The 143,125-nt window shown below is 39.1% G+C and overlaps 7 protein-coding genes, 2 long non-coding RNA genes and 20 other non-coding genes across 29 annotated transcripts; 1 reads left to right on the plus strand and 28 right to left on the minus strand.

Moving 5' to 3' along the window:
- Positions 1–15,441: 15,441 nt before the first annotated feature.
- LOC149656766 (uncharacterized) lies at positions 15,442–17,219 on the minus strand. The gene is made up of 2 exons (XM_089844627.1): positions 16,728–17,219; positions 15,442–15,680 (listed from the first exon to the last, which is right to left on the minus strand). Exons 1-2 carry the CDS (start codon positions 16,996–16,998, stop codon positions 15,442–15,444), a joined length of 510 nt encoding a protein of 169 aa, XP_089700753.1. The 5' UTR covers positions 16,999–17,219.
- Positions 17,220–28,931: 11,712 nt separating this feature from the next.
- On the minus strand, positions 28,932–32,747 carry LOC149656767 (uncharacterized). Its single transcript, XM_089844628.1, has 6 exons — positions 32,702–32,747; positions 32,002–32,600; positions 31,286–31,960; positions 29,326–31,182; positions 29,119–29,232; positions 28,932–29,072 (listed from the first exon to the last, which is right to left on the minus strand). The coding sequence occupies exons 1-6, from the start codon at positions 32,745–32,747 to the stop codon at positions 28,932–28,934; spliced, it is 3,432 nt and encodes a 1,143-aa protein (XP_089700754.1).
- Positions 32,748–33,869: 1,122 nt separating this feature from the next.
- On the minus strand, positions 33,870–50,979 carry LOC149656768 (uncharacterized). Its single transcript, XM_089844538.1, has 8 exons — positions 50,975–50,979; positions 50,805–50,900; positions 49,834–49,986; positions 47,468–47,722; positions 47,262–47,379; positions 38,892–39,019; positions 37,285–37,507; positions 33,870–34,505 (listed from the first exon to the last, which is right to left on the minus strand). The coding sequence occupies exons 3-8, from the start codon at positions 49,963–49,965 to the stop codon at positions 34,375–34,377; spliced, it is 987 nt and encodes a 328-aa protein (XP_089700664.1). The 5' UTR covers positions 49,966–49,986; positions 50,805–50,900; positions 50,975–50,979; the 3' UTR covers positions 33,870–34,374.
- LOC149656769 (protein regulator of cytokinesis 1-like) lies at positions 50,884–53,228 on the minus strand. The gene is made up of 3 exons (XM_089844539.1): positions 53,062–53,228; positions 52,224–52,521; positions 50,884–51,111 (listed from the first exon to the last, which is right to left on the minus strand). The coding sequence occupies exons 1-3, from the start codon at positions 53,224–53,226 to the stop codon at positions 50,984–50,986; spliced, it is 591 nt and encodes a 196-aa protein (XP_089700665.1). The 5' UTR covers positions 53,227–53,228; the 3' UTR covers positions 50,884–50,983.
- Positions 53,229–54,388: 1,160 nt separating this feature from the next.
- On the plus strand, positions 54,389–75,347 carry LOC149656770 (DNA (cytosine-5)-methyltransferase 1-like). Its single transcript, XM_089844629.1, has 13 exons — positions 54,389–54,398; positions 54,503–54,628; positions 59,657–59,749; positions 59,818–60,155; positions 60,609–60,818; positions 65,351–65,448; positions 67,875–67,974; positions 68,291–68,326; positions 68,401–68,493; positions 68,977–69,098; positions 69,165–69,270; positions 73,872–73,987; positions 75,174–75,347. Exons 1-13 carry the CDS (start codon positions 54,389–54,391, stop codon positions 75,310–75,312), a joined length of 1,587 nt encoding a protein of 528 aa, XP_089700755.1. The 3' UTR covers positions 75,313–75,347.
- Positions 54,418–59,246, minus strand: LOC149656771 (uncharacterized). Its single transcript, XR_016370024.1, has 3 exons — positions 58,855–59,246; positions 57,815–57,965; positions 54,418–54,879 (listed from the first exon to the last, which is right to left on the minus strand). It is a non-coding gene; the product is annotated as an uncharacterized LOC149656771 (long non-coding RNA).
- Positions 75,348–81,939: 6,592 nt separating the features above from the next.
- TRNAW-CCA (transfer RNA tryptophan (anticodon CCA)) lies at positions 81,940–82,011 on the minus strand. The gene has a single exon. It is a non-coding gene; the product is annotated as a tRNA-Trp (tRNA).
- Positions 82,012–82,078: 67 nt separating this feature from the next.
- TRNAW-CCA (transfer RNA tryptophan (anticodon CCA)) lies at positions 82,079–82,150 on the minus strand. The gene has a single exon. It is a non-coding gene; the product is annotated as a tRNA-Trp (tRNA).
- Positions 82,151–82,352: 202 nt separating this feature from the next.
- TRNAW-CCA (transfer RNA tryptophan (anticodon CCA)) lies at positions 82,353–82,424 on the minus strand. Its single transcript has one exon. It is a non-coding gene; the product is annotated as a tRNA-Trp (tRNA).
- Positions 82,425–82,902: 478 nt separating this feature from the next.
- TRNAR-CCU (transfer RNA arginine (anticodon CCU)) lies at positions 82,903–82,974 on the minus strand. The gene has a single exon. It is a non-coding gene; the product is annotated as a tRNA-Arg (tRNA).
- A 67-nt stretch (positions 82,975–83,041) lies between these two features.
- Positions 83,042–83,113, minus strand: TRNAW-CCA (transfer RNA tryptophan (anticodon CCA)). Its single transcript has one exon. It is a non-coding gene; the product is annotated as a tRNA-Trp (tRNA).
- Positions 83,114–83,180: 67 nt separating this feature from the next.
- Positions 83,181–83,252, minus strand: TRNAW-CCA (transfer RNA tryptophan (anticodon CCA)). The gene has a single exon. It is a non-coding gene; the product is annotated as a tRNA-Trp (tRNA).
- Positions 83,253–86,722: 3,470 nt separating this feature from the next.
- On the minus strand, positions 86,723–86,794 carry TRNAW-CCA (transfer RNA tryptophan (anticodon CCA)). Its single transcript has one exon. It is a non-coding gene; the product is annotated as a tRNA-Trp (tRNA).
- A 67-nt stretch (positions 86,795–86,861) lies between these two features.
- TRNAW-CCA (transfer RNA tryptophan (anticodon CCA)) lies at positions 86,862–86,933 on the minus strand. The gene has a single exon. It is a non-coding gene; the product is annotated as a tRNA-Trp (tRNA).
- A 202-nt stretch (positions 86,934–87,135) lies between these two features.
- TRNAR-CCU (transfer RNA arginine (anticodon CCU)) lies at positions 87,136–87,207 on the minus strand. The gene has a single exon. It is a non-coding gene; the product is annotated as a tRNA-Arg (tRNA).
- A 67-nt stretch (positions 87,208–87,274) lies between these two features.
- TRNAW-CCA (transfer RNA tryptophan (anticodon CCA)) lies at positions 87,275–87,346 on the minus strand. Its single transcript has one exon. It is a non-coding gene; the product is annotated as a tRNA-Trp (tRNA).
- A 67-nt stretch (positions 87,347–87,413) lies between these two features.
- On the minus strand, positions 87,414–87,491 carry TRNAR-CCU (transfer RNA arginine (anticodon CCU)). Its single transcript is given in 2 exon segments — positions 87,414–87,449; positions 87,456–87,491. It is a non-coding gene; the product is annotated as a tRNA-Arg (tRNA).
- Positions 87,492–87,832: 341 nt separating this feature from the next.
- Positions 87,833–87,904, minus strand: TRNAW-CCA (transfer RNA tryptophan (anticodon CCA)). The gene has a single exon. It is a non-coding gene; the product is annotated as a tRNA-Trp (tRNA).
- A 620-nt stretch (positions 87,905–88,524) lies between these two features.
- Positions 88,525–88,596, minus strand: TRNAW-CCA (transfer RNA tryptophan (anticodon CCA)). The gene has a single exon. It is a non-coding gene; the product is annotated as a tRNA-Trp (tRNA).
- Positions 88,597–88,663: 67 nt separating this feature from the next.
- Positions 88,664–88,735, minus strand: TRNAR-CCU (transfer RNA arginine (anticodon CCU)). The gene has a single exon. It is a non-coding gene; the product is annotated as a tRNA-Arg (tRNA).
- A 67-nt stretch (positions 88,736–88,802) lies between these two features.
- Positions 88,803–88,874, minus strand: TRNAW-CCA (transfer RNA tryptophan (anticodon CCA)). Its single transcript has one exon. It is a non-coding gene; the product is annotated as a tRNA-Trp (tRNA).
- A 618-nt stretch (positions 88,875–89,492) lies between these two features.
- On the minus strand, positions 89,493–89,564 carry TRNAR-CCU (transfer RNA arginine (anticodon CCU)). The gene has a single exon. It is a non-coding gene; the product is annotated as a tRNA-Arg (tRNA).
- Positions 89,565–89,631: 67 nt separating this feature from the next.
- On the minus strand, positions 89,632–89,703 carry TRNAW-CCA (transfer RNA tryptophan (anticodon CCA)). Its single transcript has one exon. It is a non-coding gene; the product is annotated as a tRNA-Trp (tRNA).
- Positions 89,704–89,770: 67 nt separating this feature from the next.
- On the minus strand, positions 89,771–89,842 carry TRNAW-CCA (transfer RNA tryptophan (anticodon CCA)). Its single transcript has one exon. It is a non-coding gene; the product is annotated as a tRNA-Trp (tRNA).
- Positions 89,843–90,045: 203 nt separating this feature from the next.
- TRNAW-CCA (transfer RNA tryptophan (anticodon CCA)) lies at positions 90,046–90,117 on the minus strand. Its single transcript has one exon. It is a non-coding gene; the product is annotated as a tRNA-Trp (tRNA).
- A 206-nt stretch (positions 90,118–90,323) lies between these two features.
- TRNAW-CCA (transfer RNA tryptophan (anticodon CCA)) lies at positions 90,324–90,395 on the minus strand. The gene has a single exon. It is a non-coding gene; the product is annotated as a tRNA-Trp (tRNA).
- A 5,313-nt stretch (positions 90,396–95,708) lies between these two features.
- On the minus strand, positions 95,709–96,242 carry LOC149656792 (uncharacterized). The gene has a single exon (XM_089844631.1). The coding sequence runs from the start codon at positions 96,240–96,242 to the stop codon at positions 95,709–95,711; it is 534 nt and encodes a 177-aa protein (XP_089700757.1).
- A 2,380-nt stretch (positions 96,243–98,622) lies between these two features.
- LOC149656793 (uncharacterized protein F54H12.2-like) lies at positions 98,623–99,918 on the minus strand. The gene has a single exon (XM_089844632.1). It carries the CDS (start codon positions 99,916–99,918, stop codon positions 98,623–98,625), a length of 1,296 nt encoding a protein of 431 aa, XP_089700758.1.
- A 15,244-nt stretch (positions 99,919–115,162) lies between these two features.
- On the minus strand, positions 115,163–115,896 carry LOC149656794 (uncharacterized). Its single transcript, XR_016370025.1, has 2 exons — positions 115,717–115,896; positions 115,163–115,643 (listed from the first exon to the last, which is right to left on the minus strand). It is a non-coding gene; the product is annotated as an uncharacterized LOC149656794 (long non-coding RNA).
- Between the last annotated feature and the right edge of the window lie 27,229 nt (positions 115,897–143,125).

The raw sequence follows: 143,125 nt of genomic DNA on the forward strand, positions 1-143,125 counted from the left end.
CTTCATTAGCGAGATGAAACGAATGGTATTACTACCCGAATCCGCTGTTTTATCGGGAGCTGAAAAAGAAGCGACAGAATTGGATCGTGAAATGAGTCGGATTTTAAAACAAAACACCTCTTCGGAGGATAAACTTCGACATTATTTATTAACTTTACAAAAGTATTTGACTATGAAGAGCCTGATAGAACCTCCTAGCGTCAACGTTGCAAATATTCCACCAGTTTTCCAAGTTCAACAACAACAACCCGTTCAACAATCCTTTCAACCACCGCAATTTCTAACACCTAATCCGTTTCAAGTACAGCCGCCTTCGCAACAACAATCACCTCAAGGGACCCCCCTGGCCCTCTCAAGGTCAACACCGAGGTCACCCTCGAGGGTGCCCTCGACTATTAAGAAGTCATTCCCACGACCTAAACTCACGTCAACTCCGAAAACGAAGAGACATCGACGATATACCAGAGGTGTACCGGAGGCGGAGGAGGGTGATGATGGTGATGATGGTGACGGTCATCCTTATCGCCCGAGACGTCTCCTTACGGGTATGAAATTGCGAAAAGTCAAAACACCGATAAAATGGTCTAAATGAAAATGTACCAATTTTTTTTAAAATAAAAAATATTTTATTTCATTTTTTCTCTTGATTCAATAAATGTATACACATATTTAACATAATAATCACGTCGTTGTAAGGTTTATCTTTCACGTCGTACAATTCTCGTATTATTTCATTAAAAGAAAATCCGTGACACAAACTTGTTAAAACAAAAATAACGTGTCCCCCGCATGTAAATGAACTATTCGGTTGTATTTGACGATTATTGTAATACCAATTGGAAGCGTAGCTTGATAGATTAAAACCGTAATAACTAGGGTCTTTACCGTACGAGCAAAAGAAATAACCGTTATCGTTAGTATCGATATAGACTCCTAACCAATGCAATCCTTCGTTTGAGGATGGTTCCGAATTGACTACGAAACAATAGGGTTTCCGTTCTGGTGGGTCGGGTAAAATATCTTTCGGGAACACTCCGATGAAGTAGGGTCTCGTTCGAGGATCTGTGCTTAAAAAAAGGTTTAATTCTTCCGTGTTCATTTAGCGACTTTTTGTAATTCCGGCTCGTAGAATGATCCTTTTATTATTTCGTCGTTTTCGTCTTTTATTATGTAAGCGGTTGGAGTACGTAGTAGTACTTTATGCACGGCAAAAATTTCATTCGACCAATATCCAGTGTATCCTTTACCAAAGGCGCCTTTGTCGGACGTAATTCTCACCAAATCACCCTTTCGTAATTTTGACTTGTTGCTTGTACGTTTCTTCTTGTAATATAATCGTTTCCATATTAAATGTTCGTTATTTATATTTACGTTTTTCGGAGCTATACCGATTGTTGAATGAACAGTGGCGTTATATCCCTTGACAATTTTTTGTAAATGTTTCGTGTAATTATAATTGTTATTTCTCGTCATTAATCGAAACATTCGCGTTTTCAACGTTCTGTTCCATCTTTCTATCATGGCGCATTTTAAATTACCGTAACTAGCGTACCAATGGATATCCTTACTTTTAAGATAGGCTTGCACTTTTTTGTTTTTAAACTCGCTTCCTTCGTCAGAATTTAACCTCGAAGGTGTACGTTGCTTAAAGATTGTACCGAGAGCTTTTATAATTTCTTTCGCCCCCTTTGTTTTTAACGGTAAAGCCCACGCGTATCTCGACAAGACGTCAATGACGGTTAGAATATAACGATATTTGCTATTGTATTTGGATAATTGGGGTAAATCGATTAAATCGCATTGGAAAACCTCGTTCATACTAGTGACGTACGTTTGATTTCTAGGATATATTTTTCTTCTGGGTTTATGTTTCGTATACGCGGGCTGGGAAATCAACCATTGTTCGATATCTTCCTTTGATACATTTGGTAGAGCTTTTTGTAATTTTCGCACCGATCCTAAACTCGCGGGATGTTGCGGATCGTAATATATATTTTCGATTTTACGCGCTATTCGTTTACTAACCATCTTAGAAGGTATTTGGGTAATAAAGAAAAAAACCATCTGTGAATAAGCTTTTTATTTATCAAACGTAATTGTAAAAAACATCTCTTTTCAATTCCGTTACATTGTCGGTAATAATAAGAAATAATTGATCCAAATTTTCGTTCTTCTCTCCAAATCGTTTTTCAAACTCATTCTTCAGGTTCGTCTTATTTAACATCGATATCGCTTGTAGGATATTCAAGTCCGTATTCGAATTTGAGGTGCAGGATACGTGGTGCTCGATTTCGCCTTGGCAATTAAGATTACCGCAGCAGTTGGTCTTTTCCAGTAAATTTTCGGTAATGTCTCGCAAAATCATTGTTCTGAATAATTCCTTGGTATTGGCTTTTATTTCCAATTGCCGGTCCAATTCCGGTTTTATTTGTTTCAATCGACTCCACGCGGTTTTATTTAAACAAAATCCTTTACACGTAGCCATCCACAGTAAATCGTAACGATGAATATTCGAATTTTCGCATACGTATTGTCGAATGTCGATATACTTTGTTCCGGTTCCAGATACGTAACCTTCAACTTGAAAATTTTCCGGTAGGGTACTGTGGAAGCGGGGTAAGACGTCTTGGAAAAACAAGTTTATATAATCCACCAGCAACCATAAGTTTTGATATACTTTGTTACTAATTGTAACCATATACTCCGTTCTCGCATTATCGGAAATGGAAATAATTAGATCATCGCCAGCTTCGGCTATCTCGATAGTTTGTTTATCGGAGAGATTGTACTGTTGTTGTTTCATGATTTTCACGCGATCATTTGACGTTAATTCGTTGGAGACGTTTAATTTTATATTTCTTTCAACACCTTTTTAATTTCCTTAAAATCCCAACAATTACCGACGATAGTTACGTGTCTTTTGTTATTTCTAACTGTTACGAGAAGATTATTATCTTTTCGAGTTGGTAAATAAACGTACTCGTCCATACTCTCACTCTAGTTTGTACAAAACGTTACGATCCCTCGTTATTAATAACTCGTTTTCAAACTCGGCGTATACTATGGCTGTTACCGCGAAAGTGAGTGGTTTGTTAAAACGTATAGTCAACCTTAAACTACCGTGTTTTTCTAAAGAACAGTGCTCGGCACTAGCCTGCTCTTCCGGAGTAAAGTCAACAGCGTATAGAGTGTTACCTCTAGGATAATCAAACAGACTAATGTAGTTTCCTTTATTTTTCCCATACATATCTAGAGCCGTAAATAAGGAAGCGTATTCCCTACAGTATTGATCGTGAGTAAAATCCGGTGTGAAGGGTTGATCTGGATAATTTTTATTCCCTACTGTAACTGATAAAAAGTTTAAATCTAAGTGTTCGAAATAAAATGGATTTTGAGATATACGCCCATTGAAGGCTGATGTTTTAACGAATCCGATAATCATTCGATTAGGAATTCTACCTAAAAATAGGTTTTCTTTAATCGTGTCACTGTTCCCGGTTTCGATACTAAAATACTTTGCTACAGTTTGATTAATGGGATACACGCACGGTGTTTTTTCCAAAACCATAGCATGCGCTAGCATAATTTCAGAGTTTGGTTTTATTTTCCGTACAAATAAAGAAGCTGATTTAATAACGATTTTATAATTAGTAATTGGATCAGCAGCAGCAGCGCCAGGTTGATAAATTATTGGAAAAGTATCTGCTGATCTAATAAATTTAAACTTTATATCAACGTTGTTCAATAAGAACTTGTTCATCTTACATACATCAACGTGTAATCTCCCTATCATTTCAAATATTTTAGATGCTCCGGTTCTGGTTCTTCTAGATTTCATTCCGTTATTCTCGGCATGGTGTGAATCGGCATTTGTTAGTTTTGTATCTTTGTAAAACATTTCTAACGCCAATTGCGTGTCTTTAGCTTCTTTCCCATAATTTAACATTGTTTCGAAATATGCGATATATGGGGCTAAATTATTCACGACTTGAACCTGGGTATCGTTAAACATAACTTCTATTTGATCAAATAAACTCCATAAGGTTAAATTAACCGGTCCGAGTTTATCGTTTCCCGCGATTTCTACCCATTTATTATCAGTTGTGTTAAATCCTAATATTTGAGCCTTAACGTACAGTTTAATTTTTGAAGTGTCTATATAACTATCAGGTGTTCCGGGAATAAAAAATTCCAATGGACCACCATCCGTTATAGCGTTAACAGTTTGTAGTTGTATGTCGTTACTGGCCACAATATTCAAATTAGAGACGGGTTTAGCGAAAAAATCTAATTCTGACATCATTCCTTCCATTTTTTTTAATACCTTTATTTGTCACTGTTTAAGCGTAAACTAATTATTACTCGTGTAAATTCTCTACTTTTATACCCCCCTTAGATATTTAGGGTTCTTCTTTAAGCTAAAAAATCAGTCTTCTTCCTTATTCTTTTCACTTTTCTCTTTCCTAGCTTACTGGCTCTTTTTCTTCTTTTACGTCTTCCACTCCCAAATTGCGCTTCCCCTATTTTATCACCCGCTTTATGTAATAAATTAGACCCCGCAATTTTAATATTCTTTTTGAAAGAGCTTTTAGGATCTGCTCCCGTTGATATGTCGCCGAACCATCTACTTCCGACACCTATCGCTTCTCGTCCAACAGCTTTTGCTGCTGGTTTGAGTATGGGGGTTATGAAGCGAACTAAACTCTTAAATATAGATCCTAACCCGTTTCCTCTTTGAAATACTGGCCCAACAAACGCCCCGCCCGATTGTTGTAAATAATAATTATAATATCTATTCCGTACAGACATTATTAGTGATTACGGATCCTTCTAAAATGTAAGGTCGTAACGGTTTTTCCGAGTTTGAATGGAATTTTCGTTCCCGAATCTGTCGTTATATCTATCTCAACTAAATTAAAATTGGGTGTACGTACTGGATAATAATTAATTGGATTGAATGTTAACACGTGAGGTTTATTATCTCGACTGTTTTCAGGTCTTGGAATTGTACGTAAAAGCCCACCCCAAGAGTCACCTATTACCTGGGGGTATATGAGACTCGTATAAATGAATAAAGTTTGTACACCTCTATTTATATCTCCGAGATGTTTACTTTCCGTATTGTTCCTCAACGGAGTGTCTACTTGACTCTTATCAAATCCCAACATGTAACCTAATCCGGGATTATCTTTTGGAAATGTAATTGAAAAATAATCCATATATTTTGCCTCATTTACGGTAATTTTATGCCATGGGGTATTCTCTTTAACAATTCCAACCCCGCATTTGATTGTTACTGTTCCTGTTTTATTATACACAAAATCGAAATATTTTCGTTTCGATTCGGGTAAAACCATTTTCATTGCTTCGAGTACGGTATCTATACTTTCATACGTACCGTGAGGTATCGTATAAGCTTTCGTTTCGATTGATGCTTTATTAACATCTTTATTTACGTCAACGGGTCTATTTCGGTCCCTTGGAACAAATTGTTTGACTTGGAATTTACCCAAATTTCTGGTATCTAATTGATCTCGTGCAGTGTCTAAAGGATTACTAGCTATATATGTTTCCCGAACAATCCATCGATCCCAATCTAATTCCGCTATTCCAAGTACTTTTCCATATTCTTTAGGAAACTTAATAGCCGTTTGTTTGTCTCCGTTAATTTTAATTTGCATAAATGTCATTCCCTCTTTCGTCATTAGTTCAAAATTTATATCATCCCTAGCTTTTGTTGTTATTGACTGTTTAAACGTTTCGAATAATTTTTGGTATATACTAGTAGGTTCGTCGTTCGGTCCCCTAACTATATTACCCAATTTACCACAACCCCCTTCCCCCATTTCGTACTCATAATCAAGATCCACCGATCTAACGACAAATTCATCAAAACAATCAGTTATGTTATCCCACTTTGAAGGCATATTTATTTCCGACAATCCAACCTCCCAATTTCCCTCCGATAAATTATACGTTGTAGGTAGTTCCGTCCTATAACTTGTTTTAGTATTTTCAGGATATAATTGCATCGAGGCATTACTAGGTAAAGTAATGTAAAAGGAATCGTAAGCGGGTGCTAACATTGCCATGTTTACTTGTCAAGTTATTTATTGCTAATGACTTATTCATCAATGTACTAATTGCTTTTATTAACTATTTTGATTGACAGGTGTGATACGGTTCCTTTGCATGGTTTAAGGTATGGATTTCTGAATTATGCAAATTTTGATAATTTTTGACAAATTTTGCATAGTCAAAAGTGGGATTTCTGAATTATGCAAATTTGGATCATTTTCGGCTAATTTGCATGCCTAAAAGTGTGGTAACTTACTACTCGCGTGAGGATTTGTTTTCATGCTCTAAGATAGTGTGAAAAAAAATTTCCTTACGCTCATTCCATATCCATGGCTTAACAATAAATCACCAGACTCACGTCACGTGCAAAATCGCGCGCAACTGTGATGACGATTTCTTATTTTTCAAGTTCAAAAAGACCAATTTCTTTATATATTCACCTATTCCAATCCGACCGGAACCAAAATTGGGAGGTTCCATTCGACGGAGCTCCAGCACTTTGGCGGTTTTCGCAAAGTGGAAAATAGCCTCAATATGCTGCACTTAACGAAAGGGTTCATTGCTTAGTTCTCTCCGATAATAAGGAATACCCTAGCACTACCTATAGACGGACAAAAAGCATAAAAGAAACCCACAATTCAAAACAGAAAGGAAGAAATCTGTGACAGTGTCAACGCAGTGCGCCTTTTTACCATTAGTTCGTAAGGATACAGAGCCAATTTTACCGCCGAAGGTAAATAAAACCTTTAAATCGTGAGAAACACAGGGCTGTTTACGCGACGCTCATGTTATGTACATCACCCCAATGGAAATAAAACCTATTATGAGCGATAAAATAATACAAAAAAATTGCGAACCCCCATTGCAGTGAATGTATCCAAAAATATTTTTTATCATCGGTATGTGATGTTCTATGCCAACATTCAAATTACTATTCCAAGGTTCACTTTGAGGTATGATATTAATTATTGATAAACTTTCTACAATTCATATGTTATGAAATTAACTGAAACTTTTCGGAACATTTAGATTAAAACAGATTTTCGAGGAGAAGAATTTATTAGCGTTTATAGATATGGAACAATTGGCATTCTCGGAGGAAAACTGAAACCTATTTCTTTAACAATTGGATTGGGAGGAGAGTGTTTATTATCGGTACTTTTCAAAAAAGTTGAAGCTTGTAACATTATGGATAGCCAAGGTGGACTTGACAGAGATAAATTAGAAAATCTTTTAAAATACATGCTTCCATCGAGTGGTTATGTATTTTGTTCTGGTATCAATGTTAACTTAATCAAAATTGGTGAAATGCATGCCTCTATAGTATGCCATGAGTATCCAATTGTCCGCTATCAATCAAAGAAGTGTGAAGTTTATTTCAAAACGCAAAAACCAACCAAGAACATGATGAAGCAATGTACATTTTGTAAATATTCGACCAACTGTATGACAAAGAGTACAAAACGAAAACTAGCGGAAACACCCACCAGAAAATACAAGAGGCAAAGCCTTACTAGCAACTTCAGTATTGAAAAGTTAACCCCGAGAAGTAAGAAGGTCCGATTAACTAGGCTCAGGAAAGCCAAAAATTTATTGAACAAGAAAATAGCGAAATTGGAAGCAAAATTAAAGACAAAAGAGGTTGATCTTAGTAGTGAACAATCGGAAGAAATGGAAGTAATAGCTAATGTCGTTAACAATAATTGCCCAGAGGAGTTAAATTCAATTTTAAATGACCCAACGTTTTCAAGGAAAAAAAGAGAATTCCTTAGAAAAGCCTGGGAAAACGACTCTAGATTGAAACAAATAAAGGATCAAGACCAATTTCTCAAGGACCAAAATAATTGTGAAACTGGGAAAAAAACTAACCGTTGGAGTGCCATAACTCTAAGAATTGCGTTGGCTGTATATTGTCGGAGTCCTGCAGCTTTTAAAGCCATAAGAAATTTTAAAATTCTAAATCTGCCAAGTGAAAGCACTTTAAAGAGAAAGTCAAAGAAGTATTCTATGAAGCCTGGAGTCAACCAAAAATATTTAGCGGAAGAGCAGGAGAAATACTTATCATTTCAGGCAGAAAAAGAAAGAAAATGTGAAAGAACACCGCAAGGCCAAGGGGTGACAATTTTTGATGAAGTGAAAGTCATTGATAAAGTTATTTGGAACTCCAAATCGAATGAATTTAAAGGTTATGCCATGCCCAGAGAAGCCTTTAATGACCTAAATGATATATTTGAGCCCAAATATTCTGAAGCACCATCGCCTACACAAAATATTTTGCAATTCCTTTGGAGAGACCTTACTTCAGATTATCATCTAATAGGTCCATATTTCACGTCAACATCAACGTTCCATCAACACTTTGTTGCTGACGCGCTTTTCAAGACTTTGGAAGCTTTTAATGCTTATGGATTTGGCACTATGGCTCTAGTATGTGACGGTGCCAGTGAAAATTTGGCTTTAATTAAGGGAACTCTGGGCGAAAAGGCGGCATTTAAAACTGACCCGGATAATTTGAGATTCCACCCCAGTTTTGAGAACTCATTTGCCAAAGGAAAAAAGATTCACTGGGTAATATGCCCTTCTCATCAACTGAAGAGCATGATCCAAGCTCTTTTTTCTTCAAAACCAAATGGTTCTAAACAATTTTCGAGAGGTGGCGTCGAATTTGGATGGCGTGATATTCAAGCTTTATAACGCAGAGAAGAAGCTAGGGCAGAAAGGAAGGAAGCAAGATTTGTCCCAAGACTACTGACAAGCTATATTATTCGAGATTCATGGACTCGATTGAACGTTACACCAAGTAAAATCATGCAGCAAGAAGCGATCGGAATTATATGATTTTGCACATGGAAACAGTGGAAAACCTGAAGCAAGAAAAAGTGCGCAATTAGCATATGACTATTTAAGATCGTGTAATCAGTTATTTGAGAGAGGTTTAATATCGAAGGAGAGGATTACTGTGCAAGATCAAAGTTGTATTGAGTCGATAAATTTAGGATTTTAGTATTTTTCTGATTGGGTTAGAGAGGTTTTGAGGGATCCAGATGTGAAAATTTTGTCGCCATTAGTATCAAAATTTTTGAGCTGGCAAACATGGGATTTAGTGAGAATCTGCGTTTTTGGCATGTTAGATTTATGCGAAGATTTTCTTGCCCAGTATCCCGACTACTTTATATCCCCTCTTAGAGTTAATGGCAGTTCAGTTGAAAGTTTCTTCAGCCAGGTGAAATACGTGACAGCTGGTAAAACCTCAGGGGTCAGTTATGAATCTGGTGTAAAAACTGTACTATGCAAAGGAAATATTCATGGACACAATTCAAGCAATAGGGATATCAGAGACACTCATCTTTACATTAGAGATGTAGTTTTTTAAATATCGGTAATTGGTGTTTAAATATGAATTTAATTGTAAAAAAAATATGTAAATTGCCACTTTGTTTAAATTCCGAAATATTTTATTGAGCTTTCTTTTTATTTAATATTTCAGGAGAATGTGTTTTTCTGTTTGAATTATTTGACTAATAATAAAAAAATACACGTATCCTAAAAAAGTTTCTTCCTGGGGATTCTTCGTCAAAAATTGGTTTTATGGGCGTTGAACTTTCGTCCTTGTAGTTAGAAATATTTAATGACTTAGGTGGCTGGTTATCACACATTGACTTCTCTCCTTGCTCTTGATTTTCTGTACCTAAAGCTGCTTTATTATCACAGTTGGAATCCTTGGTATTTGTAGTTTTTGACTTCTTTGGTCGCTGATTAGTTCTTGACTTCTTTGGTCGCTGATTAGTTCTTGACTTCTTTGGTTGCTGTTTTTTTGTCCCAGAAGGTGGTTGATTATCACAATTGTCATTTTTCGCAATTCTTGTTCTTGACTTTTTTGGTTGCTGTTTATTTTCTGTTTTTTTTTTGTACCTGGAGGTGGTTGATTATCACATTTTTTTTGGCATTTCTTGTCCTTGACCTCTTTGTAAGCGGTTCATTATCTAACTTTTCTTGGGATTGTTTATCACAGTTCTTGCTCATGGTATTTCTTTTTCTTAAGGCCTTTGGCTGTTGTTGAACATCTGATTTCTTTGCTCCTTGAGTTGGTTTTTTATTTGATTTGTCTGGCAATTGTTCATCACAGTTGGTACTTTTAGGAATTCTTGATTTCACGGTTGGTGGTGTTTGATTATCACTGGCTGTACCAGGAGCAGATGACAAAGGAGTCTCGGACGCTAGCTTCCACAATATAGAGGGCAATGGGAACCGCGTACGTCACAGCTGTAGCGGTATCGTTTGCCATAGAGGCTCTATCAGACATTATAGCAGACGATGCTTTTGGTGGATTATATCTGGCACCAAAGTCTGCTGGGAATTTTTTTTTGTAATAACGGACTAACGGTGGCTACTGAGGTTCGTCTTACCCGATCGCGACATTAATATACACAATTTTATTACTTTATTCAAACAGCCGTAATCGTGGGTATTAAGATAAAAGATAAGACTACATTTTGTGACCTTAAAGGTAGGAATTAATTGACTGCTACAAGAGGTTGGAAACGAAATCACTGTCTCTTAGTTTTTGGGTAAGATCGTGAGTGATTTCTTTTCCCAACCTGTTGTAGCTATCATTTAATTCAAGAAGAAATTTAGAAAAATTTGGCACTGAAACACATTTAAGTTTTTTAATAGTGTACATACGTTACTCACTGGGCTTATCATTATCAATTTTAGTCTAAAAAAAGATTAAAAAGTCGTTGAAATCCATTTTTTAACTCTAATACTCGTTAAGCCTAGGCTAATTATAAGCAGACGATACGTATTTTTAAAGAGAGGCTCCAGACGCGATTTCCCAGATCTCCTTTCGAGCCTTTGCAGCCTTTCTATTGGTTGGAAAATAGAGCTCAAATTTCCTACGAGAGGTGGCACTGGCGTAATGATTTTGGTTAATAACCGTGACGTTCGCGGATCCCATTGCCCTCTACATTATGGAAGCTAGCGTCCGAGACTCCTTTGTCATCTGCTCCTGGCTGTACTTGAGGATTTTCTTTTTCTTGATGTTTTTTGAGTTGGAGCAGGAGGTAAGGCTTCTTGGATTTCAAATTTTTGGAGAGTGTCATCCACATCTTCTTTATCGATGGTCTTTTTAGATCTTTTGGCGAGGTTTTTTACTTTTTGCGATAAGTTTTTGTTTCTTGTAACTGCAGCATACAACTTATCTCTCAAAGTTTGGCCTCCAATATTTAAGCTTTCCCTCGCCACATTATCCTTGTGACCATCAAAAAACTCTAGAATTCTTGCGTTTACCATTTTCCTTAGCCAAACATCAAAAACGTCTTTTACACCCGAATCCACCGAAATACAGCCATTGGGAAGACCCTGACAAAACAATAGCCAAAATGTGGTGAGGTGTTTGTTAATGGCTTCTTTGCACACCTAAGATAAATTGATAGGACCATTAGTATCATCAAAAGTATAGTTTAGGTAAAATAATTTACAAATAAATACCTTAATCATATTTTCTCGGCTCTTTTCCATGCCTTCTTTTGATGCAAATTTTCTCGTTACATTTAATACTAGCCTGATAAAGGGCAAAAATTCCTTTTTGGGAACCATCAAACCACCTTTCTTTCCGTTATCTTGAATTTTAAGGCAGATTGGTAAATTTTTGGCCTTTTCTTTTTTGGACTGACAAATCTTTGGCACCATCTTATAAATATTACGTTGCCTAATCTTTTTACTCAATGAATAACCATACTTTTCCTTTAAAACTTTTGAAACATTTTTAATTTGTCCAATGGACCCACCAGCTATTTTATATAAAACATGATCTGGTTCAGGTGCCATAAGTTTATCATCCAATCCAAAAAACTGGTCAAACTAGAACAATCTCTTATTTATTTCGTCAGTCGAGCACTCTTTTAAAGCATTATTTTATAACTGTTGTAGTAAATCATTATCCAAATTAGTCTCAGAGGTCTCAAATTCTTGGGTAATTAAATCTGTTTCTTCGTGGCTGGTGTTCTCGTTTGATTGACTCTGAAGCCCAAAATCATTGGAACTATGATCTTTTCTAAGCTTTGACAAGCCAAAATCATAGACAACACGAGTGAGGAAGTTAAATATTTTTTCAGCGTCATCGGCCGAAAAACTTATACCAAACTGGATTAGCGTTTCGTAAAATTTTTCTTTCAATTTATTAGCCTCTTCTGAATATTTTAATCGGAAGGATACTATAGTCCCAAATGGAATTAACGGTTTAGGTTGTTTCTTTTTCTTAACTTCTTGAGATTCAGTACCGTTTTTCTTATAAAATCTTGCTTTTAGTTCAGGTTTTTTTCAAAAGGATTAGGCCGATCTTTAAGCACTTTCAACAGCTCTTTTGTTTCATTATTGAAGATTTGTAGAAGTTTTTCTACCTGAATATGTTCTATCTGTTTAGATCTAATTTCTTTGAATAACGCCGTTCTGTTACTATAAATGCTTCCTTCTGAGTTTAAATGTATTTCGTTTACGATACATGTGTCAAACAAATTTGAGAACGATCCCATCACGAAATGCTAAATCCAATCGCCAATCCACTGATCTCTGAACTGTTTACGTTTTCTTAACCGAGGGTGACCGAGGCTACTGAGCGAAATATTCGGCAGCTTAGATAGCTCCGATATCATTGGCTAGCTTCCACTACACGCGCTTCCGGGGAAAAACCGGAAAGAAGAGTAAATAAGATTTTCGTTCACGTGGCGGCCGCAGAGCGTCGCATATAATTGGGAAGCCAGCGGCGCGGGAGAAAACGCGGGATTGTAAAAATGAAATGCCTGAGTAACTTATAGGGAGCTAACATATTATTTATTCATGAAACTGTATAATATTTTAGCATTTTGCTGTATTTCATTACAATTCTATTAAAAAACTATTTAATTTAAAACCTGTTGGGGTGAAATGAGGTAAATATCGTGAGTCTGAGTTGATCTTATAAAAATAGTAATTTCGGAGTATGTTTCAAATTGATGTGCCAATTATGTATAGAATTTCTATTGAAATTTGATACGGAAAAATAATTTATGATCCCCTAAGAAAGTATCACTAACGACAGTATCACTTCAAAGACGAAAATGAATGCAGCCATAATGTTTCCTACAATCCAGACTCGAAAAACGGAAGTGAGAAAGATCAAGTTCATTGGCTCTCCCAATATCAAAGCCCCAGACTCCACTAGGTATTTTTGAGCGTAAAAGTTTGTAGAAAATCTGTGGGTAGACAGTAGACTAGTTTCAAATATTCGTTGGCAACTGTGTAAAAAAATAATAATAAAATTAATTATAGAATAACACATCGACTGTAATTTAACGTAAAGCCTCGAGAATTATCCAGGAACTGAGTTATACCGTTGCCTACGTTAATCAAGGCCTGTGCGCGGTAGTTTCGAAGGACGCGACTTTTAAGAAACGCCACTTCTTATTTTCCCTCTATTTTACCGCGAGATGGCATTGCGAGCTGGAACGAAACGCGCGCAAAATCTAATATTTTAAAATTCCAAGCGCGCGAAAATGAACATTTCAATTTCCTTGAAGGGAGGGTGAAGTGGAAAATCAAGTGATTTTTATCGATTCTTCTAGTTATTATAAGACCAGTCTGCATAGTGAAACATCCAGGAAATACTTCTGAATGATTTTAAAATTAGACACCGATACTCAGGGTTTCCCGATAGTATCGGATCGGTTGGTTTAATATGATACTAAACCGATACTCGTTTAAAATACTTTAAATGGCGCTACGTGACATTTTTAGGTCTTTCAGTAATGTATTGATAATATTTCATTTCTATGAATGTCAATCGTGATGATTTCTCATTTATTTTCCTGAATTTAGTTTATCTAATAACTAATAATATTATTTTGAGAATGCCTCTAAACAGTGTACTTAGAAGTATAATTCATGAAATTACACTTTAAATTAAATTATTTCCTCGATCTGTTACATCTGTAAATGGCACTGTCTTACTAAAAATATCGGCTTCGGTCTAAGAATCGAGTTTTTGGATCATAGTGAGTAAATATCGGTATCGGTTCCTGTTTGCACCGGCACCGATCGGTATCGGGTTAAGCCGGGTATCGGTCATCTCTAATTTTCGTCCAAAATACTTACAGATAGTTGACATTCTCAAGGATTTCTCGATGAATTCTTTTGTTGAAAAACATATGAGCGAATATGGGCTCGTAAGTTTTCTTTCCGACATAAATCCGTCTTTTCTTCTCATCCAATTGATTCCACAGGTTAAACAAATGTCCGCGACCAGGATCCCAAAACATTTGCGTTTGATCAATGATAACCGATTTGCCATTCGCCAATTGGTCCGTTACATTTGGATCATTGAGGAAATGAAATAGTCTCCCTCCTTTTTTCCTCAAACCGGGATACGCAATTTCGTTTTGCTGAAAAATTAACGCGTGCAACTGTATCACGAATTAGCCCCGAGACAAGTGTTTTTGTCGACTTAGATTTATTTACTGTTACCAGGGATTCATATAATTTTAGAAGCAGGAATAGAGAGCAGGGTGTATTGGGCGCACGTCAAAGTCCACGACCCCCTTCCCCGGGGGGGGGCATGAAAGAAGAGACGGGTCATAGCGAAAGAGGTAAAAAGGATTAACGTATTTTTCGCCGTCTCCGGCAGCAACGTCATCAAAAGGGAGATTTTGTGGGAATAGCTAGACTCATCATTATGAATGACGAAATTTATGTTGCGAATAATCCATCTCGCTGCCTAGCTGTTGCATCGACCATTGAAATGACAGTGTGACGGGAAGTGTTCAAGCCCAGCCCACAAATCACTCATAGAAATTAATGACGGATATGGGGCTGTATGCATTCCTTAGAGATGTGAAATTACCGCAATTTAATTTTTAAAGATGGTAATTTATCGGGTAAAGTACCGATTAAAATTTAGTTAATTTACCGATAAAATTACCACTCTAAAATTAAGGTAAGATATAATTCGGTAATTTTCGCGGCATTTGGTAAATTACCGGTAATTTAAGTATTCCTGGTTCCTGCAAAGACCGATTTTTTAATTGACATTTAATAAAAAGATGGCCTTGGGAAATATTACAGTTTTGGGCGGCCAAATTGGTCACAAAATAATTGGGAAAAAAGGGGGGGGAACTAAAAAGACTATCAAAAAGGCACGCACCACATATTGCTTTAATCAAGAACGAATGTTTTAATCTAATTCTTATTATAAAATTACTGGGACATCTTATGGGTTTCGAGCAGCTTTGCGATCACTAGTCGATAAAAAACTTCAAACTGAGAGACTAACATTCTCCAGTAGAAACTAAATATTATAAACGAATAAGTTTATAATATATGCTCCATATATTATAAACTTATGGTTTTACATACCGTTATTAAATTGTATATTTTACAATTCTTGGACATGAGAGTCAAAACTTTTAGATTTGCAATCAAATCTTCGATAGTGTCAAATTTTTGGGACTTGCCAGTCATAAGTGTGCCAGTTAAATTTCCCGACCACGCATACGCCAGCACCAAAGTTCCGAAAATCCAAATAGCGCGCAACCATTTCCTCACTCCACGTTCCTCCAATGATGCTACAGCTAAAAGCATTAAATATACATCATTAAATGGTTTCTGAAAAACAAATTACTGATATTTCAAACGAAAATTCTTAACGCGCAATTGTGTAGCTACACATTTTGTAACTTCGTCCCTCAAATTATTTCCTAAACGTAATTTTAGCAACATCAAGAATTCCTAAGTTTCAATTTTTTTTTCTTTAGTTAAACCAAGAAGTGATATCTAGTTTATTAGGGAGAAGGTGTAAATTCGCCGCTTTATCTTCAGTTCAAACGTAGGTCCGCAGTTAATCTCCGCCTCTAAATTACAACCAGCATCTCATTGGTTCTTGAAAACTGACGTTAGCACGACGCGAAAAACGAAAATTACGTATTCTCCGACTAAGGAGAGGCGAAATACTTCGGCCTCCTTTTACGTCCCCCTTTGTATTTTAGAAGAGGGACTGAGACTATGGCGCTAATAAACTTGATATCGCTCCTTGGTTAAACCAAGAAGTGATTTATATTTGAAGGCATAAAAAGGCGTCCGGTGCTCGCGTGATAGTCGACAATTCCCCTTCATGGGTGGGGGGGGGGTGGTAAACGGAGGTGGGGCTTAATATTTTATCTTACTTCATGTTTTTCACTATCTATCTCTTTTACCTTTGCGTTAAGCCTTGGTTTGGTTTTTGGAACTCACGAAATTATTAGTACACTTGATTCGATTTAGAAATAATTGTAGAACGATTTTCACTTAGTGTTGCATATTCAACTCCATCAATTTACGTTCAAAACCTTTAACTAGCTAGTTAATGGCAATTGAAAACAACTGTCGTACCTATTCAGCACCGCGGGCAGCCACCATTTTCTGTTTAATTTGTTCTAGTTTTGTTTTTTCTAGTCGGAATACGTCATTCGCGTCTGTATGACCTATCCCCACGGGATCCAATAGGAAAACGCAGAGCAATGACGGACATGAAAAGGGTGGGGCTTATTTGTCAACTGATATCGGCGCAAAATCTAGCGAATTATCCTTATTGTATATTCCTTCTTGCTATGGTTTTAATTAAATCGGTCTAATTGACTTACGATTTTGCAATAAATCAGCAAAGTATATCCAGATGCACTTTGAAAAAGTCCAGCAATTCTTTTTCCATAATTTAATTTGTTTACAGGTAGCTAGAAGTGTCACTAGCGACACTAATATCAGGGAGAAAGCGTTCAACGTCCAAACTGTGTTATCGTGTCCTTTGATGGTGAGATTCTTTTGTGAACGCTCGTTCTTAATGGGCATGCTTGAAAATATGGAGAATGAATCAAAGTAACTAATCGGAGATACATGATGTAACATCGTGTCCATTTCACCCGCGTAATATTGCAGTACAACAGTGTCTAGAATCTTTAAAAAATATATATTGTGAACTAAAATTTATGAAGCCTAAATATGAAATTTTGGATTTAAGGTTTGGCTATTGTTTTGTTGAATGCATCAGTTTCAAAGATTATAAATATATTATACAAAAACAAGTATTATAAAAAATTGCATTTATACACAATCCTTGGCAAAACAAGGACGCTTTTTCAAACCCACAAAAGGCCAAATTTTCAAGTTAATGTAGGTATTGCAATTTGAAATGAAAATTAAACGATATGAGAAATTTGGATTTTACACAAAACGGGTATAAATGCGGGTTTTGGAAAAAGGGGAGCTCAAATGTTTTTGTATGAAAATATTCTTATGGTGGTACTCTGTAAGCAGAAACTTGCTATTTCAGGGTTGTTAAGCCTGGTTTTCACTGGCCCAAATCGCAGAGATAACTTGCCGCGTTTTATGGGCGGCAAGCACGGAATTGGTTTTCTATTTTCCCGCAAATTTTTACGGAAAGGAAAGTGGTAGCCAATAGGAAACGACGAATGCGTGACGTCATAGGCTTGGTTTTGGTCAGTTCGCGAGGTTTTTTTCGACGCCATTTTTTGCTATTTTTTTGAAGGCGTTTGTGTAGTCGACTTAAATTTCTAAAAACGTATAGTTAACGAATTGTTAAAGAAGTTTGGCTTAATCGTTATTTATTTAAAAAAAATGAACATTTTTACAAAGACATTAAAGTCTAAGAAAATCGATAGGTTGCTATTGGTAAGCCTTGGTCTCCGCGAGCTGGCTCTCTTTCATATTACAACTTTACAAGTTTCAGTGACTTTGCCTCCGTTTTTACGAGGAATTATCCGCAAAATTATGCGGAATTTTAACGGTTCCGTGAAATTTTTCCAGTGAAAACCAGGCTTTAGTGTAACACTGTGAAAAAAACGGTTTTTCTTAAAACCCTTTCGAGGCACTTCGAAATTTCCACGTTTAAAAACCCCGCTAAACCCTACGACTTCTTATTCAAACCCCGAGAGTTCGTATTCAGATTCCGCTAGTCATTATTTAGTCCCTACGGATTCTTTTGTAGATTAGAAACCATAACATGTTGGGAGACCAAAAAAATAACTCTCCGAGTCGAGAGGAGGACTACCTACAAACTTGTTTACGTAAATATGCAGTTTTGGCTCTTGATTGACAAGCAACTGCTGAAGTCTAAATTAATGAATTATTATTTACAAATAGGTTGCGTGTAAACACTACAATCTCGTTATATTTCAAAGAAATTCTTAGCTCCACTATCCTTGGTTTAATCAAGAAGGGATATCCAGTTTACTAGGGAGAACTTATAAGATGCCTTAGTATTCGCGCACCATAGTCCCTCTCAAAATACAATGGGGGGGGACGTAAAAGGAAGCCGGGCTATTTCGCCTCTCCTCAGTCAGAAAATACGTAATTTTCGTCATTCGCGTCGCGCTGACGTGAGTTTTCAAGAACCAATGAGATGCTGGTTGTAGTTTAGAGGCGGGGATTAACTCCGGACCTACGTTTGGACTGGAGATAAAGCTAGAAATGTGGCTAATTTACACCTTCTCCCTAGTAAACTAGATATCGCTTCTTGTTTTAATAGTAGTGATGAAATGGTACCGATACCATATCGGTATCGGTTCATCACTAAATCAGAATGTGCTCAAAAATATGGAAACTTCGACGCTGAAAACGATTACTATCAGACCTTCAAAAACCGCGTCATCACATTGTATAATTTAAATCAACCTAAATATATTTATTTTAATGTGTATGTAAAAACTTAGGCTCACTTTGAACCGTTAAATTCGCTCCAAAATGTACACGTAAAACAAGACAATTTTTTTAATCAAATAAAAAAATCCAGTTGCACGCTGTACATCTCACGCGCGCAAATTTAATTCAAATCTCACGATAAATATTGGCATGGAGCGTGCCACGAGAATTTTGTTGACAATCAGGCAGGGCGTTACGCGATTGGTCAGAAGTCCTTATTTCAAATTATTCTTAAAATCTGAACCTAATTTGAATTTTAAAATCCTTCGAAGACTGTATTTCCTGAATGTTTCACTATGCAGACTGGTCTTATAATTAGTGGAAGAATCGATAAAAAATCACTTGATTTTCCCCTTCATCCTCCCTTTAATGGGATTCTACTTAAGGGTACAACTCCTTTAAGACTAGCTATGTCTCTAAAATTCGTAATCTAATCTAGATTTCGAAAAATGATCAAAATCTTCATTAACATTTCGAAAAAAGAAAGGTTAATTTCCTGTTAATATGTTAGCTGTGCATTATGGTAATGAGAGAATATCGACCGAGGGGTCGGACGTTTTGTAAAAAGTGTACGGGATTTCGAAATCCAATCTCGTGATTTCGACGAACTTTGCGAAAATTCAATTAATTTCGTTGGATTTTGAGGTATTTCCCGTGATTTCCTATGATTTTGAAATTTTTCCCGTGATTTCATCTGATTTGTGATTTTTTTTTGATTTTGTATTTCGTAAATTTTGTAATGGATTTCGCCATTTCTGTACTGACTTCGTTTCTGATTTTGCGATTTCGCTTCTGATTTTGTGATTTCTTTATTGATTTTGTGATTTCTTTATTGATGTTGTGATTTTTTTATTGATTTTGTGATTTCTTCACTGATTTTATGATTTCTTTGCTGAATTTGTGCTTTCTTTACTGAATTTGTGCTTTCTTTACTGAATTTGTGATTTCTTCACCGATTTTGAGATTTCTTTACTGATTTTGTGATTTCTTCACTGATTTTGTGACTTATTTATTGATTTTGTGATTTCTTTACTGATTTCGTGATTTTGTTACTGATTTCTGATTTTTTATGGGATTTCGAAATGAGCAAAAATACGTTAGATTTCTTTCGGGATTTCTGATTTTGTTATTGATTTCGGATTTCTTAATTTGGATTTCGCGGGTAATGTGCGGAATTTCGTGAATGACCGACCCCTCGAAGAATACGCTGCATATTTACACCGTTTGAGATGGCTAAGCTATGTTTTAAGTGACTTGATGTCCACTGCGTGACATTGATCTCCTTCAAACGAAATTCGATGTATTTATTGCTCATAAATACAAGTCTGCAATATAAATGCAAAATGTTACACAGGTTGCAATTATGTTTTCTGGAGAAAAATAAAAAAGGTCAGTCCTACTTCACATTTTTAAGACTGAAAAGCACATAACGAGCGAACGAAAACCCCATTTCGTGAAACGGATTATAAGGCGTCGTCATGAAGAAATTCACTTTAGGATCCAGCCACTGAAAAATACATTCACTAACATTAAAATCTCCTGCCTTATCAGTTCAAATTAAAACAGGGGCCAAAATAATTTTAAATTACTCCACGTGGTTTACAATGTGCTAAGGTTGTACAGCACCCAACAATGATCTAAGGCTAAACAGTGGCTGGCATACACTATAAACATAAGCATATGCTATAAAGTTACGAAGAGTGCAGCAAGCCCGCATAAAATTGAGAAATGCTTGCCCAATTCAATATACGCGAAATACAGTAACCATGACAATACATAAGGTGCCATTTCATACATTTTTTTTCTCTTTCCGTAAATCGTAGAAAATCTTCACAATCAGAAAAAAACCCTTGCATTAACTAATTGCACAATTTCGTTTGCCAAAACACTAAATCCATCAACATACTGGTCAATTGAAGGTGTTCCCGATATCTTAGAAAGTTCGAAGCCAACCCCACCCTGTCTAATCTTCTCGCAGTGAGGCAAGACTGTTTATCTATCTATATCTATATAAATCAAAGTCCTGACTGACTGACAGACTGACTGATAATCAACGCCCAGTCCAAACCGCTTGCCCTAGAGGGCTGAAAATATACAGGAACGTTACTCGTAATTAGTAGGCGCGTGCTAAGAATGATTTTTCCAATCCGCCGCCATCTTAATTAATGGCGCCCAGAAATGTAAAAAATCTACTCTATACAACAAAGTACGCGCGTTTCAACCGATTTCACAAATATTTTGTACACTGGCTTCCTTTAACCTATAGACGGGCTGAATGGTCTTTCGGGTTCGATTTGTTGCCATCTTTTTAAATGACGGCCAGAAATATAAAAACCCTTCTTTATGGAATAATGTCCGTGTGAAATATAATAAAATATGTCCCGACGGGTTGACGGGCAACGCCGAGTGCCTTCGCTCCAAGGGTGCTACAAAAATATTAGTCATCAGTAAAATCTACCCATTCTTTACATCATTTTGATGGAAGTACTTATTACACGCGAGCGACGCCGCGGGTAACAGCTAGTACATGTATATGTATACAAAAACTGGTTCTGAAGTCAAAAACCTGAGTGGCCAGGGACAATATAAACTTATACGGGACTAGCAAACAATGCCAAATTCTTCATTTCTAGGACGAGTTTAAAAATGATTCTACACTTCCTCAAACTCTTATAAGATACGTTTCACAACTCCTTTTAGAACCCGAGCTTTATACTGAACTTCAAAACCGTACTCGTGCCACGATTTTTGAACTATCTGTAGGCCCGCCTCACCTTACTCTTACTAAGAAAAGGTCAGCAGGGTTGTCATAGGTCATGAAAAACCTGGGAAATTCTGAGAATATTAAAGTTCAAAGCACGTTTGAAAACCGGGAAAGCTAAATTCCATACTAGAAGCTACACAACTACATTTCAATCAATGTGAGCAAAAGTGGATGAGGGGAAAAGTATGAAAATGGCCAAAAGTGGCGAGTCATCAGAGTTTCGCCGTAGTTGACCGTTTTATTGGCGTAGCTATACTGGGCCTGTTCACTCCCTTAAAATAGGTCTTGTGTTAATTCGCGGTTACGCGGTTACCGTCGTCTGCTATTGTGTATGCTAGAACTTCCTCGATTTGTGTTTGTAGTCAGGGCAGAGTAGCTGGTAGTGTTTTAAAAGGTATTTTTAGGTATAATATGGATTTAAGCAAGGTTATCGAAGCAACAGAAGAGCACATAAAACTAGATACGTTTAAAACAAATCTCGGTAATTTAGCTATAGCGCGAGCAGCTTGCGTCGTTATGCGCGTGATCGAGTGGGCTATGGTTAAACCAAGGAGCATAAATGTCGGAACTACTTTCAGTCGCGAGTTTGCAAGTCCATCAGGCACTAGTAAACTAAATAGTTATTGGCGAAACTTTGATGTCCGCGTTTTTTAACACAGGCTCTATGGCCGTTGTCATACTCTCATCCACATTTGATGTGAGTAATTATTACCTCTCTGAGTGACTATGACGTCACGGAGAGGTATTACACTGAACGTACTGTGTGTCTGTCACCGCGTTCGCAGTTGGTGAAAGGAATAAAGTTTCTTAAAACGATTTAAACAGATTTAAGCTAAATAACTGACGATTAAAATGATTATATTTATTTAATAATTTAAGAAAAATCTCTTAATTGCGCCTCGACTCGGAGAGGTTGAAATTGGTTTCCCTACTTGTTTTTACCTCATGTGGAAATGCAAAAGTCAAGTTGTAGGGATTTTTCGGATTATATAATTCTTCCATTATCTTTTGCAAGAAAATTTTAATTGACTCCTCAAGGAATCTTTTCCTGAAAACTAAAACAAAAATATATATTGATAACATTGGGGGAAACCTAAAACATGGGCTAAAGCGTCTAACGAACGAAATCAATTGGATTTTGCTGTATTTGAGTTAGTAAACGTGCTATGCCATTTTAATAGGTTTATAGACCATGCTGCCTTATCGTGTACTAAACGGTACATATCCGGAATGTGGATTCAAAGACGTTAAATGGGGCTTTATACAATAAGGACTGGAAACATTTTCCTCTCCGAGTGACGTTGACGACAAGGAGAGGTATTATACTGGAGGTGTCTGTGTGCGTGTGTCTGTCACCGCGTTCGCATTTGCTAAATTCTCATAATTTATGGAGAATCAATCCCTTTATATACCCCAAATTTCCAATAATTGTTAACGAGGCATACGCTTGAATTCAAACGAGGAACAATAGCTATGTTTAAAAATGATTTTTGGAATAAAGTTTCATAAAGCGATTTAACTACTATAACTAGGTTAAATTAATGACTATTACAATAATTAATATAAATTATATTTATTTAAGAAAAACCTCAAATTATGTCTCGACTCGGAGAGGTTTATTTTGGTTTCCCAACTTGTACATTCGTTGCATCCACAAATTGTCTTAAGACAACAAGGTGACTAAACACAAAACACTATTTTACCACGACTATTTCATATGGTGTAATGATTTACAAAATAATTTATGCTCGTCCAACAACATTTCATACAAATATTAGAAATTCAACAAAAACTCAGTCATTCTTTCTGTCTGTTACGAAACAGATTTGGATGAAATTTGTCTTACATGTAGCTTTAACACTGAAGAAGAGCATGGGCTACTTCTTTTTTTAAAAAAATATCAACCTACTAAACAACTAAAGTGAAGATAACCGAAAAACATGGTTTTTCCTTTCTGTTGAAATTGTAATATTGTTAAAGAAAAACTTAAATTTCAAGTTTTGCCGAAGTACTTGTGCCTAAATGTAATCCAATGAATGTTGCTTTTTTCCAATGTCGGCTCAGACTTTCCATTCTCCAAGTGTTTTGAGGACAAGTCAGATTTTTCTCACCTACTTAGTTACACCAAGAAGGAGTAAGGCATAAATTAGTGTCAGGTGCTCGCGTGATTGTCGACAATACCCCCTTCATGGGTGGGGGAGGGGTGGAAACGGAGGCGGGACTTAATATTTTATCTTACTCTGTTTTCTATCATCTATCTCTTTTACCTTTTCATTAAGCTTTGGTTAGGTTTTTAGAACTCACGAAATCATTAGTACACTTGATTCGATTTAGAAATAATTATAAAATGATTTTCACGTATAGAGACACATATTCAAAATCCATCTAGTTTGGTTCAAAACCTTTAACTAACTTGTTAATGGCAATTAAAAACAACCGTCGTACCGTTTCAGAATCCATTTTCTGTTTACCTTGCTGGAGTTATTATTTTTCTCTATTCGGAATACGTCATTCGCGTCTGTATGACCTATCTCCACGGGATCCAATGGGAAAGCGCAGAGCAATGACGGACATGAAAGGGGTAGGGCTTACTTGTCCACTAACACCGGCGTAAGAGTAGTAGCGTAAAATCTCGCGGTTTATGCCTTCTTATAGGAAATCCCTTCTTGATTATATTGTTGCCTTGGTACAATCGGGTAAATATTTATTCTCATTAAAAAAGTGTTTTAATCAAAAAATTAACATTCAAATTTAAGGATAAGTAAAATTAAAAATGTATCTTCATCTTAAAGCATTCGCAAAAGTTTTGAGCACCGAAATTACAAAAATCTGCGACATGGACGATTGGAAAACGATGGTAATACATGACTATATAACTATGGTAAAAATTGCGTTGTTACGTAATTTACTTACCTCTGATGACTTTTATAGTGGATCTTTACTCCGTGTGGTTATTTAAAAACGAACGAGTAACACGCTGATGCCCAGTTATTTAATTAGTTAATAAATATTTAGTTTTTTATGTTGTGCTTTGAACCCGGTTTAAACGTATACTTTCACAATGATTTTAGCTTCACCATAATCTCAATTTAGTAGCAAAAAGGTCTGTTAATATTTCTTTCAATTAATGTAAGCACCAAACCATGACCGAGTAAAAATTTGATATTAAAGTTTGCTCTAGATTTTAAAATTCATTCCGTACTGCTTTCAAATGGTGAATTTCTTCCAATATAACGGCTAAAGGCAGCAAGCATTCATCGTACAATGAATAAGAACAGTTCAAAGTCCTCGGTTCAAAAACTGACTGATTTCTTTTAGTATTCATGGTATAGCCTGATTAGCTGAGTATAATTACTATTGGGTTGATTGCGTTTTTTACAGAAAAACGCGAAGGCAAAATAAGTCAAAGTAGTAATACTTGGATTGGTTTCGTGCCTCGTTTTCCGTATGAACGATTCTATAGAATATCACGCATGAAATAGAAACTTAACATTGCATTTCATATGGTGGGTTCATTAAAAATATTGATTAAAGACATATTTCTTATTTTTCCGAGTTAAGTAGGTCAAACTTGGCTCGGCCATTTTAAATGCACACAATTCTGAACTAATAATGTTGTTTCAACTGAATCAATATACCTGTCTTTAACCATAGTTGTTTTACCAGAGAACCCTAAAGCGATACTAAAAGCCAATTTTAATTAATAAATATATCGGTGGTTGATTCACGTTAATTATTTTGATCTGGGAGCGCTGCTATAACATTAAAGTTCAATTTTCATAAGCACATTGTAGTTACGAAGGTACAAATTCAAAAATTCGCAAGCTTCAATTTTAAATTTAAAAGCACAGAAATTATGAACATAACTTTTTTGTTTATATCTGGTTTCACAAAGCGTGGAAAACAGCTTCCCAAATGTTTGACTTAAAGGGTCTCTAAAGGTCCCAACGGACTGTATGATTTTTTTTTGGTTGAAAAAGTCGTTATTGACGTCACATTCCCCCCTCGGGGGGGGGGTAAACAAAACGAAAGTCTTTCCTTCTAGCAAACGCAGCGGGGGTCTCGAACTTTACAGTCCTTTTAAATTCCTTCCAAGATCCAAAGCTAGATACTCGACGAGGAAAGAGATGAAGATTCTTGCTTGTTGAAGTCGTCGCAATCCGACTCGTGGTTGTTCCGCCTCTAACTCGTAATATCGATGAAGTAAACATTACATGATTATCATTGATTACTTTTCAAAGTATGTAGAATTGCAACTCATGCATGGTACAACGGCGCCCGCCGTTATAAATGCGATGAAAACCATATTTGCGCGATACGGAATTCCCGAAGAATTGGTTTCAGATCAAGGACCCCCATTCACGTCCGAACTAATGACCAACTTTTTTACGGAATGGAATATTCTTCATAACGCATCATCTCCATACTACCCTCGTTCGAATGGCCAAGTCGTGCGTGCAGTTCAAACGCTAAAGAACTCACTAAGGAAAGCGTTCGAAGATGGGAAAGACGTACATTTGTTCTGCTGGACTACAGAATAACTCCCACCAATGGACTCCCATCACCAGCCGAACTTCTAATGGGACGGAAAATTCGATCTCTTATACCAACACATCCCAAAAATTTGCAACCCAATTTCGACATCACATCAGCAACGCACGAACTAGAACAACGACAGGAACGCCAAAAGAAGCATGGCAATATTGGAACTAAACAATTATTTCCACTAACTGAAAACACCCGCGTCTGGTTTCGCAAAACCCCTCAAGATAAATGGAAGAAAGGTGTAATCAAATCTATAGGCCCAGGCCCAAGATCCTATGGCATTCAATCCGACGATGGACACATTTACAACAGAAACCGCTTCCATATTCGTCTGGATAAATCAATCCCGAAAGACGAAGACCAAACACCAGTCGTCAAGAAAAGAGAAGAGAAACGAACCGATAATAGAAGAGAACGGAATGTAGAAGATTTTTATCCGTCTTATAGTCAAGTCTATGGAAGAGCTCTAACACCAACCCAAAATCAAAACATCACTACTCCTTCACAACACTTACCTATCCCTACAACCTCATTAACCTTTACCCGATCTAGAAGTCAATCAATGGAACCTGATCAACTCCAGAGACCATGAATCCCGCAACTGAAGACGTAAACCGAACTCGTCTGGGAAGGGTCATTAAGAAGCCGGCTCGTTACCAAGCTGAATAATATTTTTCATTTGATAATTTAATTGTTTTCTTATAAAGAACGGCATGTGATATATTGTATTAGTTATCTTTATAACATATCCCTTGTAAAGTTGTATGTTCTTTATAGACTGTCCCCTTAATATTACTAAACCCTATGGTTGTAAGCAGCGCCCTCTAAAATAAAGTTGCAGTTTATTACTAGAACTCGAGCGTGAGAGTCGATTCATTTTTGCCCTCTCAGATATACGGCATAAATATAACAGATGACATCTTAGGTTTTAAGTGGATTCATAGAGTAGCAGAAGGTGCTAGAAACCACTTGATTTTTTTTTTTTGCTTTCCAAATGAAGTGTTGCCACACATCATTTTTGGGAATTGAGATAACCGATACTGAAAAAGTACAGCCAGGGATAGATTTAATTTTAGAAGTTGGAATAGAGAACAGAGTAATCTGGGCACGCGTCAAAGTCCCGGACCCCCTCACGGGACAGGGGGCGGGAATGAAAGAAGAGGCGGGTCATAGCGACAGAGGTAATAAAGAATTACGTATTTTTAGCCGTCCCCGTCAGCAACGTCTTCAAAACGTAGTTTAAGTGAACCAATAAGATAATTTAAAGTTTTGGTTACGTGTTGGAAGGAAGGGGCTTTTTACTGGGCTATGAGTCGGACTGAAGTAAATACTAACCGTTCCCCATTCCTACTTCTAAAATTAAATCTATCCCTGATCGAAACAAGTGTGTGATTTTTTGAATAAAGCTGGTAATTTTGGCAAGAAAGATGGCCTAAATAGGAACTGTTTCTCTGGACCCTGAGTGTTATCTCGTTCATATAAATTAACGAACGCAACCTGAGGAATATGATTTTCAAATCAAGAGATATTGATTGCTTAAGACTTTATTTTTATTGCATCAACAATTTGTTTCTTAGTATGACTTCAAAGCATAATCCCCAAATTCTGCTTACTAACTTCAGCAGGGTTGTGCTCAGAGTTCACATTCTTTGAAGGTTGCACGCTTGGGCTCTTTCGAACCCTCTTTCATCGATATATCGCAAAAAAATCGAAGAATTCTGTGGCACTGCGTATCAGTCAAGTCGTGCGAATTAGGGTCATGTTGTTCCAATCGTTCCAATTTTTAGCCACATCGTATATATACGATGAGGCTATTAGTTTGTCCCGCGAGCCTGTGGGTGTGGGTGTGGGTGTGGTGGTGGGTGTGGTGGTCGTAGTAGTTTTTCGCGATTTGGAATGTGGTCAGAGTTACCCAAAGAAATAGTTAGTCAGAGCTAACCGAAGAAATGGTTATTTTATTGCTTTGGCAGTATAAAACGTTTCGTTCGACATTGAAGGGAGAGTGAATGTGAGAGAATTGTGGTGAGGTGATATTTTTCGTTCGTGTATTTTAAAAGGATGGGGATTATAATAGTAAGTGCAAGCATACATTTAATTGTACAGGTAAGGTTAAGCTTTGTGAAATGTGGTTTACGTTTGCTCCATATATTTAAAGCTAGAGAGAGAGAGAGAGAGAGGAATTTAGTATTGGCTTAATTTAAATGGAAGGTTTAATACTCCCTTTAAAATTCCTGTCACCCGTCAACAATAAGGGTTTCACGCTTTTCATCTCACCCCCACCCCCGATTTCAAAATTCAAAGAAATCGAGGGGGATTTTTAAAAAGCAAAAGGAACTATATACCGACGTTATATTTGGAAAGGTGGTGTTTATTACTAGAAGTTACGTCGTTTCTCCAAAAATCGAGAAGAGTTTTAAAAGAAGGTACTAGCTTGGGGCAGCATTCCTTTCCTTTCATTCTTGTAAAAGCTTCAAAACGAAGAGACGTTTATTTTTTTGGTGCTAAGATATTGCGGAATATTTTTTTAACTTCTTTTAACAATTATTTAGTAATTTCTTATTATAATTAATAATTTTTTGTTGTTGTTGACGTTCGTTTAAATTGTCGTGTGTGCGCAGTACATTTTTATCGTTTCCTAGTTCGAATTGAGGAGTAAAGGATTGAACAATCACAGTAGGTTAGGTAAGGTATAGAGGGGTTATCCACTCATTAGGGTAGGTATAGAGGGGCTATTCACTCGTACGATGTGGCTACTATTACGAGCCCTTGGGTCGCCTTGTTATTTTCGTCACCACGCATCGCGCCGAAATCTTGAAATTCGTTATATCTTGTCGAATTCTCCTACCGTATTTCTACACCACATTTCTTGGAGTTGCTCTTTAGTAACCCTGGTTCCGTCCAAGTATCGCCAGTCGCCTTCCCTATTTATATCGCTTGACGCGATATAAACATGGCCTTGTATCTCCAATTAGAACCTGGAGTTTGTCTTTAATCTCCTTCGTGTTAACTTTAGCCAAGTGAGCGTTAGGATTCAATCTGTTGCATTTGCCTTCGGCTTTGACCCAACTCGTTCTATCACCTTCGAGCCAGTAACATTTGCCTTTCACTATCAAACCCTTTCTCTTTTTGCAATACAAAAACACTTAATACACAGATATAAATATACAAAAGATGAAATGAATGGAAGTTAATTAATTTGAAGGAAAATCATAGACCCAGGCATCTAGCAAAAATTTCGAAATTAAAGTCCGAAACTGTAAAATCGATGAATGAGTAGCGTCTGATCTGAGGTTTTCAGGTAACGCGTTCCAGGCACTAGCGCTTCTGTAGAAGAATGAGTTCTTCAAGGCAAGGCATCGCGCATATTTAATTGAGAACGTCGGAACAGCGTGTCTCTGATTCAAGGTCATAAATTCGTGTAGGCGGAAGGTAGGTGAAGTGGCCAGGCGGACAAGTGGAACCATATCGCAAACATCACGACGAACGGACAGTGGCAAAAGATGTAAGGTGCGCAGCCTGTCTACATATGGTATATGATTGATTTTATGCGATTTGGGAGACCTCAGAATGAAGCTTGTGAAACGCCGTTGAACACCTTCTAAGGTAGAAATATCTTTCTTCAGGTAAGGATTCCAAACCGGGGATGCAAACTCCAAAACAGGTAGACACATCGAGCGGTAGAGGGTTAGGGACGCCCTGGAGTAGCCAGTCGTTCTACGAATTAATCCACACAAACGTTTGGCACGGTTAGCAGAAAAGGCGACATGAGAAGCCCAGCATAGGTCGCAGCTGACCCTGACTCCAAGTAGCCGCATGAAGACAACACGTGTCATTGGAGTGTCGTTGATCCGATAGGAAACGTCATTTAGATTTTTTCTTCTTGTCAGAACCATGAAATTACATTCCCGGATATTAAGCGAAATGTTGTTGGCAACACCCCACTGATAAACTCGATCGATATTTTCCTGCAAATCAGACCGGTTAGATGCCTCGCGTATGTCCTGAGAAATGTAGCTGTCATCCGCATATTGATAGATGGAACATCGTTCAGATAAAACGGATGGTAGGTCGGCCACAAACACGCTGAAAAGCAATGGTGCGAGAACCGAGCCTTGTGGAACTCCAGATAGAACATGGCGGTAGGAAATAAACTCTCCTCGATAAATCACGCGTTGAAAGCGGTTGGACAGGAAGTTCCGAAACCAGAAAAGAACAGCTCCCGAAACTCCAATACGTTCGAGCTGGTACAAGAGTCTCTTGTGGCACACCGAGTCAAAAGCCTTCGACCAGTCGAAGGAGACAACATGTGCATCTGGAGGACCCCTCTCATCAAGGAAAGACGACCATTGGTGAAATGATTGTAAGAGTTTCTGCATGCGCAAGCGACCAGTCCTGAATCCAAACTGTGATGAAGGCAGCAGAGAGTTATCTTCGAGGAATAAATTTAGTTTCTCGGCTATGATCGATTCAAGGACCTTCCCAACTACGGATGTAAGAGAAATAGGGCGGTAGTTTGTTATATCATTCCGTTTTCCAGAACCCTTAAAAACCGGGACCACATTGGCCAATATCCATCCTGAGGGCAGGGACGATGTCTCCAGTGAGTAGTTGAAAAGTTTAGTCAGTGGACCAATAATCGCAGGAGCCATCAACTGTAATAGACGTGGTGTTATACCATCCGGACCGCAGGCGGAACCAGGTTTTAAGCGAGTCAAGGCACAGGCAACATCAGAGGAATCAACGCGATCGAAGGTGAATTGAAGTTCAGGCTGACGAAGGAGTGGTAAGGTCAGCTCCTGATCCGGAGGACGGAAGTTGTCATAAAAATAATTTCCGAAAGCAGCGGCGATGGTGCAAGGGCAAGACAGCACCCCATTAGGTACCTCAAAGGACGAAGGCGGTGGTGAAAGAGATCTTGACCTCACAAAGCTCCAAAAGCGTTTAGGATACGTTGCCAGGGTATCGTGCAAGGTCCCAACGAACTTGTCATAAGCCTCACGTGTCGTCGAACGTAGAACATTACTGAACTGTCTATATTTATTCCAGTCTGAATCCTTATTGGACTTCCGGGTCTTATTATAAAGCGAAATCTTTTCATGACTTAGATGGACGAGTTCTTTAGAGATCCAAGGCGAACGCTTTCTGCCCCGTATGGCAGTTGATGTTATCCCTTACAGTGGCCCAAAAAATATCTAACCAAAGTTCCCAGGTCTCATCAATGTTATAGCTGGGAGAGAAGGCCAAGTCAAAAGGGGCGTGAAGAATCGTATTAAGTAGGTCCTCCAAGACCAAATCTTTGTAGTTCAGGACCGAACGGTTAACGCGTTGGGTAAAGCGATGCGGCATCTTGAGAGCGCCAGTGACCGCAGAATGGTCGCAACCTGGCAGATTGGCAGTAGTGCAAGTCTCGTGCAGGAATCTTTCGTCGTTGATAAAAACCAGGTCCAAAAAATTGTTGCCACGGGTGGGAGTGAGTACAATTTGTTGAAGCCCAAGGCCAAGGACAGTGTCGCAAAACAACTGTTCATCCGCAGTTCTCGGAGACGGATCCAACCATGATATGTGTACGTTAAAGTCTCCCATCAAAAGAAAAACGTCATGCGGTGGAAGTGTTTCATGTAGGTGTCCAAAAAGTTCGCAAAGCGTAACCATATAAGCCAGTGAAGAATTCGACGGACGATAGACGCAACCAAGCACAGCTGAGCGAGAGCCACAGGTGAAGGTCGCAAACACCGCTTCAATAGGAATCCCATCTTCAGAGGTCTGGAGTTCAGCAGGAAGCTCAATGCGAACCGGATGCAGAGTTTCGTGCAAGGCCAGTAATACACCACCGCCGCGTGTAGGACGATCCTTCCGGAAAGTGACATATTCAGGGGGTAGTATCTCGGAACAGAAGGGTCAAGCCATGTTTTCGTTAGAGCGATGACATCATATTGAGAGGAGTTCAGGAGAGACAGATCCTTAATCTTTGAGCACAGGCTGCGAACATTGGCATGGAGGTAAGAAACATGTCTCGAGCGTTCATTGAGCCTTGTAAAGTATGCAGAATTATCCAGGGACGGTGCATCTTGCGCAGCAAAAAATGAGTCAGTGAGAGCCGATAGAGAACAGGTGGGACATAAATAGGGCTCGTCGGATGATCCGAGATGATCGTATTCCGCACGGCGCATGGACACACATTTCATGTGAAACCACCGTTGACAAAGGTCGCCCTCGCAGAAAAGAGCCAATTGATTGTCAGTAACAGGTTTCTGGCAATGCCCACAAGGCCACCTCATAGTCAAGATCGGACCAGGATTCAGTTCCACGTCACCGCAAGATATCAAATGGTTAAAGCGCAGTGCCATTAGTGGCGAAACTTCAGAAACCACATCCAGTAGGGCAAGTGTTGACGGAAGCGAACGAAAACGATGGGGCGAGCGTACGTGACCAAAAGAGTCCGCAGTGGAGTACGCAACAAAGGGTGCGTAGAAGTAGCTTAGTCCAAACACTGAACAGAGAAACTGAAGTACACGTCACCATATAAATGAGCGTATAGTAGAGAGAGCGTGACCAACCCAAGAATCCGAACACAGTAACCCGTCCGTGTACCAGTAAAATACGCCTTGAAGACCTCAGGGAAGATTGGAGGCAGCATTTCCAAAAGCCACTTGTGCACTCAGCAAATTTAGTAACAACAAGAAGTATCGAAAACGGTAGTAAAATAAGAATTTGGAAAAAAAACTGTCGAAAAGCGCTAAGCCTAAAACAAGAGTCTAAAAACTGAAATTTACAAGAATTTAAGAATAGCGCGAGCGAAAAAACACGCGACCACGCGCCACGACAATCACGCGAAGGAAAGACCCTTGATGGAGTAGAAGCCAGTCTGGTGTCCATGTGGGATAGAAAAAAAACCAGATGATGGTGTTTAGAAGCCAGTAAGTACAGACTGGTGACCATGTGCGATGGACAAAAGACCAGATGATGGTGGTGATTAGAAGCCAGTAAGTACAGACTGGTGTCTATGTGGGATGAATAAAAGGTGGTGGTGTTAGAGCGACAATGGAGTAATAGGCAGTGTAAGTGGAAAACAAATTTCCGGGAACTATAAATGCGGTCCGGGAATTGAGAACACATTTGCTCCGATTTGCAAACTGCCAACGCGGTTCCCTGGGGTGTAACAACAGACAGACAGACACGTCGAAATTAAAGCCCCTCCGTGACATACGTCACTCGGAGAGGTAAAAAAGAAACTGCTGAGAGTGAATCTTCGTTGCCATCATGGAGAAAACTACGGTAAATAGAGCGGAGTGTTTTTCGTTCATAATTAGCGTGATTCGAACTTTTGACAGACAGACACTCGAGTGTTGACAAGTCTGTCAATCGTCCCTTGGAAGGATGACTTTATGTCTCTTGACGCGTCTCGAGTTACGCGTATCGTTAATAATGGTTTTATTGTTCATTGTTCTTCGCTTTTGCAAATTGCCTATTCAATCGTATTAAAACGACATTAGTAAAATGACATGATAAGAAACATTACGTGCGTCACAATCGTATTATTTTTCCCAATTTTTATTTAACTATTGGTGAGTCAAGTAATTTCACCTTGATCGAATAACACGATCGTAACCATTACCATCGTCTTTTTCATTTTTATCAAATATTTGCAATTAAATTTAACAATAGAGTCGAATATTTCGGCATTTCATCTTGATAGAATGACACGATCGTAACCATTATAAGCGCAATACTAATCGAATTATTACTTTATTCGAGTTCATTAATTCCCACATTAATTAACAAAGAGCGTAAATACAGAAATATGATAATTTAAGGTATTTTATGCGGTGCTATGACTATTATTATTTATTACTAATCAACAACAATTATTACATTACTTTATGAAATTTTAGGTAAAAGATTGATGCAAAATTGTGGAAGTTTATAGCAATTATCATAAGTTCATACGATATGTTCCATAAGTTTGTCACTGGTTACTGAGAGATTGACATGAAGTGACGTAGGTAAAGCGTAGGTGTTGTAAGTCTCTAGCATTTCGAAGTATAGGTAGTGTCATACTTATGTAACATATCTTATAAACTTATGCAATTAGATGATCACTGTGCCTTTTGATAACGTGGTAAAACGAGATACATTCTTCAGGTCTGGTCATTTAAGCATCTTTAAGCACCTGGAGAAGAGGTTAGAGAGTCTCTCTGCCAGAAAGACGAGTAAAGCCAGAGCGTGTCCGATGGTCAAGATGGCGAACGCGCCTTGCAAGTCCACTATGACCAAAGGTCTTGTCCCACTCTTTTCCTGGAGGTGGTCCGTGTCAAACATGCCCTTAATCCTTTCCCACTCAATCGTGTCCTTTCGGAACTTTTCCAGGATACCGCAATCCTGCAGACGAAGTACTCTAAATCATAAACAATAAGAATTAAGTTTTCTATTTAATGTAATTGTTGGCTTTTTAAAACCGTAGTAGAGAACGCGGGTGGTCGCTTGTTTCCGCACAGTTTTTTTCACATCTTAAAAACCCATAGCCCGTTTCCGCAGTTTTTCATAACCCATTTCCGCACAGTTTGCAAAACATTTTAAAAACCTTAAACTTATGATACTGGCTCATTGGACCGAAAATAGCCAAAATGTGAGGTCTTATGATTATAAATTTTTTGATGCATTTTAACGACAGATTAATTTTTAATGCAGGTTTAACAAACAGAATTTTTTTACTTCTATTTTTAACAAAAACACACTTGGTTTACGTCTATCAATACACTTTTTTTTATTTCGATAGTGATATTGCAGTGGTCAAATCACAAGTTTGCATGCCCTTATTGTAACATAGCCTAACCTAATCAAAATCTAACCGAACCAAACCTAACCGAACCCGAACAAAACCTAATCAACAAAAAAAAGTTTTATTTGCAAACTGTGCGGAAATGGGTTATCGTTAAATATGGTGAACTAACTTTTCAATGTAAAAACTGTGCGGAAATGGGCCATAAATAGTGTGCGGAAATGGGCCATAAAACGTATGCGGAAATGGGCCATAAAAAGTGTGCGGAATTGGGCTATGATTCTCGAAAATTGTGCGGAAATGGGCATCCCCGAGAACGCGAATCAATTAGCAAGCTGACAGCGTGCGAGTTTATACTCGCTGTAGCAAATTCTTAGGTTCATTAATTAAAAGTGTCTTTGAAAACAATGTGATAGGAAAAAGATCAAAATTAATTATCTAACAGATATTCGTTTGAAGTGACAGATATTTTAAAATTAAAATTGCCTACAGCCTACTTCACGTATTTGAAACTCAAGCCGTGCACTCGAGCTTAAAAACTAGCGGATATTTTAAATCCTGAAAATCCTGAAGTTTTTCGTCTCTTGACAGCACGCACAAAGCTAGGTTACATAGAGACCTAGCTTTGTGCGTGCTGACAATCGATGTTGCAACAAGATATATACAGAATAAGCTGTCGTCCTATAGCTTGAAAACAAATTTTCTCACGCGCAATCTTTATCCCTGATGAAACAATATTTCAATGCTAATTTTAACTTAAGGTTTTTAGCAAGCATATGGTGTATTTTTAGGATTAAAAATTAAAATAACATTGCGCATTAATTAAGCAGAGTGGATGAATTTTTAAAGAGCTTACACCATATTGAGGGGATCTCGAAGCGGAGAGCCTTTTGGCACTTTGAAGATTGAAACAAAAGTATTACTTTACTATTAACCAATCACAGCTCTAAAAGGGAAGTTTTCATGTTTTTCACCACCAATTGACAGCAAGAATTGATCACTCCATTCAAGCAGAAGTTTATGACTTTTTCCAAGGAAAATGGAAGACTCGCGGAGTTTATATTCGAAACCGTCAAGCTCTGGTACCGATCAACTTTCTACCTAATATTAGCTCGCCAGATACGGTTAAGCGTGGTCTGTAATTTTGTTTGAAAATAGAGACGATCCAAGAACTGTTTCAATAGATCTTCCTAGATATTTTGATAATAAGGATATTGTGGGGGGGAGGATGGTGAGTGAGATTGGTCAAGGCCCACTTGATCACGCACCCACGGACGCTAGCTTTTCGAGATATAGAACCCCTTCAAAGACTAACCATGTATAAGCGCGAGTTACTTGATGTTAATTTCGTATTCCTTTGAATTCAATGGAACCCAAAATTAACATTAAGTTTTATGGGAGATTGTACGTTTTTGGGATAAATCCTCTGCCCTAAAGATCAAAATGATCTTAGTCTTATACTTTCCAGGATAAGAGTGATCAACTCACGCGTCAATGAGTGCTATCAGAAGTAAGATAAGGGACCAGAAGTATCGCGGTAACCGAATTCTTCACTTGGCGAAAGTGAATATTCTTGATAACACACCAACGGTTGGCCCTCTGGTAGCGGTTTCTGAATTCCCCCAACCCGTTAGACGCTCGCGGCGGTAGACGGCCGAACTAGATTCAAGCACCCGCGTCCGTGTTCCGCGGCTTTAGGTTGAGGGGAAGGGCGTAGGAAGTTTTTTTGGATCTCGACCAATTTTTTTCTCTCTAGTGGAGGCGCGATGGAAGCGGCATAATATCCTCAAATTTGTGCCAGGATCTATTACCAATGTTAGAGCACTTTACTTCTAGTCCCTTATCTTACTTCTGGTGCTATACAAGGTACTAACGCCAATTTCATCTTTACACGACAGCTTCAATTTAACTACATCGTATTACCAGAAGGGGATAATAGAAGAAGAATGACACTCTGTTTCCTCTTAATACTTTAGTTAACGTCATTCTTCCCAGGCTTACCCATTTTGTTTGCTCTACCGCTCATCAAACTTCAGATGGGCATCGCAGCGCAAGGTGAATTCTATAAGTGTTTGTCACTAAATCCCCAGCAAGCAATCAACCCTCAAACTTTGATTGTCTTGACATGGGACAAAAATCCACAAGCGCATGCGTCTGACCAAATTGTTAAAGGCTAATAGAGTAATGATGAGGGAACTATTTATCGCGTATTTGATTCGGTTTAGTAACCATGCTCCAAATGTTCCAATGTTGGGAAGAATGGCGTTACAATTACCCCGATTTGTGGTGCACTTCTCTCGAAGAGAAATATTATATACTTCTGGTAATACCAGATCCCCGGGATAGACAATAATAATTTTCTGAAAATTGAAAGTGAAGTTACATGTTTGCTTACCAGCGTGTCCCAAGAAAGTGTTAAAAAGTTGGTCACTAAGAAAGTGAAAATTATGTTCTCCCAAGCGAGCGACCGACCCTTGCATGTTCTCTCGGCCCCAATCGAAGGCATACTTCTCGTGCAAGACTTTCAAGACACCCGAAGGTACCGATGTCGCCCCGGAACTGATCGGGTCTCGTCTGACTCCGTCGCCCAAATGACCCAAACGGCCGGTACTGATCGCCTACAAGTAAACGAAAAGCATTTTAAGCCTGGCGTCGGCTGCTTTCAACAACTCGCAACGGAGTTCAATTTTTTGGTTCAAAGATGTTTTCCGGTTGTCACGTGACGTTTTTAATCGAACCTTCAACGAATCAAATGGCAAGGGAGTACGTTATATCTTAGTGCATCCATTTCGTAATGGCGACTAAAGCATGGTTTTTACTTGACCGTAAAAACCTACTTTGCAGCTGGACGTCAAATGTCAGATTGGTTTTTTACGTTGTCACCTATCGTTAAAGCGTTTTCACTTAGCGTAGTTCTCGCAAATAATGGAACCAATGCTTACCAGATAAACTGAACATTGCACCAATTGCGGCCCATCTTTCTTTTTTGGTCTTTGTAATCTTTGTGTCTGATATCATAAAGATAAGGATGGCTCCTAACCTGTTCAATAAAACTTTCAGCATTGAACTTCGGCATTCTCAGGGATTTGTAGTAGTAACTGACTCGATTAGGAAGTAAATAAATAAAAACATGGCGGACCGCGAACGTCCTTTTCCGAGCACGCGTGGTCGAAAATGACGTCACGACTCGAGCTTATTGCTGATTGGCTCGAGCAGAGCGTTAACATTGAACGCGGCCAAAAAAATTGAAAACTAATATCGCCACACCCAACGTAATTTCGGTCCAGCGTAATTATGTTTTTTTCTTGTTGTCGCTTGACATCGGACGACAAGTTAAAACCATGCCTTATGTTTTTACGAGAGCTACAAAAACATTGGTTTGGAGAATAATTTTAAAAATATGTATAAAATGCATTCTGAACCCAAGATTACTATGGAATCATTACTGCTGAGAATAAACTGAATCGTTTTCAAATTTAAAATTGGTTCTTCGCGAGTTGCTCGTAAGTACGCTTTTGTAATTAATTTTTAGCAGCAGACGCCATTTTGAAGAAATCTAGCAACGCTAAAAAATTTCTCTTAGCCACTCATGACGTAGCGTGGCCAAAATAACCGCAAACGGAGAGAGACTGTATTTTTCCAGTTGCTGGTAGTTGAACGCAGCCTTCATGCCCCTTGAAGTATTAAACCTTTCGAAATCGAAACATAACCAACCAGACAGGTTATAACCACACTTGAAAGATAGTTTTAGGTCATGTTAAAAATGGGCGCTTTAGTGATACCAAAATTATACGACTCACGAGAAAGGGAATTCAACTATAGCAAGACAATTCTAAAGTTCAAATAAATTTTGAAAGCTAGAACTTAAATAAGAGCGGTTATATATGATTTTTTTAGTGTACCACAGTCACTGAAAATATAAAAGCACTTGTCAAAGGGAGCGCTGTATTCACCTAAGCTAAACGTGATCACAAAAACTACTTTTAGCCATTAATGACTGACCTCTAAGGCTTGATGAAAGAAAGTGCTACGCAAACTGCCCGCAACGATCTTCCCTTGATGGACAGCGGCGGCTAATTGGTCAAGAGTGTCGATCGGATCCTCCAAACCCGGAAAGTTCAAAAATGAAACTGCGCAAAAAAGACACCATAATCAAGGATGATAGGGGGTGGATACGAATTCTGAGAGAAACACGCGCCGTAACTTCGGAGGCGATTGGGTCTGGTGGGACGCTAAAAATGGGGGAGGAATACTCGGGACGAAAGGCAGGTGAGCTACCTCAGAACTAGACCCTATTTAGCGCCTTCGTGTTGGCCTAATTTTACATGCATATTGCCAAAGTTATTTTAAACCTTTTTCTCATAAATAAAATTTGCAATTGAAACATTAAATTTTGTATAGAGTTAATATTTAATAATTATTGTTTCGAAATTGTTGCTAAAATAATAGTGCACATAGATGACGCTGCAATAGGGAAACGCCGGTAGGAATTTCTTTGACGGCGCTAAACGCGTCTGATAGAGTTCTTTGTTCCGCCTTCAAGGCGGATTGAAAGGGTTATAAGATCAAATATTTCATTAAATAATGTTTATAACTTCTAACTATGGTGTAAAATGATCATTTTTATGCACGAAAGAAGAAAAGGTTTAATAATCAATGTAAGTTTTTCCAAACATAGTAAAATCACGTTTGGTTTCATCACTATGCGTTAGTAGTTAAATTCCATTTTTTTCATCAAATGACTAATCGTTTCAATCGTCTTTGAAATAGGAATTAACAACTCTAGGTGACGCCCAGCGCGTTCAAATAAATACCTACCGGCGTTTCCCTATTGCAGCGTCATCTACGTACACTATTATTTTTGGAACAATTTCGAAGCAATAATTATTAAATATTAAGTCTATATAAAATTTAGTGTATCAATTGCAAATTTTATTTATGAGGAAAAGGTTTAAAATAACTTTGGCAATATGCATGCAAAATTAGGCCAACACGATGGCGCTAAATAGGGTCTAGTTCTGAGGTAGCTCACCTGCCTTTCGTCCCGAGTATTCCTCCCCCATTTTTAGCGTCCCACCAGACCCAATCGCCTCCGAAGTTACGGCGCGTGTTTCTCTCAGAATTCGTATCCACCCCCTATCATCCTTGCCATAATTAACATAAACACAAAGAAATAACCAAAAGTGAGACAGCAAGGAAAGTGTAGGCGACGCGTGATTCTCATTGTCTCTGAGCGAGGGGCTAGTCATTCGCCAAAATTTTGTACTCCTGATTTCTGAACTTTTATGTGAATTCCGTTGATTACTGATTAAATTCCTTGATTTCTGTGATTTGGATTATTTTAGGTGATTTTCTTTACACTGATTTCCCGTTATTGCCGCAGATTACTTGTGATTCTTATTTGAATTTCAACGAATACTGTTGATTTTTTTTTTTGGTGAATGCCGTGATTACCACTGGATTCTTGGTGAATTACGATTATTTCTATCTGAACTGATTACGATTTTTATTTTGGATTTTCGAGTTCCACGACTGTTTATGTGTGGTTATTTCACGAAATGTGTGATTTCCGAGGTGATTACAAAAGATTACAAGTAAATAATGTGATTATTTCTGAATTTCTCAAGATTTCTCGTGATTTCCAGTGATAATCGGAGATTTCTGATTACCTTTGATTACCCACAAGAATGATTTTGATTACACTCTTATAACTCATGGGTTGAATGAGTAGGGCTATTTGAATTTTTACTACAATTTGGTAATAAAATAACCCAGTAGCAGTTGAATAAATCTTTCCTGGTAGTTTGGAATAGGGTTGTTTCAAAACAAAAAAATGTGGTTATTGCAGTAACCATGGATTAAATTTAATCCATGCAGTAACCCAAATTGGTCATTTGCAATTTTAGGCAAACCAAGCATACAAATTCACGGTATTGAACACTAGATGGATGTTTAGAAAACTTTGCAATACCAGTTATTTAAGTAATATATAAACAATCATTTGAAATAATAATATAACAAGATGGCCCCGACCATATAACGTTTTGCCTGGGCTAGCTAAATTTATTGTAAGGTGACCCTGGCCTATATACTTTACGGTTATTTTTTTATTTTAAATATCAAATATCATTCCAATTATGAACCTACCTCGGTACATAGCCGAGAAGTAAGACGTCACGTGATCCTTTGAGAGGGAAATTCAAAAAGTGTAAACCCGAAAATACGGTTAGAGAGAGAGAGAGGCTCACACTACACCCTAGACTAGAGATCAGCATTCAGCATGGTTACTGTAGCTTTGTCTACGGTTAGTTTACAATTTTTAACAATTTATAGGACTAATAATGGTTTCGTTTAAGAAATGTTGTTACAAAAACTGTAGCCCCGCTATTAAATTCATCCCATTCCGCACACAAAACCAAATTGGACTGTGGACATATGTAAAAGATGGATTATTTCGGGCGGTTGAACTGATTTAACCACGGAAAAGATAAAAAGAACACATTATGTGTGCCCCTTGAACAACACAGGTATCCAAATGCCTCGAATTATTGCGACAGCCATGGTAACAACAATACTTTATTATAACCATACTTATTATATTTCTGTGAATATTGAGAGGTTAAAAAATAAAACACTGGAAAGGGTCAGTAGATTATAAACAGGAAACAAATTTGATAATTACCATCGCCAAGGCACTGTAAGCACAAACGCGGCACGCACGATTCACGAGGTGGCACGAGTATCGGAGTATCTCCGTAAAACTTAAGCCTCTGCCGTAATAATGTAAACAAACTTCTCTGATTTTTTTCTCTCTCGGTTGCGCCGATTGCGCATGTGCGCCACGCTCTTAGAGAGCCACTGGCACTGGTAACGTTTATGAAAGGGGGGCTGGCGGAGAATTTGGTCTCTCCGGCTCAATTTTTGTGCTCACTGCTTACAGGATAGGTAACTCCCTATCTTCGACGGCAGCTTATTCGATATAAAATGTGTTCCAGCTTTGGTTCTCAGCACGAGCAAACCCTGGTTCTTTGTTGAAGTGATTTTACGGTAATCTATAACGTCGTTTTAAGGGTGCTGACAACATACGAAAGAAATATTTCGAGACAAAAGACGAATTAAATTCTGATATTTAGGATTTAAAATCTCGACGTTTTAAATCCTGTAAATCAGTAATTCCATTGTCTGTTGTCTGTTGTCTGCACGCACAAAGCTACGTTAATGATCGCCACTAAGGCGCTTCAACATAGAAATCTGGGTTTGCGCGTGCTGACAACCAAAGCTGGAACAGATTATATATCGAATAAGCTGCCGTCGGAGATAGGGAGTTGCCTATCCTCTAAGCGTGAAAACAAATATCCTCACGCTCCTCTTTTATCGCTTTGGTCCCATTGAACCGAATTCCCATTCGACAGAAGGGGTTTTTTTTTGGGGTCCCATTCGACCGAATGTAGCCAAAGGTGCGATTTTATTATAGTCCCATTGGACCGAAATTCTATTGAACTGGAAGAAGACATACTGTGTGGTTTTGCATTAAATATATTTTTAATTTCACAACTTATTATTGTTAAAATAAATGTGAGTTGAAAATGTATTACTGCACTTATTTTAACTACGTTTTAATTACGGCGAACCTCACCTACCCTAGCCTAACCTAACCTAACCTAACCTAACCAAACGTAACCTAACCTAACCTAACCTAACCCAACCCAACCTTGTTTGGAGGTAAAAATATTATTTATATGAGTATTAAAAGCCCGCCTCTTACCACGAACAATTTATTAGCAATAATAGAAATATTTTGGAAAAGATGTCAGATAATTAATTGGAGAATATTTTGGAAAAGGTGGCAGCTAATTAATAGGAGAATATTTTGGAAAAGGTGGCAGCTAATTAATAGGAAAATCTTTTGGAAAAGGTGGCAGCTAATTAATAGGAGAATATTTTAGAAAAGGTGGTAGCTAATTAAAAGGAGAATATTTTGGAAAATGTGGCAGCTAATTAGTAGGAGAATGTTTTGGAAAAGGTTGCAGCTAATTAATAGGAGAATATTTTGGAAAAGGTGGCAGCTAATTAATACGAGAATGTTTTGGAAAAGGTGGTAGCAAATTAAATGGAGAATATTTTGGAAAAGGTGGTAGCTAGTTAAAAGGAGAATATTTTGGAAAATGTGGTAGCTAATTAGTAAGAGAATATTTTGGAAAATGTGGTAGCTAATTAGTAAGAGAATGTTTTGGAAAAGGTTGCAGCTAATTAATAGGAGAATATTTTGGAAAAGGTGGCAGCTAATTAATAGGAAAATCTTTTGGAAAAGGTGGCACCTAATTAATTGGAGAATGTTTTGGAAAAGGTGGTAGCTATTTAAAGGGAGAATATTTTGGAAAAGGTGTCAACGAATTATTGGAACCAAACCAAACCAAACCTAAACTAACCTAAGCTAAGCTAAGCTAACCTAACCAAACCTAACCTAACCTAACCTATGCTAACCTAACCTAACCTAACCTAACCCACCCGAAACCAAAATATTAAAATTTTAATTTAAAATATAAAGACATTGATGGAACTACCATTAAGACTGTACTTCATTTTAAGCACAATTTGTTTATTAATTCTATATATCTCTTGCCTTGAAAGGAATGAAAGTGAGCGATTTAATTAGTTTATTAATTCTATATATCTCTTGCCTTGAAAGGAATGAAAGTGAGCGATTTAATTAGTATCACGAAACATTTACTTTAAATATTATTAACATACCTTTCGGAGATTCGAACCAACAACCTATCGCTTCGCAGTCCAACATCGTATCCACTACACCACCGAATCGCTGACGGCTACAGTGTTTCAAGTTATATTCATGTATTTTTTAGGGGCATATTCGGATGATTGGGATTTCGGTCCATCGGGAATATAGCCATTGGGCCGGAAATCTAAAATCATTGCGGGATATTCGGTCGAATGGGATTTCGGTCCATTGGGAATTCGGTTGAAAGGAACGATACCCTTTTATCCCTGATGAAAACATAACTGAATTTTTAAAAAAATTCTACCGTCTCGTGGAACCCTTAATTACCATCATTAAATTTACTATTTAAATTAAATAAAATTACTTAAATAATAAATACATTAGCAAAATATATAATTATTTAACTTTAAATCATCACGATCAATTAATTTAATTAATAATGCTATAAATAGATAGATGGCTGGCTATATAGCTAGATTTGAAAATTTGATCTTGCTGAGGTTGCATAGTTTACAGACTAGGAGGATTGATACCATTTACGCGAGGAGGCCCAGCTTTAAACTCACCCAGTGAGTCAGGCCTCCTTAATTGTGTAAAAGTATGAATCCTACTAGTCTCTAAACTATGTATTCTCCCTAATTATCTTAATGTTCATTTTTTTGAGGAGCTTAAGTTGTAGATTTTTTATTTGATTTATTCATAGTAACGTTATTTTAACCTTCAATACCCTTTTATTTATAGTTGAGTAACTAAGTTTTTAGAATGATAACTTAATTTAAATGTGATGTCAGTTTGTAAATCTAGCTAATCGAATTCCCCCTTTCCCACAGAGAAGGTCTGAAATTTAAATCACTTGGCAGAGACTAGAGGTCGTTAACGTTTAGTTACAGTATTTTTAAAACTTGGACTCATTAAAATTGAAATTACAAATTATAATTAAATACTATTTGTTTGATACGTTGTGGGGTTGGCAACCAGTCTTGGGTGAGTATGGGGCTAAACTTTACTTTAGCTCGCGCATTTTAAATACAAATTTTTCAATAAATATAATTTATTCAAGGTTAATTATAGGCTAATTTGGTAATTTGTTAAAATTAAGGTGCGGAAACTAATTAAAATATCTAAACTTTACTTTAGCTCGCGCATTTTAATTAGTTTTTTAAATAAATATCATTTATTCAAGGTTAATTATAGGCTAATTTGTTAAAATTAAGGTGCTAAAACTAATTAAATTATATATTTTCCATGTTTTTAATATTTTACCCTTTACCTTTTGGTTAGATTATTTTAGTTTTGCAAATAATATCACACCTTTTCCATAATAATGTTGTTTATCTTCATTTACTTCCCAAATAATATTACGCCTTTTCCAAGATATTGTTTATCTTCATTTACTTACCAAATAATATTATGCATTTTCCAAAATATTGTATTTTGTTATCTTCATTTAAGTTCCGAAATAATATTGCCCCTTTTCCAAAATTTTGATTAGGTTCAGGTTAGGTAAGGTTAAGGTTTGGTTTGGTTAGATTCAGGTTTGGCCGTCATTTAAGGGTTATATTTTCAGAAATCCTTCTAATAAACTCTGCCGATATGGACGACAAAACCTATGAAAATATTGATTAAAATAGTATCCGCAACTTAAATGTAATTAATTAACATAAAACTGGGTGCTACGGTCCATTACATTCAATTCTGGCCGTGTCTGGGTACATTTGTCAACAGAAAAATTTGACATGCTAATATCACACATCCTGTGAACTCTGGCCAACATTTCCTATCACTGGTTCATTTTCAGCTTCAGAGCAAATCTCTTCTTCTAACAATACAGCATCAGCTTCAGATGTAGAGTCTAAATTACGAAATACCAAAGAGTTTCAAAATAAGCTAATAATATATAACAATAAATTGGTATTATCATAAATCCATGATTCTACTTACCCGAGACGAAATGCATTGAACATTGAAGGGTTGTTCTCTTAAGGACTCAGGTGCAAGGCCCAACTTTTGTAACCAAAGGTTTGTACGATGCTTCTCCTTGGTTTTTTAAAATGCCCGGTATTCGAAAGAAGCGCGTTATCTGTTTTACTTGAGCAGCTTCTACAACTCTTCAAAGAACAAATTCTAACCGTTTTATTCTTAAAAACTGGGTACACAACACGTTAAACCGACGACCCTATATCTACCAAAATGACGTCGGCACAAGCCGCACAAGACGAAGGGGAATCGAAGCTGGTTCAGTGTTAACGCAGAGCCGAACTGAAATGAATTTGGGTGACTATGTATTTATGACATCTCATGTTGCCCTCTATTGAATCTCTCAACAACTATCGTTAAATTTATTACTTAAATAATATAATTTTTTTTAATTATAATAATGATGTTAGCTAATTATAATTATTTAACTTTAAATGAGTATGTTTCATAGATTTAAATTATGAATTGCTAAAAATATTTCGCGCGCGCTACGCTCTCTACTCTCTCTCCTCTCCCGCTTACAAACGCGCGCTACGCTCTCTACTCTCTCTCCTCTCCCACTTACAAAATCCGGCTGCAGCTGGTTGGCGCGCGTCGGGAAGAGGAGGGTGGGTGGGGATCCACATAATTCTACCTCTCTCTACTCTACAGTCTAACTAGTGCTGGGCGGATCCGATTACTTGGAAATATCAGATTACCGATTACGATTACTAAGTAAAGTAATCGATTACCGATTACTTTTAACGATTACTCTCAAGTTTAAAGCGACACCTATATTTGAAATTAACGTCACCCGTATAATGCTAGAGACATTATTTAAATGCATGTTAAATGTATACAAAACACAATTTTAGGTGCTGATTCTGCTCAAAAAAATTCATAACAAATATTTTTAAACTTCCAACTTTCAAGATCATTTTTAAATTCAAGTTTTGACAAAACGATTTAACGGAATAGAAAATGTTTTTAAGGTGTAGTTCCAATATAATTTGGCGGCCCTCTAGTCTGAAAGATATCCCGTCTCCCCCACCTCCCAGAATGCGGGATCCGAGTCCGACAGTCCGACTACGATTACTTAAAAAAGATTCGAAACATTTCCGAAATGTGTTCGATAAAGATCCGAGCTCGGAACTTCGGATCCAAACTAGGAGTTGGAGTTAGATCCGAAAAAAAGTAATCGTTGAAAGTAATCGTCAGGGACTCATAGAGATCCGAATACCCAATCCTGGCGACTACTTTAAGAAGTAACCGATTACTCGATTACTAGTAATCGGATCCGCCCAGCACTAAGTCTAACTTAACTCGGGTTTTGTACCAAGCGAGCGTGGCTTCGTGGTAGCACGCGCGGGCGCCTTCACTGGCGTCTCGTATGGATTGGGACATCGCAGGTTCGAGGCCCGGCACCGACGGGAAAATAATTTCAATTGAAGTTAAACACGTTACGCCACCTATGAGGTGTAACGTGAACTACGGGTGAATTTCGAGTTGAAAATTCGCGGGAAATTTAAAGTTCGAAATATTCATTTATGTCAAAATTCATCAGGTCACAACATTTCCAGTCACAACATATCCAGCCAGCCGTCCAGCCAACAGAGATCGGAACAATACGTTTTCCACTCTAAAGAGTGGCAAAACGTAAAAATAGCAGTAAATACCTGAAAGTCCATATACGTTATAGAAGACCTGGGCATATTCAACGAAGGTTGCTCTTCTTGAACTTCGCATAAAATCGTGCGGTTTAGCAATCATACATTGATTTTGCGCAATACGTTTCTAAAGTTATCATTTCGAAGGAAACCAAAAGGAAATTAAGTGAATCTTAACCAACTACCAGAGATAAAAGAAAAATAAAATAATTTACCGGCGAATTGGCGTATTTTCGTGGAGAGGATTTAAGTAGAAGTTTCCGTGGCGAACTTTGAACGGCTGTAGCACTTACACCGGGAAACAAAACAATGGCGGGAGAAGGCGGAGCATTAGAATTAACCGATGGTATAACACCTTTTGGTTGTAAACGCGGTGTTTTGACAGCGCTGGCTGGTGTATTTTTATCAGAAGTCGGTGGTGCTTTGCGTTTCATTGGGGTTACCAGTTTTTTCCCTCCATCTTCAGTTTTCTGTTTTGCAAAGAATTAACCTTAGAGAGTTAGTATCACCATAAGTTAATTCATAAGATATGTTCCATAAGTTTGTAAAGTCCATAAGTATGTAAAGTCTGGTAACTTAGGAACTGGAGCTTGTCATGAAGCCGGGATTAACTAACACTAGGGATAGTTCGTTCCCCCCAAAAGATAAAGCATGCATATTCCAAACGCCCCCTAGCAGAAGCTACTATCATTAACATGAAGCTATAAGAAAATTGGACCAAATATCACGTGTTCCATGACGTCAAAATTGAAATCCTGCCTAAATTGGGAAAAAACTACTTATTTTGCCTAGAGATGGCGCTATATCTACATCCGTTTTGGTCCAATAAATTGGGGGAATGAAGAGGGGAATCAAGGAATAATTCGGAACATGTAGTTGGCGACAGTACTACATGGGAAACACGGTTAGTGAACAATCCCTAGCGTTAGTTAATCCATGCATGAAGTGATTGAGGTACGTCATAGATTAAGGATAAAGCGAGCCTGTTAAGGCGCTGCTATCAAAGGCTTAGTAATGCAGACTAAATAATAATAAGATGGAAGTCTGCAAAATTAACCGAGTTAATCAATTCTCGCTTGTCGGTCATTAACTAGCTCGAGCTGTAAGTCTCTCTCAGTAGCATTACAAACTGTAGGGATGGCGGTTTTCGGAAAATTCCGAAACCGGTATTTGACGATGTCAAATCCGGAATTTACCGGAATTCCGGAATCTTTTTACACTCCGAAAAATCCCGGAATCAATCCGGTTTTAATTCCGGAACCAAACCGTATTGATTCCGGAATAAATCCGGTTTCAATTCCGGAATCAAAACGGTTTCAATTCCGGAATCAAAACGGTTTCAATTCCGGAATCAAAACGGTTTCAATTCCGGAATCAAAACGGTTTCAATTCCGGAATCAAACCGGCTTCAATTCTGGAATCAAACCGGCTTCAATTTCGGAATCAAAACCAAAATTACACCGACACCAAATCCGGAATTTAACCGATATCAAACCCGGAGCTATTAACATTAACTATATAGCTATAACTTACATTAGCTATATAACTAATTAAGGCAAGGAAAATAAATTTTGTTAAATTATGGACAGACAAATAGGCTAAACACCATTAGCTATTATTGTATATTGTTGAGTTTGTTTCCCACGGTGGAATTTATAATTTTGTTTTTATTATTTTATCACGAAAGAGAGCCAATCCGCCCCTCTTATACACCGACTTCCTAACAAAATTAAAGTTGAATGTGACGCCACGAATAGCATTACGCCAACCTCCCCCTTGTCACGGACTGTCACAAATTCAGAAACTCCCCCCCCTTAAGAGTGTGACGCCGTTTATGGAAGGTTTCCATTTGTATTATTTGAAGAGATGAAGATTGAAGACAAAAGTGGTGTGTCTTACTCTTGATTCTTGAGTAATGTTGGCTGAAAACATTCCGTATGATCCGGTATTCCGTTCAAACCGGTATCCCGTATGATCCGGAATTCCGTACAAACCGGTATCCCGTATGATCCGGAATTCCGTACAAACCGATATCCCGTATGATCCGGAATTCCGTACAAACCGGTATTCCGTATGATACGGAATTCCGGTTTTCAACTTGGAAAATTCCGTACCGGATTTGTTTGGAAAATTCCGGATATGTTCCGGAATTCCGGAATTTTTGCCATCCCTATTACAAAGTATAGGTGGTGTCATACTTATGGAAAATATCTTATAAACTTAGTTTACGAATTTTATTTTATAATGAAGTAAACATTGCCAGAAATAAAAGTATCTTTAAACTAAGAATATCACTTGTTAAATAATTATTTAGTAACTATTAAAATAATTTAAAAATAAAATGAATATATAAATAAAATGAATATAATAAATAAATAAATATGAAATAAATAAATGAACAAATAAATAAATAAACAAATAAATAAAAACGTACACTTAAAAGCCCCAATAAGTATTTTTTTTTATTAATGTTATTTTCTATTTAGTAAAAAATACTTATTTAAGGCTTAAGTGTAATATTCGGGGTTTATATTTTTTAATTTCTTTTTCAGCGCTTTTTTGGATTACGGCTTCTATTTACCCGCATTCTCTTGATATTTTCCAATTCGTTTTTCAAATTTTGACTTTCAGCCGCGATGTAATCTTGATATTTTTTGCCATTGATCAGAAGGGTTTCCGCATTATCTTGACTTTTTTCCCATTCAGCAATCATGAATTCGATTTTTAAATCCAACTAGAAACATATTTCACATTAGATTGATTGCGAGTGACTAGCATTTAACACAGTTACGAATTTTTGGAACAATTAACAGTAATTAGGGCTAAGTGTAGAGTGGAAATAAATAGAGCCTTAAAAGGAAAAGTTCAGGTAACGTTACTTTATACCTTAAAAGAATGGCAGTTTTCTAAATATGAAAGGAATTAAATATTAAACAAAATGAATAAATGATCTCTTATTGCAAAGTAATTTGTATTTAATTAGTCTTAAAAATAATCAAGGACTACTGCGCCATCTGCCTTTGGTTTAGTGGCGTCTGCTAAATCGAAGCTTTTACCCCTTATCTCTCTCAGCCTGTGAGAATTCTACCAATGCCCTGGTGGTGAGTGATTCGATTTAACAGACGCTACTAAACCAATGGCGGATGGCGCAGTAGTCCTTGATAATTTTTAAGACTAATTAAATGCTAGTTATCATATTGTAATAAGAGATCGCTTACTTTATTTTTAACATTTTTTTTAAAAACAAATGCCGTTCTTTGAAAGTATAATGTATCGTTACCTGAAATTTTCCCTTGAAGGAAAGCGCGGCTCTGTTGGTGCCCCTAAAAGATTGTCTTTCTTCTACACAGTGGCTAAGATCGCTAAAGGCTAGTTAAGTCAAAGGCAGGAACCAATGGGAACTAGTGCATTAGGTCTGATTGGTTCCTGCCTTTGGCAAGGTAAAATTCGTGTCCAGAAGATTAGCCAGAATGCTAGGGGTGATCATGGAGCCGCGCTTTCCTTTAAAGTGTTAGACAAACTGAAAGGAAACTTAATAAGGTATAAATCAACCTTTGGAATTTCATGGTCCAGACGCTTTCGAGCTTTCTCTTCCTGCAATAGATTTCCGCCACGGTTTTGAAAACGGCTTGGATCAGTTCCCTTAATCTATAATGATATAGTTATGGAAATTAAAATCGCAATAGCCACCAACCAAAGTGAAGTTATAAAATGGATATTACCTCGTAGGTTTACTTTTGCTCCCACAGAGAATTTCTTTCAACAATCTTTTCATAAATGCCTTTATTATCTTCATACATTCGAGTCCATTTCGAAACTTCGCGTTCATGGAGCTCTAACAGATCTTCGGTGAAAGTTTCTGAAAATAAAAGAAATTGTTTTAAGTATATTCCATCGTACTTAGTTTGATCTAAGACCATTAAGCATAGATGGACTGGAAAAATTATAAGCTAAAACCCCCGTTCTTCTAATGGCATCGCCCCTAGCGGGAGAGGCCCGAAACTTAATTCGACTCATAAGCCTTTGCTATGCTTTGAGTCGAAGAAGTTTCAATATTGGTCGCGGTGTGGCGCTAGAGAGCCGCAGCCCTAAAAGAACAACGCCCCTTATCTCCAATCCATCTGTGTTTAATGGTCTTAGGTTTGATACTATACTTTAAGATCAATTTCCATAATTTAGGAGAATATCTCCAAATGAAATTAAAATCATAATAAGCACAGATTTCTTAATCATTCAGAGATATCGTCTTAATTTTTCAATACTAAAATTGGTCTTAAATTTGAAGAAGAATCCCTTTAAAATAGAAGCGTGCGGTTAACCGTTTCAGTAGAGTAATTCAATCCGGTGTTCAATAAGCTCATTTCCACTGTTCGATACGAATATCGATCTAACTATTCGGTTAAAGTTTGACTACCATAAATATTTAGCCTTGCCGCCCTCACACTGCAACTCTCGCTACATAGACCCACCTTCTATCAAAAGATATCGTCCCAATTTTATATATCTCCCATCAAAAACTACCAGCAAGTGCCTAGGAAAATTTTAAGAAATATTCAGCGACCAATGAAGAAACGTATTTTAAATTACTCTTAATTGGCCACCTAGTATTAACTATTCCTGAATATTATGGTTTAACTATTCGCAATTAATCGGGTAGTAAAAACTTACTAAGGCCTAACTATTCGGTATTCGATTTGGAAAAAACTATTAAATTCTGTATTTGATAAGGTAAATTTTTGGTATTCAATTCGGTATTCGAGAATAGTATGGTTAACTATACGCGAATACTAGGCTTAACTATTCGCGATTCACCGATTAGTAAAAATTTACCAAGGCCTAACTATTCGATTCGGTATTTGATAAGGAAAATTTTTGCCTATTTTACTATTTGGTAACTGGTCTGTGATACCCAAAAAGTGGTATTCGCACACCTCTATATTTGTCAAAAGCAAATTATTTGTCAGTTTTTACCTTCTTTGAAGGAAACAAAATTTTCCCTTTCTTCAGTGCAGATAAAACACTTATCCCATAATGCAACGAGTTCGACTCTTAGACGATCAATGAATTTCCCCACATTTTGTTTTCTAATTTCTTGGTATTTAACGATTTCTCGTTGAACCATTTCAATCGTGGGTTGGCCGTGATTAATGCAAGTTAACCAAAACTCCTCCCGGTCCAACACGCTGATTTCTAATCCATCCCATAATTGTCCTAGTTGTCCGTGCAAGGCCTTTAAGACGGTATCATTGGCGCTTTTAAGTTTTTGAAGCTAAAATTTGCAGAAATCAAAGTTACTCAAGTTATGAATAAATTAAGAAGTATTTTTAAGCAAAGGGTTAGCAACTAAGAGTAAATAATATTGTAAGTCTATAAGAATAAGATATGTTCCGTAAGTTTGTCACTCTTTACAAACTGGAGCCTGTCACTAAGTGAGCGAGGTAGGTCATAGATTCGAGGTAAAGCGACGCCAGGTGAGGCGCTGTCAAAGGCTTAGTAGAGACTAAATAGGAACTAGATGGACTGCAAAGGAATTTTTTCCAGTGATTATAGGATTTTATAGGAGAAAAAGTTTTTATATGAAAATATAGGATTAAAAATATTTGTGTATTATAATATTTGGTTTAAATTATGCAGATAAATCTAAAAAAAACTAATTGCATTTTACTTAAATTCAGGGGAACTTAGTCAAAAGTGATCTCAATAAAAAGAGCTAAATTTTGAAAAGTTTTATGCTTAACTATACGAAAACTTCGACGAAGTCAAAAATATAGGATAATATAGGACAGGTTCAAAATATAGGATATCTTACTTCAAGCAACCAATTTTTTGCATCAGTCATATACTTTTCTGACAATTTATTCTGGATATTGTCATCGAAAGAGATGATGGCTTTATGAAAGCGAGTTTCGGGAGTAAGCTCCAAATCTTTAACGAGCCTTACAATTTCTGTTTGAGTTCGATCAAATTTTACCATCCGTCGTTCCTATTGTCAGAATATTATCAAATTATTAACAAATTTCATGTAATTTTCGAGAGATAGATTTCCTTACAAACTCTTGTTTTGCCTTGGTGAAGGCTAGTGGGCAGGATTTAAAAGTAAACTTATAAATCCCGCCCTCAAATGCCTTCGCCAAGGCAAAACTGGAGTTTGTACTGAAATTTAACTTGTAGGGGAACCACGTGACCCGCGCTATTCTTTAAGTGGCAAAATAAAGAATGCAATTTTACTAATTATTACTTTTTGTATTACGAAAATTAATATCTCCCAATATCATATCGAGTTCATTAGCACACAGCTTTCACTAAGGTTTCTGTTTCATTCCCCCCCATTGTTGCAGGTTATATTATAGAAAGAAAGGCTAGCACTGTTCAGCTTGAGCAAATGTCTGCTCCACCAAAGACAATTAAACACAAATGGACTGCAAAAATGATAAGCTGAAAAACCCGTTCTACTAATGGCATCGCCTGTCGGCAGCGCCCCTAGCGTCAGATTTCCGAAACTTAATTTCGACTCATAAGCCTTATATTATGGCTATGGTTGAGTCGAAAAAGTTGTCAACATTGGTCGCGGGGTGGCGCTAGAGACTCTAACCTTAAAGAACCACGCGCCATATCTCCATTCCAGTTCACATGTGTTTATTGGTCTGGCGCCCCTAAAACACTGGCTAATGCTGCTCCATGCACCAATTTTGGGAAAGGCAGGGAGCAATCAGAACTCGTCAACGAGGGCGGAGCTAAAACTAGCCACTGCTAAGCTTGGCATACCAGTCGTTTCCTCCCCTCGACTATGGGAGCCATCTAGTTGCATTTGTTTGAATTAAAACCACAGACTAGACATGCTTAAACTATTTATTTGGGTGCATGAGAACAAATGGCAGATATTTGAAACCTTAAGACAATTTTTTTTTAAATACCATGGGAATGCATCGAGTATCAATACGAGTTCTATAATTGATTGAACTAGATTTACTAATCGAGATGACCACAGTTTTTATAAAACTCAATAAAATACCCGATAAAATTAAATATATGTTAAAAAGATAAATATTTGTTAAATACTAGATGGCGACATTATCTTTGGGATTTTGTCATTTAATCATAGAAGATATTCTGGTAGAGTTTAATCAACGAATACAATGATAGAAAGTATGGTACTAGTCAACGAATACCTCGAGTTCAAAAAACTGTTTTTACCTTTTCATCTTGTAACATCAGGATATGTTGGTTTATTTCATCCAACTGTTTTTCAGATGGAACATTAGCGTCATCAACATCCTCGTCTCCAGTTCTGGCTGTTCCATTAGCAATTGAAGACATGCTGAGAAGCTGGCAGAGTTCTAGTTCGTCTTTCAGCAAACTAGTTAGTCGCTCCAAACGTTCGTACTTTTTCTTCAAAAGCCTTTCGACTCTCCCTTTCAAATGGAACTCCTGAAGTAGCAGATCCATGTTTTCCACGCTGTTAACATCGTACTCCTGGTCCACTTTTAATTGTTGGCAGAGATTGATGTACTCGGTTTTTAACTCTTCAACCAACCTTTCCATTCGAAGAACAGGGTTGGCAACTACCTATCCAGTCCGGTTTAAACCACCTGGTTTAATCCGGATTAATCCACTTAAAAAGATCCACCTAAAATATCCGGCTTAATTATGAATGGGGAAAAATCAAATTTGTGCCATAAAAATAAAATACAACCAGAAACAATTAAGGCAAAAATATATGAAGCGATAACTAAAGATTACCCCAGTAACACGAGTGTTCCGCGTTCGAGTCGGTTCGAGGTAGATTCGTCGGTTTATGGTCTAGTCGGTAGTTACGACTAAAATCCGACTCTTATCCAACTTAAGTTGCCAACTCCGCTTTGCAGTCGGCCGTGAGAACAATAAAATAGAGTTGGCTGATAGTTGTATTTTAAGTCGGTTAATGTAATGAAGGATTAGGTCGGCTGCTCGACTCCTTACCAACTAACATGCGTTTTTATCAAATAAAAGATAACAATAAGGGTCTAGAGGTCGACATATCCGACGGCCTACCGATCACACTGAACATTTCCGATTTAGTTGTAATGAAGCTTCTTCCGCGTTTGAGTCGGTTCGAGGTAGATTCTTCGCTTTATGGCCTAGTCAGCACTTACGACTAAAGTCCGCCTCTTATGCAACTTCAGATACCAGCTCCGCTTTGAAGTCGGACGTGAGAACAAACAAATTAAGTTGGCTGATAGTTACATTTATGTCGGTTGGTGTAAGAAAGGATAAGGTCGGCTGCTCAACTCCTTACCAACTAGCATTGGTTTTTATCAAAATAACGTACACCAAGGGACGAGAGGTCGGCATATCCGACTGCCTACCGATCATACTAAAGATTTCAGATTTAGTTGTAATGAAGCTTCTTCCGCGTTTGAGTCGGTTCGAGGTAGATTTCGTCGGTTTATGGTCTAGTCGGCACTTACAACTAAAGTCCGACTCTTATCCAACTTCAGTTACTAGCTCCGCTTTGAAGTCGGACGTGAGGACAAACAAATAGAGTTGGCTGATAGTTACATTTTAAGTCGGTTAATGTAATGAAGGATTAGGTCGGCTGCTCGACTCCTTACCAACTAACATGCGTTTTTATCAAATAAAAGATAACAATAAGGGTCTAGAGGTCGACATATCCGACGGCCTACCGATCACACTGAACATTTCCGATTTAGTTGTAATGAATTTTCTTCCGCGTTTGAGTCGGTTCGAGGTAGATTCTTCGCTTTATGGCCTAGTCAGCACTTACAACTAAAGTCTGACTCTTATCCAACTTCAGTTACTAGCTCCGCTTTGAAGTCGGACGTGAGGACAAACAAATAGAGTTGGCTGATAGTTACATTTTAAGTCGGTTGGCGTAAGGAAGGATTAGGTCGGCTGCTCAACTCCTTACCAACTAACATGGGTTTTTATCAAATTAACAACAACGGTCGAGAGGTCGACATACTAAACATTTCAAATTTCATTATTTTAAGACAAATCAAAGAAACTAGGATTTGTATTACAAACAAAACATAAACTAAAATTTTAGAATAACAATATAGTGTAATATGTTTATTCACCTTGATATAAATATAAATCTCTCGTTTTAAGTATCATTTTAAAGTAACATTAAAGAAAATGTTACGGTTTACGGCCTATTTTAGCTTTCCTTTAAATTTACATAAGCCTTTAAAACCGTTTTCACGGTTAACTCATTGCTACTTCGTTTTTATCGGAGATAACTGCAGTGTACACTAACGTTAAGTGCATTCATTCATGGCTATCTCCACTTTTCGTAAACCGCCCAAGGTGCGGAATTCTATCCAATGGGACCTCCCTTCTTTGGTTTCGGTTGAATGGGATTTCGGTCCAATGGGAGGGAATCATCAGAGCCACTTCGCATTACCTACAGTAAAAGATCTCTAAACCGACCTTTAAAATATTCTACAGCCGTCCATAAACAATCCATCAAGCCGACCATAAACAATCCATAAAGCCGACCATAAACAATCCATAAAGCCGACCATAAACAATCCATAAAGCCGACCATAAACAAGTCGTAAAGCCGACCATAAATTAATCGTAAAGCCTACCATAATCAAGTCGTAAAGTCGACCCTAAACAAGCCATAAAGCCGACCACAAACTAGCCATAAATCCGACCACAAAGAAGCCATAAATCCGACAAATAACAGTCGATAAAGCCGACCGCAGTTAGATTAATAATCCGACCATAACCAGATAACAAAGCCGACTTCTTGTTTGATGATGTAAGAGCTGGCCACGCTTACTTTTTAGAGTCGGTTAAAGTGCTGGCAAAATTTCTATCCCGACCTCATTTTGGAAATCCCGAAAATTTTCCGTGCACGTTTGAAAAGGTTGGAAAACCGCCGGACCGACCCATTTTCGGGTAGGACATTTCGACTGTCAAAAGGAAAGTCTACCGACCATTTTGCGGCAGTATAGGGCAGTGTCGGTTGAATCTCGAGCCGACTCCGTTGGCCCAACGTCGATTTTGCTACTGGGGTATTTATTATAAATGATAAAACTAATAGTTATGTTTCCAGTTTCTGTCCAGTTTCAGCTTAAAATATTTTACCAGTATCACTCGAACTTAAAGCATAGCGTGGTTCCAGTGGATCCCCTACAGGTTGACTTTCCTTACGAACTCCAGTTTTGGCTTGGGAAAGCTAGAGGCATTTGTGGGCGGGATTTATACGTGCATGTATAAATCCCGCCCACTAGCCTTTGCCAAGCCAAAATCGGAGTTAAGAAGGAAAGTCCCTTTGTAAGGGATCCACTGGAGCCGCGCTAGTGTTAGGTTCGTGCACTTAGGAAAGAAATAGATTTCAGGAAAACATTTTAGCAGTTAAACGATTTTATATTGGAACCGAGGCTAGGGGTCGGGTCGGGGAGTGCCCCAAAACTTATATAAGAGCTAAACAGAAGTACTTTGCCTCCAAAAAAACCTAAAATGACTCATTTTTTTAAAAAATCCGGATAAATCCAATAAAATCCGGATTTTTGCCAACCCTGTCGAAAAAGCAGATTTTCCTCCTCTTTTACCATTTGATGTTGCACCTCTCTGTGAGAATTGAATACTACTAGCAGTCTATCCCATTATTCCTTTTCAGAAAAGCCAATCTTGGCCCATGTGTCGCTCAAGGTTTCCTGGGATTCAGCTAGCATTTTGGTTACCTTCTCGACAAGATTGAAACTAAGAAAAAGAAAAAGGGATACTTCAGAAACGTTTGGGAGATAATTTGTAGCTACGTCAGAGACGAAACATTTTTTATGTCTTAAACATAATTAACTCAATAACTAAAACGTTCATTATTAAGTATTATCAGTCAGAATTAAAGGGAGGGTGAAGTAGAAAATCAAGTGATTTTTTATCGATTCTTCTACTAATTATAAGACCAGCCTGCATAGTGAAACTTTCAGGAAATACTTCCGAATGATTTTAAAATTCAAATTAGGTTCAGATTTTAAGTATAATTTTAAACAAGGACTGCCGACCAATCGCGTAACGCCCTGCCTTTTTGTTAACAAAATTCTCGTGGCACGTTCCGCGTTGAATGAAATTTATCACGAGATTTGATTTGAATTTTAAAATCATTCGGAAGTATTTCCTGAATGTTTCACTATGCAGACTGGTCTTAAAATTGGTAGAAGAATCGATAAAAAATCACTTGATTTTCTACTTCACCCTCCCTTTAAGGGCATTACGTTGCTGACTCTCATAGAAATGATTTCACTGCACAGTCGAGTAATCAAAAACCCATCCCCAAATTAAAGAAACACCTAGCTTTACAACTTAAAACTACAGAGGTTGGTACGCTGTTATAATAAATTCCAACCTAGCAGATCCGATAATGGTAAAAGGGGTTAAGTTTAATATGATTTATAAGTACAATTTTCGCTACTGGCTAAGACGAGAGTAGTAGAAAGAAACTAAAATAGCAATATTGTATAACAGGTGGCAATAAACAAGCAATAATTTGGTAAAGGCAGCAGTATTTTGGATTAAAACCTATCAAATTTAGTAATTTTTAAAGAAGGGGGTAATTTATTCGGTTGATAATAACAAAAACGGGCTCATTTACCTTTCTAATACCAAGACAGGATTGCTGTCGTCCTTCTCCTCGCTATTAAGTTCATGCGGAGCACCCGAAATAGATCTTCGCTTTGATGACGCCATAATTAAACTTAACTTTATTAGTTAAATATTCGGCAAAAATATTTTTGTAGTAAATTTCACAAGTCAAATCGATAACTAAACTGAATCACGACCGGTTTGGCGTTTTTATATTCAATCGCCTCCGAATGCGCGTGGCTTTCGCGAATCTTATTGGTCAACAAATTTTCAATCTTCATAAATGCAGGGATGGAAATAACCAGCGAGGGAAATAAGGCCGTGGTGCAGGGCAAATGATCAGTGGCCAATGTCCCGGGTATTGTGCTTATTTCCGGTCCGGAAAATAATTTTTGGCCGGGATCAGCGTGATCGAGTGGACCGTGCCGGTGTCTGTCACTCTGTCTGCTTCTGTCAAACTGTCAGTGCTTGCGATCAGTCTGGGAAATAGCAGTGCACTTCCTCTAGTCCAAAACCAGTTTATTAATTACTTGGACTAGTTTTTTAATTAAAAAAAGGGGGGGGATACGATCCTCGGGACCAGTTTATTGATTGCATCAAATCGGGGGAGAACAAAGACGGGGACCACTCTGGAGACCAGTTTATTACTTCGGACATTAGAGGGGTCACTGGTCCCAAGGACTAGTTTAAAAAATGTCCTTATTTCTCAGACTGTTCGAGTCCCCAAGTTTCGTTAATTACCAAAGCGATTAAACTGAATTTATTGGTAATTGATCACACTTCCTCTAATTGTGGATAATAATTTACCATAGGAGGAATTGCGACGCTGGATCTTGGACCAATAGTTGAATGGTTCATAACTTCATATGATGGCGGAGAAAATGCCATTATTGGCATTACCAGTTGTAAGTATTTGAAGGTCATATTTCGTTTCTCGCATTCCAATGACAATACAATTTTCCTTCTTTTTTAGCTTGCGCTCAATACGCCCTGGTTACGCCCATGGAAATGTACGCTCCGTATATGGATGCCATGAAAGAGAAAATCTATCTAGCCAAACTAGTCATCGAGTTGGTTGGTTCGGAGCCCGAATGTGACTACTCGGAACTCTTGAATCATATTCAGACCTGCACGCCACCTCAAGGTTTAGAACCATTTACGGAAGAGTCCCTCCTACGTCACTCGCAGTTCATTATTGATCAAATTGTTGATCTTGATACAAATCGTAATCAGGCGCATGAAGCACTTCTGGAAACGGAGGCTCTCAGGAACTTCGTTAATTTGGCTGGAGCAAACGGTCAGTTGTCATTTGTTTATTTTATTTACATTTAAAATCACTCGAATCGCTCGGCGATATCGGGGGTCGGGATCGAAAAGCAGTCTACTACAAATATGTGCCTCCTCAAGGGCTGTGCATTGGATCGCGTTATTTTAGGGCGACGTGTAGGTTTTACTGGTCCGCATTTCCTACCTAGATGGCGCTGTTTGTCTGTTTTCGGGAAACCATTTACGTGGGCTTTCTCTTCGCGGTAAAACTTCGTCATCTTGACTAGGTCATACGGAGTTGATTAATTTAGTTATATTTAATTTACCTCGTAAATGATCCATATTCCGATTACCGCTACCGCGATCCATGTGTAGATCTGGATCACCTCGCTAACGGATTTGCGTTTAATTTGTATTTGCCCTGGCTCAGATTAATACATTACTTAATAGCGTAGAGGAGGATATGGTCTAAATTTTTTATTGTTATTATTACGTGAGAATTTAATTTTGAATTTATTTGTCCCTTTGTGTTATAGTAAGAATAAGCGACCCACAGTTCCCACGAAGAAGCCTCTTTCCAATACTCTGGCAACGACGACTCCTCTTGTTCGCCACGTAGTCGAAACCCTCTTTGCCGAACAGATTTCTCAAGATCCATCTCAGCCGACCAAGGTCGATTTGCGAAAGAAGCGGTGTGCGATTTGTGAGGTGAGTCAACGCTTTTTTTCCTGTAAAACGGGGAAAAAAAATCGGCGTTAAGTAAGGAATTTAAAGTTGTTTTTCTTAAGTCAGGGACTTGGTTTGGGAAATTAAACAATGCTTTGAGCAATGATAAATATGGGCTGCAGGTGTGACCATGAAGTGGGCTTTGGTAAACGCGTCCTTAAAATGGCCAGGGATAAGCTGGAAAAGTCAGGGATTTTCATTATAAAAATTTCGTCTGAACCGAACCCTGTTTGTGTATGAAACCAGTCCAGAAGTATTATATACTTCTGGAGAGAAGTGTACCACCACAAAGCGTGGTAAGTGTAACGTCATTCTTCCCAACATCATTTTACATTTGGAGTGTACAAGGTCACTAAACCGAATCACATACGCGATAAATAGTTCCCTCATCATTACTCTACTATCGTTTAAATATTTGGCAAGACGCATATGCGCTTGTGGATTTTTGTCCCACGTCAAGACAATCATGGTTTGTGCTGGGGATTTATTACCAAACAATTATGGAATTCACCCTAGAACGGTGCTGTGACGTTATGTCTGTTATTGATATATTGTTTTATCTAATGTGATGTGACGTTATGTCTATTATTGATATATTATTTTATCTAATGTTTTATCTGTTCTAAAAAAGTAACCTTACAGAGTTGTATAAATAGCAATGTTTTTAATCTATAATCACTCATTCCTAGTTCAGCCTTCATGTAGACAATAAAGACTATTTTAAACTACTTATTTACGTGTGCTCAATCAAGTAACAAAACATGGTGTCAGAAGTGGGATTGTTCTAGTCGGTTTTCTTACGGGTCCGTATCTTTCCAGTCGCGTACGCGTCCCTGTTACTTAGGCATCTCGCTATCAGAATCATGCAAGCCGCCGTACCTGCAACGCCTCAAGTCTCGACGTCTTTTCACGTTGACACGCCAGCGCCTTTCAACTTCACCTGTCCACATGACTGGCCGAAATGGAGACGTAGGTTTGAGCGTTTTCGATATGCCTCTGGCCTAAGTGCAAAACCAGAAGAAGAACAAGTGAATGCCTTAATATACTTGATGGGTGACACAGCCGATGATATTTTCCTGTCATTCTCTTTTCGAGACGACGCCGAAAAGAAGGTATATGCCGTAGTGATGCAGAAATATGAAGATCATTTCGTCATAAGGAAGAATGTCATTTACGAGCGGGCCACGTTCAATTCAAGGGTCCAGCACGAAGGAGAACTAGTGGAAGAATTTATAACGGCATGCAGAGCACAGATAGAAAAATGCGAATACGGCGCACTACAGGACGAACTTTTACGAGATAGAATTGTCGTGGGCGTACTGGACAAAGCGTTGTCCGAAAAGATGCAATTGAATGGTACCCTGACTTTGGAGAAGGCCATTTCAACCGCCCGCCAGGCAGAAGAGATTCGGAGACAGCAAAAGGTTCTACATAGCGGAAGTACCGATAACGGAACTCCAGCATCAATAGACAAACTCGGATCTCGATACAAGTTCAGTTCCAGAAAGGAAAAGCAGCCACATGATCGACCATATCAGTTCAATCAATTTAACGATGGTGCGATAAATTCGTCTGTCCCAGCTGCATGCATGAAATGCGGAAACTCCGAGCAGCATAATCGGGATCGATGTCCAGCTAACAGAGCTAAATGCCGGAAGTGCGGAAGAATGGGACATTACGAGCGCGTATGTTTCGGAAGAGCAGTGAATTTCAACCGGGAGATCACAACCGAAGATACTACCGATGACCTGAGAATCATCCAGGCCGACATGTTCCTGGGCGCGATAAATGCCACTATTAGTCAAGAACGATGGATGGTAAACATCGCAGTCAACGATCGAGAAGTAGTGTTCAGGATAGACACCGGTGCTGACGTCTGCGCCATTCCAGCAACCCTTTACAATAGACAGTTTCAAGATACGCCATTGCAGAAGTCTGATCGACGTCTATTTGGACCGGGGAAAATGGTCCTCAGTTGCGAAGGACGAATGGCAGCCAAATTGTCAAGCGGTGACGTCAGCATGGAAGACGAGATTTACGTCATAAATGGGTTACAAGTACCCCTACTAAGCCTCAAGGCGAGCGAAAGCCTGCGGAAAGTTCAACGTCTTGATGAAGTACAGTTGACAGAAGGATTGAAAATGCGTCCTAAAGAAGATTATCTTGGACTAGGCAGATTTGCACGTGAAACAAAGACGCAATTAGAGCCAGAAGCGACGCCGTGTGCAGTTGTTATCCCAAGACGTTGCCTCAGAGAGTCGACCAATAGCCATGAATCACTAAGACTCTCCAATTTGCCGGAACGTCCATGGCATACCGTCTCAATGGATATGTTGCACCATGCCGGAAAGCACTATTTGGTAATCATTGATCAATATTCCAAATTTATTGAAGCAGCCCCGATGGAAGACCAAACTACCAAGACCGTCGTCAACATAACTAAAGAAGTTTTCTCACGGCATGGCATCCCGGAAATAGTTCGCAGTGACAACGGCACAAATTTGTCAGCCACCAGGACGAGGGAGTTTGCTGATTATGCAAAGGCATTTGGATTCAAGTCGATCACAAGCAGCCCCAAGTACCCCCAAAGCGATGGATTTGCGGAAGCAGCGGTGAAGGTCGTGAAAAACCTTCTCAAGAAATCAGAAGATGTATCACAAGGACTTCTAGCGTACAGATCCACTCCAATGACAAACGGATTCAGTCCCGCTCAACTACTAATGAACAGACGGTTAAGAACCAGGCTCCCAACGACGTCCATATCTTTGAGACCACATATCCAGAAGGCACCATCCCACCAACAAGCCCAAAAACGAAATTTTGACTGTCACCATGGAGTGAAAGAACTTCCCGAATTGCTACCTGGAGACAGAGCATGGATAATTGATATGCGAAGAGAAGGGACAATTGTAAGAAAAGCAGAGGAACCGAGATCTTATGCAACTGAGACAACGAACGGCAACTTGCGACGGAATCGTTTCCATCTAATCAACCTACCAAGCAGAAGAACAAATAATATATCGTCTTCGCTGAGTCCTCAGGTTTCGGATATTGGTACAGATGACATAAGCCTGAAGTCAAAGTCTAACATCCGGGATCCTGTCATACCTAGCAGCATTACGGAAGATCCTCCACCAGTGAACAGCCCAAGGGACAGAGACATCCTTCAGCCTAGACACAGACCACATAGAACTGATGAAACAGACGACACCTCCAGCCAAGACTGTTCTGACAAGGTCCAAGATGCAGCCACTCAACAACAATCAGCAATCAGAGATGAAATACGCAATTACGGCACAAAAACAAGAAGCGGTCGCATTTCAAAACCAATAGTTAGATTCGGACAAATGGACCCAAAGAATAGTCGAACATAGATCAAGAAAAGGGGATGTGACGTTATGTCTATTATTGATATATTGTTTTATCTAATGTGATGTGACGTTATGTCTATTATTGATATATTATTTTATCTAATGTTTTATCTGTTCTAAAAAAGTAACCTTACAGAGTTGTATAAATAGCAATGTTTTTAATCTATAATCACTCATTCCTAGTTCAGCCTTCATGTAGACAATAAAGACTATTTTAAACTACTTATTTACGTGTGCTCAATCAAGTAACAAAACAGGTGCTATTGAGGCCCATCTGAAGTTTGATGAGCGGGAAAGCAAACAAAATTTCGCCCGGGAAGAATGACTTTACATAACTGAGGTGTTAAGGGGATAAAGAGTGTCATCCTTCTTCTATTATCCCCTTCTGATGAAACCGACTTAAAAATAATTCCCTCGAAATATAAAATGGCGTCTAATAATCTCTACGACGCGGTTATGAAAGCTTGTTAAAAAGAAAACCAATTGGTGGGGAAGCTACTTTCGTGTTGAAACCAAAGCCATGGTTTTAAACACTGCAAACCACCTAGAATAATTTAATGGGATTTTGCCGACAGTTTCCTTTGAAGAAATTGACAGCTGTGAGATTAATCCCTACATATTTACACAAAGGAATTTTATAATTCACTAATTAGGCTACCCCTCGTTGCCCAAGTGTGAAAACAGACGCTAAACATTAAATTATCCTTGATTACGTTTTGTTTCGGAAGACCTTTTTTTAACATTTTCGAATTCAATTAAAATATGACTGATTAGGGCTTGATCTTTAAGATAAACTGTTATGGGTCTAGAATACGATGTTCTTAACAGCTATGGTTCACCTTTGTCTTAGGCTTAGCGTCCCATAGAAAAAGCATGGGGTTTTAGGTGGTCCACTCCATCGAATTACTTAAAAACTACAGCGAAGTTCCGTTTCGGAATACTTTTATATTAACTAGTAACTATTTAAGGTGTGCCTTTTCCAAGTTTAATCAAAAACAATTAAGCTTAAGTTTATTAATTTAATCTATACAGACATAAAAAACTTGGTCAAATTCAGTTACAAATGGTGACTTTGCGCAATGAACGAACCGACCACTTTCTCATAGATAGTTAAGATTACTTTTTGCTCGTGTGTCTTTGCAGTTTTGCCAGCAACCCGACTGTGGTGAATGCGGAAATTGCAAGCAAATGACTAAATTTGGCGGTTCCGGTAAAAGCAAGCAAGCCTGCTTAAAGCGCAAGTGTGTATTGTTCTACATTATTTATTTTATTTACTATTTTACGGGTAGTGATTTTTAAATTTTGAGCCACGTACGGGTACTTAAAAATTCCCACTGGGGTCGGGTACTCGAGTTTTTTTTTACGGGTACTAACTTGAAAAATTTCCACTGGGGTCTGGTGCCCCGGTTTTTTTTTCAGGTACTCGAAAAATTTCCACTGGGGTCGGGTGCCCCGGTTTTTTTTACGGGTATTTGAAAAATTCCCGCTGGGGTCGGGTACCCCGTTATTTTTTTTTCGGGTATTTTAAAAATTCCCATTGGGGTCGGGTACCCCGGTTTTTTTTTACGGTTATTTGAAAGATTCCAATTGGGGTCGGGTACCCCGGTTTTTTTTACGGGTATTTGAAAAATTCCCATAGGGGTCGGGTACCCCGGTGTTTTTACGGGTATTTGAAAAATTCCCGCTGGGGTCGGGTACCCCGGTTTTTTTTTTTCGGGTACTTGAAAATTTCCCACTGGGGTCGGGTACCCGGTTTTTTTTCAGGTACTTGAAAAATTCCCATTGGGGTCGGGTACCCCGGTTTTTTTTACGGGTATTTGAAAATATCCCATTGGGGTCGGGTACCCCGGTTTTTTTTTTCGGGTACTTGAAAAATTCCCATTGGGGTCGGGTACCCCGGTTTTTTTTCAGGTACTTAAAAAATTCCCACTGGGGTCGGGTACCCGGGTTTTTTTTTTACGGGTACTTGAAAAATTCCCACTGGGGTCGGGTACCCGGGTTTTTTTACGGGTACTTGAAAAATTCCCGCTGGGGTCGGGTACCCCGGTTTTTTTTTTCGGGTACTTGAAAATTTCCCACTGGGGTCGGGTACCCGGTTTTTTTTCAGGTACTTGAAAAATTCCCATTGGGGTCGGGTACCCCGGTTTTTTTTACGGGTATTTGAAAATATCCCATTGGGGTCGGGTACCCCGGTTTTTTTTTTCGGGTACTTGAAAAATTCCCATTGGGGTCGGGTACCCCGGTTTTTTTTCAGGTACTTAAAAAATTCCCACTGGGGTCGGGTACCCGGGTTTTTTTTTACGGGTACTTGAAAAATTCCCACTGGGGTCGGGTACCCGGGTTTTTTTACGGGTACTTGAAAAATTCCCACTGGGTTCGGGTACCCGGGTTTTTTTTACGGGTACTTGAAAAATTCCCACTGGGCTCGGGTACCCGGGTTTTTTTTTACGGGTACTTGAAAAATTTCCTTTTGGAGTCGGGTACCCGGATTTTTTTTTCGGGTGTTTGAAAATTTTCCACTGGGGTCGGGTACCCGGGTTTTTTTTCGGGTATTTGAAAAATTCCCACTTGGGTCGGGTACCCGGTTTTTTTTTCAGGTACTTGAAAAATTCCCATTGGGGTCGGGTACCCCGGTTTTTTTTACGGGTATTTGAAAAATTCCCATTGGGGTCGGGTACCCCGGTTTTTTTTTCAGGTACTTGAAAAATTCCCACTGGGGTCGGGTACCCAGGTTTTTTTTTACGGGTACTTGAAAAATTCCCACTGGGGTCGGGTACCCGGGGTTTTTTTTTACGGGTACTTGAAAAATTCCCACTGGGGTCGGGTACCCCGGTTTTTTTTCAGGTACTTGAAAAATTCCCACTGGGGTCGGGTACCCGGGTTTTTTTACGGGTACTTGAAAAATTCCCACTGGGGTCGGGAACCCGGTTTTTTTTCCGGGTATTTGAAAAATTCCCACTGGGGTCGGGAACCCGGTTTTTTTTCCGGGTATTTGAAAAATTCCCACTGGGGTCGGGTACCCGGTTTTTTTTTCGGGTGTTTGAAAAATTTCCACTGGGGTCGGGTACCCGGGTTTTTTTTTCGGGTATTTGAAAAATTCCCACTGTGGTCGGGTACCCGGGGTTTTTTTTTTCGAGTATTTGAAAAATTCCCACTGTGGTCGGGTACCCGGGGTTTTTTTTCGAGTATTTGAAAAATTCCCACTGTGGTCGGGTACCCGGGGTTTTTTTTTTCGAGTATTTGAAAAATTCCCACTGTGGTCGGGTACCCGGGGTTTTTTTTTTCGAGTATTTGAAAAATTCCCACTCTGGTCGGGTACCCGGTTTTTTCACGGGTCCTTGAAAAATTAGGCCTGGCCAAAGTGCCAATTTCGGGTAGCAATAATTATGTCGGGTACTTATCGGGTCAAAATAATATTTGTGGAAAAATACAGTAGTAAAACGCAAAGATTTAAGTTTATATATCCCCTCCCTCTTGAGTACCCGATAGACTTAAGCGTTGTCGCGGGTCATGGGCGGGAATATTTAAATAATGAAATGCTTTTGCGTATTAAGTAATTAAATTCCAGGGAAACGGGTACTCGCTCGGGGGGGGGGGGGTTACTTTTTATTTGCTAGTGTCGCAATCTTATCGTGACGTATGAGGTACAATTTACATAAATCATTAGGTGTCCGAACATGACAATAGCGGACGAAGACGAAGTCGAAGATGAATACTGCAATGGAAGCAGTGATACTGAAGAGCAAAGTCGCAAATTGCCACCTGCAGTAAGTATTTTGTTGAGAAAGTAATTGTTGGAGTTTAGATTTGTTTGTGTTGAAGCATCTGTAAGGATGGTATCGGAGTAAATATTATTTGAAAAACGTCACAGACACTTGACTGGGGAAAGGGTTGTTCGAAGAATTGGCGCCGCAATCTCGCATAAACAAGGACTAAGCGTCCAGTCTCATTCTTCCGTTGAGTCTTTGTATGTTGGCGTCACGTGGTGCCTGTGATTTATTTCAAATAGTTTTTTCCCATCCTTCCACGCTTACTTTATAGACGCTTTAAAAATTAATACAACATTACTTTTAAAATTTTTAGAGCCCCACAAAGAAGAAAAATGTCAAGGAGAAAAAGGTAATTCCTAATTTGTAAATCTTCATATTCTGTTGACGTCGAACTATAACTTTTTATTGCCTATTCATTTTAAGCGTAAAGGTACTGTTAAACCCATTGGCAAGCCCAGATTTGTGACGAAATCCAAAAGGAAGTACTATTCGCGGATCAATGTACGAGGAGAAATTGTTAGTATGATTACATTAAATTTACAGGGTTGCAACGGGGTCAGGGGAAACCTGGAAAGTCAGGGAATATTAAAAGTTTGTCTTTATTGAAAGAGTAATGAAAGTTTCTCCTCATCCTAATCTATTAACACAGAAAACTCTAGAGCAACCCTTAAAAATGCTGTCTTGAATTGTTTTTGTAAAGTAAATACTCCCTAAAAAGCATCTCTTAGACTGTTATTTATAGTTAAAATGTTTCTTAATCATTTTGGTGCAACAAATACATTGGAAAACTTAATGTAGAGAGTTTATTTAATTATAGGCACTTAAAACTTGTTTTAAACATATAGACTTTCGGCCTAAAAAGGTCAGGGAAATTCTCAGAAAAGGTCAGGGAAAACCTGGAAAATTAGTCAGGGAATTTGGTTCTGAAAATTCCGTGGCAACCCTGATTTAGTTATTTACTATTTTACCATCATCTAGACTAAATAATTTCTTTGTCAGATAAATTCCGGTGATTTTGTCCTGGTTGAACCGGACGATTCGAAAGTCGCGTATTTCATCGCAAAATGCGCCTATTTCTACGAGGAAAATGGTAACATCATGTTTCACGCCCATTGGCTGAGGTAAATTTCTCCTAGAAGCGTTCAATTCCGCCACAAATGCTCTTATTACATTTGGTTTGTTTTCAGTCGCGCCTGCGAGACGATCTTGGGGGAAACCGGAGACGCCCACGAGGTCTTCTTGGAATCTCACTGCGAAAATGTCATTGCGCTAGACATTTTCAAAAAATGTGATGTGAGTTTTAGCCGAACTTAACAGAATGTCCTTACAGGGATAGATGTAATTTTAGAAGCGGGAATGGGGAACGTTTAGTATTTACTTCAGTCCGACTCATAGCCCAGTAAAGAGCCCCTCCCTTCAACGCGTAACGAAAATGCTTAAACTAATTTTTGATGACGTTGCTGACGGGGACGGCGAAAAATACGTAATTCCTTTTTCAGGGTTCGTATAAACCTGGAAAAATCAGGGAAATAAATAGTTGACTAAAACCTCAGGGAAGTAAATAGTTGACTAAAACCTCAGGGAAATAAATAGTTGACTAAAACCTCAGGGAAATAAATAGTTGACTAAAACCTCAGGGAAATAAATAGTTGACTAAAACCTCAGGGAAATAAATAGTTGACTAAAACCTCAGGGAAATAAATAGTTGACTAAAACCTCAGAGAAATAAATAGTTGACTAAAACCTCAGGGAAATTTAGAAGTTTTAGTAAAATTCAGGGAAATTTGCGTCAAACAGGGGCCAAGTGATTAAGCAAAATGTTCGTGAACATCCCCTCCATAGTATTAACATTACACTAAACTATGGAGGCTCATAACTGTGGTTCTACTAGAGATAACGGGCATGTCCTTTTAGTATGCTATAGTCCTATTTGCCCCCCCCCCGCCCGTCCTTCGATAGAATTAGCTCCACGGGAAAAACCTGGGAAATTCAGGGAAGTATATTGTAACCTTCCGTAGTAATTAAGGGACCTCCTGAGTTTCTACTCCAGGGGTGTAAGGTTACTTAGAGGATTAACACCCTGTGTTACCTCTGACCTTTCCCGTACTATATAAGCGTCGACTGCTTATCATTATTAAGTCAGTCTTTCTTCACTACTGAGATGTAGTAGCAAAAGCGGATTATGCTTCACGCATAAAGTACGTAAGTCCCACTTTTTCATGGATTTCATGACATTCCCAAAGTAAAAACTAAGCAGACGAAAAAAAAAAGCCATTAACCTATCATAAGCCCCTAACCGTAGATAACCGCTTTAATGCCAGACCAATCGGCGACGGCTATTACCATTTTCTTGCATGGGACCTCCTCGAATCGACCTCGCCGTCGACATAACCGGAAAGCTCGGAAGGCAAAATACCGTAATCGTTCGTTAGTCGTTATGTTATATTGAACGTTTTAAAGCTCAAGTTTCGAAAATTTTCGAGTCATTTAATAAGTCTTCAGCTAAAGATTATAAGATTTTTTTTTAATTTCAACAGAAAAATAGCTCTGCGAATAATAGTAGACTTGAAAACTACTCTAAGCCTTGGCTAGGTATCAGCGGAATCCCGATTCCCTAGCCGCCGGCGGCTAAGCTCGCCGTAACCGCGAGAACAGAAAACATTCCTCCTAAAAAACAGATGCACGGCGTCTTAAATAGGCCAAGCAAAAGTTACCCAGATTGATAACATTTTAACGCCTTACTCCCAAATAATCTTTGGTATTGTGAATAGTTTTATCTAAAGAATATTTTAGACACCCTATTCAGTCTTTTAGTAGTTCCCTAATTTACGTACCAGGTAAATTGGTTCTTAAGGCGGAAAGATCGCAAGGATCCGAAAGAGCCGCGTTACCGAATTGTGTTCCTCCGCGTAAGGGAAGGTTCTTTCCTAGGAGCTTAGAAAATATCGTGTAGCTCTCCCAGGCACCTGTTACGTACTTCACGTGTAAAGCCTAATCGGCTTCTGGTAGTAGTTCGCTCGAGCGAAGGGCTTTGCCCTAGTATTGGACTTGATCCCAATTAGTAATTATGTTTAAACTTTAAGTTCTTTACTTTGTAGTAAATGCGAGTCGGCATTTAATTATTATCTAGTTAAATAAAAGTATGATTGAACCTAAGGAACCGGAGTAGTTACTCTTAGTATTAGCCAAGGCTTTTATGGCCACGTGGGGCGAGTTTAGTAATCTCGCAAGCGTGCTTACGATATGGGGAAAAACTTGGAAATCTCAGGGAAATTTGTTTTCCAAAAGTAGTTTGAACCCTGTTTTTACTTCTGTCGCTATGACCCGCCTCTTCTTTCATTCGCCTCCGTCCGTGGAAGGCGGTCCGGGACGCGCGCCCAGATTACTCTGTTCTCCATTTCTGCTTCGAAAATTGCATCTATCCCTGGTCCTTAAAATTAAAGGGAGGGGGAAATGGGGTGGCATCTCCTAATTCAACCATTCTAGATTGATAAAATATAGGCCTGCGCAAACTGTTCTCCTTGAAATTTGCGGGTACTCGCGAGTCCACGGAAAGGCTAGTAACACTACTCGACGAGTCCATTTTTTTTCCCTATGCGAGTCTTATTTCTTTCTTTAAACTAGGCCTAGTCTAATTTTTGTCAGGCTAGTCCATTCCTTCTTCGAGAGGGGTCAACTAAAGCAAACTACACGACGTCTTTCAGTACCAGAGGCCACTCGATCACGCTTTAGTTGACACGCGCGTTGTCACTTGTCAGTGCAGGCGCTGTTACACTAAGTTTGCAAAAGCTAAGATAAAGCTTCAATTGTCACGCGCAGTACGCGTTCTATTCCACATTCGTACTTTAACTAAACCACAGCCCACTCGATCACGCAAGTTGCACGCGCTATAGAAGCCGTTCAAAGAATTCAAAACCCATGTATTTTCGAGAATCGAGAGGGTGTAGTGGAAAAGCTAGTAAAAACATGAACGAGTCTCGATTTTTGAGATAAAAAGCACTGAAATGTTAGGGGGAATTGTCGAGTTGATGAACAAACTTTTATAGGAAAGTGAAAAATGTAAGCTCTAGCTTCCTGATTTTTTTACTATTTGTAAATTAAAGTACACTAAAAATTTAGAAAATATTTTGAAAGGCTTAGGACTGATAGTTATTTTTCTAAAAATTATCAAACTTTCAGTTTGTGGGTTTTTCAACTCTGGATGACTTCTAGCCATTTTAAAACGCGCTGGGCACATTATTCAAATAAATAATTTTTCCCCCAATACTTGTAGTACTTGGTTTTCACATATTTGCCAATTAGTTTTAACGACTAGTTAATTGTAATAATAAATAAAATATAAGCCCTTAAATACAGTATTTTGATGAAGAACATTATCGGCGGGATTGTTTGGGCCTAGTGTTTATTTTTTAACTGAAAAACTATTCATGCTTGAAACTTCAAAATTTGTAGGGCTTTAGAAAACGTTACTACGCACCTCTCCTTAAAATTTACGACATTTGATCCACAAAAAGCGAAATTACGCCCATTTTACTCCAAAAAACGGCATTTTCCCCATAGACATAATGCTAATTCTTAGACTCGTTTGACCAAGGAGTACTAATCGGTCATATTCTCGACTTTTGGCTGTTTGAAGGGGCTTCTATAGCGCGTGCAACTTGCGTGATCGAGTGGGCTGTGAATAAACCTATTCGTAGGATTGATAGTTGTAAATATTTTTCTGCCATTTCGACGTTTTCGTAATTGTCCAGTTTCCCACTACTCGCAATTTGAGTTAGGACTCTCACACCTCTAATAAAATAGCATCAGAATCATTGACATGTACTAGGCCTGTGCGGGTAGTGATTTTTGTAGGTCGGGTCGGGTACGGGTAGTTGAAAAACTTTAAATCGGGTCGGGTACCCGGATTCCTAACGGGTACTCGAATAATCAGGCCTAACAAAACTAGCATTATTCGGGTGGTTTTCGGGTAGCAAAAATTCTTCCTTGAATTTCTGTCTGGCTGTATCACTTTGTTCTTCTCTAAACTCGTGGCTTTGTTCAGTTCCATTTGGAAGAAGAAAGAAAGTCAGGCGTCTAGCGCCCTCATTGGTGGTTTAAGGCACACCTTACCCGGTACCCCTACGCCCGAGTGCCAACCAATACCCGATTGTCTTAAGCCTTGTCAAGGGTATTGAGCGAAAAAAATTTAATATTTGAATAGTTTGGGGTATTAAGAAATTAAGTGTTCGGGTACCCGACCGGGTAATTGTTGGGCATCAGGCCTACCAAATACTGTCCTTTATTTCCTAGATAGGACCGGCTTTAAGTAACCCAAAGGGTCGCGAATTCTTGTCTTGTCTGTTTAATTCGATTTAAAACTGGTTTGTCGTTCCCTTTTTAAGATTTGAACAGTTTTAAAACCTTCAATATGGGAGAACTGAGCGTAGTAAGCTAGTTTTAAAATTTGAAATATTGTGAAAAGTGAAATAGACACGCGCAGCCTGCCTCAGTGTGAATGGGTGATGACATCGTGTTAGTGTCGCCTTCTGGTGTCGTTTTTAGTTTTGAAGACTATGCCAAAAGATAGTTGGCCTTGCCAGGGACACTATTTCGGCTCAAATTGTGCGCTTAAATAGTGTGAATGATTTGGTAAGTTATTTAGGCCCAAATTTTTAGCAAACGGGATTTCGGGCCTTGGCCAAGGACCCATTCGAGTCCGAGGACTCGAACTAGAGTACCCGCACAGGCCTACTCTATACTCTAAGACCTCTTTTAGAAACTGAAAAAATGGGACTCTCGCACCAATAGAACTCTTTTTATAAATTCTATTGAATAATATGCCTCTTTTTTTAATTGTTTTGCTTTTCGTGTCTGGTTAAATACACTAATGCCTTATTGATCACGGTTTCTAGATTGACACAGTGGGTTGTCGTCCCACGCCAGGATGGTATAAGGAAGGTGGAGAAAAATACACCATGAGTAAATTTGATTCCATCGAAGATTGGGAATCCTTCTTTTTGCAAAAAAGGTAAAACTTTTTTGAGTAAAATTGTGTCTTTCTTATTACAATCAGTTACTTGGGGGCGGGGCCCAGAGCCTTGCACTGGCCCCGGGCTTTTCAAATTCGGAAATTTTAACGGGTTGAGCTTTTCAAATTTTGGAAATTAAGGGGCCGGGCCAACTTTCGTTTTTGTATATCTATATAGATCAAAGTCCTGACAGACTGATAATCAACGCCCAGCCCAAACCGCTTGCCCTAGAAGGCTGAAAATACGCAGGAACATTACTCATAATTAGTAGGCGCGTGCTAAGAAAGATTTTTTCCAATCTGCCGCCATCTTAATAAATGGCGCCCAGAAATGTAAAACATCTTCTCTATGCAACAAAGTCCGCGCGTTTCAACCGATTCCGCAAATATTTAGTACACTGGTTTCCTTTAACCTAGAGACGGAATGAATGGTCTTTTCGGTTCGATTTGTTGGCATCTTTTTAAATGGCGGCCAGAAATTTAAAATCCCTTCTTATGGAATAATGTCCGCGTGAAAAAGTAATAAAAAATGGCCCGACGGGCTGACGGGCAACGCTGAATGCCTTCGCTCCTAGGGTGCTATATTAGTCATCAGTAAAATATACCCATTCTTTATATAATTTTGGTGAAATTGTTATTACACTCGAGCGACGCCGCGGGTAACAGCTAGTTTATACAATAAAAAATTCGGGCCAGGCCGGACTAGGACCTCCTTTAATTCAAATGAAAGATAATTGAAATGAATATAAGCTTTTAAGAACAAATGTGACGGACTGTTATTAATAATACACGGCCAACTGCACTACATGCAACGTGTCGGGCCAGGTCAATGTATGTAACGGGCTGGCTGGGCCAGTAAACCAACTAAATGCCCAGGCCGGGTTCGGACCATTTTTAAAAAATGCTAAATCCCGGGTGCTGGTTTCGGACTTCTTTTAAAAATGCTAAATCCCGGGCCGGGCTCGGTTCGGGTCTGACAAATTCGGTCCGTACAGGTCTCTGGCGGAGCCTATATCCAGATTATCTTCCATCTACCTTGTACAGTGAATTTCATAGAGTTATCAGCGCGTGGGGAACACCAGGACTGGCATTGGACCTTTTTAAAAATTCTTGATTTATCTCTATTTTTATCTCATATTCTATATTTCTTTTCGTTTGGAAATGGCAAATTTATTTTCACTCGCAGTTACGACAAAGACCAAGCCCGCTTTGAAGACATCCCACCCGATTTTGATGTCCGAGACGACGACAAACCAGATTATTGCTTTAATTGCCAATCTTTGGAAAAGAAACGCCAGGTATTATTTCGTTTAACTGGGGAATGAAATGGCCAAACATCTATAGGGAGCTAACAACTGGCTAGGGGAAGAGATAGTCTGACGTCACGCAGTGACTCACTGGTTGGAATTTTTGTGCCTAGAATACTGTTTCCAACCATTAGGGGGGATGAAACTCCAGTAAGAGATAAAAGGGTGTGACGTTTCAGGGTCAGAACTGTTAGCTCCCTATAGATTGATAATGACATAAGTTCATAAGTTGGGTTCCATAAGTTTGTCACTGATTACTGAGAGTTTGTCCTGAATTGACGTGGGTGAAACATTGTAGATTCTCCTAAAGCGACGTCTGGTGAGACGCTGTCAAAGGCTTAATACAGAATAAATAGGAAGATGGAAGTCCTGCAAAACCTAGTGTAGTCAGTTCTCGAACTAGCTCTCATTAAGTCTCAAACATTATGAAGTTTAGGTAGTGTCATACTTATGAAGTTTAGGTAGTGTCATACTTATGAAGTTTAGGTAGTGTCATACTTATGAAGTATAGGTAGTGTCATACTTATGGAACATATGTTATAAATTTATGTAATGATTAAACAAAATGAAAATAACAAAAGTTTCGATTCTTTCGAAACACTTTATACAAGGTGTGAAAGTTAACCCTTAACGAAACATTAAATAGAATCCGCGGGTAACCACTAGGTAATGCTTTAGGGGTTCTTACGTGTCAGGTAAATTTACTACGTCCATTATGGCATTTTATCGGTAGATGTTTGTTACCAAAAGTATATAGATACGAAAACAAAAAAGTACACTTCGTTCATTGAAACTTACTGGCGCCGTGTAATATGAGAAGCCCTAACTCCTTTATGCTGGAATAGTGTCGAGTTCCCCTCTGCGTATGATTACCTTTATCCCAGAATAGTGTCGACCCCCCACCCTCTGCGGAAGATTACCTTCCCGACCGTGGCACAGGGAACACGCCGTGAATAAGCTCATAAAGTACCAAAAATGATTGTTTGGATCGCCAGCATCATGTACTACTTTCCATAAACCTGCGCTGGGTTGCCACGGGTCAGGGAAAACCTGGAAGGTCAGGGAAATAAATAGTTGACAAAAACCTCAGGGAAATTTCGAATTTTTTAGTAAAATTCAGGGAAAGTTGCGTCAATCAGGGGCCGAGTAATTAAGCAAAATGTTCATAAACATCCCCTCCATAGGATTAACATTGCACTATATTTGGAGGCTCATAACTCTGGTTCTACTAGAGATGCGGGGATGTCCTTTGATCATGTAATAGTCCTATTTGTCCCCCCACCACCTCGTTCGTTAACATTTGCTCCATAGGATACTCCATATAGGGAAAACTATGGGAAGTATATGGGGAAAAACCTGGAAATATCAGGGAAAGTTGTATGAACCCTGTTTAAGTGACAAATTCCTCCCCCATTTTCAGCGTACAAATTCCTCCCCCATTTTCAGCGTACAAATCAGGGTTGGCAAAAATCCGGATAATTTGAATAAAATCCAGACCAGTGGTTTTTATTGGATTAAACCGGATTTTATTGGATTTATCCGGATTTTTTAAAAAAATTAGTCATTTTAGGTTTTTTTGGAGGCAAAGTACTTCTGTTTAGCTCTTATATAAGTTTTGGGGCACTCCCCGACCCGACCCCTAGCCTCGGTTCCAATATAAAATCGTTTAACTGCTAAAATGTTTTCCTGAAATCTATTTCTTTCCTGAGTGCACGAGCCTAACACTAGCGCGGCTCCAGTGGATCCCTTACAAAGGGACTTTCCTTCTAAACTCCGGGTTTGGCTTGGCAAAGGCTTCCCGCCCACAAATGCCTCTAGCTTTCCCAAGCCAAAACTGGAGTTCGTAAGGAAAGTCAACCTGTAGGGGATCCACTGGAACCACGCTATGCTTCAAGTTCGAGTGATACTGGTAAAATATTTTTAGCTGAAACTGGACAGTAACTGGTAACATAACTATTAGTTTTATCATTTATAATAAATAATCTTTAGTTATCGCTTCATATATTTTTGCCTTAATTGTTTCTGGTTGTATTTTAATTATTTTTATGGCACAAATTTTATTTTTCCCCATTGATAATTAAGCCGGATATTTTAGGTGGATCTTTTTAAGTGGATTAATCCGGATTAAACCAGGTGGTTTAAACCGGACTGGATAGGTAGTTGCCAACCCTGGTACAAATTCCTCCCCCATTTTCAGCGTACAAATTCCTCCCCCATTTTCAGCGTACCTATTCCTCCCCCATTTTCAGCGTACCTATTCCTCCCCCATTTTCAGCGTACCTATTCCTCCCCCATTTTCAGCGTCCCACCAGACCCAATTGTTTCCGCAGTTAAGGCGCGTATTTCCCTCAGATTTCGTATCCACCCCCATCATCCTTGCCCTAAAATACGCCAGTAATGTTTTGGTAAATATAGGCATTTTCACAGTTTTGGCCAAATTACATGAACCTCAAATAAAAAATTATAATTACAAATCAAAACTATAATAAATTACAAATTATAAATCATCGTATGGTTCATATCTGATTTTGTTAAAGAACCCTTAATGTTTCTACCTCGCCAAAATACTTTAGGTATTTTAAAGTATGCAATAACGCAATAAGTTACTAAACTTTTTCAATCCTACTGTATATATTCATTTATGTGATATTATGTTAGATAAGCTTGTCAAACCCTAATGATCCCCCGAAAATACGCAAAGTTGTAATGTGATTCAAAAAATTTCATATGTTAGGGTTGGTACCGGTAATTGGGAACGATTCTAAATGTGAACACTTTTTCTTTAAGATTTTGTAACTAATTTTTGAGCGGCTCAAACTCCTTTTAAAAGGGCTCAATTTGTAGATTGAATATCGAGGATTACGATAAAAATGGTTAGAATATTGTAGGAATACGTGGATGAAAGATACGGACCAATATACGCACCAACTCGGACTAATCAACTTAAGTTGATGCCAATTTTAGGTGTTTCTTAATACAGTACCATCGGGGAATAAGCTTTAGCAAGAGTTACAATAATCCCACGATAACAAAACTTTAACCATTAGATAGATCACGTTTTTCGCTATAAAATTGATATTATAATCTCTGAGTTCGATTCGGAATTCGATTCAAAAATAGAGTTGGAAAAAACCAAGTAAAAATTGCAAATGTGAACACGACATATCAATGTTAATTAGAATCATTTTTAAGCTATTTTACTTAAATATAAAACGTAACAGTGGTATAAAAAACCTACTTTCGGATAATATTAACTTCAAAATACATCATTGACCCAAAAAAATACTCAAATTTCGCGCCTTCAGTAAAGTTATCAATTTATCCGTAAGAGGGCCGTTGCTACCACTACTTATTGGGCGGGAAAGCGGCAAACCGAGTCAGCTGTTATGCTAGGGACTGAATTAAATGTGACTTCTCAACGTATTATTGAGCATTTTGACTCAGGTATGGTTTTCAACTATATTATCCAATTATTACTTATGAAATCTGCGTAAACTTTAATCTAGGTGCATGAATTTAGGCCCTACGTATTGGTAGCTTTTTTCCTAGGGCCTATTTTTACCTCTCCGAGTGACGTATGTCACGGAGAGGTATTACACCGGCCGTGTCTGTCTGTCTGTGTGTCTGTCTGTGTGTCTGTGTGTCTGTCTGTCTGTCAGACCCCACGTGACCGCGTTCGCAATTTACAAATCGGAGCAAACAAATACCCGATTTCCGGAACGCGTTCGCAGTTCACGGAAATTTGGTCATTCATCTACCAACACCAGTCTTTACTAACTGGCTTCTAAGGACCACAATCTGCTAGTCTTTGTCCATCCCACATGGACACAAGTCTGTACGTGCTTGCTTCCAAGCACCACCAACTTCTGTTCTTCGTCAATTTCACTTTGACTCCAGTTTCTATGCACCACCATCTTCTGTTCTTCGTCAATTCCACATTGACACCAGCTTCTATACACTACCATCTTCTGTTCTTCGTCAATTCCACATTGACACCAGCTTCTATGCACCACCATCTTCTGTTCTTCGTCAATTCCACATTGACACCAGCTTCTATGCACCACCATCTTCTGTTCTTCGTCAATTCCACATTGACACCAGCTTCAATGCACCACCATCTTCAGGTCTTTTGTCCATTCCACATGGACGCCGTTCAGTACATTCTGGCTTCTTTTCCACCGTCATCGTTTGGTTTCAAGATATACGCGGCGAGCGGCTAGGGTTACGAGAAACGTCTAGCCTCCCAATGGCAGGGCTTCCACCATCGGTTCACGCGAATGCGTTTTTATCTATTATTTGGTTTTAAGATATACGCGGCGATCGGCTAGGGTTACGAGAAACGTCTAGCCTCCCAATGGCAGGGCTTCCACCAAAGGTTCACGCGAATGCGTTTTTATCTATTATTATAATGGAATCGAAACGTATATATACCCCAAAATTTGAAGAAAGCGGGCAAGAAGGGTACCCTTCACTTTAAACGTCAATATTAGCAAAGTTTCGAAAGATATTATGAACAACTTTATTTTAAACGATTTAACTATTTTTAAAGTTATTTACTGGCGATTAAAATAATTAAAAATAATTATATTTATTTAAATATTAAAGATAAACCCAAGTACCGAAGTCGTTAAATCATTGCCTCCTATATCTATCAAGGCCCGTGCATTGCGTTATGTTTCCTACATTGCCTCCTCTATCTATCAAGGCCCGTGCATTGCGTTATATTTCCTACATTGCCTCCTGTATCCATAATAATTTATTTTCTTTGTTATATGAAATGAAAATATGGATAATATTTTCGGCAATTCGATTTGAATGGCTCTTTCTGATGTATCATTCTCTCAGCACTGTTCATAATGGACAGGAACGTAGAGATTCGAGACACTTGGAATTACGATAGTGTTTCAAATCCTCTGTAATGAGGGCTTAACGACTTGGAGTGACTGGAAAGATAGATACACATCCTATTTTTTAGTTGTACCATGCGTACCACAATGTTGCCAGGCGTTTATTGAAGGATGCTTGGGTACTTGGTACAGACTGTTACGTCTACCAAGTTTCCTAGCATCCAAGAATATATAGGATTCATAGAAGCCAGTGTTATGGGCATGTCATGGGTCAAGTCGTTAAATATATCGACGCAGTTAAATAGCTGATGGCATTATTTTATCCACTTTCTCATTGCGTTTCGAGTGGAAGTTCAACTTTGGCACGGACGACAGATGGCGCTCTTAACCTTCTATCCCCAAAAATCGCTGTTGTCTGCTCGTTTTCCCCTTCCGCGTTTTTTCGTTATAAACTTATGATTTAACGAACTGTTAAGATAAAATTTCATATTTCCTAAGACAGATAAGCTTCTACTCCTTTCATCTTACTCCCAGTTAGATTTAACCTTGTTAAAACATAATCAGATGAATTTGAGTTATAATGTCGTAAAATCCTGTGCATACAGTTACCTAGGAGTGATAGAGACATTTTTACCGATGTCTAGAGATGTTAAGCTTAAGCGAAATTGTTTTACGTTTGAATAAAAATACCGCTTCCAGTAGTGGGTTTATAGTACTCCTTGTTTGTGTAAGATTAGTGTAGCTGTAGAGCGTTGTTGCTGTTTAGTTTATACGCCCCCTAGGCCTATTTGTGAAAGACCTTTTTTACGCACTTTTATCATTCTTTATTTGAAAAAAGTGTTGGCAATGTATATTTTTTAAATATGACGGAATTGCTGTTGGTATGATAGCGCCCTATTCGCGAAAAAAACTTTTTTTTAAACAGTTGATTCATTCTTTGATAGAATTTCGAAGGAAGAAGTTAAGTGTTAAATTTGCTCGATTAATTTTGTTCGGCAAATAATGTAATTAAGCCTTACGTATTACTGAAGGAGATTGATTTTGCCAACCTGTGTGAGTATTTAAGGAGATTGATTTTGCCAACCTTTGTGAGTATTTAACTGATTAATAAGTAAATGGAGGAAGATAATAATTTAAGTAAAGAGGAAATCAGAAAACGAAAGGCAAGGGAAAGAATGAGGGCAAAAAGGTCAGATCCTGAATTTAGGAAACGAGAAAATGAAAGGAGAAGAGCGTTAGCCGCGGAAAAAAAGGCTGTTTCTGGAACAGGTTCTAGCACGCAAAATGTTGGTCCTACCACGAGGCCAGTTGGCCATGATCGTACCAAAGATAATGCATTAAATAAATGTTCTATTGAAAGTACTGTAGGCGTAGGCATATCTATTAATAAGGAACCCAATAATGTACAAAATGTTAATGCTAATATTAGTGAAATCATCGAAAGCGATGAACAAGTACGAGCCTAGCTTATGTGTGATTGGGTTGTGGCTTCCATGTTTTGGGGACATTTGCTTTTTGTGTGGCGATGTATGATTCAGCTTTGATATGGACAAATGTTACAAATCATACTGGTAGACTAAGAATACGGTTGAGGTATAGCGAGAGAGTAGAGTTTCCCCAGCAATTGAGAGATATTGAAAAGGCTTGAACAATTGACTATTTTAAAATTGAATTCCTGCACTTGCAAAGAATTAAAAAAAGCGATAGATGCATATATTTAGGGTGTTTAAGGGGTAGTGATAGTCATCTCCACTCGGAGAGGTAATATTTTGGCTTTCCCAACTTGTTATTATTTCTTTGACCCGGACGTGATTCGAACACGCAGCCTTCTGATCTGGAGTCAGACGCGCTACTATTGCGCCACCAAGCCCCCTGAACGCAAGTTAAATTGGTAGAATTTCTATAAACAACGTAAAAACTAAATTCTATTATTTAATTGACCCGGACGTGATTCGAACACGCAGCCTCCTGATCTGGAGTCAGACGCGCTACCATTGCGCCACCGAGCCCCCTTTACGAAGATTTAATTGGTAGAATTCTAAAAACAACTTAAAAACTGATTTTTATTATTTCTTTGACCCGGACGTGATTCGAACACGCAGCCTTCTGATCTGGAGTCAGACGCGCTACCATTGCTCCACCGCTCGCTTTACAAAGGTTTAATTGGTAGAATTTTATAAACAATTTAAAACCCAATTTTTATTATTTCTATGACCCGGACGTGATTCGAACACGCAGCCTCCTGATCTGGAGTCAGACGCGCTACCATTGCGCCACCGAGCCCCCTGAACGAAGGTTTAATTGGTAGAATTCTAAAAACCACTTAAATACTGATTTTTATTATTTCTTTGACCCGGACGTGATTCGAACACGCAGCCTTCTGATCTGGAGTCAGACGCGCTACCATTGCTCCACCGCTCGCTTTACGAAGGTTTAATTGGTAGAATTTTATAAACAATTTAAAACCCAATTTTTATTATTTCTATGACCCGGACGTGATTCGAACACCCAGCCTTCTAACCTGGAGTCAGACGCGCTACCGTTGCGCCACCGAGCCCCCTGAACGCAAGTTAAATTGGTAGAATTTCTATAAACAATTTAAAACCTAATTTTTATTATTTCTTTGAGCCGGACGTGATTCGAAGACGCAGCCTTCTGATCTGGAGTCAGACGCGCTACCATTGCTCCACCGCTCCCGTTACGAAGGTTAAATTGGTAGAATTTCTATAAACAACGTAAAAACTAAATTTTATTATTTGTTTGACCCGGACGTGATTCGAAAACGCAGCCTTCTGATCAGGAGTCAGACGCGCTACTATTGCGCCACCGAGCCCCCTGAACGCAAGTTAAATTGGTAGAATTTCTATGAACAACGTAAAAACTAAATTCTATTATTTAATTGACCCGGACGTGATTCGAACACGCAGCCTCCTGATCTGGAGTCAGACGCGCTACCATTGTGCCACCGAGCCCCCTGAACGAAGGTTAAATTGGTAGAATTTCTATAAACAACGTAAAAACTAAATTTTATTATTTGTTTGACCCGGACGTGATTCGAAAACGCAGCCTCCTGATCTGGAGTCAGACGCGCTACCATTGCGCCACCGAGCCCCCTGAACGAAGGTTTAATTGGTAGAATTCTAAAAACCACTTAAATACTGATTTTTATTATTTCTTTGACCCGGACGTGATTCGAACACGCAGCCTTCTGATCTGGAGTCAGACGCGCTACCATTGCTCCACCGCTCGCTTTACGAAGGTTTAATTGGTAGAATTTTATAAACAATTTAAAACCCAATTTTTATTATTTCTATGACCCGGACGTGATTCGAACACCCAGCCTTCTAACCTGGAGTCAGACGCGCTACCGTTGCGCCACCGAGCCCCCTGAACGCAAGTTAAATTGGTAGAATTTCTATAAACAATTTAAAACCTAATTTTTACCTCTCCGAGTGACGTATGTCACGGAGAGGTATTACACCGGCCGTGTCTGTCTGTCTGTCTGTCTGTCTGTGTGTCTGTGTGTCTGTCTGTCTGTCAGACCCCACGTGACCGCGTTCGCAGTTTACAAATCGGAGCAAACAAATACCCGATTTCCGGAACGCGTTCGCGGTTCACGGAAATTTGGCCATTCATCTACCAACACCAGTCTTTACTAACTGGCTGCTAAGGACCACAATCTGCTAGTCTTTGTCCATCCCACATGGACACTAGTCTGTACTTGCTAGCTTCCAAGCACAACCATCTTCTGTTCTTCGTCAATTTCACCTTGACACCAGCTTCTATGCACCACCATCTTCTGTTCTTCGTCAATTCCACATTGACACCAGCTTCTATGCACCACCATCTTCAGGTCTTTGTCCATTCCACATTGTCGCCAGTCAGTCCATTCTGGCTTCTTTTCCTTCGTCATCGTTTGGTTTCAAGATATACGCGGCGATCGGCTAGGGTTACGAGAAACGTCTAGCCTCCCAATGGCAGGGCTTCCACCATCGGTTCACGCGAATGCGTTTTTATCTATTATTGGTTTCAAGATATACGCGGCGATCGGCTAGGGTTACGAGAAACGTCTAGCCTCCCAATGGCAGGGCTTCCACCATCGGTTCACGCGAATGCGTTTTTATCTATTATTTTAATGGAAACGAATCGTATATATACCCCGAAATTTGAAGAAAGCGGGCAAGAGGGGTACCCTTCTCTTTGAACGTCAATATTAGCAAAGTTTCGAAAGATAATAGGAACAACTTTATTTTAAACGATTTAACTATTTTTAAAGTTATTTACTGGCGATTAAAATAATTAATATCATTTATATTTAATTAATTATTTAAGATAAACTTATTTCTTTGAAGTGACACAAGTGAGAGTTTATATAGAACGAGTAATGAAGATTACATCTGAATCGAAACACTACACGCATATCAAAGTTAATATAAAGCGAGTAGGATGATAAGATCTCTTACAAAACGATAACATTTCCTTTTTGCAGAATATTAAATGGAAATATTTTAAATAATTTTCGGCATTACGATTCTTTTAGTAGTTGTGTAGCTATAAAGCTCTGTTTCATCTCAATATTCCAAGAACATCTTTTGATATTAACATTTCAAATTTGGTCTTTACTTTTTAATTCAGCTTTACTACATTTATATATAGCGTAAACACAACCTTTAATTTCACTACATAATATAGATTTCAATACTTCGTCTCTCTGTAAGTGTTGAAGCGATTGAGTGAGTCGAAAGACAAATACACATCCTAGATTTTAGTTGTACCATGCGTACCGCAATGTTGCCAGGCGTTTATTGAAGGATGCTTGGGTACTTGGTTCAGACTGTTACGTCTACCAAGTTTCCTAGCATCCAAGAATAAATAGGATTCATAGAAGCCAGTGTTAAGGGCATGTCATGGGTCAAGTCGTTAAATATATCGACGCAGTTAAATAGCTGATGGCATTATTTTATGCGTTTTATTATTATTGCGTTTCGAGAGGAAGCTCAACTTTGGCACGGACGACAGATGGCGCTCTTAACCGTCTACCCCCAAAAATCGTATTTGTCTGCTCGGTTTCCCCTTCCGCGTTTTTTCGTTATAAACTTATGATTTAACGAACTGAGAAGATAAAATTTCATATTTCCTAAGACAGATAAGCTTCTACTCCTTTCATCTTACTCCCAGTTAGATTTAACCTTGTTAGAACATAATCAGATGAATTTGAGTTACAATGCCGTAAAATCCTCTGCATACAGTTACCTAGGAGTGATAGAGACATTTTTACCGATGTCTAGAGATGTTAAGCTTAAGCGAAATTGTTTTACGTTTGAATAAAAATACCGCTTCCAGTAGTGGGTTTATAGTACTCCTTGTTTGTGTAAGATTAGTGTAGCTGTAGAGCGTAATCATGATAAACGCTTAAAAATATATATTTTCAATAAAAACACCGCTTCCACTAGTGGATTTATACTCCTTGTTTGTGTAAGATAAGTGTAGGTGTAGAGAGTAATCATTATAAACGCTTAAAAATATATTTTCAAAAATGAAGAATATAGAACATTTATTTTGTATCAAAAAATATTTTGGTGCTAAGATTGCTTTAGAAAAATCCAAACGGCTAGGTATTGGTAAAAAAGACATGTGTAAGCTATTTGTAGATGAGATAATTGTTTTACATGTTTTAAATGAGACTAAAACTTCCACTATTGGGTCTAAAAAAGTGCTGGTTATGTATATTTTTTAAATATGACGGAATTGCGGTTGATATGATAGCGCCGTATTTGCGAAAAAGACCTTTTTTTAAACAGTTGAATCACTCTTCGATAGAATTTCAAGAGAAGAAGTTAAGCGTTAAATTTGCTCGATTAATTTTGTTCGGAAAATAATATATTTAAGCGCTACGTATTACTGAAGGAGATTGATTTTGCCAATCTTTGTGAGTATTTAACTGTTTAATAATTATTTTGGTTAAGTGGGAGCCTAGCTTATGTGTGATTATGTTGTGGCTTCCATGTTTTGGGGACATTTGCTTTTTGTGTGGCGAGGTATGATTCAGCTTTGATATGGACAAATGTTACAAATCATACTGGTAGACTAAGAATACGGTTGAGGTATAGCGAGAGAGTAGAGTTTCCACAGCAATTGAGAGATATTGAAAAGGCTTGAACAATTGACTATTTTAAAATTGAATTCCTGCACTTGCAAAGAATTTAAAAAAGCGAAAGATGCATATATTTAGGTTGTTTAAGGGGTAGTGATAGTCATCTCCACTCGGAGAGGTAATATTTTGGCTTTCCCAACTTGTTATTATTTCTTTGAGCCGGACGTGATTCGAAGACCCAGCCTTCTGATCTGGAGTCAGACGCGCTACCATTGCTCCACCGCTCCCGTTACGAAGGTTTAATTGGTAGAACTTTATAAACAATTTAAAACCTAATCTTTATTATTTCTATGACCCGGACGTGATTAGAACACGCAGCCTTCTGATCTGGAGTCAGACGCGCTACCATTGCTCCACCTCTCCCGTTACGAAGGTTTAATTGGTAGAATTTTATAAACAATTTAAAACCTAATCTTTATTATTTCTATGACCCGGACGTGATTCGAACACGCAGCCTTCTGATCTGGAGTCAGACGCGCTACCGTTGCGCCACCGAGCCCCCTGAACGCAAGTTAAATTGGTAGAATTTCTATAAACAATTTAAAACCTAATTTTTATTATTTCTTTGACCCGGACGTGATTCGAACACGCAGCTTTCTGATCTGGAGTCAGACGCGCTACCATTGCACCACCGAGCCCCCTTTACGAAGATTTAATTGGTAGAATTCTAAAAACAACTTAAAAACTGACTTTTATTAATTCTTTGACCCGTACGTGATTCGAACACGCAGCCTTCTGATCTGGAGTCAGACGCGCTACCATTGCTCCACCTCTCCCGTTACGAAGGTTTAATTGGTAGAATTTTATAAACAATTTAAAACCTAATTTTTATTATTTCTATGACCCGGACGTGATTCGAACACGCAGCCTTCTGATCAGGAGTCAGACGCGCTACTATTGCGCCACCGAGCCCCCTGAACGCAAGTTAAATTGGTAGAATTTCTATAAACAACGTAAAAACTAAATTCTATTATTTAATTGACCCGGACGTGATTCGAACACGCAGCCTCCTGATCTGGAGTCAGACGCGCTACCATTGTGCCACCGAGCCCCCTGAACGAAGGTTAAATTGGTAGAATTTCTATAAACAACGTAAAAACTAAATTTTATTATTTGTTTGACCCGGACGTGATTCGAAAACGCAGCCTTCTGATTCTGATCAGGAGTCAGACGCGCTACTATTGCGCCACCGAGCCCCCTGAACGAAGATTAAATTGGTAGAATTTCTATAAACAACGTAAAAACTAAATTTTATTATTTGTTTGACCCGGACGTGATTCGAAAACGCAGCCTCCTGATCTGGAGTCAGACGCGCTACCATTGTGCCACCGAGCCCCCTGAACGAAGGTTTAATTGGTAGAATTCTAAAAACCACTTAAATACTGATTTTTATTATTTCTTTGAGCCGGACGTGATTCGAACACGCAGCCTTCTGATCTGGAGTCAGACGCGCTACCATTGCTCCACCGCTCCCGTTACGAAGGTTTAATTGGTAGAATTTTATAAACAATTTAAAACCTAATCTTTATTATTTCTATGACCCGGACGTGATTCGAACACGCAGCCTTCTGATCTGGAGTCAGACGCGCTACCGTTGCGCCACCGAGCCCCCTGAACGCAAGTTAAATTGGTAGAATTTCTATAAACAACGTAAAAACTAAATTTTATTATTTAATTGACCCGGACGTGATTCGAAAACGCAGCCTCCTGATCTGGAGTCAGACGCGCTACCATTGTGCCACCGAGCCCCCTGAACGAAGGTTAAATTGGTAGAATTTCTATAAACAACGTAAAAACTAAATTTTATTATTTGTTTGACCCGGACGTGATTCGAAAACACAGCCTCCTGATCTGGAGTCAGACGCGCTACCATTGCGCCACCGAGCCCCCTGAACGAAGGTTTAATTGGTAGAATTTTATAAACAATTTAAAACCTAATTTTTATTAATTTTTTGACCCGGACGTGATTCCAACACGCAGCCTTCTGATCTGGAGTCAGACGCACTACCATTGCGACACCGAGCCCCCTTTACGAAGTTTAATTGGTAGAATTCTATAAACAACTTAAAAACGAAGTTTTATTATTTCTATGACCCGGACGTGATTCGAACACGCAGCTTTCTGTACTGGAGTCAGACGCGCTACCATTGCGTCACCGATTCCCCTGAACGCAAGTTAAATTGGTAGAATTTCTATGAACAACGTAAAAACTAAATTCTATTATTTAATTGACCCGGACGTGATTCGAACACGCAGCCTCCTGATCTGGAGTCAGACGCGCTACCATTGTGCCACCGAGCCCCCTGAACGAAGGTTAAATTGGTAGAATTTCTATAAACAACGTAAAAACTAAATTTTATTATTTGTTTGACCCGGACGTGATTCGAAAACGCAGCCTTCTGATCAGGAGTCAGACGCGCTACTATTGCGCCACCGAGCCCCCTGAACGCAAGTTAAATTGGTAGAATTTCTATGAACAACGTAAAAACTAAATTCTATTATTTAATTGACCCGGACGTGATTCGAACACGCAGCCTCCTGATCTGGAGTCAGACGCGCTACCATTGTGCCACCGAGCCCCCTGAACGCAAGTTAAATTCGTAGAATTTCTATAAACAACGTAAAAACTAAATTTTATTATTTAATTGACCCGGACGTGATTCGAAAACGCAGCCTCCTGATCTGGAGTCAGACGCGCTACCATTGTGCCACCGAGCCCCCTGAACGAAGGTTAAATTGGTAGAATTTCTATAAACAACGTAAAAACTAAATTTTATTATTTCTTTGACCCGGACGTGATTCGAACACGCAGCCTTCTGATCTGGAGTCAGACGCGCTACCATTGCTCCACCGCTCGCTTTACGAAGGTTTAATTGGTAGAATTTTATAAACAATTTAAAACCCAATTTTTATTATTTCTATGACCCGGACGTGATTCGAACACCCAGCCTTCTAACCTGGAGTCAGACGCGCTACCGTTGCGCCACCGAGCCCCCTGAACGCAAGTTAAATTGGTAGAATTTCTATAAACAATTTAAAACCTAATTTTTATTATTTCTTTGAGCCGGACGTGATTCGAAGACGCAGCCTTCTGATCTGGAGTCAGACGCGCTACCATTGCTCCACCGCTCCCGTTACGAAGGTTAAATTGGTAGAATTTCTATAAACAACGTAAAAACTAAATTTTATTATTTGTTTGACCCGGACGTGATTCGAAAACGCAGCCTTCTGATCAGGAGTCAGACGCGCTACTATTGCGCCACCGAGCCCCCTGAACGCAAGTTAAATTGGTAGAATTTCTATGAACAACGTAAAAACTAAATTCTATTATTTAATTGACCCGGACGTGATTCGAACACGCAGCCTCCTGATCTGGAGTCAGACGCGCTACCATTGTGCCACCGAGCCCCCTGAACGAAGGTTAAATTGGTAGAATTTCTATAAACAACGTAAAAACTAAATTTTATTATTTGTTTGACCCGGACGTGATTCGAAAACGCAGCCTCCTGATCTGGAGTCAGATGCGCTACCATTGCGCCACCGAGCCCCCTGAACGAAGGTTTAATTGGTAGAATTTTATAAACAATTTAAAACCTAATTTTTATTAATTTTTTGACCCGGACGTGATTCCAACACGCAGCCTTCTGATCTGGAGTCAGACGCACTACCATTGCGACACCGAGCCCCCTTTACGAAGTTTAATTTTTAGAATTCTATAAACAACTTAAAAACGAAGTTTTATTATTTCTTTGACCCGGACGTGATTCGAACACGCAGCCCTCTGATCTGGAGTCAGACGCGCTACCATTGCGCCACCGAGCCCCCTGAACGAAGGTTAAATTGGTAGAATTTCTATAAACAACGTAAAAACTAAATTTTATTATTTGTTTGACCCGGACGTGATTCGAAAACGCAGCCTCCTGATCTGGAGTCAGACGCACTACCATTGCGCCACCGAGCCCCCTGAACGCAAGTTAAATTGGTAGAATTTCTATGAACAACGTAAAAACTAAATTCTATTATTTAATTGACCCGGACGTGATTCGTACACGCAGCCTTCTGATCTGGAGTCAGACGCGCTACCATTGCGCCACCGAGCCCCCTTTACGAAGATTTAATTGGTAGAATTCTAAAAACAACTTAAAAACTGATTTTTATTAATTCTTTGACCCGGACGTGATTCGAACACGAAGCCTTCTGATCTGGAGTCAGACGCGCTACCATTGCTCCACCGCTCCCTTTACGAAGGTTTAATTGGTAGAATTTTATAAACAATTTAAAACCTAATTTTTATTATTTCTTTGACTCGGACGTGATTCGAACACGCAGCCTTCTGATCTGGAGTCAGACGCAATACTATTGCGCTACCGAGCCCCCTTAACGCAAGTTAAATTGGTAGAATTTCTATAAACAACGTAAAAACTAAATTCTATTATTTAATTGACCCGGACGTGATTCGAACACGCAGCCTCCTGATCTGGAGTCAGACGCGCTACCACGGACTAACTAACCTCCGCTCCCTAGGCTATTCAGGCTATATATACTATTCCCTTATCTCTAGTTCGGCCTATCCCGACCAGGGGGCGCTCAAGTAGTGCAATAGAGCTCCCTCTGGCTAGAGATTCCTTCTTATTAGGAAGGATATAGGCCTAGGGTTAAGTTCATATAATTTGGTGCCTGAATGGGTAAGTCTAATATGTTATTATGTTGTTTGTGAAGGCCCAAATGTAGCGTGTCCGCTACATCCCCCCACACATTAAATAAAGACATTCTACTCCCTACTGGCGCTTAATAGGCTTAATATGGGTGAAAAAATCGTCTTCCCGAGGGAAGGAATACATTTTTCCTATCGATTCGCCTCCTATACGGGCAATCCCGTACATGGTGCGGGCACCCACAACTGTAACATATTAACCCACCCGCAGTGGTGCGGGGGTCAAATAGGCTGTTAGCTGGGGTTTGCAACAAGGCCCGACCCCGGCCTGACGGAGGAGGAGGCGTTAGTAAAAAGGCAATCGAAGATGTTTGTGGTGGTGGAGATGGTGTCGCCAACCGTCGCAGGAGTGCCCCTCGAGAAATACCCCGAGAAGGCACCCCAGCAAGGGTTGGAGCGACACCAGGACTAGGTTGAGCTGAAGGACCCACAGATGTTCCTCTTCCAGCCAATCGGCGTCAACTAAGAACTACCCGCACTGGGTAAGGACGTTCTCGTCTTGTAGGTGGTCGTTCCCGCCTAGCAGGTGGCTGTTCCTGCTGCTCAGCTGCGGGTGCATCCAGTGTTTCAGTTGGAACAAGGGGCAGTGGCGGTGATGCTGTTTGGTTTCGGGGATGGCGGCTGGCTGAGAAGCGTAGAAGGACCCGGACGGTCTCCACATTCGGGGCGGTAGAAATAGTTACCGACACTTCACGTGTCGAAGCCAGTGGTCTTGTTGTTACCGTCAATATGTCCGTTCCTACGGACACGGGTCCATCATCTAAGTCCTCGTCATCATGAAGGTGCAGCACGTCCTATATTGTATATAAATTGGAATGAATAAGGGCAATCAACGAGCCATCCGGGTTATTTCCCAAGGTGGTGCATAGATCGCTTTTCGCGAAAAATCAAAGTCCTCAACGGTTAGTTGAGGGTTCGGGCGCCTGTGTAGATACTTCGCCACGTCCTTCTGTGATCCTAACATGATCCGGTGAGGCCGAGGTGCGTAATAGTATATATCTCACTCCGGACCACCAGGCTGAACTATCCGCCGCTGCACTACTTCTCTAATGTAACCAAGTCGAAACGGTTTTATGGTTCGAGCAGTAAGGAAAGGATATTGTAGAAGAAGCTGAGGGGGAGACGCTGCGACAGGAGCCGAGACGTCTTCCTCAGGTGCAGGATCTTCATTGACAATACCCAAGGCTTCCGATATATTCGAAACACTACCAACTCGAGCCAACTTGAGAGAGGGAACTTCCCGTTCCGTTGAAGTCGACGAAGAAGTGGCAGGACGTTGTCGTTTCAGACTGATGGGCGAAATCCGGTCAGGTCCTCCCAGATCCGGTGGTGGAACATACTGTGGTGCCGAACTCGGACCAGGCTGTGGTGAAACAGGACCATGATCGTCGTAAGCACCAGTATGAGCCGTGACACGTGGACGAAGTTGTGCGGAAGGCGTCTTTGCTGGAGCAGTTGGACGAGGAGGGCTAGGACTGGCACAGGCCAAGTCTCTTAAAGTGTAGCACCGTGGACTGGTATGAGGCGACTCTTGCGGACGTGTGGGCTCATCAGAAACGCCTTCTGACTCAGGTTCTGAGTCAGTCGGGTGCAATGCTCCTGAAGGCGGGTCTTCCTGGTCGGGTTCTTGTGTAGATGACGGCAATAACTGATCGGTTGTTCTATATAGCTTGAGATGAGCTATATTTTCCAACGATCGTTTACCAGTAGCCACTTCCTCCAGCACGTAGCGTAATTTATCCAACCGCTCGATGACGCGATAATGTCCATCCCATTTGGGAGCTAACTTAGCTGAGAAATAAGAAGCACCATGGGACAGGGGGTGTGTGGTTTTCCATACAAACATGCCTACATCTAAGTCCCAATCTTCCCTACGCTGATTATAATAGTATCGTTGCTTCGCTTGCATACGATCTATGTGAGTCCTAACGGCTTGAACATCGGCCTGTAATTGGGTAACTCTAGTCTCTAAATTATCTCCAACCTGGGTTAAATCAGGAGGATGGAAAGGCTCCAAAGCTATTTCCCAGGGTAAGCGAGCTTCTCTACCATGATTTAAATAGAACGGTGTGCGCCCTGTTGTTTCATGAGGTGTAGTGTTAAGAGAAAACTCTAAGAGATCAAGATTTCGATCCCAATGGCGGTGTTCGTTACCTACATAAATACCTAGCATAATGCCATGTTACCATACCGTCTCCTATAGACTAAACCATCAACAACTTCGAATAGGGGATTGATCCTATCGTTAGTCTCTAAGTCTGTCTTTAGAGTTTGAATGGAGGGGTCCAATGCCTGTTCACGCGCAATATCCGCTAAATTAAATGTATCCATGACAGGAGGCAGTGGAGGAGGAATAGCGTTCTGATTAGGTCTGGGACTAAGTATAGCTCCTAACACAGCCTTCGGAAGGAATATCTCTGGACAACGCGTCCGCAACTACGTTTTCGACGCCCTTACGATATTCTACCTTAAATTTATAAGTCTGCAGATACATAATCCAACGTAATATGCGATATGAAGGGTCAGTGCGTGTGTAAAGCCATTGTAAGTAGGTAAAAAGTGGGGCATCCAGCTCACCCGGGAGTCGGGAGTCCAGGTTATTTCTATGGGGAGTCGGGAGTTAATGTTATTTCTATGGGGAGTCACGACTCCCGGGTGAGCTGGATGCCCCACTTTGGTATACTATCTCTAAGGAGTTAATGTTATTTCTATGGGGAGTCTTCTTCTATGGGGAGTCAAGAGTTATAATGTTATTTCTATGGGGAGTCACGACTCCTACGAGTTGGATGCCCCACTTAGGTATACTATCCCTAAGGATAGGGAGGGGGTCAGACAGGGGGACAGACAGGTGGTAATATACTTCCGCGTTCTACTAGAGAATGAGTGTCCATAGGTGTATACTTTGCGTACGATCGAACAACATCTGTTTTAATAGGGGGAGGGGGGGGACATTGAGGAGGAATGTTGTCTGGAAATATATTTCCCCTTGTAAGAGTGATAACAGTTGTTCTAATAAGAGTCTGATGATTGATAACATTATTGAGGGGTATTTTAATTTGGAAGGAAGAATTTCTAGGAATGTCAAAGTTTTATTATAATGTTTTCCAGTTGATTACAATAGGTTTTTTGATCACACTACATTTTGAATTCTTGAATTTCGTTCTGTTCCTTGTGAGGATGTAACTTGGTGATAATTCGGAATTATTTAGTGCATCATCGAATAATTTTAATGGTGATTTACTGGTTTCATTCGTTTTTCCTGCTTTAATTTTAGGCTTTCGAGACACGTTGAGTGATTTTTTCCCCTTTTTATTTTTTAAAGCTGTTTCAGATGTTGGAGTTCTTGTTACAGCGTTGTTATTAGGTGGGGTTGCCGTCTGTGGCTTAACATTGGGTATTATGTTTAGATTTGGTGGATGTGGTGATTGTGTTGTAGTGGTCGGAATCTGGGATGGAAGGTTATCGACATGAACTACATCTGGTTGCATTTTGCTTTTATTATGTAGGAAATTTTCTAGCAGGTTCATGTATCGTTTAGCCTTTTCCTGGGAGGACATTCCTGTCTCCCTCAATATATCATACATGTCACGATCTAACGCTGTCATTCGATTATCCAACACACTCTTGTTTGACTCCAATTGTCCATATGGTACTAAAACCATAGGTCGTGAGGATGTCATTTTACACCGAGTAGGGCTGATATCCCGTTTACAATGGAGGGTAACAAGGAGCTCAGTAATGGGAGAAAACCCCCGTTTTGTGATTTAGAAAGTTCTTTCCGTTTGTCCTTTAGTGAAACTCTCCGCTTTGATAATTTTCTAATTAGGTTTTTATACCGCTTAAATCTATTTTTTACTTTCACTGGAAGAACAACGTTCCCTTTCGTTATATTTAAGCAGATTTCACACACGGATTTTATTTGAGGGTTAGAAAGAGGATGAGAAATATCCCTCAAAGGGTGACCGTCTAAGGTGCTGTACCGTCTCATACTGCTGATCATTTAGAAAAACCACCGTCATTTATGTAAAATATCATCGACTCTTTCTCTAGAAAATTAGTTCTCAGCCTAAGCAGATCGGGTGTTTCTTGACGGGTATCTATGATAAGATAGGAGTAAGGTTTCGAAGTAGCGTGGTGAAATGCACTGGTTAAATGTTTGGGGTTGTGGCTATACATTTGATTCGCTAAATATTTTGTTTGCCCCTGATCCCTAGGATTCCGCATTAAAATTATGTAATGGGAGTTCAAAGAAACATCACGCATGATTTTCCCATTTTTGAATAAATTTTGAGAAAGCAATATGACTGATAAACTATTATGATGACAACCTCTAATAAATAAATTTCCGATGTTAACATTATCTTTGGACTCGTTAATTAAATCATCTATTATTATTAAATTGTTAATAGACGGATCGAAAAAGTCATCTAGATTTTGAGGGAGTCCATTGTGAAATTCTACAAGGGGTTCCACTTTCCTCAATTCCTCGAATTTACTCTGATAGGCCCCGTAACAATAGCAAACTCGTTGTATTTTAGGCGTGATGCTGTTCTCAAGGTTTCTTAAGATTTTGAAAACGAATTCCGACTTCCCACTTTGCGAACTCCCTGTAACTAACCAAGCTGAGGGGTGGATAAATTTCAAATACCACGTATCCATTTCATGACCCATAGACGAATGACATGGATTTGAGAGGTACCTATACTTTTGTAACCTCGTTACTAAAAATCCAAGAATTGAAAGATTCGGGGTAACCCAACCATTTAACGTATAATTGAACACCATTCTTTGTTTTTCTTTTCCTTAAAACCTTCTCGATTTTAAACGTGCAGTTCTTAAGGTCTTTCCCAACTTTCTGAATTTCATTTTCATAAAAAATTCCCTCAATTTTATCCTCGTTTAAATCTTTTAACCGGTATACAGGCGGGGTCCTAGGGATACGTTCAATTATTCTAAAAAGTTCTTCTGACCAAAATGGTAGATAGCGCTTATCAAACACCCCTCTAGTCTTGCTAATCCGTACAATGTCACCAACATCAAACTGATAATCGGTGGGTGGGGAAAAGTCATGATTGCCGTACAAGTTTAACCATACCTCCTTCGAATTTTTAGAGGATACCATTATTGGCTTCATCTTAATTGCTCTGTGATGCGAGTTATTATAGGCGGAAGTAAGTTTATCTAAGATATGAATGTATTTCCTAGAACCCGATTTCGTAAAATATCTATACATACGTGCCTTTAACGTTCTTATTAATCTCTCACAAATTGATGCCTTTGTATCTGTACTTGTAGAGTACATTTTCATTTTTCGAGAATGGATGAATTTCTTAAAAGTTTGGTTGTAGAATTCACTCCCCCTGTCTACGTGAATGAGACGTGGGACTCTATTGTTAGAATTGGAAAGTATGCACTTAAATGCCTTAACAAGCGTCACGCCTTTCTTATTTTTCAACACCTTTAAAAATGCGTATTTACTGAAAGTGTCAACACATACTAAGATGTAATTGTTACCCCTGTTTTCGCGTGATAGGTTTCTTAGATCCATTAAGTCTAATTGCCAAATTTCAAATCAACGTCAACTACATCAAAATACTTGATTCACATGTGCAATAGACAAAGTATTGGATTATATCTCCACCCCGTATGCACCCAAACTCCCCCCTTTCATTAAACGTCTAACGTAATTATTACCCTGAAAATAAACGATCGGGAAAAAAAAAAAATAATAATAATAATAAAACAGATCCACAAAAATGGCTCGTTCGTGTAACACCTGACAAAATTAGGTTGTGTGAGTATAGAAGAATTAGGATACTATACAAGATGAAAATTAAGTAAAACGGGATTTGAAGGGGGCCATGTTTACACGCAAAACATATTTGTTTACTTCATATAACTATGTTAAGGGAAACAACGCGACAAAATTTGGAGGATTGATGTTTAGACGCGGAAACATATTTGATTCTTTCATATAGCACCTGGCAAATTATATTAGGTTACTGTAGAGGGAACAGAATTAAATGAAGCAGTGAAATACAATTCAAGGGGGGGGGTTTACTAGCAAAACATGTTTGGTTCCATCCTATAGCTGGTGATAACGTGTTACTATAGAAGATGGGAATTAAGAAAAAGAACAAAACAGAAATTCAACGTTCATTCTTTCAATTAGCACCTGTTAATTTTGATATAAATATGACATAAATAATACAATAAAGACATCGAAAGTTCGGGAACTTCGAATACACCCATCAAAACATAACATCCTTAGTATAATTTTTATTTAATCCAATCCTTAATAGTTACTTAGAGCCTCAATGTTCGTGAAACACATGTGGGGATAAATAATATATCATATTATACAAGCCGTGGATATTTTGTATATAAATACGGAACTTTGGGTAATAAAATCATAAGCGCAAAATGACTAGTACGGAGACTAAAGCCATTTTAATCTACTCGTGGTTCGGGGCTAAGCGTCCCGAGTTAAATTTCACCTACCAGGAAATGGTTAACACCATACAAGTCATGCACAACATGTTTTTCAATGAAATGGTATGCATGGAGGAAAGGGGTGTTGTGGAGGTGCATCTCCCATACTTCCCGAATGTAAGAAAACTGAGGGAAAAATTCTGCAATTGCGGCGGGGTGATGGAGGTGAGTAATATAAGAAACTTTTATTTATAAATAAAGAGAATGAAAATTTAATAAATATGTGTGTGTGTGTGTGTGTGTGTGCGTGTGTTAGGTGCAGTTAAGGGACCCGAGAATCTCCACTGAGAACCGAGCGCGCGGGGAGATGTTCCTAAACCTTTTCGGAGGATCGATGGATGTAGCCACATCATCCCTGTCCGTAGTTCCGGTTGCACCTCCCCAACCTCAGGAATTCGCAGTCACCGTACCACCAATGGCACCACCACCACCAACTCAGCCGCCACCCCTAAGACGGTCTAGGGCTCAAAAAAGGCCAAGATTCCAACAACCAACGGAGGACTCTAGACCGTCTCTAGAGGATGGATTGGTGGACGGTGACGGTATTTCAAGTTTTTTTTAAAGAAAAATTAAATAAAATAAAAAATAAAAACAAATTAAGAAAATAAATATTTTCCCGATGGGATAAAAAATCAGCATTTGTTTACGAATATTTATTTACTAGAGGCGAAGCATACATTTTCTTTTCCTATTTAATTCCCGGTAAATATGCAAAGTTATCATAATATCATTTAACATAGTATTATTACAATAGGTATTAATAATTTTTTTTAAAGACCACCCTTTAGACATTAGTAACAGGAAATATATTACGTGTAAACCGCAGACTTTAGTAGATACATTTTGCAGGTGATATTTCTGGTATTCGAAATGTTTGGTTAGTTTTCTTATAAAGCTTAGTTCATACACTTCAGGTGATAATCCGAAACTGTCGAAGAAAGTTGTTTTCCCATTTTTTACGTATAGTCCTAACCAGTGACTTCCGGGTTTCGCGCAATCCTCGTTGTTAAGACACAACCCGTATTCTTTAAGGTTACACTTGGGTATATGATTAGAGGGAAAAACACCGATCGCGCGTTTACCGACAGTACATTTTAAAATGTTTCTTATTTCATTTGAATTCATCCCTGTTCGTAAATAACACCACGATCCCGAGATATTTGTAGGAGTGATTCAAATTCAGCGAAGAGAATGACGGATAGGTTATGAGCTACTGGAGAGTTAAATTTCATATGCAAACGTAAATTCCCAGTTCGAACTGGTTCTCTATGACTTTCGCCCGATAATTGATCTGGAGTTAAGTCGATAACGTAAAGGGTGTTCCCGTTTATATAGTCATCGAATGTTATATTATTGCCACTGTCCTTCTTATAATTATTCAATCCCTCAGTCAAGCTCAAGTACTCCCTCTTACACATATTTTGCGCGAATGATGGTCTGAAACCCTCGTTAGGGAATCTCTGATTACCGATAGTCACCTCTAAGTAATTTAAACCTAAATGTTCAAATGCGAGAGGGTTTTGATGGTAGTGACCATTGAAAGCTGATGAGCGCACAATTCCTATGGTCAGTCTTTGGGGGAGTTTCCCCATATATAAATTGTCACGTAGGGTCTCCATGGAACCGGTGGGGATTGTAAACAGTTTACATTCTATTCGATTCAACAGGTATTTAGCTGTTGTTTTCTCTAAGGCCATTAAGTGGCCGAGTACTATATCCGGATTAATTTTAACCCTTCTGATATACAGTGTGCTGTCTATGATATTTATTTTATAACTCTTTGTATTATTAGTTGGAGTTAAGAGTGCGAATGCGGGATTACTTCTACTGAATTTCAATCTCAATGATACCCCGTTCAATAGAAATTTATCAGAGTTAAAGATTTCATGATGAATATTGGAAATTAATTGTACGGATTTTGATTCTGCTATCTCTTCCTGACGTTTTTTGAGTCCGCTTTCCGGTTTTGAAAATGCCGTATTGACGTTAATACCATCATTTCCTTCAGTTAGTAAACGTGTAGCGAGGTATGTTTTCTTCGCTTCACTACCGAAATTAAGAAGATCGCTTACCGCGCCTTTGTAAGCGTATGTTGGGAGACCGTTAGATATACAGGTGTCATTCAAATAAACGTCTAATTGTGATAAAATCGCGTTTATGAAATTATTTACGGGGGCTACTTGCTCCCCAGCTGGCAAATTATCACCATTTTCCTCGGTAACTTTAACAACAATTTCTATTAAAGATTGAGCTAAAGCTAAATAATAATCCGGGGTGCCATGAACTAAATACTCGATGGGTGCACCTGTTGTCGATAAATTACCTAACGGTTTGAATAAAACAGTCTCCGATTGTTCAATGCAGTGATTGGTAATCGGTTCGTTGAAAAAATCTAAATTAGACATCAAAAGTGCCATTGCTTAATCTAAGTAATCTTTTTTCCGTCTGACCCGCTTGTGTTTCACGTTAGAAATGGACTCCTTAGTCTTTCGTCGTCTCTTTAAATGTCTTCCTTTCCCTGATTGGAGTCCACTGATTATATTGGTTCCTGCATTCTTGAGTCGAGTTTTAGCGCTCTCCTTAAAATTAGCACCTTCAGCCAAATCTGATAATACGTTTGCTGAAGCTTTCAGAGCCTCGTTTTTAAGTAAACGTCCGGCGGGTGCAAATATTGGTTTCAGATAAGAAAATATATTTTTGAAAATGGAACCAAACCCGGCACCGGAATGTGTAGGTGGGGAGGAGAAATAAGGTAGATCACCCCCGACTTGGGAGAAATATATAACATATGGGTTATTTTCCATCCTTGTTCCGTCTCCGTATGTGCACTTTTGCTATGGTCTGTCCGCGGTGAAATGCCAGGAAACTCCCATCGCTAGTTCTTATATTGACTTCAACCGTTTCAATTATATTCGACTTGAGTTTAAAATAATCAGGTTCATTATATTCCAAAGACATGATTTCACGATGTTTCCCCACATTATTAAATGGGATGATTTTTAATATTGGGGCATATGTATCGCCGACAGGTGTTTCCTCAACTAATGATGAATAGACGAATAAATTTTGAACACCTTTCGCGATGTCGGGGATACCTCTAGATTTAACAGAGCCGGTTAATCTTATACCGATTTGGTTCCCTGTAAATCCTAAAATATTTCCTAGTTCGGGAGAATCCGCGGGAAATTCAATAGAATAATTTGAATTAACTCTCATCAGTGTTCGTCCGTCCAATTTTTTCTCGAAGTGTATCTGATTTTTGATATTGTCCGGTAATTTACTCTTAATATTATTGAACAGATCTTCAATAGTTCTATAGTATCCCTTATCAATATTAAGGTTGATTACTGTTGCCTCCTCTTTCTTTATACTATTAACGTGAATAACGTTTGACGCTTTCATAAAGTCATATTTCTCACCGGATGGTTTTAAAAACATGAACTGTAAGTGCTTTGATTTGGAATTTCCCGTTAGCAACTCCTCTCTGAAACCTATGAAGTCGGCTAGTTGTTTGTCTAATTGAAGTTCTATATTCGGCTTTAACTCAATCTCCAGTTTCCTCTTTTTTTCATCACCATGGTCAATTATGTTAACGGTTCCGTCATCCCCCAAATGGAAAACCAAACTATTTGCGATTAAATAATAAATATCTAAACCATCAAGTACGCTATCACCCCACTCGGAATAAGGTAACTCGAAAGTCCTTATTTTCCTACGATTAACAGGGTGTTTATAAAGATTGAACGACGTTGCCGTGATTGGTATATTATCATATTCAGTGGGTAATATAAGCTCTTTTAACCCCACCTCATATTCCCCATTTAGAATTATTTCCTTCGGGAGTAACATTTTGAAACGACTCTGGGTATTATCTTTAAATACATCTAGACTCGCTGTAGATATAGCGAACAAATAAAACGAATCCCTCATATTGTTAACGTCTTATTTAACCAACCGCTAACTGATATATGAACTAAATCAGACAAATAAAGATATTTAAATCATTTTATTTACTTTCACTCGCATTAAGGTTTACAAATTTACAATCAGGACTTTATATGATTTACATAGGAGTCGATAATTCTAGGGGAAATACCCCACTCAGTTGATTCCTGATTTAGGATATCAGCTTTAAGTTTACCAGATGAAAGAAAAGTTTTTACAATAGTCGAAACATCTACGAATGAACGTGCAGCTTCGGCTGTTCTATTCAGGGCATGCTGATAAAAATATATAACGCCGTATATTCCCTCTAACTCTAAGGACTCTTTGGCTGGTTCGAAGTAAAGTCGGACCTTAGTAGCCCAATCATTGGTGATACAGGGGTGTCCAAGTTGATTCCCCATCTGCAGTTGACAACCATTACACTCGTTCGACGCGATTTTATTGATAGCGGCCTTTAAATAATATGTTAGAGTTTCCTTAATCTCAAAATTCTTCATGAGACTGCCATGGTTGTAGAGAAATTCTATGGTGTCGATGGACTGAGAAAGGGCTTCCCACTCTTTCAGAGTTAAAGTTATCCCGGAAACACTTGATGAGTCCTTCTTACGACGTAGTAATAGCACCTGATCTTCCTCCAATTCATCGAGTACAGTCGCCCACGCATCGTTTGATAGAAAATTTTCCGACAAAGAAAACATTCTCTCCTTTGGGGTTATACTTTGACGAAACCCGAAAGTTTCAATGGACAAACTACTCGTCAATTTAACTAGACCATTGACATGAAATTTAGTTAACACAACCCCCTCCATAGTTGGTAAATATTTTTTTAAGGGGAGTGAATATCTAAAAACTCTTATGTTCAGAAATAATTCATTCGTGCAACGTCGACGGTTGATAGTTATAAATTTCGTCGTAGTACCATCCACCTTTTTGTAGGGGTCAACAAGAGGTTCCTTATATATTAAATCAAACCCGTTTGCCATTGGAGATGTGTTAGCTGATACGTCATTACTAAAAAGGTGTTTCTTTCAATGTAATAATAACTTAAAAAATCGCGAATAATTTCAGCAGGCTAAAAAACTTACCTCTCCATTTCAGAAGTGTTTTCCCCGGATTCAGACATCTTTTCAACAACTTATCCGACTGTTAAATGCAAAACTAGTCACGTTTTCACTCTTTTATATACTAACGGTGATGGGATTATTTACCTCGAATTAAATGAAAACATTTCATACACCCTCCCCCCTTATTATTAGGTGAAACAAACGACATTCCTCCTCAATGATTTGGGATCATCCCCCCCCCCTATTAAAACAGATGTTGTTCGATCGTACGCAAAGTATACACCTATGGACACTCATTCTCTAGTAGAACGCGGAAGTATATTACCACCTGTCTGTCCCCCTGTCTGACCCCCTCCCTATCCTTAGGGATAGTATACCTAAGTGGGGACATCCAACTCGTAGGAGTCGTGACTCCCCATAGAAATAACATTATAACTCTTGACTCCCCATAGAAGAAGACTCCCCATAGAAATAACGTTAACTCCTTGGAGATAGTATACCAAAGTGGGGCATCCAGCTCACCTGGGAGTCGTGACTCCCCATAGAAATAACATTAACTCCCGACTCCCCATAGAAATAACCTGGACTCCCGACTCCCGGGTGAGCTGGATGCCCCACTTTTTACCTACTATTGTAGAGGTTTATGATCAGTGTGAAGTCCTTCCCATCTAAGAAATGCTTGAATCGATTAATAGCCCAAAATATATCTTAGCATTCTTTCTCATATGTGGAATAATTCTTTTCCGCCGCATTAAGCAGGGTAGAAGCGTAAGCTATAGGGTATTCTACCTTTCCCTCTTTCTGACTAAGCATAGCGCCCAAACCAATGTTGCTAGCATCTGTGGTTAGGTACGTATGTTTACTGGGATCATAATGGTAAACAGGTTGCTCATTAGCATGTACTATAGCTGCTTTTAATTTTAAGAAGGCTTCTTCACATTGCTCACTCCAGACCCATTGGATGATCTTACGCTTAAGACGGTATAAATGAGCTACTATCTCCGCATCATGGGGTACAAACCTACTATGCCATCCCGTAAAGCCTAAAAAACGCGACAGAGACTTAACATCTGTTGGTCTAGGAAACTGCTTAATAGCTATTGTTTTAGCCGGGTTTACATGTATACCTGTGCTGTCTATTACATGACCTAAAATTAATGTAGACGGTTTAGCAAAGTGACATTTCGTTAAGTTCAGAGTAAGACCAGCCTTAGTTAATTGTCTAAAAACATATTCTAATGCATTAAGGTGCTCTTTCCAAGTACGGGAAGTAATGATAAGATCATCTAAATAAACAAAAATAGTTAATTGAGATTTATCTCTAAACACCTCATCCATGAGTTTTTGGAAAGTGGTGGGTGCATTGCACAAGCCGAAAGGCATCACCACAAATTCATACTTTCCAAAAGGGGAAGCAAAGGCTGTCTTGCAAATACTATCAGGATCCATAAGGACCTGAAAGTACCCACTCATTAAGTCTAACGAAGTTATGTATTTTGGCTTATTTAGGCCTAACAAAATGTCTTCTACCTTAGGAAGAGGATAGGGATCAGGTTTAGTAACCTTATTAAGAGGTCTGTAATCGATACAGAATATCCATCCACTTTCCTTTTTAGGTACTAGGCAAATTCCGGAGGACCAGCGGCCGTATTCTGCAGAAAAGTTAAGCTCCTCCTTCTGCCCTTGGCTCGCTGGTTGGACCATCAACCATTGCCCTTGGCCTTTTAATTGGCTACGTCTACCGATGACGTTACATGCCTTGCCTCAGTGATTGGTGCAAATTCCGCGCAGACTCAGATGTAAACTATCAAATTATACACCAATTTCAAATTTTTTTTCAAAAACTGACAAATGAGTTACCGGTTAAACACCGGTTTTAATGGTTGCTTCGGTAACACTATGTGCTGAACGCACTTTACAGCAGACGGCATTTCAACACTTTCTATCAACCTCCCGACGTTGATCAACGTGTCGAGTAAAGTGGTGTTTGTAATTTATGAAGGATTAATTAATTTATGAAGTATTCAACTAAACTCTTTAATTTTGCCCCTTAAAAATCCGATTTAAATAAAAACATTTAATTTATTTCTTTTATGATTTATTACTTGTTCAGATTGTGTGGCAACTGTCGATCACAGTATAGAAGTCACTGCAATAAAAAGGTGAGAGGGCTGAATGCTGATCGCCCGTGGTAACTGAATGGTTAAAGCCTTATTTGAGCACTTAGCATGACCAAAATCGCAAGAGCAACTCCATGATTCGTTCATGCTCTAGTGGCACTAGCAATTTCGCACTTATCATATTCTCGTGGAATGGTGTGTTGATGAGCGAGATACACCCTTACCCTTTAATCAATATTTATCCTTTCCTCTCTCAGACGAGGTATATCTTCCTACTGCTGACGAACAAGCTTATCCAGACACTGAGTGTCAAGCCATTTGCGCCTCGCAACTAACACTGGAAGTCGCGGATCACCCGCTTAGCGCTATACAACTGCAAATCGACATAACTTATAAAACATAACCAGTAACCATATTTACACCTTCCCAATGAACAGTTACTTGAAAAGTAAGCATTTCAGTATGCAGCAATTGGTATAATCACCCCTTTGTTTCTCTAAATATGAATATGGTAAATCTGAAGTAGGTCTAATGAATGACAAAAGAATAGAGAAAGACTAATTTTGCGAAGAAAAACTCATGGTAATGATTTAATACTTTATTAGAAGTAAAATTTTTCTAATAAATATAACAAGCGGAATGCTTTCGACCCGAAGGTCTTCTTCAGTCTAAGCCACTATTGGCTCTGACAATAGAATAGTTAAGTTATATTTAAAATAGGTATGTGGTCATAAGACTTCGGAGGATGTAAATTGCAATCATGCAACAGAAAAGAGCAGTGAACTCTTGACAGTCAGAAATATGTAAAGTTTAATACACGTGGAAAATAAATTGCTGAATTTTTGGGTTTGAGAGCGTATCGGGACTGATTGGGTGCTGGCATGCTGGTTATAAATAATGTCATCTTGAGTAAAGGCTAGACATTATCAACATAATCCTAATGTGAACAGATTAAAAACATGCCCTTAACGGTTTTAAAGCATTAAAGGCGGTAACAGATTACTACTAAATTACAATATAAGTTAACAGTAAACTAACACGTATGCGAGAAATAAATCATAAAATACACGCAAATAGCGCGTGTAATAAGTTAAATGGACTAAACGCGAAAAAAATAACTATTTAATGAGAGAATGAAAAAAAGTACGTGTCAAATTGGAAATTAAAGAAACTTAGGTGAAAATGAATTGAAAGAATATCTACAATGAGTATTATAAAATCACAAAGGAGAATACAATAATCGAGAGAGTTCATGCCGTCATGAAGAACGTGCATGCCAAATTGAGCATTGAAATTAATCGAAATACAGGGAGACGTTATTCAAACAACCTATCATGGCTTTTAGAAAATTATCTACAGTAAAGTAGAACATGCTTCGCTTGAGCATGTCTTCAAAAATCAAAACTAGTCATTATTTTCAGGTTGCAATTTTTCACTTCGGTCATGATGTTGGCTTGAATACTCTCGGTTTCCAGTCTAAACCTTTAATTTTTAAACCTTAGCTTTTCGTATTCATTCCTAGCCCTTTCATTTTCAGTCATTATTTGCCAAACAGACTCAAACATGAGTAGGGCATCCAAACATGCATTAGCGGAAGCTATGAGCGTTTCTTGCTTTTCTTACTAGGCAGCGACTAAGCTATAAGAAAGTGAAGCCCATTTATAAATGAAACAATAAAGGAAGGCCATGCATGCAGAAACAATAGCAAGGAATGATGGAAAAAAGAACAATGAAATGTTGAAGTGAAGAATAAAATTAAAAGGACACCGCAGTAACTCTTAATGGTTAACTGACTTTGCAGCAACCCTCTATCTCAAAAAAATGTCCAAATGAAATTTTCAGAAGGTGGACTATTATACCCTACGTCGAATAGAAACCATTCTTATGACCATGTCTGTGTTCTTCAGTGGCAAGTGGATGAGCACCATGTTCATGGAAAGCAGAAGGCTCTTTGAGGAATCTTCAGCAAAAACTGGAGGAAGGCTATTCAAGAAGCTTGCACATACCTGGAACAAAAAAAATATTTATAACATGGGTAATACATTACGAGAACTTACCAAATTTGCAATACGCAGAGCTTCACGTTCTTCTATAACGAGTGGAATATTGTTGAGGATTGCCTTTCATTGTCACCTCGGGAAAGGGTTCTCTGTTGGCGGTGGACGTCATTTACCTGCTTTGTGATATGTTGTCACATCTTTGTCCTCTCATGGGCGTGTTACCTAAGTCACTGATAACCACCAGGGGTACAACCTTCAACTCATAGAGGGAATGCGGCGCCTTTTTTTAGTTTTTTTAAACATGTTTCATTACTATGTATAATTCAATACAATAACTACAAATAAATCTTACCAATGTTAGAACATATAAATATACATGTAATTACAACTTCAAAAGTTGAAGATAAATTACACAGGAATGAAAAAATTACTGTTTCACCATTACCAATAAAACTACTGACACAAAAATCTGTGTGCTTTTCACGTTATGCCTTCATTACGCTTAGGTATGGTTCGATGTTATCAAAGTAGCAACATGGAAACGGAAAGATTTGACGTTTAATTCTTAATTCGGCAATTGCATTTGGTTTTTAATTTTTTATACAAATATGTCAAGCACATTATTTACGTGAAAATATATAACTTACTCAAAATTAAACGATGTTACCTTAACAAGCGGCTGTCTAAAATACGGTGACGTCATTTAAAATTAAAAAAGAGCAGACGGCACGAAATTACTATTCAGTTCATATGATAGGTGGCTTTAATAGCTTAATCGTTTCGGGTTAAAGGTTGCAGCACTGACCTTTGATGACAAATTTACACTGTACACTGACCTTACACCGAAATTTGGTTCAACTTGAAACTCAAACTGAACTGAATTCAAAGGCTTATTTTTGCCGGTTGAACCTCCAATCACTGAGCCAAGGCATGTAACGTCATCGGTAGACGTAGCCAATTAAAAGGCCAAGGGCAATGGTTGACGGTCCAACCAGCGAGCCAAGGGCAGAAGGAGGAGCTTAACTTTTCTGTAGAATACGGCTGCAAGTTCCTATGTAAGATTTTTTGCCGTAGCCTCTGTGTCTGAAAGTTCTGACGTTAAGCTTTTTAATAGAGGTGTGCGGTTAACCGTTTCAATCGAATAATTCGATCGAATACCGAACCGAATAATTCGATTCGGTATTCGATAAGCCCATTTTCACTATTCGATTCGAATATCGAATACCGAACTGGCTATTCGGTTAAAGTTCAATTACCATAAATTTTGGTCCTTGGCACTAGAGAGACCCACCTTATTTAATAAAATATCATCCCAATTTTATTTGTCCCCATCAAAAACTACCAGCAAGTGAATAGGAAAATTTTAAGAAATACTTGACCACCAATGAGGATAGGTATTTTGAAATTTAGGAGCTTCTAAATGTTCTTCTCCTTGCTTTGAATTGACTATTGGCGAATATTAGGGTTACTACCCGATTAACCGCGAATAGTTGGCCTAGTATTCGCGAATATTAGGGTTAAATATTCGCGGTTACTAGGCTTAACTATTCGCGATTAATCGGGAAGGAAAAAAATTACCAAGGCCCAACTATTCGGTATTCGATTTGGAATAAACTATTCGATTCGGTATTTGATAACGAAAATTTTTTGGTATTCGATAACCGGTTCGATACCCAAAAAGTGCTATTCGCACACCCCTACTTTTTAAAGTTCCCAACGGAGCTCGCGTGAATGGAGAGATAAAAGTTCTAAAATATCGGCCACGACCGAGAACGAGCTTTTGAAGCAGCGCTCCACAGCGGTGGAGAGTGAAGTTAAACAGGCGGGGTTCATTTTTTTATCGGAGTAAGTTCAAGCATGGAGGGTTCATCCAAGTGCACGGTGTTTGCGTTTTTTAAACAAACGGTGTATCGTGTGGAGTGCAAATGTTTTTAAAGAGGGTGATTAATTCGACATAATTAGAAGCCGACGGAATTATATTATTCTGGCACGGAAATACTCTGAGTTTGTTTTGAGAGCCCTTTATCCATTTCTAAATTAATACATATAAACTAGTGATGCCACGAATATTCGGTTACTATTCGGTATTCGGCCTATTCGGCCATTTTTTTCGTATTCGGTATTCGGCCGAATATTTCGTAATATTCGGCCGAATACCGAATCTCCAATCATGAAGGAAAAAAACGGAAAAATTACTCAAAAATTATTTATTTCAATAACAATTTTTACTTTAATATTTATAATCCACCAGTGGTTAGTTGTGATGAATATAAAAAAGCATATAGTGACACGATCTACTCGCAAATGAACCAAAAAACCTAAAGACGCTATAGACGGGTCCTATAGTGTTAAAGAGAGCGCGTTGAAAAATCGTAACTTCCCCCTTTTCATTCCCTCCTTCCCGAGTTTATCACCAACGTTGAAAGCTTCCGCGCAGGCGCGCTGTAGCAGAGGCGGTAGAGAGCGGATCTAAACAGTGTATCCCTCTCTCTGCTTGCGCGCCAATATTGCGCAGAGCAGTATTCGCGTTACAGCTAGTGCCGAGAGGAGAGGAGAGTTTTCCCACGTGACCCTACATTTCGCATAGCCGTCTGCCTATTCACCTCACCATTCCATACCCTTCTTCTTCCATGATGAGACCTGTTCCATTGCCGTCCGTGCGGGGGATGTACGTATTTCGCGGAACGGGTTACAGCTCATAACCGGTTTCGCGCGAGTTGCACATATCTTACGCCCGAATATTCGGTGGCCGAATATTCGGTGCTTCGGCCGAGAGCATGGCCGAATATTCGGTATTCGGTATTCGGCAAAATCAATATTCGCGGCATCACTAATATAAACCTAACTTGCTCCGCCATATCGTAAACTCCGATCGCCTAAGATCTACGCGAGTGGATCTACGTCTCTATTGGCCGAAAAGCTCAACACAAGTTTTGTAAAAATTCGTACCTTTTTTAAGGGGGGTGGAATTTTTTAGTGAGACCCAGCTTTCCGCGGCTGATGTTAGTTGGCGCCGAGAAAAATGTTAGTAGAGAAAAACTTTGGGTGTTCAACAACCATTTACTCTACAGTAAATGCATTCGGCCTAGCCTTGGGATATCAGGTTTTAGGAACATTCGAGATGAGACGTTCGTTAGAGATAACCTGACACACATTACCCTTATTCCTAGGCTGGAAAGCTATGTCCTTTTAGATCATCTCCTTTTGCTATTATCTATATCACTGTGTTTTTCTCGTGCTTTTGCTGGATGGGTTATTTTCAAAATAAATACTATTTAATATACGATATGTACAATCTATAAAGCTTTCACTTTCATTAGTCAGAAGTTCATATCACACGGCATTGCGAGAATTACTGAAACTCGCAATCTTTGGCGGTGTCCCTCTGTTCAAAACAAATTTGGTAAAGCTCGTTTCAAGGAGATTTAAAAACAATTCCGCTTAATTTAGTGGAAAATTCGTTAAAAAATACTAATAACAAACTGCCAACTAACTGCTTTCACTGAAACTTCTATGATGTCATTTAATCATAAAATATTTCCAGAAAATAGAATTTGGATTAAAAACCACTAATGCAGTTATTTTCTTAAATAATTGAAAATTGTAATCAAGTTTTCAAAAGTATCCATTTTTCCGCTTTTCGTTTACTTTTATATGTCTTTGTCTACTTTGAACAGTATTTTTAAGTAACTCAAAAACGATATGTTTAATAAGGGGACTTTGTCTAATATAATTATAGCTATTTAAAACATTACAATATGGCTCGAATTAAAACACGATTAGTCCATTAAGCTAGAGACTTCCATATTAAATGAATATACTTTGAAATTTCGATAGCTAGGAGGGAGACCTTTTTTAATAGTGGGCGTAATGGAGACTGAATTATAACTCTACCTCACTATTTCCCAAAGTGACATCCTTAGTCCTATAATTCCTATTATAAGTATATTTAAACCTTATATTTATTCATTTAAAGTTGAGAGAGCTATAATTTAAACCGTTTCTATATTTCACTTTGCTGCTCTAACGACCGATGTATAATAGTGAAAATATGAATGTTATAAACTGTGTTAAAAAATCCTCACTAGACTACCTAGAGACTGTGTGTCCATAATTATTTGTTATCCAGCACTGACATAGTGGGGTTTTTTCCATGAATGTTAGCTCTAGCAATAATTGCTTTTCGTGCAGTAGAGAAATGTATGCTAGAAAGTTTGCTTCCAGTTGCAAATTTCATTTGTGAGAATAGACTCTCAACAGCACTACCGTTAAATCTTTGTGGGGAAAGAAAATAATCTGGGAAGGGTCATTCCATGTGATATGAGCCTAGCCGTTAACCATGGGTCGGCGGATTTAGATGAAATTTGGCACAAATGATCCTGTGGCTATTAGAAAAGAGAAACCGGGATTGTTTTTAAAACAATTCAGTGGTTTAATTTATACGTCAAAATTTGTAACACCCCAGAAAAACGGTGTTTCTCAAAAGTCATTTTGGTACCTTTTAGAAAGTCAGCAATAACTTTCTACTTTTCTGTGCAAATTCTATCAGATTTGCATACAATACGTTATATAACCCAGGAAATTGATTAAGCCACTCAAAATTAGCTTATCTAGTTTAGTTCACGAGTTACAAAAGCATTTTTGCGAAAAAATAAATTTTCGGGGGTCTCGTTTTTGGGCCAATGGAGAAAATCGTCCAACTCTAAAAATCTTAAAAAATATCCTGAATTATAGAGCTCAAAGAGACCTTTCTAACGGTGTATTCATATATTAGAGTATTTGATTCCTTAGAGCCTAAATTTCTAATTTAAATAAACACAAATTTTTCTTAAAAATATAAAATATTTATTTGCTTTAACGGTAAATTACGTTTTGATAAGAGCATGAAACATTTTTTGAACTTTTTTACTTGCCTGTGGCTCGGGTAATTCGCATATAATATTATTAAGTGGGACAAGTTAAAGCGCTCCTTAGTTTTCTTGGGCCATGTCGACAAATTCGTCTGTGAGTCCCTCATCATAAATATCGGCTTGAAATCAGTTTCATGCTAAAAGGAGGCCAGAACAAGGGCAACGTACAACTCTTAATCGTAATTAGCAGCAACATACTGTCCCACTGAAATATCCAAATAAGCAATAGTGTTAATTACCTTAGCGATGGTGGAAGCTCACAGTATAAAAATCGGAAAAATTATATTAATTTATGTCACCACGAAATTGATTTCGGAATAACAGCAGAATGGAAATTTTTCGCTACCAGCCATGGCAAGAGTGCTTGCAACGGCATAGGAGGTATGGCAAAACGCATTGTAGCCAGAGCTTCTCTGCAATTGCCATTACAGAACAAATAGTCACGACGAATAAATGTTTTGAGGGGTCGATTAGATTTTTTATGGGTTTCTAAAGAAAAAATTCAACTTGAAATTGAAATGTACCGCGTATCATCAGATACTTGCAGCACAAAGTTTTTATTGGGATATATGACGATAAAAACACTATTGCTTTTTTGGATATATCAGTGGGACAATATGTTGCTGTTTACGACTGTGGCGACTAGACATACTTTTTAAGAAAGTTTAAAATTTGTTTATTGTTATTAAAAGTGTAATATTGATTTGTAATGAATGGTTTATAAAATTTTCGAACAGAAATAGAATTTTTTCCAAGAAGGGTAACTTGACCTATGAAATATTAGTGATTTATATATACAGGCAAAGGCTACCTATTGTTAGGGTACGGAAATTTTAAAGAAATATGGAAAAATATGGTCAAAGGCAATGTAAAAACGAACGAAAGAAGACGCGTAGTAAGCTCTCCGAAAAGTTTCAAATGTATAAGCTTTTTCCAACAATTATAATAAAATATTAAAATAAACCAAATTACGACTCGGATTGTTTGTCGTATTATAAAAACGACCAATAGTGGTACGTTGCCCTTGTGCTGGCCTCTTTTAAGGATGAAAGCTATTTCAAGCTGAAATTTATGGTGAGGGACTCACAGACGAGTTTGTCGACATGGCCTAAGAAAACTGAGGAGCGCTTTAACTTGTCCCACTTAATAATATTATATGCGAATTATCCGAGCCACAGGCTTCTAGCAATTCTAGAAGATACTATAAACTAGATGATGATTGCCCTAAGAAGGTACAAAAAATGTTTCATGCTCTTATCAAAACGTAATTTACCATTAAAGCAAATAAATATTTTATATTTTTAAGAAAAATTTGTGTTTATTTAAATTAGAAATTTAGGCTCTAAGGAATCAAATACTCTATATGAATACACCGTTAGAAAGGTCTCTTTCAGATATTTTTTAAGATTTTTCGAGTTGGACGATTTTCTTCATAGGCCCAAAAACGAGACCCCCGAAAATTTATTTTTTCTCAAAAATGCTTTTGTAACTCGTGAACTAAACTAGATAAGCTAATTTTGAGTGGCTTAATCGATTTCCTGGGTTATACTACGTATTGTATGCAAATCTGATTGAATTTGCACAGACAAGTAGAAAGTTATTGCCGACTTTCTAAAAGGTACCAAAATGACTTTTGAGAAACACCGTTTTTCTGGGGTGTTACAAATTTTGACGTAAAAATTAAACCACTGAATTTTTTTAAGAAATATCCCGGTTTCTCTTTTCTAATAGCCACAGGATCATTTGTGCCAAATTTCATCTAAATCCGCCGACCCATGGTTAACGGCTTGGCTCATATCACATGGAATGGTCCGGGACCATTGCAAAATATCTCTAGCCAAATTACTTATTCCGTAGATTGTAATTCTAAAAAGGTCCCATGTCTGCCAGCTTAGGAATTGTTTTTTGGTGTGGTGAAGTTAGGTTAATATCTGGATCTTCTAAAACTTCGTAGAACCAATTTTTGAAGCACTCAAATCCCCTGTTTATGTTGTCTAAGACTTCTGAGTCTGTAGCTTTAATGCAATTATGTGATTAAAGTCCACTTTCAAATATAAGGTTACATGCTCTCAAATATTTATAAGCAAGTTTGGCACTTGCCCTTTTTTCAGGAATTCTTTCAAAAGATTGACTAAAAACAAAGTTCGCTTAGTACGTCTTCTTGTTGCAATATTTTGCTAGGAACAACATTTAGCCTTGTCCAAGAATCTCTCACTTTATAGCTCGGAAGTAGTTTGGGAACGTGTCTTAAAAGCTTTTTTTGAGCTCTCTCCTCATCTCGTCTTTATACACCTTGTATTTCTGCCCACCCAAATTTTCTACCATTCCTTGAGAAGCATTTGGTTCCTTTTGCTCTCGTACTGAACTAGTCTTGAATCAAACTTTTCAGTTCGTGTGAGGGACAAATAATCCAATGTAATAGTCTGCCAATACAAAATGGGTTCTCAAAACTTGGATTTACAGAAATATCAATTTCTCCGACGTCATTTTCTTCGCAATTAAAAGGTCCTTTATGTCCCATAAGGGATTTTATTAGGGAAAGATTCTCGCTGGCACCATCGCAAAACCAAACCCATAGTATAAAACGAATAAGAATGCAGAAATTCCAAGGTATTAAATAAAGCTTCTCCAATGTACTGTTGATTAAAAGACACCGGGCTTGTAAAGTATGGACCTACTAAGTCAAACTCGGAGGTGAGATCTCGCCAAAAATATCATTTAGATTTTTGAAATCGTCTTTTCCCATTGCAAATCCTACGAATTCGTTTCTTTTAGAATTTCAAATAACCTTTTCAGTTACTTTGACTTCGTAATATATCAACACTCCTTCCCCTAAGGGTTTTTTATCCCCATGCTGAATCTTCTCTTCTGTAAATGTTTTGTATTTATCGTCAATCCCTGGTTTATGATGAAACTTTTTTAGCATTGCTTGAAGAGGTAATTGTAAAATCTCAAAATTTCTCAGAGCATTGTAAGCTTCGTTGCTACGGCAATAAATGGCAAGAGCGATACGTAGAGTAATTGCGCTTCATTTATTAGATTTTTTCCCTGTTTTACATTTAATCCGGTCCTTTAAAATTTTTTTTGTCTTGATTCTGCTTAATCTCCGAGTCTCTATCCCAAGCTCGACGAAGGCATCGGAAAAATCTTTATTTATTTTCTCCATAATTTTTTCCATTTCTTCAGAATGGTTTTTAGCTAAAGTTGCATCACGCTTTTTAAGATCATTTTCTAGCTTTGTGACTTTACGAACCAGTTTTTCTCACATTGCATAAGAGCGATATCCTAATATTCTTGCTCACAGGGGTTAATTTTCCCATACCATAGTTGCTCATAATCCGCTGGCGTTTATATTTTCGGTTTGGTGACTCTAGTAATTTTCTTTTGCACGCTCTGGAATAACTAGCGCTTGCAATTGCGCAATCCTTGCATTGTTTCACTCTTAAATTTTTGTTAAGCTTCTCAACCTCGTAATACACTAAACATTTGGTTGATTGGTACCTTCAAAAGGATAATTTAAGTGTGTTACACTTAGGGTCTTAGCTAGTTCTCCACCTTGTTTTGGTAAGATTCCTGGACAAAAGACATGATTACCAACAGAAGAAAGTTTATCAAGTTGTAATTTTAAAAGTTTCTCGTTAACTTGGCTTTCGTTTAATACTTGAAATTTCTCGCTGAACAAAATGTGATAAGTTAAAGTTCCGCTAATTTCAATTGTTAGGAAAGCCTGCTGACTCATGATTGAACCGAGTAAACCGACACTTTTCTTCCTCGTAACCAACAAGTAATCTTAGTTGTGGTGAGAAAGTTTAGTCTAAGAATAATAGAAACAGACAGATCAATAATTTAATAGACAGTTGCATTACTTTTTAATACAATAAAACTTGCTTCACTGAATATAAAATACAAAACCACTTTGGTTGACTTTCATTTTCCGCTGATGATTGGGAGTCTCGGGAAAAGTTGATTATCTGGGATAGCGTTGTTACAGAATCGATATTTCCAGGCATATGACAGCATTGAGTTGTTACAGACCTAGGTTGCACTGTTGGTGTTTGTCTAATTTGTCTAGGCACATACCAGCTTTGTTTCGGACGGGTTTACTGTTTTTGTCGACGTCACAATAAATACGATCAGTGAAAAGTACCAATGATTTCGATTCACAAACAACTTCACCCAAATCTGTCTTCAGTTCTCCTAGTCCAAATGATATGGCGATGGCCCCCGCTCCCGTTCACCACCCAAAGACTCCAGCTTTGGACCAATTTGGCTCAAGTCCTCCTCCTGAGAGCTCCCAAGTCGATTCTGTGCAACACCACAACAATACCAGAAAGCTTAATGCTCTCCTTTTCCATGTACCGGACTATGAGGATTTCGAAGACGATTCTTACTATGTCTTTGGGTTACTACAGGATATGAACTTTACCTACTCTGACTGTTGTCAAATCGGGATTGACCCATCGGTAAATAAAGATATGTACGCAACCGACCCAAATCGCGCGCCTGCGGATTTGACAATCCCCGGCTAAGACGTGAAAAACTGAACCAGAGACCCCACATGGACAACACCGCCGCAGATCAGATCGATCCCGGAATGGAAATCCACAACCCAATTATTGACATCCACTACAGATCCTTCATCAAGACGTAAGCCACATCCCAAGACCGACGAACTCCCCGCAACCGCACCACTATCGTACAACCACACCACCATTGGACCACCGCATCGCCATCCCAAGGAACAGTTATCCTCAACAGCTGAAGACGCGCTATGCAGACTCGCTTTAAATCCTTTTTTTATTTAACTTTATACCAATGTATAATTTTTCTTTGGGGGGTGGAATGCAACGGTTTAGGCCAACCGTTGCAGACGACCCATTGCAGACGAAAGTGGACGAAAGCCTCACATTTTAAAACCGCCGGTTTATGCTCAGTCCACTGCCGTCGCGTAACTACCTCAACCCCAAACATCCTAGATCTTTCCGGTTGCCACCCTTCCCCCTTTTGCGGATAGGAGTTAGCATCCAATGGAATTATATATAAAGAGAAATTTTCTATTGTATAAGGCAGTTCTCATTTACACCCGGGTAATGTAGTCGTTATTATTTACTGGTTCAGTCTCTTCAGTTATGTTTAATTTTTATTTAGTTTATGTGAATAAAATCAAGCTTTGATTAACCGCTTGCTATGCCTTCTAATTTAAGTTAAAGGATTTGAATACCCTTGTCAACGGAACTCGGAACGGAACGGACACAACCTTTTTTCCGTTACAATAAGGCGATTGATTCACGATAAATGATAAGAAAACCTGAAGCCTTGCCATTGGGAGGGTAGACTTTCTCGTAACCCTAGCCGATCGCTGAATACTTCTTAATCCTAACGATGATAATGGAGTATAAGCTAATATTGCTCTCTGCGGACACGTTTGCTTGGATTTGACAACTGCCAACGCGGTGACAGACACACAGACAGTTTTACCCAGTGTAATACCTCTCCGAGACGTCATGTTATAGGTGTACAGAACATTTTCGACTCAAAATTGGTTTCCCATAGAACTAATGCCATTGTATGTATGTACTTTAGTCCTTTAATTGCGCTTTTTGAAACATCGTGTAAAACGAATTACCAAAAGATCCTCGTCGTGAAAAACCGATTTCCTTATTTTTTCATCGCAAGAACTGGGAGCGTGTTTAATGGTGAGTCTTTCATCGGCCGAATTAATAAAGGTTACGATGGTTGTCAGAACAGCTCCTCTATAGCGATCTAATTCAACGGCATTAGGATTTAGTCCTTTGCTATGTTTAGGACCTTTCAAATCAAATTTCTCCAAATCTTTGGGATTCATTGAACCAATCTCGAATTTATAAACGTTCTCGACGTCAATTGCGCGATAAGCCCATGAATGCGCCGTACGACATTCGACATTAGGAGGTAAAATCGTTATTGCTTGATTGCAAACTGACCTAGGATAATGACAATGCACCTCGTTATGATAAGCAATAACTAAATTGGTAATGGATGATAAACGTTAAGTACCTATTGAAAACTATGCTCAACAATTTTTGCCCCGGACGTTTTTTGGTGTATTCGACTAAAGTCGATGTTTTACCGGTTCCGGCATAAGCAACAATTTTAACGATTTGATTTGGAGCTAGTTCGTGGTTTATGATACGGATTTGTTGACTGGTTAGACGCGTTCTCCCATCTCTAATACATTGAAATTTATAATATATTTATGGGGTAATTTGCAGACTCGGTAACTAGGGATAACGATGAGTCAGACAATGTCATATTTGTGAACAGATTACCATCTTATTTTACAAGATTTATAGCTTTGCCCTTGCGTATAACTACACCCACTTAGCCTTTTTACTTTACATAGATTTTATTGGATGGGGGATAATAAACCTTTTCAGCGTAAAACAGGGGCTTGCCAAAGTTACCAACCCTCGCCATCGGGACGTACAAGCCATCAGTCTCCGCGCACTCTCATGATACAAAGAGACTAAAGCGCAGGCGCCAAAAAGCAAGATGGAAGGCAAATTTACCCCCCTAGTCTTTTCACTTCAATACCCCTAGTCCCAAGACAAGTTAAAATACCCGTATTTATCACTGCATTGCTGTCCAACATTACTCCGTCTCGCAATTTACATATCTTTCTATTTTCCAAACCACGAGTTTTCGTAATGATATAAGGCATATTACAACCTATAATGAATGCTAAAATCGATTGAGAATTTCATTTCATGTTAAATTTACCCAAGAAATTGTAATCTTTTAATCGCGCGCTCTCGTTGTTACCCGAAATCACACGACTACGTAGTTAAATTCATTAAATATATTTATTATGACATTAATCCGGTTAATTTATATTTACAATCCGTTAGTAACATTAATATTTATATTATAATCCGTGAAATAACATATAAACAAGTAAATAAAGTTAATTAGTCTAATCAAAATCATTAAGTGGTCTCGATCCCGGTACTCCTCCAACTGCCCAGATTCCCGGGCTACGTTTGATTATATCCCCTCGGGCCTCCGGTGATCGGCCAATCCCGGCTCTCGAGCAGACGACAGGTCTAACGTTTAGCTTCCTGGGCCGTCTAGCGGGGATCCCTGGTATCGATTATGTCGCTCCCCCTAGTGGTGAACTCTGGTAACGGGCTCCCCGTTACATCCTCCCCCTCTGCAAGGAAGAAGCAGAGGCCCCGGGTGATGAGGAAAACGGCCGGGTAACGCCGTCGGGAGTATCTGCGAATAATAGGAAGGGAAAACACAACCCAAACCTGGGAACCAAATACAAAACTCGGATCGACCTTGGGGAAGGGTACAAAAAAATATTCACTTTTTTTTTTTTTTTTTTATGACAAATCAAAAAGAAGCAACAATAAACGCAACAAACAAGCACCCAAAAAAATGATTAAATCGTGATCTGACTGGGTATGCTTCACCATAGAGCATGGCGAACGATCTCAAACGGGGGATACGCAAACGGTTGGGGCTTCATACTAAAATTCTGCATTCCCAACCGACGGGCTTGGTCGCGATGCGTTCCGAGAAAAGCTGAAATCTGTTTGTATGATCGTAACTTCTCCCTAACGGGTTCCGGGGTATAATAATATACGTCCCCAATTCGACCTCCGGTATCCTTTCTCAAAACTATTTCCCGTTTCCACCCATATCGAAAGGGAGCCATCAACACATTGTCCTCATCCTCCTGGTCTATCTCCGAAACCGGGTCCCTCTGACTACCACGTTTCCGCCTACCCTCACCGGAAGGACCTGCCACAGCTAGGTCCACCCCTTCCTGTTCCTGATCTCGAACCCGGCGTCGGAGGTTATATTCCCGCCGTGGTGTCGGGGTGGGAAGGAAGTCATGTACTACCGAATAGCTATAATTCGGATCGGGTATATCCGGGTCTACACCTAGCGTTGTTGGTGGCCCCTCACCGGTCCCTACAGCCTGGCTTTGACGGGGCCGGAAGTCATATACTCTAACGGGTACCGTATCCCAGACATTCCCCTGTCCTTCCCGGGAATCGGCCTCGTCAAACGACCTTTCATCTTGCGTGACGACCATCTCAAGTCCCTGTTCCTCATCTGGGTCTACGCCGTTCTCCATGTCCGGTGTTACCGGTGGGATTTCTATCTCTGTGGCTTCTTGGGTCTCAAGGACCACAGAGTTCAACAGTAGTTTCAACTGATTGATATGCCAAGTACCGGCTAAAGCACCTGACTCCAAATCCATGATAACATAGGAAACTGGTGATATTTTTTCTACTACCCGATAGGGACCCTCTCAAGCTGGAGCTAACTTAGCCGAGAACTTAGCTGCAGCGTTCGACAAGCTATGTCCTACTTTCCATACTAACTGCCCCACTTCTAGTTCCCCATCGGAATAGTTCCGGTCATAAAAACGTTTTTGTTTAGCACTGGCTTGCTCATTCATCTCTTGCGCAAAGTCAATGGACAACTGCCATTCCCGGAGGGGCCCATCCTCATAACCCCTTATTTCTCCTTCTATGTCCTCAGGGACTCCGGCAAATGTACGCTCATCCCAGGGTAACGTCGGCTCATAACCATGATGTAAATAAAACGGAGATGAACCAGTGGAAATATGTATGGCACTGTTAATGGCCAACTGAATAAGGGGCAAGCTTTCGTCCCACTTCGTATGGACATTCCCGGTATAAATACTCATTATTTCACCTATAACCCTGTTTGCGCTTTCTGTCATATTCGCCTGGGGATGATAAGGGGATGTGAATTTTAACTGAATTTTTAACATGTGACATAAGCGCTTCCATAAGACAGATATGAACTGAGGTCCATTGTCCGATAATAAAGCAGTCATCGTACCATGACGTGAAACATACTGTAATAAAATCTTACATAATATAGGGGCGGTAACACTTCGTGCCGGGAATAGCTCTACATACTTGGTAAAATAATCTACCATTACCACTAAGAACCTATTCTGGGATTTCGTTACTGGTAAAGGACCCATAATATCAATCCCAACTAAGTCCCCGGGATGGATTTTATGCGAGGGAATCATTAAACCTGGTTTCTTAGTATTTCTACTCTTATATCTCTGACAAGTTTCGCATCCCCGGACATAATCTTGAACCAGGGAATACAGTTTAGGATGATAGTATTTAGCTTGCACCCGTTTATACGTTGCGGTGCGACCTCTATGACCTGAGAGCGGATGGTCATGGTAGGCTTGACATACCCGTGGTACTATCGTGGTTGGAATAACTACCTTTTCCGGTTGAAAACCCTGCGCTATCCGGTATAACATGTCATCTTTTAGTACATATAATTTTGACGCTTTTCCATTTTCTAAGTCCTGTCTAATAGACTGCCAGTACGGATCACTAGCCTGTGCTAGCTTAATATCGGCCTTAGTTGCTACGTCTAACGGGAGACCTAACGCTACCAGGTTACACGATACCATATTGACCCGGACTTCCTGGCCCTTCGAACCGGGCGACTGATCTATGTCGTCCGTTTCTAAAACCTTTGGACTGACTGTGTCCAAATCTGATACCGGGCATCGCGATAAGGCATCGGCAACCACGTTTTCTCTTCCGGATTTATGCAGGATTTCGAACGGCATAAATTCCTGTAATTCCAAGGCCCACCGCATTAGCCGACTTTTCTTGTCCTTTAAGCGTAGTAACTAGCATAACGCCCTGTGATCCGATAAGACAGCAAATTCCCTGCCCTCTATATAGTGGCGAAATTTACGGACGGCTTCTACAACCGCTAATGCTTCCTGCTCAGGAGTACTATATTTCAGTTCCGAAGGTCTTAGGAGACGACTGGTATATGCTAGGGGAACTTCTACTTCCCCTTGGATCTGGGTTAACATACCCCCGATACCGATGCCACTCGCATCCGTGGTAACAATAAACTTCCCACCGGGGGTCGGGGCTTGTAACATAGCTACGTCTGCTATGGCCTACTTTAACCCTTGATAAGATTTCTCTTCCTCATCTCCCCAATGCCATCGCTGGTGTTTACGCTTTAAACGATTAAGAGGGGCCGTCAGATCCGCGAAATGAGGGATAAACCGGGAGTGAAACCCGCACATTCCCAAAAAGGATGAAACCTGTTTTATGGTTCGTGGTCTGGGGAAGTTTCTAATTGCGTCTACTTTCTCTGGGTCAATCTGTACATAGCCGAGTACCGCAACCTTCGAAACTCCAAAACTCGATTTTCTTAAATTAAACGTTAAACCGGCGTGTTTCAGCTGTGAAAACACATACCGGAGAGCTTCCAGGTGTTCCTCCCAGCTTGCATTAGCGATGACAATGTCATCCAGGTATACACCGACCCCAAATTGTCTTGCATACTTCAAAACATTATGCATCAACCGAGAAAAGGTGGAAGGGGCATTCTTTAACCCGAACGGCATTACGAGCCATTCAAAGTTTCCCTCCCTGGTGACAAATGCCGTTTTTTCGATATCATCCTGGTGCATCTCTACCTGCCAATATCCGGACTTTAGGTCAAGCTTAGTGATATATTTGGGCTTTCCCATAGAATCTATGATATCTTCGATGCGTGGCACCAGGTAGGGATCATCTATCGTAACACTATTCAATCGGGTAATGTCTATACACATTCGTTTCTCGGTTGTGTTTTTCTTTCCCACCACTATAGTCGGCGACGCCCACGGACTAACGGAAGGCCGAATTAACCCCTGTTGCAACAATTCCCTGACCTGATTATCTATTTCTTCATTAGCCATACGGCTATGGTTATAAGGTTGTCGGTAGATAGGGACAGTCCCCGGTTTTAACTTGATACGGTGTCGTAATAGGTTAGTTCTACCCGAACGACCGGAGAAAAGGAAGGAAAATTCTTGACAGATTCTCATTAAGTCTTCCACTTCTTGTTCCGTCAGCGTACCCATGTTTAACTGGGACATATCCACTGTCCCTGTGTCAAGTTCTTGGTTCTGAGTGAACCCGGGCGTATGATCTTTCAAATAAATGAGGGGAAGAGTATATCCACAATACCGGAATTCGTTACGTTCATGGTCGATGCTAGCTCGCAGCTCGTCCAATAGGTCCATTCCCAGGATAATTGGGAATTCTATATCTTTCAAAACATGAAAGCGTACCGGTATTGTGCCCATTTGCCTCCCCGAATCTATTTCCAAATCAATATAACCCACCGAAGTTGTAATTACACCCTTTTGTACACCCTTGACCATCTTCGACTGGGGAAAAACCAACGAAATGACTCCCAGTTTATGTAAAACTCCCAGGCGACAATACCATGATCCGCCCCACTATCAAGAAAAGCAATACATGGTTTGCAAGCGATCTGAATTACTATACCCTTGAGTCGACTGTCATTAATACTATCCCTCCTGACTGAATTCATGTGAAGAAGGTCTTGTGGGTTCCGGCGCACATCCTGAGACCCTTCCAGGATATGTCCTAAGCGTTTCCCGAACCTGGTGCCGGGCCTTGTGGAGCAACAGGTGGAAGCGCAGGTAAATTTCTCGATTGAGGCGGGCGAGGTGGTGTGCCCGCGGGTCTGGGGCAATCCCGACGAAGATGGCTGAAGCTACCACAACGATAGCATGCCTGGGATAGTGGTGGTCCATTATGGGCACTCGTCTGTCCGGTATTGCTGGCCGTTGTCCCAGAAGGACCGGAAAAACGCACCCTTGGGCCAGGACTTGAAGGATATCCCCCTGTTCCACCCTGGGCATACTTTCGGTCAAAACCGCTCTGAATGCGCTTAAACTCTCGTTGCACTTGAGCCATGGTACGGCACAAATCCTCCGGTAACAGCAAGGTGATTTCCGGTAAAAAATTGGTAATTAAAATTTCGACTAACTCGTGTTCGTCTAGAGGGTTGACTAAGGTTTCATTCAACTGGACGACCCGTCTACGGTATGATTGTAGATCTTTCCCTACAACCTGTTTTATACTATAAAGAGCGACCCTTATCTCTCGGTCCCTTCGGGGGGTCAAATACTCTTGCTTGAATTGTTGAAGAAAATATCCCCAATCCCCGGGACGATTAGCGTAGCGACTGAGGGTTTCCCACCAGCTGAGGGCGTCTTCTTTTAATGACAGGCAGGGGTATAAATAACTCTAGGTCCTGGACCTCAAACTAATGATACTGAATAAACATTTCCATTTGGCGTAAATACAGCTTGGGATCATCCCGACCCGAGAAGCTTGGCAACATTATAGACTGTCCCAGAACAGGGTTATAACGTGAACCGCCAGCGGGGGGTCGACTATGTGTACCGGGATAATTGGGTATCCTGGCGGGGACATAGTAGTTCCAGTCACTCTATGAGTTACTCGGGGTGGCGTTAAGGCGGATGCACACATACGCCGCTGAGCCGTTGCCGCTCCCCGTTGTCGCCGGCGCGCATGCGCTAAACCATCTCGGTTCGTGCCGCGCTGTGTTCCGCTTGCCGCTCGTGAGCCGCGACGAGAATAGGATATTTTTCTATTTTCGCCGAAGGGAACGGAACGGCGGAGAAGCGCAATCCAATCACGACAGTTTATACGATCACGTGGTTTCTTTAGAAAGCAGACAAATATATTATTATTATTATATATATTTATTTATATATATTATTATTTTATATAATATATATTATTATTATTATATATATTTATTTATATATATTGTTATTTTATATAATATATATTTTTATTATATATATTTATTTATATATATAATTATTCTATAATTATTTATACATATTATTATTTTATATAATATATATTTATATATATTTATATATATAATTATTCTATAATTATTTATACATATTATTATTTTATATATATATTTTATTTATATATATATATATATATATATATATATATATATATATATATTTTATTACATAATTACATGCGGTCCGTATATAGTGTATAATATGGATTTGGAAGTCTCCTTGTTGCCGCCTCTTGAGAAATATACCTTTAACCCACTTGGTTGTCTCTCTATTGTTTATATTATTAACAAGTAAAGATAATAATAATTTTCGTCGCCTCAAGGTCAATAAATGGGAACCCATTTTACCAAAGTATTCGTCTGCTACTGGTTTTCATTATATTTTGTGCCTACAACGCCACCTATATCTATGGCGTCAAACCAAACTGTAGGTGTGCATGATTTTCCGCTGACGCGCTCCGTTGGCCGTTGCCGCTACCGTTCCGTTTACCGCTCCCAAACCCATGTATGCATCCGCCTTTAGTGGTGGATTGACCACCTGAATATTCTGAGCTAGGGCAGCAGGGGGTGAGGGATTGGTCCCCATAGTCCGATGAGTTACTGGAGGTGGTGTTTGAGGCGGATTGACCACCGGAACATGCTGAGCTAGGGCAGCAGAGGGTGAGGGATTGGTCCCCATAGTCCTATGAGTTACTGGAGGTGGTGGTTGAGGTGGATTGACCACCGGAACATGCTGAGCTAGGGCAGCAGGGGGTGAGGGATTGGTCCCCATAGTCCGATGAGTTACTGGAGGTGGTGTTTGAGGCGGATTGACCACCGGAACATGCTGAGCTAGGGCAGCAGGGGTGAGGGATTGGTCCCCATAGTCCTATGAGTTACTGGAGGTGGTGGTTGAGGCGGATTGCCCACCGAAACATGCTGAGCTAGGGCAGCAGGGGGTGAGGGATTGGTCCCCATAGTCCTATGAGTTACTGGAGGTGGTGGTTGAGGTGGATTGACCACCGGAACATGTTGAGGTGCAGCAACAGGGGGTGAGGGATTAACACCTATAGTTCTATAAGTTACCCGAGGTGGGGTTTGTGGCGGGTTAACCACCGAAACTTGCTGGGGTAGAAGAACCGGGCCCCTACCCGAGCTATTGCCCGATGCTACCATGCGATGGAATTCCCCTGGAGAATTACGACGTTGTGGTCTAGCCGGACTATTAGATACGACACCCTGATTCCTTGGTATTGAGCAGAGGGGCGGGTTGACAGTTCCTGGCTGGACAAAGGAAACAAAAGGGGGGGGGGCAGAGGCTAAAACTTGTCTCTGATGTAGGGGTGATGAAGTTCTCAGTACCGGGATATTTGACGATGGGGGTACCCGTAAAGGTGATAACGGGGTAACTCCTTTCGGTGGCTCCCGAGGTGGGACATTCTTCCCTTGATCTTTACTAAAATGACCTACGTTGGCCCTGATTCTTTCGGCTTCAACTCTAGCCCAGACCTGCCATTCTTTACGCCGTTGCATATCAACGGTGTCTAAATCAGATGGTGGTAAATTACTGCCCGACCGGGATGATTTACCGGAATTGGCCTTATTTGAAGGTCCTGAGTCTCTAGAGCCCTTACTTTTAGGCTCACAATCTTTGAGGAACCGGCCCATTAATTCAGAAGAGCCGGAACGAAGTGGCAACTGACACGCTATACCAGGGGTTGGATTTAACGTCAAGGGTATAGGAAGCCCGGTATGGTTAACATTGCCAGGCGGCAACGTAGGATGAATAATCGGTCGAGGTGGAGGTATATTAAATCCATGTAACGGGGTGTGTCGATCATATCCCACAGTCACACCGATTTCCCGGCATATCAAATAGCCCACATATCCCAAAGTCACCGTAACCGAAAATGGGATAAAATAAGGGAGAATTAATTGATCCCAAATAAAAAAGATCCCCATTTTGAATTAATAAAAAATAAGAAAGCCACTTAGATTGATCAACACGTTGACAATAAGACCAAGGCCCAAGTTGGCAGCCCCCGAAGGTAGGCTAAACCGATGCGCAATGACTCAGCCCGGTAACTATATCGACCGAGGCTTAGGACAAACGGTTTACGGTTCTTTCCGATAATTAAAAGTGACCCTAATTAAGAGTTAAAGGCATAACCCTACCGAGAAATTGGCGATAATGTAATAAGGCAAAGGCCGTCAGGAAAATAATAAAGAAAACGTTCTTCGTAGTCGGGCGAAATCAAAATCGTGTGATAGAAATCAGACAGCAGTCAACATGAAATGGCTTCCGAAAGAATACTGGGGTGCTAGCAAATTCCGACACAAAGAAAACCTAAGCCCCACCCTATCACGCGGTCCCGAGAGCAAGAGATAGCCCACTGGGGAATCCTACACAGCCCCTTTGCTCACGCCCACCGGGCAAAAATACAGAGTGTACAAAAACCGAGTAAAGAAATTTGCAAGATTGACTTATCGTTCGTAGATTCCTGGTTGGCCGTGCTGGTAGAATGTTCCCGTTGACTGCGGAACACCCTCAAAGATCCCCCCAGGCCGGATCAGGGGCTCACTGCAGGGTGTTCAAATTCCCACGTTGTGCAGAAGGAACACCCAAAAACGTACATCAGTCAACAAGTCCAGTAAAAAAGTTCACTCGGTGAAAACGTCCATATGAAACACAAGTCCGTAGTAAACGCAAAACCGACAAATAAAGGCGCGAAATTCAAAAGTTGTTCCTCACTCGGGGCACCATTTGTAATCGCGCGCTTTCCACTGAGACCCGAAAACACACGACTACGTAATTAAGTTAATAAATGTATTTATTATAACGTTAATCCGGTTAATTTAAATATACAATCCGTTAGTAAATAAATAATTAATATACATTCCGTTAATAACAGTAAGCAAGTAATAAAGTCAATTAGTTTATAAAATAACATTAACTGGTTCTAACTCCGGTACTCCTCCAACTGCCCTGATTCCCGGGCTACCTTTGAATTATATCCCCTCGGGACTCCGGGGATGAGCCAATCCGGAGGCGAGCAGACGACAGGTCCAAGGTTCAGCTTTCTGGGCCATCTAGCAGGGAACTCCGGTATCGGTGTAGCTTACTCCCTCTGGTGGTGAACCCTGGTAACGGGCTCCCCGTTACATTATTAAATGCGACAGCCTTAATAACACACATTTGAATCCTTAGTTGTATTAGAATTTGCATTTCAAATAGCGTTTAAAAAATAAGATTCCTATTTCCATTAAGAGAACCGCAGCAGAAAGGCATAATCCGTTGAATAACTTTCGAAATGAGACTGCAACTTCTTTGAACGATATGGGTGAAATCTCTTTCACGGGTTCAGTCCATTTTATCAAGTCAATCTTGTAGGATGGCTTCCGGAGTTCGTAATGCAGTCGATTGGTCTCGAAGAACATGGTTATTCTGTAAGATGTTTAATTCGACTTTAGAATATTAAGTTAAGAAAATGGATTCCAGAATTTGACTGTTATTGACTTCATCTACCCTCAGGGAAGTGCACTAAAATGCTAAAAGTCTATTTCGGAAAAAATTGTTCAAGCTCACTGCTAACATACCAAAAATACTTTCATCCTTTCTAAAAAAAATTTTTAGGTAAAATTAATTGTGGTGCGATCAGTATTGTCTGGAGTAGAGATTAAGTGGGCTATGCGTTTAATTTAATAGCATAAATATATTTATATTTATATTTATATTTATATTGTTTATACATTCACACACTCATACATGCGAAAGGGCAAATGAAATCTCGATCCTTTGTCTACTATCACAATACACTCAGAAATGTCAGGACTAATAGTACTTGTGACGCACTGCGTCATTTCATTGTGCACTTCTGACTGTCAAAGAGAACTTAAGGTCACACTTTATGTTAAGTTTTAAGTGGTATGTGATTGAATACTCTATAGATATCAATGCTAATTCTTCACACCTCAATAAACGGTGGCTCGTAATTTTCATACTCTCAAATATGCGATGCCCGGGTAGTCTGGGAAATAAGGATATTTTTTTAACTTAATTGTCCTTGAGACCAGTGATTGCACTAGTGTTCGAAATAATAAACTGGTCTCCGGACTGGTCCCGACGACCAGTAACCCCCACCTTTTGATTTTAAAAACTAGTTCAAGCAATTAATAAACTGGTTTTGGAATAGAGGAAGTGTGCTATTTCCCAGACTGTGCGATGGAGTCAGTGGAGATTTCAGTCAAAATAAACTACTAGTGTTTGTCTACTCTCAAGTGTATAATGCAGTAAATTATGTCAGGACGATGAAGTACTTTACTTAATCTCATCGTGGACTTCTCTGAGTCTAACTGGATTAGAATTAAGCTTTGATGGGTGTTTAATTCTTCTCCAGGGAAACGTGTACGCACTCTATGTTGGGGACGCAAGCTAGATGGGGTGTTCTCTCTTCCCCCCTTTGTTTTGGCTTCCCGCTCGCGTTCTTAACTTTACACACGCAAGCTTGGGTCCTCATCAATGCGAAGCATCACACCTCCTCGGTGGTGAGAGCTGGTTACCACTACGTTGTGTGTGCTAAGCGGATACGCGTCCTTCTCAAGCCAAGGTGTTGAGGCATCGTGCCGAGGGCTACATGGTACTGGGGAAGTAAAACTACGGTATCGCTAACGATCCCCTCGGGGCACCAGGCGACACCCCGTTGTATCTAGCCTTCAACCCGGGAGGGGACTACCGGGTGGTGACCTTTTACTTGCCCCCTTACTCGTGGGATTCTTACGGATACTTCGAACCAAAACAACTCTAAAACTACCAAACCTACGGTGCAGGGGTCTGCTCAGGGCAGAACCCACGCTGATACCACTTCGCTAGGGCCTGTATCCAGCGATACTCGTGCCGATTTATCGGTGCGTGTGACTGGTAAGGCTTCGAAACTTACCGTGCGACGTCGTCTTAAACGATATATTGCTCGGGAAAAGGCTAAACCGGGTTCTGAAGCGGTCTCCACCCCTGTCAGGGGTGCGGCAACACGTGACAACCCGACGAAGAGAGCGAGAGTGGAGGACTCGACTCCTTCGCCCGGCAATTTGCAAATGTTTTAGAAAAGGTGTCAGATAATTAATAGGAGAATATTTTTGAAAAGGTGGCAGCTAACTATTAGGAAAATATTTTGGAAAAGGTGGCAGCTTATTAATAGGAGAATGTCTTGGAAAATGTGGCAGCTAATTAATAGGAGAATATTTTGGAAAAGGTGGCAGCTATTTAGTGGGAGAATGTTTTGGAAAAAGTGGCAACGAATTATTGGAACCATTGTTTGGCAAAGGTGGCAACGAATTATTGGGACCATTGCTTTGGAAAATGAGGTAACTAATTGGGTAACCAAATAATCACGAGACCAAACCGTCCCGAGACCAAATAATCACGATACCAAATAGTCCCGAGACGAAATAATCCCGATACCAAATAGTCCCGAGACGAAATAATCCCGATACCAAATAGTCTCGAGACCAAATAGTCCCGAGACCAAATAGTCCCGAGACCAAATAGTCCCGAGACCAAATAGTCCCGAGACCAATTAGTCCCGCGACCAAATCCGCGAGACCAAATTTTCCTGTTCCGGCATGTATCAAATAAGCCGTCTCTGATACGCAATCCAAAACGGACTAATTGGGCCGGCTATAGGGAGGACTTACTCCCACGCTACGCGGATAGTCTTACCCCTAAGCTAACTTCAGCTAAGGATCTTGAGAGGGCGGCTTATGTACTACAGTGCTCTATTATTGAATCCTATCACCGTAACTGTCCACTTAAGACCGCAAACCGCTCGGGGCTTGTTCCTTGGTGGAATGCGGATCTTAGTCGGTTTCGGAAGTGTACTCGAAGGCTTTTTAATAAAGCCAAGCGTACGGGAGACTGGGCTAGTTATAGGCAGTCTCTTAATACCTACAACAGGGCCATTAAGGCTGTCGAGAGGGACTCTTGGAGGACCTTCTGTGAGCAAGTCTCTAGTTTTCCGGCTATTGCAAAGGTCATGAAGATGCTTGCGCATGATAATACGCATCGACTTGATACTATCAAGTTGCAAGAGGGTGTGTCCACTAAGTCTGGGGATGAGACTTTCAAGCATATGCTGAAGGTCCACTTTCCTGACTCTACTTTAATCAATCCAACGAGACCTGACTATCTCTACCCTGTTCTGCACAGGGCGAAGAGGGAGGGCTCGCTTGTAGCCAGACAGGATGTTACGATTCCCAAGCTTCGGTGGGCTGTCAACTGCTTTGAGCCCTACAAGTCTCCGGGACCCGATGGGGTCTTCCCTCTGCTTTTGCAGGAGGGCTTAGACCACATCGCCTCTCCGTTATGCAAGGTCTGTAGACTTTGCACTGCTCTCGGTCACATACCTCGTGACTGGAAGCGCTCTAGGGTCATCTTTATTCCCAAGCCCGGGAAGGCTTCCTTTCTCGAGGCGAAGGCATTTAGGCCCATATGCCTGACCTCCTTCTTCCTCAAAATTCAGGAGAAGCTGGTGGACAGGTACATTAGAGACGTGGTACTTTCGGCAACTCCTCTCTCTTCTTCACAATTCGCTTACCAAAAAGGTAAATCAACTGAGACGGCCTTACGAATTGCCTGGATAGGGCATTCGAGTTTAAGGAATTTTCACTGGCCATCTTCCTCGTATCGAGGGGGCCTTTGATAAGGTCTCTGGCTCGGTTATTACTGAAGCTGTTAAGAGATTTGGTATCAGCGACACTTTTGGCTGCTGGATCAAGTCCAAGCTTACCGACCGCGAGGTGACGGCGTCCCTCCTTAGGGACTCTCTTGGGGTGACTATTAGCAGGGGCTGCCCTCAGGGTGCAGTGCTCTCCCCCCGGTTGTGGTGCCTGGTGGTGGACGAACTCTTGGGAAGGCTCGGGGGTGTTGGGGGCTGCCACTGCTTCGGGTATGCGGACGATGTGGCGATAGTTTTTACCTGGAAGTTCCCGGCTACTGTCACCGCACTTATGAGATCTGCCCTCTCTAACGTGGAGCAATGGTGTCAGGCGGTCAACCTCACTGTTAATCCTGATAAAACTGTCCTTGTTCCTTTTACGAGGAAGAATACTAAGGATCTGTTCAATGATATCTCCTTCTTTGGCCAGGTCCTGACAAAGTCCACCGAGGTGAAATACCTGGGGGTGACTTTTGATTGCAGACTCACATGGAAGCCCCATCTTGATCGGTGCATCAAGAAGGCCAAAATGCTTTTCTGGAGGACCAGGAGCTCTGTCGGCCAGACTTGGGGCCTCAACCCCAAGGCTGTACATTGGCTCTATAATGGGATAATTAGACCCATAATATCCTACCGTTTGTCTGGTGGACGAGGGTCCGGCTCAAGACGGTGCAGGCTGACCTGCGCAAGCTTCAAAGGATGGCCTGCATTGGTATCAAGGGGGCCATGAGATCGACCCCAACTGCTTCACTGTAGGTACTCCTTGCACTCTTCCTCTTCATCTTTTCATTGAGGAGGAGGCTGTCATGGGTGCCTACGGGCTCCACATTAATGGCTGTTGGGTTCCAAGACTTTGGGAGTACAGCCATACGAAGCTCTTCCGTGAGTACGCCGCACTCGAGCCGTCGTTAACGATGTGCTCTGACAAAACCGTTACCAGTTTTGATTTCACTAAGCCATTCAGCACCCACTTTCCCAGTCGAGCCGAGTGGACTAACCTGCTGCCTCTTGGCTCTGGGGGTGAAACTAATTGGTTCACCGATGGTTCCAAGACTGATTCCGGCACTGGCGCCGGCTATTGCTGCCAAACCACAAGGGTCGGTTTTTCTGCTTGCCTGGGCACCTTTGCTAGTGTATTCAAGGCGGAAATTGCCGCGATGTGTTATTGCGCAGATTTCTGCATTAACAAAGGGTGTACCGGACGGACTGTGAGAATTTATTCTGACAGTCAGGCCGCCCTGAACGCGCTGAACCAGTGTCAGATTACCTCTCAACTGGTGCGCAGCTGCCTTGATCTGCTAGCGCGACTGGCATCCAGCAACACGGTTCTGTTGCACTGGGTGCCAGGGCATAGCGGATATTATGGCAATGAGCAAGCCGATAAATTTGCGAAAAGGGGTGCGGAGGCCAAGCTCTTGGGGCCGGAGCCGGCCGTCCCCATCCCCTACAGGCACGTCAAACGGTGTCTGCATGACAGGTTGACTGTCATACAAAATCAGCTCTGGCACAGCATGGAGGGCCAGAGACAGACAAAGTTGTTTGTCAATGGTCCCTGCAGGTCTCGTGCTAGGGACCTAATTTCGCTCGGCAGATGGGATATTAGGCTGGCCACCGGTCTTTTGACCGGGCATTGCCGGCTTAATAGGCACCTCCATCTGATGGGTTTTGCCGACGACCCTCTCTGTAGGTCGTGTCAGGAGATGGAAGAAACATCCGCCCACGTACTTTGCGAGTGCGACTACTTCGCCTCGCTTAGATTAGAATATTTTGATTCACACACCCTGGAACCCTCGAGGGTCTCCTCTCTCACGGTGGAGCGAATTCTTCGCTACGCTGCAGCTACAGGCCTATTCAAGGCCTGATTACGAGGATGCACAATATGCCTTTGGCATCGGTGCTAGGGCGCGTACCCTCCTCATCAACAATAATAATAATAATATAATAGAATAGATTGTAACACAGCTCTAATTAAATTTTCAGGACATTTGGGCCATTAGGTCCAAAGATATTGTGCATTAAGTACTTAATTTACAATTGTAACATTAGAAATAAATTTTTATTAAAATAATTATCCGCTCTAAAAGCTTGAATCCTTTTCAATATAATAGAATAGATTGTAACACACCTCTCATTAAAATTTCAGGACATTTGGACCAGTAGATTTGAAGATTTAATCAGTCTTAGCACTGAACCCATCATTTTGATTTTGAAAATATTTTTGTTTTTAAAAACTATTCACTCTAGAAGCTTGAATCCTTTTTAGAATAATAAAACACGTCGAACGTTACGTCTCATAAAAATTTCAGGTCATTTGGATCAATAGGACAGAGGATCTGGCCAAAAAAACCGACCTCCTCCCATAGAACGTAATGTTAATTTCCGCAGACTTAGAATTTCCCGCCAAGAATCCAAAAGTTGCACTTTTTGGCCTTTTGAAGGGGCTTCTATAGCGCGAGCAGCTTGCGTCGTGACGCGCGTGATCGAGTGGGCTATGGCTCGACATAGCCACACGCGTTGTCTGAACAAAAATCTTCGCTCAGTCGCTCTATTAGCGGTAAAACAGCGTAAGTCCAACAGTACGTTTCTCTATGATTTTAGCCAGGATTAAAACACGTAAGTCCAACAGAATAAAAGGTCATAAGTTTAAGTATGTGCTTAAAAGTACAAAAAGTAATACTTAATATTAATTGTTTTCAATAAAACTCCGAAAGGCACCAGTTTATTGCTCAACCTTTCATTTAAAACCATTTTCAGACCTATCGAATAAATAGTCTTCAAAAAATGGTCGAGTAGCTTTGGCCATCACAGCAAACATTTCCCATGTTATTCCTATGGGAAAATTTCCCTTTTTTGGCCAAAATGACTGAATTTTTTTATGGTAATGAAAACCACCCTTAGCAACTTTATTTTCTATAAAAAAAACTAATGGAGGGATCTCTTTGTACTTTTAACCACATATTAAGGGTCCGAATTTTAGTTCAGTGGATTTTTTTCAAAACAATTAATACAATGCAAAAAAACTACATCCAAACAAAAAACCCTCCTTATACATTAAGAGCAGTATGAAGTCTTATCTAAGAGAGCTACCGCTCTCCTAGAATACATTTCCAAATTCTATGGCTGCAAGTTTGGACAAAATCTGGGTTGTATGTTGTTATTTGCTAAACTTTATAAACGAACCACTTCTGAACAGAAACGAACAAAACACAACAGTTACTGATGACAGTTTTTAATTGTGTGTCAAATTGTTAATTGCTGTTTCAAAATAAAGTAACGTACATGATTTTTGTTTTCATGACTTAAATTTGCTTTTGAGATCAGAAAATGTTCAAAATTATACTCTTATACTTGGTTATTGCAACCCAATTGATACTCAAATTTATAAAGCAAGTCTAGGACTATAAGACATTATTGCATCGTGCCCCACTACTTTGGCTATCAACATTTCTTTACAAAACCACAATAATAATTAATATCACAGACGTTTGCAAATTGCAATCGTCATAGGAACCTATTCCTACACGTCGTAAAATAAAATGAAAGTTTCATCGCGTGATTTGAAATTATAAAAATAATAAATAACGAAAACTAAAATCAGGTACAGTCAAACTAAAAAACTAAACCAAAACATCAGGTACACTCGGTTATCTTAATTCTTAAATATTGACAAAATAAAGCATATTGCGCCATAAATATAATTATATAAAAAAGACTTGGTTTGCCCAAGCCTTAAAAACAAAACGATAAGAGTTTTTCCAGTTGTCTGAAGCGCGGATATTATTTTTTTTCTATTGAAATTTAAAGACAATCCGTATTTTACTACTCTTTAGAATTTAATTCAATCACCTGATTTTACTGCTAATGGATTAGTTTCCTATAAATTAATTGAAATAAAAAATTACTTATCTCAGATTTTTCAAGAACAATTCCATTTTCCTGAAACATTTTATCATGAAATCTTTTCTTTTCAATGGAGAACGTACTTTAATTTTTAAATAATACTCTCATTAACAATGTATTATATGCGGTCTTTTCGAATACAAAAGGGGGCTGTTACCACCTTTCTTATATTTGATAAAGGTGTTCGTTTCATCTTTAAGCACAGTCACAATTATTGAACTGTGCATATCAGTACTTGTGGGGAAGATTTTAGAAGTGTTGGTTGAGTTGCTATTTAGTTGACAACATTGTGAAAACTTGATGTGTTTAAAACCTTTTGAAAGGAAAATTCACAGAAATTAAAAAAGAAAGAGTCAATTTGATTAAATTTACACGATATCCCTCAAAATAATAAATTTATGATAAAATGTTTCAGGAAAATGGAAATGTTGTTGAAAAATCTGAGATAAGTAATTTTTTATTTCAATTAATTCATAGGAATCTAATCCATTAGCAGTAAAATCAGGTGATTGAATTAAATTCTAAAGAGTAGTAAAATACGGATTGTCTTTAAAATTCAATAGAAAAAAAAATAATATCCGCGCTTGAGACAACTGGAAAAACTCTTATCGTTTTGTTTTTAAGGCTTGGGCAAACCAAGTCCTTTTTATATAATATCTGTTCCTTCAGCCTTAATTTGTATTAATCATTATAAAAATAATAATATGCTTGTCAAACGTCATTAATTCGATGTTCCAGTAAGATGTTCGTGAGCATATTGGCTCACTCCAAGTGCCTCTCATTATTTTATGGGAAAGATTAAAATTTTAAATCATTTGGCAGGGGAGTGGTAAATTAATTCACAATTGGTAGGAGGGTGTAAATTAATTCACCAAAGATAGGCGGGTGGTAAATTATTTGATATAAAAAGGTGGTTGGTGACTCAATTAAGTTTAGTTGACCTTTTTGTATAGATTTAAAAAAAGGTTGTTTCTAAACCAAGCGCCAGCACGCGCACATTTCATTGAAAGTTTGTTATTTAAGAACTTTACCTTATATATACTAAGATTCTTCATTAAAAATAGACAACGAGCTTTCCAAGACTCGAACCTGCAATGTTTTGCCTCGAATGCAAACGCGTTATCCATTACGCCACAAGCCCGTACTAGGGCTCGGGGATCGGTTAACTATTATTCAAATAAATTAACATACTAAAATTTGTAAAACGAAGATAATACAGAAGTATTTTGTCTCGATTTATTTTGGAAAAAGGTAGAGTGATGCAATTATTAATCGTAAGTATTTTTTCCGAAAAACTAAAATTTTCAACATAATCAGAAGAATTTTACTCAAAAAAGTTTTTTTGCGATACGTTTTATTCGATTTCGAAAAAACAATTATGATCCATATGATTCTTGATACAAATGTGGTTTTGGTTTCATTTATCGATAAGTAATTGGACGAGTAACCGCCACTATAATTATTTTATGATAAAATCTGATCTTTTAAAATTGTTTGAGCTCATTATTAACGAAAAAAAGCAAAGTTTTAATCACTGACAAATAATTGTATTAAAAAACCTGATAATGATAGGAACTATCAATATAAACATTGTGATTGGCAATATTTTCAAAAGTATATAATACTTCTCTTCGAGAGAAGTGTACCACAAAGCGTGGTAACATAAAAACATTAAAAGCAACGTTACTAAACCGAATCACATACGCGATAAATAGAACCCTCATCACTACTCAATTAGCAATTGAGTAGTTCCTAAGGCGTGCACTGTTAAAAAATATTGTCCAAAATTGGATGTAAATGGATCCAAACGGCTGACTCTGAGACAGCACAGTTTTTAATCTATTTTTGGATAACGTAACTAGTGTCCAAAAGGGGAGGGTCGAACGATAAGCCAGATTTGAAGCCTCATCCAAAATTCGATCCAGAATCATCTATTAAGGGATCGATTATTACCCAGAAATGGTAAAGATATTATTCACACATCAATCAAACCCACATTGGACAAATTTCTAACCAATATAGGACTAAAATCAAACCCTCATTGGACAATTCTAACCGATATTGGACTAATATCGAGCCCATATTGGTTTAATATCTAACCGACATTGGACAAATGTCGAACAATATTGGACTCATATGAAGCCAGGAGCAGATGACAAAGGAGTCTCGGACGCTAGCTTCCATAATGTAGAGGGCAATGGGATCCGCGAACGTCACGGTTATTAACCAAAATCATTACGCCAGTGCCCCCTCTCGTAGGAAATTTGAGCTTTATTTTCCAACCAATAGCGTGGCTGCAAAGTCTCGAAAGGAGATCTGGGAAATCGCGTCTGGAGCCTCTCTTTAAAAATACGTATCGTCTGCTTATAATTAGCCTAGGCTTAACGAGTATTAGAGTTAAAAATGGATTTCAACGGCTTTTTAATCTTTTTTTTAGACTAAAATTGATAATGAAAAGCCCAGCGAGTAACGTATGTACACTATTAAAAAACTAAAATGTGTTTCAGTGCCAATTTTTTCTTAATTTCGTCTTGAATTAAATGATAGCTATAAGAGGTTGGGAAAAGAAATCACTCACGATCTTTTAAAACCCAAAAAGTAAGAGACAGTGATTTCGTTTCCAACCTCTTGTAGCAGTCAATTAATTCAAAAACATACGGAATATTTTGGCCCTAAAACACATATATAAGATTGTGTTTCGGCATCTTTTAAAACCTTGCTTTATAATTTGAAAACCCGAGCCCAATCATTCCAGTGGGCACAAATTGTTAATTAAGCCTTGGCTTACCTGGGTTTCTCTGCTAGTTTGGACTTAATTTACTATTTAGTAGGTTTAAAGTCACAAAATGTAGGCCTAGTCTTATCTTTTATCTTAATACCAACGGTTACAGCTGTTTGAATAAAGTATAATTACATTGTGTATATTTATGTCGCGATCGGATAAGACGAACTTCAGTAGCCACCATTAGTCCGTTATTACAAAACAAATTCCCAGCAGACTTTGGTGCCAGATATAATCCACCAAAAGCATCGTCTGCTATAATGTCTGATAGCGCGTCTATGGCAAACGATACCGCTACAGCTGTGACGTACGCGGGTGCCATTGCCCTCTATATTGTGGAAGCTAGCGTCCGAGACTCCTTTGTCATCTGCTCCTGATGAAGCCAATATAGAGGCTAGATTTTTTATTTCACCGAGTGATGATTGTTTTGGAGACGTTCTGTTCTCGACTTATTCATCAGTCTGTGTGTTTGTTGGTCTGTCTGCCTGTTGTTACACCCCAGGGGATCGCGTTCGCAGTTTCATAATCTGAACAAAAGGGTTCTCAATTTCGGATCGTATTCACAGTTGACGGGTATCTGAAAAACTGTACTGACCACTATTCTATTAACTGTCATCAACAATCTAACTACACCATTTTAAGGTCTTTCAGACACTCGCGAAAGAGGCATACTCTAGGAAAAACGTCTCTTAAAACGATACAACTAGAAGTATAATAAGTAACTTCAGATAAAAATAATTAATATCATATAATTTTAATAAATTATTTGAGAAAAACTTCTCTTAACTGAAAAATCTGTAGTCAAAGTTAGTAAAGGACGAGTAACGAAGATTGGGTAAGAAGTCGATAGACTGGATTCAGTTAATAGTTTGTATAAAGCGAAAAATTGAGACATTACTCCACTGTATCATGAAACTCTTTCCAAAGCTAATATAGGATGAGTATTGATATCGTTAGTTAATAAAAACGGAATAGAGAAGTCGTTTTCAACTAAATGATCAAAATATGTTTCGAGTGTGACCTTCTGAAATATAGTTGGCGGTAGGGACGAGTGGATTTTTACTTCTCCTGAGAGACAGGCTTTGTACCTGACGTGTCTGTCTGTGTTTTGTTTCAACTTGTGCAATTGTTTATCAATAAAGAGAAATGATTGCATATCTAGGTAAATAGGTATGTTGGTGATCCTCAAATATTATTTCACTTCCCCTTTTTACTTTAACCCTTTTATATTACACTAACCCCTCTTTGTTCGAGTCTAGGGCGTTTATGTTGAGATAATATGGATGGGTTTCGAAGACATCCATTTTCGAATTAAATCCAGCATTATATATTATCCCCCTCTGATGTTACACATTAATTGTTGTTGCTTTTATCGTCATTTCGACGATACGGTAAGCGGTATCACGAGATCCCTATGGCGAAAAAATATCACAGATAGAGTCCACTAACGTAATAACTATGGCTTTTTGGAATTGGGTTTTATCGAAAAGATTGTAACAATAATTGAGTTTGGCTATCTGATCATAAATAACTGATACGGAGATAAGCGTATACATGTTAAATTCTAATAAAAAATATTAGTGACAATATTCCAGATGAAAGTCTACTTCAAAAAAATGATTTGCATATTTTTTACAAAGCTTAAATTACAAAATATTACGCTAAAAGTTAGACTTCAAAGCAAGTGGATTTTATAACATAAAATATTTTTAATTTAACCGAACGTAGAGTACGACCCTTTTCTCTACATAATTTATTTTCGAAAAATTTTGTCCATTGCATACATTTGTCGTTTAAAATCTTACTAAGATTATTCAATCTCAAAAAATATCATCTAAAATTGTTGTATTGTTTAAACGAATAAACTTCTGAATAGTTTTCGATTATTTGTAGTTAATCGTATTTTCCGAAAAAATCGACCAAAAACCCCGAGCCCTAGCCCGTACTTCGTAACGAAAAAACTATCCAAACATTGTATTTATGGGATTATTTCATTTATGTTGAATAAAAGATCTGTAAAACTAAATACCGAGTTTGCCGGGACTCGAACCTGCAATCTTCTGCTCCGTAGGCAGACGCGTTATCCTATGCGCCACAAACCCTATGGAGGCTGAACAAAATATATGTCCGTAATAAAATAAATGGAACGGTTTTACCATGATTTATAAATTAAATAAAATAAAATAATTAGACTTAATTGTTCTTAATCAAACTTCAGAAGTTCAACGTTCAATAGTTGCTTGATAATTCAAAAGTGTTCCGAACCCTAACTTCGCAGTAGTTTCTGAGTTATTCGATGGAGTGGACCACCAAAAATCCCATGCTTTTTCTATGGGACGCTAAGCCTAAAATCTGTGAATTATTTCTTTAACATTACCGGCCCTCTAGAATAAATAAAGAAAACTAAACTTAACATTTCGATACAGTCTGCATTCTTAGCGTAGTTTGAATTAATAAACCTATGAAAAACATTAACATGTACAAAAATGGACCAAGCCTCGCTTCGTGCCCTCTCCGCCGTAAAACGTTCTGAGATTCCATGTAGAGCCAAGTCTGTCTTTTGTTCTCATTCAATCGCTAATTGATCAATTATGTTATAAATTAAGTCCTTTACCTAATTAATAACCAATATTCTTTGACTCTATCATTATTAGACATCTTTGTTCGTATCAAAAATATCGTGACTTGTCAATCGCAGGTAAGTAATATTAAAAGGAAGTCGAGGGGATATTCACTAAATCGTTGCCGATTTTAAAATAATCGAAGGGATATTCACTAAATCGTTTATGGTCGAGGGGATATGTACAAGTTTATAAGATAAGTCATGCACACCCCATGTACAAATTTTATGGTGACTTATGCATAACCCTATTTACAAGTTTATAAGGCGAGTTATGCATAACCTTATGTACACGTTTATAAGGTTCTTTAGCTTTTGATAGGGTTTTGATTTTCAAGAGGCCAAATTCTTTCTCCTTCTCATCAAACACGAACCCGTCAGAAGAGGCTCCTAAGACTGGTTAACCTGGATTGATAACTAATCCTACGTTGAAAACCTGCACTTCTTGGTTCTTGTAGTTGCAGTATTTGATTTTTGCCTTCTCTTCATTTTCAATTCCTTCTTTGACATACTTCATGCGACTTATATCAGCGCCACTCCTCAAACTATTGAGAAATTTGTTAGTTACTTTAGCACGCCGCTTGATGATTTGTCCAAAATGTGACGCTGTCAGCCTTTCGCGTCTTTCAGCTTTCCACAATTGTGATGCAGCTTGATCTCTCGTTTTTTCCTCAATTAACTGACAGTCATCCGTAGAAACCATTAATGATTCGGGAAATGTTATTTCTTCATTTTCTAACTTCGCTTAGATTATTTGGACCGGTAATGAAATTCTACCAAAATCACATGATGATTGCTCTTCAGGAGGAACTTCGATGCTATTTGTGTACTTTATTGGTTTGAAATCCAACGGAGTATATTGCGTCTCCATTAATATTTGTTGCCACATTGGCCTTCTTTTCATGGATTTAAATTCTTCCGCCAAACGTTTAATTTGCGCCTTATCGCCAGCCACGTTTGATCCCCGAGTTACTGATATATAATTACAAACGCACATCTTTCTAGCGCTCCTGGTACTTTTCTTCTCCCCAGGGTTGTGTTATAAGAAATGTAAAATGCTGAAACGTGTCGTAGACAACGTTTTTTTAACGTTTAACTTACCCCATTTCTGGGCAACATCAGTGGGGGAGACGTCATTTGGTACGAATGTTAAGCGTTCTAAAGTACAATCCAGGATAAACCACAGAGTCGCAGCTACATGGCAACATACACCACATCTTCCCGATTTACAATCACAACATCCAGCCTTGACATCTCCACTCTTTGCATTTAACGCAACATGTACATTGTATATTTTATGCGCTTTGAACGAAGCATGTACTTTTGATTTCACATGTGTAATGTTTTTCGAGCTTTCAAGTGAAATAAACACATTCGCTTTAAACATGCGATACCCTTTAATTTTGTGTTTGCTACTTTTCCTCGCAATATGGTGATCATGGATAATCTTATCACTAAAGCTGAGTGGAATGGCTTTTATTAGCTTCGTCCAATTCCCTTTTTTGGCCTAACTAACAATATTTTAAATCGAAATAACATTTCTCAAAGAAATGGTTTTCTTCCTTACCTCTCACCGGGGATTTTTTCGTCCATATTTTCTCGTTCACAACATTAAGTAAATCTATATATAAGTCAAGTCACCTTAAAAATATAATTAATTTGATGTTTTACCGTAATATTTACCACCTCGATTCCATCGAAGTAAAGGTTGTCTGCACAAATTCCCACAAACCCACCATCAAGCATCAACCAAAGACAAAAAACAGTGCTGTGTTATGTTCAGCACTGAATATTGTAACCTGCGTTCAGGAATATTAACCATAAATGTCAACGCCGTATACTATAAGACTTCGGTTTTATCGGTTACAGTTGACTGAACGCAGTTTAAGGAACCAATCAGGTTCGTCATACGGGTTGTCTTTTCCCAGCAAGCTCTGCGGCTACTGGAAAAACCGTTGGGATTTTTGAACGATTATTTTTAAGCGCGTATTTGGTCTCTCCGAGCCTACTTATACGGACTATGGCTCGGCCATGGGAACTTTAACATTCTTCAGAGGGAAAGGAGGAGAGAAGGTAGGGGAGGGACCCAGCCCATGTTTAAAAATAAAATCTTGAGGGGGTGAGGCTTACGCTAGGGGGAGTGACGACCTTCGACTAAAAATGAAATAGGTACTTATAGTGACATCAGTAGTGAGTTTTTGAACAAGAACCAAAATTATGTTTTAATTCAATATCTCCTCTAATTTCAAATATTTTATCATCAAATTAATTCAGCGGCCGTATTCTGCAGAAAAGTTAAGCTCCTCCTTCTGCGCTTGGCTCGCTGGTTGGACCGTCAACCATTGCCCTTGGCCTTTTAATTGGCTACGTCTACCGATGACGTTACTTGCCTACGCTCAGTGATTGGAGGTTCAACCGGCAAAAATAAGCCTTTGAATTCAGTTCAGTTTGAGTTTCAAGTTGAACCAAATTTCGATGTAAGGTCAGTGTACAGTGTAAATTTGTCGCCAAAGGTCAGTGCTACAACCTTTCACCCGAAACGTTTAAGCTATTAACGCCACCTATCATATGAACTGAATAGTAATTTCGTGCCGTCTGCTCTTTTTTAATTTTAAATGACGTCAACGTATTTGAGACAGCCGCTTGTTAAGGTAACATCGTTTAACGTTGAGTAAGTTATATATTTTCACGTAAATAATGTGCTTGACATATTTGTATAAAAAATTAAAAATCAATTGTAATTGCTGAATAAAGTATTAAACGTCAAATCTTTCCATGTTGTTACTTTGATAATATCGAACCACAACTACCTAAGCGTAATGAAGGCATATCGTGAAGGGCAAACAGATTTTTGTGTCAGTAGTT

This window comes from Phalangium opilio, unplaced genomic scaffold (assembly GCF_054372755.1).
Source record: "Phalangium opilio isolate 3A_F unplaced genomic scaffold, DU_Popi_V2 ptg000077l_1, whole genome shotgun sequence".
NCBI lineage: Eukaryota > Metazoa > Arthropoda > Arachnida > Opiliones > Phalangiidae > Phalangium > Phalangium opilio.

Coding starts and splice junctions, on each gene's coding strand:
- LOC149656770 (XM_089844629.1), top strand. Junction 60,819..65,350: donor AGCGGTGTGCGATTTGTGAG/GTGAGTCAACGC, acceptor GTGTCTTTGCAG/TTTTGCCAGCAACCCGACTG. Junction 67,975..68,290: donor GTCGCAAATTGCCACCTGCA/GTAAGTATTTTG, acceptor TAAAATTTTTAG/AGCCCCACAAAGAAGAAAAA.
- LOC149656766 (XM_089844627.1), bottom strand. CDS start 16,998: ATGGACACGATGTTACATCATGTATCTCCGATTAGTTACTTTGATTCA. Junction 15,681..16,727: donor TGCTGATTTATTGCAAAATC/GTAAGTCAATTA, acceptor TAATGCTTTTAG/CTGTAGCATCATTGGAGGAA.
- LOC149656792 (XM_089844631.1), bottom strand. CDS start 96,242: ATGTATAGATATTTTACGAAATCGGGTTCTAGGAAATACATTCATATC.
- LOC149656769 (XM_089844539.1), bottom strand. CDS start 53,226: ATGGTAAAATTTGATCGAACTCAAACAGAAATTGTAAGGCTCGTTAAA. Junction 52,522..53,061: donor CAAAAAATTGGTTGCTTGAA/GTAAGATATCCT, acceptor TGCAAATTTTAG/CTTCAAAAACTTAAAAGCGC. Junction 51,112..52,223: donor TTTTGTTTCCTTCAAAGAAG/GTAAAAACTGAC, acceptor TTTTATTTTCAG/AAACTTTCACCGAAGATCTG.
- LOC149656793 (XM_089844632.1), bottom strand. CDS start 99,918: ATGGCACTTTTGATGTCTAATTTAGATTTTTTCAACGAACCGATTACC.
- LOC149656768 (XM_089844538.1), bottom strand. CDS start 49,965: ATGATTGCTGAATGGGAAAAAAGTCAAGATAATGCGGAAACCCTTCTG. Junction 47,380..47,467: donor GAAAATACGCCAATTCGCCG/GTAAATTATTTT, acceptor TGATAACTTTAG/AAACGTATTGCGCAAAATCA. Junction 37,508..38,891: donor TCTTTCATCAAGCCTTAGAG/GTCAGTCATTAA, acceptor GTTTACTTGTAG/GCGATCAGTACCGGCCGTTT.
- LOC149656767 (XM_089844628.1), bottom strand. CDS start 32,747: ATGCTGCCTCCAATCTTCCCTGAGGTCTTCAAGGCGTATTTTACTG. Junction 32,601..32,701: donor CTTCAAGGCGTATTTTACTG/GTACACGGACGG, acceptor TTCTCTGTTCAG/TGTTTGGACTAAGCTACTTC. Junction 31,961..32,001: donor AAACATGGCTTGACCCTTCT/GTTCCGAGATAC, acceptor ACTTTCCGGAAG/GATCGTCCTACACGCGGCGG.